The 138008-nt window shown below is 42.6% G+C and overlaps 13 protein-coding genes across 23 annotated transcripts in view; 8 read left to right on the top strand and 5 right to left on the bottom strand.

The window, feature by feature from the left end:
- Window positions 1-19784, top strand: part of LOC102306778 (MLLT6, PHD finger containing) — a 30396-nt gene extending 10612 nt beyond the window's left edge. Inside the window, exons 6-20 of one of the 4 annotated variants that reach the window (XM_014332634.2) lie at window positions 99-192; window positions 487-597; window positions 3061-3150; window positions 3239-3386; window positions 4191-4997; window positions 5421-5617; window positions 6520-6637; window positions 6835-6901; window positions 7257-7405; window positions 11468-11668; window positions 11906-11982; window positions 12145-12515; window positions 13117-13204; window positions 15389-15601; window positions 16853-19784. In XM_014332634.2, the coding sequence (XP_014188120.1) occupies window positions 99-192; window positions 487-597; window positions 3061-3150; window positions 3239-3386; window positions 4191-4997; window positions 5421-5617; window positions 6520-6637; window positions 6835-6901; window positions 7257-7405; window positions 11468-11668; window positions 11906-11982; window positions 12145-12515; window positions 13117-13204; window positions 15389-15601; window positions 16853-16888 (2767 nt within the window). In that variant the 3' untranslated portion in view covers window positions 16889-19784. Of the gene's footprint in view, window positions 1-98; window positions 193-486; window positions 598-3060; window positions 3151-3238; window positions 3387-4190; window positions 4998-5420; window positions 5618-6519; window positions 6638-6834; window positions 6902-7256; window positions 7406-11467; window positions 11669-11905; window positions 11983-12144; window positions 12516-13116; window positions 13205-15388 lie in introns of all 4 variants that reach the window. The other 3 variants (XM_042219580.1, XM_042219582.1, XM_042219581.1) reach the window with 3 other exon arrangements.
- A 1693-nt stretch (window positions 19785-21477) lies between these two features.
- Window positions 21478-25563, top strand: LOC102289260 (CDGSH iron-sulfur domain-containing protein 3, mitochondrial). Its single transcript, XM_005919249.3, has 3 exons — window positions 21478-21698; window positions 24013-24129; window positions 24890-25563. The coding sequence occupies exons 1-3, from the start codon at window positions 21606-21608 to the stop codon at window positions 25076-25078; spliced, it is 399 nt and encodes a 132-aa protein (XP_005919311.1). The 5' UTR covers window positions 21478-21605; the 3' UTR covers window positions 25079-25563.
- A 2149-nt stretch (window positions 25564-27712) lies between these two features.
- On the top strand, window positions 27713-29849 carry LOC102289573 (CDGSH iron-sulfur domain-containing protein 3, mitochondrial). Its single transcript, XM_005919250.3, has 3 exons — window positions 27713-28000; window positions 28584-28700; window positions 29275-29849. The coding sequence occupies exons 1-3, from the start codon at window positions 27914-27916 to the stop codon at window positions 29458-29460; spliced, it is 390 nt and encodes a 129-aa protein (XP_005919312.1). The 5' UTR covers window positions 27713-27913; the 3' UTR covers window positions 29461-29849.
- A 1522-nt stretch (window positions 29850-31371) lies between these two features.
- LOC102288947 (polycomb group RING finger protein 2) lies at window positions 31372-43055 on the bottom strand. Its single transcript, XM_005919248.3, has 9 exons — window positions 42933-43055; window positions 42224-42351; window positions 39028-39124; window positions 38873-38928; window positions 38654-38783; window positions 37156-37195; window positions 36946-37044; window positions 35932-36012; window positions 31372-32593 (listed from the first exon to the last, which is right to left on the bottom strand). Exons 2-9 carry the CDS (start codon window positions 42339-42341, stop codon window positions 32219-32221), a joined length of 996 nt encoding a protein of 331 aa, XP_005919310.1. The 5' UTR covers window positions 42342-42351; window positions 42933-43055; the 3' UTR covers window positions 31372-32218.
- A 3816-nt stretch (window positions 43056-46871) lies between these two features.
- On the top strand, window positions 46872-62011 carry LOC102314421 (phosphatidylinositol 5-phosphate 4-kinase type-2 beta). Of its 3 annotated transcripts, none has more exons than XR_006054270.1 (11): window positions 46872-47495; window positions 52636-52733; window positions 55188-55284; window positions 55372-55524; window positions 56557-56703; window positions 58457-58495; window positions 58852-58965; window positions 59972-60233; window positions 60348-60451; window positions 60846-60992; window positions 61035-62011. XR_006054270.1 is itself a non-coding variant. In XM_005919245.3 (10 exons), exons 1-10 carry the CDS (start codon window positions 47352-47354, stop codon window positions 60924-60926), a joined length of 1239 nt encoding a protein of 412 aa, XP_005919307.1. In that variant the 5' UTR covers window positions 46872-47351; the 3' UTR covers window positions 60927-62011. The 3 variants fall into 3 exon arrangements, 1 of the variants encoding a protein (XP_005919307.1); XR_006054269.1 differs by having other exon boundaries at window positions 61031-62011; XM_005919245.3 differs by having other exon boundaries at window positions 60846-62011.
- Window positions 62012-63221: 1210 nt separating this feature from the next.
- Window positions 63222-67110, bottom strand: psmb3 (proteasome 20S subunit beta 3). The gene is made up of 6 exons (XM_005919244.3): window positions 66957-67110; window positions 65547-65731; window positions 64813-64920; window positions 64410-64587; window positions 64069-64163; window positions 63222-63393 (listed from the first exon to the last, which is right to left on the bottom strand). Exons 1-6 carry the CDS (start codon window positions 66957-66959, stop codon window positions 63345-63347), a joined length of 618 nt encoding a protein of 205 aa, XP_005919306.1. The 5' UTR covers window positions 66960-67110; the 3' UTR covers window positions 63222-63344.
- A 2149-nt stretch (window positions 67111-69259) lies between these two features.
- cwc25 (CWC25 spliceosome associated protein homolog) lies at window positions 69260-72940 on the bottom strand. 2 transcript variants are annotated; one of them, XM_005919242.3, is made up of 9 exons: window positions 72766-72940; window positions 72107-72279; window positions 71774-72010; window positions 71613-71682; window positions 71318-71481; window positions 71146-71212; window positions 70257-70465; window positions 69825-69992; window positions 69260-69716 (listed from the first exon to the last, which is right to left on the bottom strand). In XM_005919242.3, the coding sequence occupies exons 1-9, from the start codon at window positions 72781-72783 to the stop codon at window positions 69605-69607; spliced, it is 1218 nt and encodes a 405-aa protein (XP_005919304.1). In that variant the 5' UTR covers window positions 72784-72940; the 3' UTR covers window positions 69260-69604. The 2 variants fall into 2 exon arrangements, with proteins under 2 accessions (XP_005919304.1, XP_005919305.1); XM_005919243.3 differs by having other exon boundaries at window positions 71330-71481; window positions 72766-72939.
- Window positions 72941-75755: 2815 nt separating this feature from the next.
- LOC102313115 (transcription factor Sp6) lies at window positions 75756-87775 on the bottom strand. Its single transcript, XM_005919240.3, has 2 exons — window positions 87576-87775; window positions 75756-80476 (listed from the first exon to the last, which is right to left on the bottom strand). The coding sequence occupies exon 2, from the start codon at window positions 80354-80356 to the stop codon at window positions 79436-79438; it is 921 nt and encodes a 306-aa protein (XP_005919302.1). The 5' UTR covers window positions 80357-80476; window positions 87576-87775; the 3' UTR covers window positions 75756-79435.
- Window positions 87776-100289: 12514 nt separating this feature from the next.
- scrn2 (secernin 2) lies at window positions 100290-111835 on the top strand. 2 transcript variants are annotated; one of them, XM_005919239.3, is made up of 9 exons: window positions 100290-100559; window positions 101678-101840; window positions 103005-103186; window positions 103585-103784; window positions 105864-106079; window positions 106172-106337; window positions 107407-107587; window positions 109744-109900; window positions 111444-111835. In XM_005919239.3, exons 2-8 carry the CDS (start codon window positions 101679-101681, stop codon window positions 109894-109896), a joined length of 1260 nt encoding a protein of 419 aa, XP_005919301.1. In that variant the 5' UTR covers window positions 100290-100559; window position 101678; the 3' UTR covers window positions 109897-109900; window positions 111444-111835. The 2 variants fall into 2 exon arrangements, with proteins under 2 accessions (XP_005919301.1, XP_042075513.1); XM_042219579.1 differs by lacking the exon at window positions 101678-101840 and having other exon boundaries at window positions 100291-100559.
- Window positions 111836-114525: 2690 nt separating this feature from the next.
- LOC102311853 (cyclin-dependent kinase 12) lies at window positions 114526-120012 on the top strand. 3 transcript variants are annotated; one of them, XM_005919235.3, is made up of 4 exons: window positions 114526-114690; window positions 115704-116335; window positions 116465-116572; window positions 116861-120012. In XM_005919235.3, exons 1-4 carry the CDS (start codon window positions 114663-114665, stop codon window positions 118064-118066), a joined length of 1974 nt encoding a protein of 657 aa, XP_005919297.1. In that variant the 5' UTR covers window positions 114526-114662; the 3' UTR covers window positions 118067-120012. The 3 variants fall into 3 exon arrangements, with proteins under 3 accessions (XP_005919297.1, XP_005919298.1, XP_005919299.1); XM_005919236.2 differs by lacking the exon at window positions 114526-114690 and adding an exon at window positions 114697-114849 and having other exon boundaries at window positions 116861-120007; XM_005919237.3 differs by lacking the exon at window positions 114526-114690 and adding an exon at window positions 114861-115043 and having other exon boundaries at window positions 116861-120011.
- A 117-nt stretch (window positions 120013-120129) lies between these two features.
- LOC102311550 (histone-lysine N-methyltransferase, H3 lysine-79 specific) lies at window positions 120130-128623 on the top strand. Its single transcript, XM_042219578.1, has 7 exons — window positions 120130-120425; window positions 120771-121258; window positions 121617-121754; window positions 122847-122999; window positions 123180-125738; window positions 126802-126902; window positions 127533-128623. Exons 2-6 carry the CDS (start codon window positions 120791-120793, stop codon window positions 126895-126897), a joined length of 3414 nt encoding a protein of 1137 aa, XP_042075512.1. The 5' UTR covers window positions 120130-120425; window positions 120771-120790; the 3' UTR covers window positions 126898-126902; window positions 127533-128623.
- Window positions 128624-128845: 222 nt separating this feature from the next.
- LOC102311225 (group XIIB secretory phospholipase A2-like protein) lies at window positions 128846-133134 on the bottom strand. Its single transcript, XM_005919233.3, has 4 exons — window positions 132776-133134; window positions 131017-131105; window positions 129674-129839; window positions 128846-129539 (listed from the first exon to the last, which is right to left on the bottom strand). The coding sequence occupies exons 1-4, from the start codon at window positions 133041-133043 to the stop codon at window positions 129421-129423; spliced, it is 642 nt and encodes a 213-aa protein (XP_005919295.1). The 5' UTR covers window positions 133044-133134; the 3' UTR covers window positions 128846-129420.
- Window positions 133135-134332: 1198 nt separating this feature from the next.
- Window positions 134333-138008, top strand: part of LOC102310719 — a 6687-nt gene continuing 3011 nt past the window's right edge. Inside the window, exons 1-8 of one of the 2 annotated variants that reach the window (XM_005919232.3) lie at window positions 134333-134662; window positions 134740-134806; window positions 135431-135721; window positions 135929-136039; window positions 136137-136251; window positions 136354-136463; window positions 136566-136702; window positions 137002-138008. The exon at window positions 137002-138008 is cut by the window's right edge and continues 232 nt beyond it. In XM_005919232.3, coding sequence (XP_005919294.1) covers window positions 134580-134662; window positions 134740-134806; window positions 135431-135721; window positions 135929-136039; window positions 136137-136251; window positions 136354-136463; window positions 136566-136702; window positions 137002-138008 — 1921 coding nt within the window. In that variant the 5' untranslated portion in view covers window positions 134333-134579. The remainder of the gene's footprint in view (window positions 134663-134739; window positions 134807-135430; window positions 135722-135928; window positions 136040-136136; window positions 136252-136353; window positions 136464-136565; window positions 136703-137001) is intronic. The other variant, XM_005919231.3, reaches the window with a different exon arrangement.

Genomic DNA, 138008 nt, shown 5'->3' with positions numbered 1-138008 from the left:
TGACTCGGCCAGGTGTTGCCGTCTCAGTCCGTGCACGTGTGCTAACTTGGCTCTCGTGTTTCATCTCCTTTCCGACCCTCCGACACCCTGCGCTGTAGTGCTCAGATGGCTGGTCTGCTGTGTGAGGAGGAAGGACCAGAAGCTGATAACGTGAAGTATTGTGGCTACTGCAAGCATCACTACAACAAAATGGTAAAGAACACAATGACATTGTACCCCAGAAAAGCCTTTCTTACTGCACTGCACAGTTAACAGCTAACATGATTGATAAGGGCTTCTGTGCCCGGCTGTTTTTTTCCTCTAACTCAGCTCAAGGCAGCTAAATGATTCTTGGAATACGCCCAACCAAAATAAATAATTCAGGAGATAAACCTCCTGTTAAGTCATTGGAAGTGCTTGTAGAGAACCTTTTAAATGTCAAACTGTTGCTTTGAAATTAGCAGCTGTTAACTTTTTGTTTGCTGTTCCTTCTTTTGGACTTTACAGCAGAAGAAGTTGCGTTCTAGTGAAAATACAAGTAGCTCCTTCAGTCATTCCAGGGGGCGCTCCAGCTCTCCGTCACAGGAAAAACAGCACCACCACCACAGACAGAGGAAGGTAAGCACAGCTGTGGTCAGATCAGAAGGCAGTCTCCAGAGCTGAAAACTACCAAAAGCTGCAGTTCCTCTAATGTCCACTTGAGGCTGTTAAAAAAGGGACTCAGTCAGATGTAGGCGCTGGCTGTGGGCTGGGCCTCACCTCAGCTAACTAGAGCCGCTAACTAGACACCTGCTGACTATTTTTGTTCTGTTGGCATCTTTTGGTCGATGGCTGCCCTTCCCCGAGCTTACGTCACCCAGATGTTCCTTCCTGTTGAAAGGGCGTTTTTCCTCCCCACTATTGCCAAGTGCTTGCTCATAGGGGGTCATCTATTGCTGTGGTATTCCCTGTATTACTATAGGGTCTTTTTACAATATGAAGTGACTTTAGGTGACATGTTGTTGTGATTGTGATTAGACAGAAATCTTTTTGGAGCATTTTATTGAATTATCAGACAAATAATAAGGTTTTACTGTTTGGAACTGGGAAATGCTAGGATTTAATAATTTTGTAGCACTAATTAACAGGATTAACAGGATGTATTTGCGCAGTTTGTGTCTGCAGCTTGCTAATATAACTGTACACTACAAAACCAAAAGTAAGAGTTAAAAATAGACTTTGTCTATTCATCGTCAGATTAATAAGACCAGCCAGTCTGATCCAGACCAGCTTGGCACACAGACTCTTTTATTTTGAAACGATTGAATAACAGCTGAATTGGCAAAGAAGAAAAGGATGAATTTTAATGCATTTTCTTCCTGATAAAATCATCAAATAAGCAGAGAGCTAATTTAGATTTTATTGCATGGGCGTGAGCAAGCTGAGCTACACTGTGTAAGCACGCCTCACTGTCCTGCAGACATACACCAGACACACCCAGCTGTCCTACGCTTTCAACCTCACAGCTTCCATCTGTTGGCTCCTGGGGAACGTTCAGTCATCACTCCCGATTTCCGGGTGTCATCATTTCAGGCAGTGATAAGCTCGACCCCTTGACGTCAAACTCTAATCTGAATACAAACTGTGAGCTCAGAGAGATACCTGGAGGTACAGCCTGGCTAAACAAAAGCTAACGCATTTAGGCGTACCCTGCCTCTGGTCATAAAGACATAAAAGACATAAAAAGACATATTATAAAATACATCTCATGAAATAACATCATGATCTCTGTGTGCCATTACATCCTCTCAGCCTCAAACACTTGAAATCAAATAGGCCGGCATTCATGTAACACTTCTCTCGTCGTTTTGACCACTTAAAGCTCTCCACACTGCACGCCACATTTACCTCCTCCACACACATTCATACAGCGCTTTATTCTGTGCACTCGAATAAACAATTAACCTAACGTGCACTTCTCAGATGGGCCGAGTTAACTCTGTGAAGGTGCGGTGCTCACGTGCACGTGACCCCATCACACGCATGCAAAACTAAGCAGACAGGTGCACCTTCAAAGCCCCTGCAAGCTAACAGACTAGCTAGCAGAGAATTCAGCAGACAGGAAAGATAGTGCTGACGGCACACGGTTCCAGCTGAGCAGCTCTTTGTCAAGTGTAAAAAGAGACCCGCATATTTTTTCGCCACCAGACAATTCCGGTCTTCAAAGAATGTCATCGTTGTTATCGTTTTGATGTTCCGGCAGAGATATGGCTCCACAGTCAGGGAGCGGACGCTTCACGCAGTTGTTGAACTGAAAAAGAGATGAAGAAGAAAAGCGTGTTCCTTCCAGTCAAATCTCAGCTGAGCTGTAAAAGCAGGTTTTGTTGCAGAAAGCTCGGTTTTATGGCAACCTTGGACCGGTTAAATATGTGATCTAGTGTCGCGTAGATGCTGGCGGCAGCTGGCGGATTCAGGCTGTTAAAAGTTGGCTGTGCGGTTGTCTTGTTGTTGTGAACAGAATTTTGCAGGATTACATGTTAAATACACTTGTTTGCACTTTTTCGGTTGTAGGTTTTAGACTGACACAGTAGCGTGTGTGAGACGGCTGTGTGAAGCATATATTTTCAGTCAACGTCTGGCGCTACATGATGCCATTTTCAGCATAACCCACTGTGAAACTGAATCTAACACCCTGCTTTTAAGCCAGTAGCAGATAGAAGAGACCAGTATTTCTTATCATTTAGCTAGTGGCACTGAGTCATACTGATCGCAGGCTCGCTTGTAATCATTGATTTTAGTCTGATATGATAAAAATGGCTGTTTGGGATATTCTGATATAAAAAAATAAATCAGTAGTTTTTGCTGTGACAGAAAGCCAGACGCTTTTATTCAGAATAATCTTCATCAAATGCAGTTACAGTGATGCACAAACAGATTTGACTGTGCTGTTAGCGTATCCCTGCAGACATTGTTGTTGAAGCTGGTTGACTGTAGCATATATTCCACTCGCTGCGTTTGTGTAATGTGCCAGTGTTGACTCTGCAGCCTTGATTCTAGGCTCAAGCTTGTGTATTTGTATGTGTGTGTTGTTGCTTTTTTCAGAGTCATAAAGACAAGATTCGGCAAAAGGAGCGCCACAAAAAGTCGAGCGACAACCTGAGCTCCGCTGTGACATCCAGCGGCATAGAAAAGGTATCCGAGGACACCACACAGTGATTGAGAGACGCCGCGATGTCTCAGTCAGTGCTTTAATGGTTTTGACCCGTCTGTGTTGGGACAGATTTCCTCAAGTCACCACAGCAGCAAGGACGGCGAGGGGAAGTCCAAGAAGCTGAGCTCGCACGGTCACAGTCATCGGAGCAAGAAGACCGGAAGCACCGGCAAGAGCTGCTCCTCATCGTCCTGCTCCTCCAGTCCATTCAACACAGGTACCACATGAAGGGTCAGCGCTCGATTTCTTCTCGAGTTCAGATGTGATCGATGCCCATGCAGCCCGGTACATCGACAGCACAGTTTGAATTATTTGTATACACTAGCCGAATGATATTTTATAATTACAGTATAATTTGTAGTAAAAGTTTGAGTGTGCCCCACGTCGTCTTCCTGCCTGCTCTACATCGTCCCCGGCAAATACAGACCAACAAACGTAAAGCAAATCGAGTTTTAGTTTGATCTTCATCCAGCCGTGCTGTGGTTCTGTAGGACGAACAGAGCGGCGGGGAACTTGTGGATGAGGTGGAGTTATGCAGGACTGCTGCTGGCTGCCTCTGTGGGAGGAGAGGCTGCTGCTCCACTTTAAGATGTAACAGGGGTGATTGCATCATCTTGGCTGCTGTTGTGTTGTTGAGAAAAACAGAAGCTCGCTGGGATTTTTATCCACACACGTGCCCCTAAATTCAATTTCCGTTCAGCACGGATCCATTTCTGTCTCGAATATGAGAGAAACGCTCGCTCTGTAGAGTCCTGCACCAGTTGGTTTTCTTTCAGTGGCCTCGTACTTTTTAAATTTAAAATATGTAAGCAAGAAAAAACACTGTCATTAGTGAAGCTTTCACTTAAGCCAGTTTGTTTCACAGGTAAACTTCTAACTGGGATTGGTGGAAGCACCGTCATTGCCCTGTGCATGACCAGTTAGCTTCTCCTCTCTTACTGGGTTCTGTTGAACCCTGGAGACGGAGGGAGGTCGTGTGGCCGTTTGTGTCTGACTTTAACTCTTTGTTTTTCTCCTTCAGGTGGTTCCCTGTCGTCTGCTCAGGAGTTTCATCAGTTCTTATCTTCTTCCCGCCTGGAGCGTGAACATGACCGAGGAGGTGACGACCACAGCGGAGAGGAGCGCAAGGAGCGTCACAGGAGACCGGCAGTCCAGGCGGAGGAGGAGGAGGAGGAGGAGGAGGATGTAAAGGAAGAGGAAAAAGACGAGGAGGAGGAAGAGGAGGAGGACTGTAAATACCACAAGCCACCAGCACTGACCCCCGCTGAGGGCCCGCTAGCAGGGTCGCAAGGTCACGACAGGCCAGAAGGCAACTCCAGCCCTTTCGAGAACAAAGTCACCATCTCCACCTTCGGGTCCATCATGCGCATCACGTCGTCGTCGGGGCTCGGCAGCAGCAGCAAGATCCGAAAGATCTCCTCGTCGAGCGACTACAAACCCTCCAAATCTCTCTGCAAGCCATCCCAGCTGAGCACGCCGCCCATCCTGGAGGAGGCCGACCCTGAGGACAAAGCCACGCTTCCACCGCCGCTGCCTCGAGAGAGGAGGCACCGTGGCAACAAGAAGAGCCGCCACGGCCCGGGGCGCCCGCGGGGGAGCAAGAACCGAGAGAGGAGGGGGGAGGAGGAGCACCACCACCACCATCACCACACAGCGCCGCCTCCCCTAGCCTTAACCTCGTCGCTCTATCCGAGCCCGTCCTCCATCCCCCACCCCACCTTCTCCTCAACGCTGCCTCCCACCGCCACCTCTTCCACTTCCTCTTCTTTCTCCTCGTCCTCCACTGGTAGTTTTTCTACAGGCCGCGGCAACTCGCTGCTCGGCTCTGGTGAGTCTGAGCGAGTGGGCGTGTGCGGTAGCCCTCTAGCTTCCTGTGTGTGGTGAAGGAAAAAAACTGAAGCGCTATCTCTTTGCACTTTGGTGCGTTTCCATTACACGCAGCAGCTTATCTCTGTATCAGAAGCGCAGCGAAAAAAAACTCCTGGAATTAAGAATGAACGGAATAAGTCGACTGTTTCTTGGCACCACTTTTAAAATATTTGTTAAATCTCTTTCAGAACGTTTGTGTAATCTGTGCGAGGCAGTGATATTGTCCTACATGGTGTTTTTGTGTGCGCCGCACGTGTCTGTAGTGCATTTCCTGCCCTACTTTCCATTTGATTGGCTCACGTGTTCCTCTTTCTGCAGTCATACGACTTCTAAGATGAAAACGACAAACACCTTATTCCTTTCTTTCTTTTATGTCTCTCAGGCATCTACTCCAGTCTCAAGGACCCTCTCACACTGGGCGGGGGTGTCTGCAGTACCCCCCTTTCCCTGGGTGGAGGGGTGTGTAGCACCTCCTTGTCCCTGGGAGGGGGCATGTGTAGCACCCCTCTCTCCTCAGGACTCCTTCCATCCCACTCCTCGCTGTCTCTTCCACCAGTCAACGCTGTGTCAAACACACAGGTACGTCACAAAGAGAGGACGTGTGCTGTGTCAGCAAACAACATTTCAACAAAATTAAATGACACATGAAGTTTCAGGCCTGAGGATTATAGGAAAATTCATAATCACGATTTACAGTAAGCAGCAACGGAGGAGTTAGCCTCTGACTAGCAGGTGTTTTTACTTGTAGAGCTGGTGCCAGCCTGCCTCCACTGCAGCATCGCTGTGGGTGCAGGTCAATGACTCATTACAGTCACTGGGTGCAACTGGGGTAAAGAGAGGTGGTGCTGCAGAGTCAAAGCTGACACCAGCCACCAAAAGCCGACCGCAAGAGCCCCCGAATGATCCTGAGACAAAAGCAGCTGCAGACAGACACCAAAGTCCTTCCACACGTCTTCACTTGTACTCCCTTAGTTGTCATCAAAGTCTCTCTTTTAGTTGTCTTGGCTCGAACTGAAACACACAGTTCAGGGTGGAACAGGGTGTGTCTGCTTCATAAGAAAAGAAGTGGAGTGTTGTACCAAAACTGAGTGCAGCAGCGTAATCATGCACAGCGGTGCGGATACTTTCACCTCGCGTCCAGAGACGTGCATGTTGGGTTCTAATGTGCACGTATGTGTGAATGTGAGTGTGTCTGGTTGACCTGTGCAGGTACCCTGTAGCCTATGACGGCTGGGACAAGCTGAAGGAAAGTGAGTGTGTTCATAAACAATGATGAGCGGACAGATGTGGAAGTCATGAAGAACCTGGAAGCACAATTCATTCTCGAGTTATTTTTGATAGATGTGTGTTACGTTTCCAGTAGATGGATGTTTTCTTCACAAAAAGATCCGTTTTGAGTTGTTTTTTTTTAACTAAAATCCTTTCGTGATTATCTCCATGCTTTCTTTGTCAGCCAGATGTTGACGTTCGCTGTCTTATAGGTGAATCCAGGTTCCAGCGCCTCCTACAGCCTGACCTCCACTCAGCCTTTCACCAGCTGTCTCTCCACAGCCCTGACACTGCCGCCACTACTGAGCCAAGCCCAGACCTCACTGCCAGGTGACAGGAAGCACTTCTTGAGAAACGAATGTTGGCTTTAGATAAGCTTCACAAAAAAACCTTGCTCTGGCTCAAATCCTCTTTCAGAAATCCAACATTAAACGTGCTGTTGTTGCGCAGTAAACACGGCGCTTTGATGACGCTGCCTTTCAGTAAATGTGAGCGCACATGAAATTAATGTCTGTTCCTTTTCTCAGAGTCGGACCTCGATGATTGTCGCTTCCCATGTCAGGGGAACTCACCGAGAGAGAGTCTTTCCTCGCAGTGAGTCTTTGCTTTTTTGTCTTTATTATTATCTTTTAGTGTCAAATCCTGAAAACAATACATCATTCTTACACTTCAGATTTACTGACTGAAATGAGTCAGCAAGTAGAGAGATGCACAAACCACTGGTGACGCATCATTCATTTGTTCAAATCATCACTTGGTTGATTTTTCCCTTTGTCATTTTTATTACCAGCAACAGGAAAATACCAGCTGGTTAACAATCAAAGCGTCTATGTGGATAAAAACACAAACCACAGCCACAGAGGATGATTGGTAGTTTCCCAGCTTGGCTGCAGAAGCTGTGACGTGTCGCTTCTGACTTCCTGTTGACTTTATCCTCTTCCACGCCCAGGTCTCCGATGAGCTGTCTTCCTCTTCTGTTCGACCAGAGGGACGGGCTGGGCGCCGGAGTCAGAGCCCGTCCTGAGAACGTCCCTCCAGCCAGCTCTCACATTGATCTGCTGCTGGAGAAACACAGCAACGGAGAGATGGGAGTCAACAGTAAGTAAGGCCAGTGGGACTAGATATTGAAAAGTGTTTATAAGATGAATGAAATGGCAAATATACTTGATGGACCTGCAGTTACTGTGCTGGTACTGGGTCGGACCCCTTTTTGCCTTCAGAACTTGTTTCGTAGCAAAGATTCAACGAGGTGCCATGCAAACAGAGATTTTGGTCCATATTCACAGGATAACTTCATGCAGTTGCTGCACATCCATGATGAGAATCAGCCTTTCCACCACATCCCAAAGGTTTAATGTCCAACAATATTTTCACGGACCGGCCTTTAAGGTGTCGCGGAGAAATACAACAAAATAAAAAATACTAAAAAAATAATAATAAACGCGAATTCACTGTGTAACTTTATGAGCAGCGTCCTCCTGAAATGCGCCAACAACACTGAGAGTAACATCCTCCTCTCTGCCCCTTAATGCTCTCTGGTCGCTATGGTAACACGTAAATATTTCTTTCAAAATAAGACGCACAACTACAACACGGGAAAAGACCCGGGGAAACCGAGTTAACGATAAAAACCCCGAAAACCGTAAATTTCACACCCGAGCCTCAACTCTCGCGGCCCGGTACCAAACAACTCACGGACCGGTACCGGGATCGCTGTGCTCATAAAAGGATGGACACGGTCAAGAACAGTTCTCAGTTACTGATCCATGGATAGATCCCTATTTTCATGTTGTTCACGCCAAAGTCTGAGACTACCGTCTGAATTCACAGCAAATATCGAGACTCATCAGAGCAGGAATCGTTTTTCTAATTTTCTGAGGTGCAGAAGAGCAACCGAGGTGCTCTTCTGCATGCTTTGGTTGTAACCAGGAGTTATTTGAGTTACTGTTGCCTTCCTGTCAACTCAAAGCAGTCTGGTCGTTCTCCTTTGACCTCTGGTGTAAACAAAGCATTTTCTCCCAGGGAGCTGCTGGACAGATATTTTCCTTTTCTTTATCAGTCTTTGTGAACCCTGGAGATGCTTATGAGGGAAGATCAGCAGTCTGAAATACTCAGGCCAGCCTGCCTGGTATCAACAAAGTCACCTTAATCCCATTTCTTCCCCATGCTGATGCTCAGGTTGAACCTCAGCTGCTCGCTTTGACCTTAATGCATCGAGTTGCTGAACTGGTGTACCTAATGAAGTGGCCAGCGAGTGTATTCTGTGCATAAAGGACGGACATAAACAGAGTGATATGTACAAGTTGCCTCATAAACTGCAGGAGTGCGTAAAATATTCGAACTTTACTCAGCAGGCTGGAGCACAGACTCGTGAGGCGTGTGCTTCTTTGAGTGGTCTGTTAACATGGCGTGTGGCGTGCTGTACAGTTAGCTGCACGGCCAGTCGTATTATTTGTAAGAATCGGTTGTTGGCCAGTCAGAGTAGCCACGCCACCAACTTTATCAATTAAAAAAAATCAAACCAGGTGACTTAAGAAAATGTTTCTTCCAGCATGAAGCTGTTATGGACCATGTCTACAGACCATTTCCTGCAGTGAGATGTAAACTGGGCATTTTAACACAGGAGCCTCAAGTGGCCATCAGAGGAACTGCAGGGTTGTTTTAGTACTACTTTGCTCAGTGCTAAGATCTTTGAGCCTCTCAGAATCCTTCAAAAACAGATCTGAGAAAGAGAAAGGACTCTTTGCTTGACCCTTTCACTTCATTTTAAGCCAGAAATGTTGGGAACCTTACACGTAGACGCTGCCGGCCTCTGTGTGTGCCTCGTGCTGTCGTCAGATGATGAATGTACCTGTGTGAGGACAAAAAAAAGCTCAGCAAGAGATCAGATGTGCTCTCGGTTCTGAAAGCTGCTCCAGCAGCTGCTTTGTTTCTGCCGTTGTATTTCTGCTCGTCTCTCCGCTGAACCAGATTGCTCACCGCCTTTTGCTCTGACTCACTTTTTCTCCAGGGACATCATCAGCTGACACTTGCTTTCAAATCTATTATTTGCTCATTTTTTTCTTCCTACACCCAGCACTGTCAGTGCTTTTGGCTCACGCTTGCATGCACACGGCTTTTTATTTCCATGGTTGCTGCTCTTCTCTTTTTGGTCTCATCGCGCTCAGCTAGGTGTATTTCTCTAAAAGGAAATACCCCCACAGTCCTCACCTTAATTATATTTATCTGCATGAGAAAGCGTAACATTTATTTTGCAGATTTTTCTGTGTGCGTTTCTTTTTTTTTGAGCCTAACTAGTAACTTGTGACATACTCTCAAAATAAACACACTCATTTCTACTTAAACAGCAAAGTGTTGTATAAAAATAAGTGACTTAACTTGAGTGCACAAGGCTCAAAATGTGGCATGTTTCAGGACCCAGCCTTTGTTTTGTGACCTCTAATATTTTCCAGCATAACTCTGCCCGACTTCAACCCAAGCGGGGGCCCGAACTGCCAGAATAATTGGAAACACCTGTGAGACAGTGCATGACTTTAAAAAAAAGCACAGTGCAGGTTGCTGGGTCCACTCTTGTCAAACATATCTCCGATCGTTTAGCCGTGACTAGTTTATCCCAGTACGTCCAGTAAATCGGCGTGTTGATGTTTAACTACACAAAAACAGAAGGTTTGCTTTGGGTCGATGTGCAAGTTTAACTGTTCGCAATACATGAAAACTGTACGCCCATCGACTGCTCTGTGCCCTTGATTGTATTGAGCAGCTCTTCCAGCAAAGCGAGTTTAATCTGATCAAGCGCTTGCTGACAGAAACGGTCTCTGGGTGGGCGGCCATCTGCCCCGACCGGCTGGGGCGAGAGGAGAGCAGAGAGGCAGGAAACATCCAATGCTAGTACTTACTTTTTGTTTGAGCACCACCAGCTGGTTGTTACAGTAAATACAATAATTATGATAATAATACCGAGAGCAGAACTCCTCCAGTGTTCATCTGTGTTTGTGATGTGAAAGGTCCAATTTTAACTGATATTCCTGGATCCCTTTTGTGCCGATCCACCCATCACCCGCTAAAAATGATAAAACAACCAACCCGAGCCAATCCTAAAACTTCTCAGGCAGTAATCATAACAATGCTTACAGTAATGATGACAGCTGGAGTTCCTAACCCAGAAATACTTACAAAATGGGGTCAGGAAGCGAGAGAACACAAAACCCACTGACATGCAATAGCGAGCGAAAGAGAGAAGTGGGAGTCCCAGTGCATCATGGGATGTCTTCCAGCAGTCTGAGCCTAAAATAGCACGACTGAGGGATGGTTCAGGTTCACTGGATGCAGCTCTAACTATCAAAACTAAAAGTTTGAAGTTGAGAGGGAGTCTGTCTCTCCAGAGCCCAAACTGGGAGCTGGTTCCTCAGGAGAGGGGCCTGGAAGCTGAAGGCTCAGCCTCAGGCTGGACTGTTGAAAACGAGCGATGCCTGATTTAGACTCGCGCGGGGAACCTTTGTAGCGCCCACAATGTGACCTACGTAAGTGTGTGCTGCATTATGCCTGAGTTACCATGTTGTAAATAAAAAAATAAAATAAAATGCTGGGACTTTTTTTGCGTCCTTGGTCCCTGCTCAATTTTTTTTCACATCCGGACCGATAATTTCAACCATCTCTCCGGGAATCTGACGACATTTGTGAGTCATATATTGATGCTATATTGAGGCGATACTGAACTCTGATAGTGAAATGCGCTGCTGGGGTGTTGTGGTATTGTGGTGCCGTTTCCCACGTGGTGCATTATAGCTGAATAGAAAAAAGAGCGCGAACACCTGCTGGAGCCCCAGATGGCAGAGAGAGAAATCTTCCACAGAGTGAGAGAATCAGTGGAGGTGATCACAGAGGCCAGGGAGGGTCTGATATGTTTCAGCTGCCTCTCCAGAAATTCTCAGTTTAAAATGTGCCTGTTGAGGGCAGTCGTCCCTCTTTTACTGTGCAGATCTTTGAGCAGGAAGACCGCTGTAACCAAATTCTACACTGAGCTCACAGAGGCTGCAGCGCAGAATGCAGACTAGCATCACCAGCTCCATTATTTAATAATTAATTTAAAATAGTGTGTGCCTCTTTGAAGATGGTAGGAAACACTGGACTGAAGTGTGGCGTGTCCTCTTGTCCCCTCAGTTATGGAGATGCTCCAGTCGCTGCACTCCCTGCAGCAGGAGAACCAGCGGCTCCAGGACCAGATCCTCAGCCTGACGGCCAAGAAGGAGCGACTGCAGCTGCTCAACACGGAGCTGGCCGTGCCTTTCCCTCCACAGCTTCACTCCACCCAGGGCTCCATGCACACGTCCGCCCAGATCAACTTCCTGTCATCCACCCAAGGTCAGATTAAGCTCCTCTGTCCACTTTCATAAGCGAACTTCAGGGCACATAAATCCCATCGCCTTCTTTTATTTTTTTTAAGCTGCATTCCTTCATCCTCCCTTTGCAGCCCCACCCGCTCACACGGATGATTTATTGATGTTAATTAACCGTAGGAACAGTTTTGATAGTACAGAAAATGGTGTTCAGTGCAAACCTGGTAGTTTTCACCCTGTGATTGTGGCTCTCATTCCTTAGACCCCCTGAGCACCAATAAGAGTCCCCTGCCCAAAAGCTGCTTCCTGAATGACACCTCCTTTGTTACCTCGTCTGAGGTGAGAAACTTTAGTTCCTTTCGTGTCTCAAAATCACCGTGCAATCCCGTCAGGCACCATTAGCAAGTATATTTGTCTTTTTTAAGCCTCTTTGTAGATTTTCTCAATTTTACGGTAAACTCAGTAAAAAGCTGCTCGCTTGCTCTCTTGTGTTTGTTCCAGGAGCTGCACTCCGGTAGTCCGTCCCGAAGCAGCTCGTCTCTTTCCTTCCAGAGCACCCCCCCTCCTCAGCAGAGCCCCGCCTCCTTCGGGCAGCCGCTGCTGAACGGCTTGAATCGAGGGTTGAACGACGGTTTGGGGGCGATCGCTCAGGCCGGCGGCTCCGCACTGCCCGTGGTGGGCGGACTCATGGCGTCTATCGTGGGAAGTCCTCAGCTGGCCGTGAACGGCGTGCTCGGCAGTCTGAACGGAGTGATCCAGTCGCCTGTGCAGAACGCTCCTCAGCCCGCGCTCCCGGCCCTGCGACCCCAACCTCCACCCCTCAACCCCCTGGCGCTGGCTCAAGGCTTTCAGCTTCCCAAGAGTGCGAGTCCGTACGTAAAAAATCTGTCTGTAAAAACCACAGAAGAAGAAAACAAGAGCCTCTAAATGAATTAACTAACTTTGGTTGTTTCAGATTTTTTTAGGATTCAGTGATTTCTTTTTCTTTTCTTTTTCTATCCTTTTGAAGCGCAGAATCCCCTCACTCCTATTTTTAAATTTTAGTGTTTCTGCCACCAGCTGGCCACGTTCCTGTCTTCCCCATAGTAGGACGTAGCGGACTGTCATGGACTGCAGCTGTCGGTGGTTCTTCTCCTGCTCTGAGGAGCTGTGGTGAGATGGACGACCACTCCACCCCGAGGTTTGCAGCAGGTGGAGAGGAGCAGGTTCATGTGCCGCCACAGCGAGCGTGACGAGGCTGCAGCAGAACCACCGCCAGCTGAAGTTGATTGGCAGGAAGAAAGACCCACTATATTTGTTTCGTCAGTTATTTATGATCACGTCTTTGCTCCGTCGGAGATTATAAACACTGTTTATTAATAAATTAGCAAGAACATGTGTGCCTGCCCACTGACCCTCTAAATCTGTGAGAAACATTTAAACTCGGTGGCGCTCTCTGACAGGTGTGCTTCCACATGTCAACATCTGTTTCAGGTCGCCGTTCCTGTCAGAGCAGCAGAAGCAGCTTCTTCTCGAGCAGCAGCAGCTGCAGCAGTTCCTCACCTCGCAGAACTTCACACCTGTAAGGACACTCGCCTCGTCGCTCTGTCGTTCTCTCTGAGTTTTACATTTTCTCACAGCTTCTCTGACATTTTTCTCTAGCCACATGTTTCTGACTCGTGGTGTGATGATGTCATGAAACAGATAAACAAGCATATCAGCTAACGCTTGTTTAGCGAGGCGCGTGGCACAGACCCGTGTACCTGATAATTAAATGGCACGTATAAAGAAATGTCAAAGTAAAGCTAGAATTCGTCTGGTGAAAACTGAACCACAGATTTCTTGGATGGTCTGTTTGTACGTATAAGCACATAGTAAGATATGTTATTTGCCTGATTATTGCAGCTTCATCCAATTGCATCAATTTGTCAGTCAAAGCAGCCATTCCCCTAAAGATGCAAACTTTATGCTTAAATAAAAACTTGCATGCTGTAAAGTCGGTCATACTTACTTGGGAGTGTAAGCTGAAATCAAGTGGCCATTAGAGGAACTGCAGTTTTTCCGGTGTTTGCTGCTGGGTTCGACTCATTAATAAACACTTTCATTAGCTCACTGAACCACCACAGCGATAAAATCTGGGCCTAAATTGATTTAGGATAAGAAAAGGATGTTTATGGAACAGAATATTTTCTCGCTCACGCCTCAGAAACGGAGCAGCTCTCTGATGTTTGGTCGTGACGGGAACACCGAGCAAATCAGGGCTATTTGAATAAGCGCTAACAGCAGGGGCAATCTCACGCGTTATTTTTAGACTCATTCAGAAATTAGACTCGCCTCCTGTTCAGTAAAAACTAACTTTTTACAAAGAATTTATTACTGTCTGTAACTCAGGAACTTGCTGTAACACACTTTGAAGTTGGGAGATTAATACTGTGATATTAACCATTAGCAAGACCTCATATAGAGATACTAACCGATTCAATTATGTTAGTTAAGAAAGAGATTGTACCAACAATAATGTTTTGTGTCGAAGTCAACCAGCCGCCCTTATTTGACATGCAAAGTGAGGAAAGCTTGGTGGGGTGCAAACCAGTCAGGCACTGTAAATATAGGAACCAGTGGGTTTCCTGTTTGACTGTAAACTATAAGTACTTTGATATAGTAGACTAAAGACAGCGGGGAACTGGATACTTTCACTTTTCTGTTAGACGAGGCGACAGTGAAACAGACTGAACATTTGTTTACAGTTTTTACGTCCAATTTTTAAAAAATAAAATAAAACACGTGCAGCTTGAAAATAAACGTACTTGTGAGAGTTCCCACTCACACACAAGAAGTACGGTCAATGTGAACTGCTCCAGGTTTCCCTGAGATAAGGTGTGTTATCAGTTATCAGTCTGTTACTAACGCCAATCCAGTAACAGCAGAGCGAGGCAGTGCACTCGCCTCTGTAGCTGTTTGTCCTTCTGGCAGGAACCCTGTAAAAATCACTCGCTGCCACTCCTGTCCCCGGGTGCTCTCCACTGCTCTTAAGTTAGCTTAGACTACTTGACCCTGAATTCGACAAGCGCAGGTGCATCCTTACCCAGACACCTGAGCTGGACTCTTCCAGACATGCCTCAGCATTTCACTTCTTCTAAGTGTCGGGGTGCTCTGTTCTGCTATTTTTGATGGAAGCTGCTTTAAAGAACCCAGAGCAGATGAGGGTGCCGGGAAACCTGACAGAGGAGTGCTGCTCAGTTATGGCAGCGTGATTGTTCAAAGTACGATTGTTTTATACAAATATCCCCAAACTTAAACAGAAACTGGCATTTCCTGGAAATCCTTGAATGCAGTTCAAAGGAAAAACACTTGTGAGGCTCTCCTCTACAAGGCCTAAAAGCATGTAACTCAAGGGTGATGAAGGCCAGATGGCTCAAACAGGAAAGGGAGTAACAGCGGAGGTCATTGAGGAGAAGATGCAAAACCCCATCAAAGATCACAGACACGCAGTGGCTCCAGGGACAGTTTTCATTGTTTTTAACAGTCAGTTTGAACATAGAGACGCTCTTTGTCCACGCTGTCATTCCCAGCAGGAGCTACATGACCGGCAAATACACACAGGTGAACAAGAGTAGCATTATGTCCAACACTGCCCCCTGGTGACGGTCTGCCGCTTCTGCTCGGCGTTTACAGACTCCCAGCACTGTCAGCCCCCACACAAACCCCCATCAGCGCCTTTTCTCTGCTCGTCCCTTAAAGCCGCTCTCCTCTCATCCTCCTCCAGGAGCAGCAGGCCTTGGTGTGCCAGATGTTGCAGCAGCAGCGTCAGCGGGAGCTGCAGCGCCTCACGCTGACAGGAGCTCTCACCTCCACCCCCAACTCACCCATGATTGCCCAGTCACCCAACCTGCTGTCCTCAGCTACAGCCTCCCCCCTGCAGGGAGGCCAAGGAGGCGGGCTCTTCGGGCTGCAGGAGAACACGCTTCACAAACCCAGAGTGAGTAATACTCGTGATTGTCCTCCTGAAAAACTCCAGGAACCAAGAAACTCAGCAGCTCACTTCCAAGAGTTTTTATCAATCATTGACAAGAGAGTAGATAAAAGTTAATGACATGAAGTAGTGCCATATAAACACATGGGCAGAAGAGGAGAAACACTCAGTGCATCGTGGGAAAGTCCTCCAGCAGCCTTAGCGTATTGTAGCATATCTAAGGGAAGGTTCAGGGTCACCTGATGCAGCTCTAACGATCTGCTTTATCAAAAAGGTTCAAGCCTGGTCTTAAAAGTAGACAGGGTGCCTGTCTCCTAAATCCAAACTGGGAGCTGTGTCTGTGTAGGTTCTCAGTCATCCGGGTAATTTACGGAGCAGAACTTGAAGAAGTCCAGTCGCTTTCCTTTTCAAGCTTCATAGGAAACTGGTAGCTGGTTCCTCAGAAGAGTGCCTGAAAGCTGAAGGCTCTACCTCAGATCCTCCTTTTAGAAAGAGCTACACGTAAGCTGCAGTCTGAGGGCAAAGTGCTCTGTTGGGGTGATACGATACCACGAGGTCTTTAAGATAAGATGGAGCCGTTTAGATCCAGCTCTGGAGCTAATGAAGAGAAGCTGAAATCTAAAATGTTCCACCCACCTCGGTAACACGTCCCACAAGTCCTTAAAATCCGCTTAAAATCCATGCGAATATTTTATGTCTTTACAAATATTTGTCCTATTCCTACCCTACATTCACACTCACAAATTTTCTGCATTTATATCAAAGCTCGATTTTTCATATGTGAATAAAAAGATCTGACCAATCAAAGCACTCCATTTAGCAGTGCAGCTCAAAACGTGCACTGGTGCTGTATATACTTTACTACGTGTGGTTAAATAGTACAGTTTCACACACAGCTCCATGCTGCTCCGGTCAGTCGGCTCTCTGAAATCATTTCTCTGCCTCCTCAGACGTGATCCCAACTCTGCCAACGAGAGCTCGAACTGACCCGCTGACATCATGAAATGCATATGAAAGCGGCCGTGATACAGATTCAGCTCCTGGATCAAACCACGAAACCTCATACAGACTTTTGTCAGTGTGCGAAGGCGCTTCCGCAACAAGCTCGCATCTGAAAAACTCTGAATTTCATGTAGCTACGCGCTCGGGGTGTAGTGGCCTCAAGTCCACATTTATTTCGCCCATATCTGGACATCCTGTTATACTTCAGATGAAGGTGAAGATGTGCTGGAAACCCTCTGCTCTCTGTGTTTTCAGGCTACTGGAGAGAAAGGTGGAGACAAGAATGGCTGATGTTTCTCCACAACACGCGAGCAGCTCCGATGAAAACATCAGGCATGACGTGCCGCCTTGAAGAGGTCAAATTTCCAGGACTTTCTCCTTCTCTGTCGTCTTTATCTTAAGCCCTCTTTTATGAATGTACAACAGGATGGACTTTAATGTCAAGGTGAAGTTTTTCGTGTTTTGAAATTCTTGATATCAGAGGTTCTTCTCATAGGGTTTTTTTGTGTGTAGGCAGCTTTCAGAGAGCATGAATACAGTGGTCTCTTCTTAAATTGCACTAATTTGTTAGCTAGACCAATGGGGCTGCTGATGAAGGCAGAGTTCATGAACCGAAGGTCTGAGTCTCTCTTCTCTGACCTCCCAAGCACTGACTGTTCATGAATTCCCTCCAGAGTTTCCATTCAGTGCGTCAGCGAGGAAAAAAAGCAAGAAAAAAAAAAAAAAGCGGACTTCTGCCACTTCCTGCAACCTCAACTGTCTTCCTCGATATTGTGTCTTCCCTTTGTGTTCACCCCACTCAATTTCATCCAGATCTTCTATATGTGAAGCCTCTCACGGGCACTTATTATGTAAAGGATCAACATACAATCATTTTTGATGTGTGGTTAGTGGCATTTCGACATTAAGCTAGTTATTACCTCAGACTTTGTATTTTTCATTGTTGACTTTTGTGCAGACTCATTACCACAATAGCCTTCACTGGATATAAAATGCCCACCAAAAAGATATCTTGGTGTTTGCTCTAAGGTATTAACTCATGTAAATGTAAAAATGACACAGCACCTGCGTGTCCAGAAAGCCGCCATCGTCTGCGGGCGAGCCCCGGGTTTTGTTCCAGACCACCACCAGAGTTTCTCAAGACTTTTATATCCTTCTAGTTGCTGTCGAGATTAAGCGGACGAAACCAAACATTTGGAAATTGTAAGTAAGAAATTAATAGTTTTTTCCTAAACAAGTGTGCACTTTGCATGTTAGTAGCTAACAGAGCAAATTAGCCATCAACACAGTACCTTCTAAAGGATGCTCGGTACTTCATAGGTCGCTAGGGACTAACAGGTTTTTGATTTTTCTGAGTATTTTGCACTCCTGTCCTGAAGTGTCAGTCTTTTACTGTCATACATAGATATTCCTTTCGTGTCCACCAACTAGCTGTTCTTTTAGCAATACTGGATAGATAATGCCTTAATGATGTTAGATTTACAGAGGAAACCACGAGCCCAAAGGCTCACTCTCTTCTCGTCTTTCTTTGATAACGTGTTTTTTTTATTGCGGGTACACGGAGGGTCACGTTGTCCGACGAAAGCACTCTTCCTAAGCCCATTTATATACTTTTGATAGCTGACTGATAATTTCAACAGTGGAAAAACGTGTGAAGCGTATAGTGGTGACTAAAGTGTCAAAGCATTTTCTATTGTGCGTTTTGTGTTGGAATGTTTTTGAGTTGTTTGTGCTTCAGAGACCTGAGAAAAAGGACTTGTAGAGAATCTGCACAGCAGTTTGAACCGCTCGTAATGAAAGTGCTGCAGAAACAGAATCGATGTAGGAAACAGGGAGGCTGCAGGGCGACCGGGGGCAGCTGTGGCATTTTGGGTTTTTTACATTTTCTTTCACAACTCACAAAATAGTTGCATCAAAAACATGACATATGTTGCAGTTTCAATTAAAACTGCACCAGTTTATCGTCTGTGGTGTAGACGAGCAGAAACTAGACGTTTGATGTGTTTTTTGAGAAGACTTTTAAAACTTCATCTTCTAGCTTTCCTTCCTTCTGTGTCAAAATGATGCTCTAATGTAGCATGACTGAACGATCTGCGTTTCCTCTTTCTGCGCAGCATTAAAATAGACAAAAGGCAACAATTTGGACACGAGCTCGTTAATCCTGCCGGCGTGTCGACGCCCTAGCTTTCTGATTGGATACATTAGCGTTGGGTGTTACAGGTGTCCCTGGTCTCCCCTAATAAGCTTTTCCTTCCACTTTATGAAGCAACACCTCCGCTTAGCTCAGTTTTACTAACAAAGGCTCGTCACCATTTCACCTTTTTCGCCCTCAAATGAAGGGATTATTTAATTTCCTCCTTCCTTCATTTGTCACTCTGTTTGGAGTCTTGAACATGAACTCCCATACATGTGATATCTATTTTTATTTTATTTTATTATGTTGTTAGCAGCTCATGTAGACATCAGAAGCTTCACGCAGCTCAATGGTTGGTGATAAATACTGTAGCAATGACAGAAGGAGAATGTTGACAAAGACATGAGCCAACGTGACTCCTGCTGGGAGGTCTGCAATTTACCAAGTATGACCAGCGCGACCACACGATCGCCTGCAGAGCGGCGCGAGGGATTTCTGAAACAGTTTCTTTCTCATGTTGCACTGGGGCGCTTTGGCCCAATTGTAAAATGTTTTTTTTGTTTGTTTGTTTGTTTTTTTGAGATCCGAGTTGTATACTTTAATATGTTTGTGTAAAAACACATTCATTCTTTTAAGCTTTGAAGTTTGGGTAAAGATAATTCATGTTATGAATGTCGTACTGTGTATCTTTTATGTATTGCAACATTTAAGCACCTGGCTCCGAGTGACGTCTGATGGACGGCAAAGTTAACTATCGGGATATGAATTGCATGAAATGCAGTGATGTCTCTCAAATGTATCGCTAAATACCAAGTAATAGCTATGCATAATTTTAAATGCATTGTTCCCTGAAGAGAAAAAAAAAGGAAATGAAATGAGCACTGAATTTAAAAAGGACAAGCACGTTGTCATTGTACAGTGTATTTGTTTGAGAGAATCGATTGAAGCAAATTTGACGATATTCAGATTAAAATCCCTGTAAAGTATTTTGATATTTTTGTGTGTAAAATTAAAAGGACAGATTAAGACAACTTTTTTTTGTCAATAAATGTATTTTACTGAGTTCTTTGACATTTTCTCTTGGATGTCGAGTGATTTAACTGTGGGTGTATTTTACTCACCGTAAAGGAATCGACTTCAGGTAAAGTGAACACATTGACTTTACACCACTATGAGAAATACAGAAAGTAAAGAAAAATGCTTTCTAACGTGCTGTAAAGTTTATGAAAAGTTCACCTTTTTTGGAGGTTTATTAGAAATGAACTGATTTATTCATGTTAAAATGGGAAGACAATTAAAATGACTTTCAAGACGTGCTTTAAAGGATTTTAGGGTTTCTGCGAGCCTCATGTCCTCAGTTCGATGAGTCCTGATGGCAAAATTAGACTAAGCTTGCAGTCAGAAGGGCCCTGCATGAGGATCTAAGGATGTGGGTTTGACTCTTAAGGGGTCAGCAGTCCTGGTATGAAGTTTGGGGTTACACCCAGTTGGCCATTTGATTAATACCAGTGGTAAAATGAGGGCCCACGTTTATGTGGTGTCATCTGTTGAACCAGTAAGACTCCAAGCTGTTGCTTTCTGAACCAGTCGTGATGTCCAGCATCACTGAGACTCTACCGGACCTCACGGGAAGGTTTGTTCATCGTCGGCGTTGTGAAAGGACACCGAGTCTGTAAAGTTTTACCAGAAAAGCAAACAAGAAATAAAAAGGGATCGGAAATCGAACCTTGCGTGGTTTCATCAGCACCACGTGATTTTAGGCTCCAATTTAATGACGTTTACGTTGTTCAAAAATATTGAATTTTTTTTCACCTCACGCAACGTTTGGAAAGTAAGTCTGGTGACCTCTGCGTGGCTTTTAAAACTTTTTTATTTTACTTATTTATTTATTTATTTATTACTCTTAGTCTGAAAATGTTTCCCCTTTCATTGGGTCTATGTGAGGATTCATCCTTTATTAATCTCATAATACGTATCATATTTATAGGGAGAACATGCACATACACACCAACATAAGCACTGCATCATCATGATGCTATTATCAGACCGTGAAAACAATTATATAAAGTTATTATGTCATTTTGACATACTGAATAACCTTTTTTATATCTGTTTAATAAGGCAAGCTTTAGACTTCATAAGAGTCATGTAACATAATGGTTTGTGAACGTTAATAAAATATTTACTAATACTGACTTTCTTTGCCCATCAGGATGTGGGGGGTCACTAAACATGACCGATCCAAGTCTGTGTTAGCTTACTACTTACGTGCTTACTATTTCTATTTTTTCTGCCCATAGATAAACGAAAATATAAATTATGGTTATATGATTGATGTCCCCACATTAAAAACACGTTTTTAATGAAAATTATTTAAGTGCAGAAAAAATCCCTGAAATGTATATATTTTAAAAGACCAAAAAACAAATTTACTCTCATTAATGTGGAATCTCGTTTTCACTTGGAAATAAAAAGCTTTTGATGTCATCTTCACATATGTGATTTCTTCACTAGTTTAAGTCATTCATGTGTGTTCTTTTAAAAAAATGCGCTAGTGGACTTCCACGCATTCAGGGTTGATATCTGAGTAATGAAGCAGTCAGTCATTCATTAACGACTGGTGTGTACATTATTATTTATTGCAGCTATGAGCGATATAACGATGGATGCAGCGCGTGGGAGGAAGTTGAGGAGGAGGAGCGGTGAGACAGGGGGCGTGTCCTCATCGCGGGGAGGCTTTTACAGCCCAATCAGCTTGCATTGTCAGCCATATTGTAACTTTTACTGAAGTCGGTTCAAGTTTTGTGGACCAGCTGTGCGCGGATTTCCTCTAAAGGAGCATCAGGAGCTGGAGTACAAGCGGCCCGCAGCAGCATGAACACAGCCCGGTTTGTAGTCGCCATGCGCAGAGGAGGTGCGCAGACCTTCCGACGACCTCAGCTCCTCCTGGCTGCTTATTCTCCCACAGTGAGTCTGCCTGCCGAGTGTTCGTGTTAATTATTGTGTTATCAGCTGTTCGTGTTGCTCTCGTTGCTGCTGCGGCCGTATTTAAAGAATGCTGAGTCACGGTGGGACATCCACGGAGCAGACTGCCGACATTTCCCGATTTCTTTCTCTTTTTTTCTGTGCAAACAAACAACCTGACGCGCCCTCCTTCAGTCACCTTTAGCCCCGATGCTCTGTGAGAGTCAACCTGCAGGTACAGCACGTGAGGGCTTGGTCCCCCTCACGTGCACGCACTGGAGTTATAAAACATCAGGATGGATGCGGAGCAGTCGTTCCCTTCTCGACGTCTTAGTGTTTCGCATTTTTGTCACACTTAAAGTTTCAGATCAAACACATTTTAATATTAGTCAAAGATAACGAGAGTAAAAACAAAATGCACTTATTAAATGAGGATTTCTTCCAAACTCACCTGCCCTGTGTAAAGGAGTAACCGCCCCCTAAATTGGCCCACCAATCTTTGCTGAATTGATTTAATTCAGACACTTTTGGGGGTTTCCAGCATGAGATGATTTAGGATAACCTTAATCAGATATATGGCCAGACTTTGACTAGACCACCCAGAGGTGGACCTGCTGGTGTGGTTTTTGGATGGTTGTCCTGCTTCATTCATTCTCCTTCAGGATTTCCTGGTAGAAAGCAGAATTCATGCTTCCAGCAGTCACAGCGAGTAGTCCTGGAACAGCAGAGCATCCCCAGACCATCACACTTCCACCACCGTGTTTGACTGTTGGTTTGATGTTCTTCTAATGGGGCAATTGTGGCTCGAGTTCGCCTTGTAATCGGAAGGTTGCCGGTTCGAGCCCCGGCTTGGACAGTCTCGGTCGTTGTGTCCTTGGGCAAGACACTTCACCTGTTGCCTACTGGTGGTGGCACCAGTGTCCGTCAGGTTTCTGTCAGTGCGTCCCAGGGTGGCTGTGGCTACAATGTAGCTGCCATCACCAGTGTGTGAATGTGTGGATGACTGGTTCTGTAAAGCGCTTTGGGGTCCTTAGGACTAGTCCTTAGGGACTAGTAAAGCGCTATACAAATACAGGCCATTTACCATTTCTAATGAAATGCTATTTATCCCAGATGTCACAGGACCCAAACCTTCCAAAAAGTTCTGCTTTTATCTCGTCAGTCCGCACAATTATTTTCCCAAGACTCTTGTGGGTGGTCGAGATGTTTTTTTTTCGGTCAGCAGTGGTTTTCTCCGTGGAGCCCTCCTTTTCACCCAGTCTCTTTCTTGTTGTTGAATACCAAACTTCACTGAGGCAAGTCGGTTCCACAGATGTTGTTCTGGTTTCTCCTGTGACCTCCTGGATGAGTCTGTGATTCACTGGACTCTGTCAGAAATGGCTTTGTAACCCTTTCCACACTGATACATGTCAATGGCTTTGTTTCTTCTGTTTCTGTAGATCGTGGCATGATGTATTGCTCTATGAGAGCTTTTCTCCTGCTTCACTTCTGGTTCTGTTTAAGTGATTTCTGGATTCAGCTGGTCTGGCTGTAATCAGGCCTGCGTGTGACACTAAAGATGAACTCAGCTTTCCAAAAAGCCAGGGGGAGACCCTGGTTATCTGAGAGCGACTCTTTGCTCTATGACCTTAATAAGCTCTCTCATATTGAGTTTATGGGCTCAGAGGTTAGTTTCAGGTCATGCTGATGACATCACATTTAGTCATTTCTGGTCACCTTTACCGTCTGAAAGCAACCGCTCCGCTTGAGACTTCAAAACAGGCGATGCCATGGTGACTGTCCATCTTTTAGAGGACTTCAGAGGAACTGCAGTTTGTGACAGTCTGGGTTGGCTTCATTTTTCAGCTCCAGAGGTTAAAAAACTTAAACTATAATCAGAAAGCACTAATCTGACTTCCCAGTCCCACTTCCTCTTTTTCTTTGTGGGGTGGGGGTGGGGTTAAGCTTGAGTGTAAAAATGTAGACCCACTTATTCAAAGTTTTTACATTATTATTCATTTGTTTGAGTTTTTTATCCAGTGGAACCAAAACAGTGACATCACAGCGATTACAGTGTAATGTTGTGATGTAAGCAAAACAAGTTTAACATACGTTTTTAATTTGTGTTCTCAAAGTAAACCTGAAGGAGTTTGTGTGATTGCGAATGCCTCGGGTCATGTGAGGCAGCACTCCATCACTCTGATTGTTATTCAAACAGCCCTCTGAGAGCCTGGAGTTGTGTTTTGGCCTAGACCACACGGGATGTGTCACTGCAGGATGTTGTGGTATCCATTAGTGTGGACGATAAGTTAAGTTTGTGTCTCACTTTGTGCCCCAGGTTCAGTGCTGTCTGGAGTCGACCCAGGCAGTTCCTGCCGCCCGGCTTCCCTACAGGGTGAAGCTGTCTGCTGGAAAACACTACGCCTGGTGCGCTTGTGGCCACAGCAAGAAGCAGGTGAGGCTCAGGTTTCAGAGACACTTGGGGCTGGAGGGTCATCTGGGGTAAAAGCTAATGCAGCTCATCAATCACGTAGAGTTTCGCCTCATTTACTCCTGTTTACGTTCCCACCCGTCTGAAAGCCACGCTTTAAGAAGCACCGTGCTGGTTGAGACCAACTGGTGCTTGATGAGGTCCCAGTAACATAAAGGAAACTGGATTAACTCTAATCCATCGTCGGTGTCTGGGCTTTGTGCTTTCATTTCAGTGTGTCCAGGAAAATAAAGAAAAGACCCTCTGGTTTACACGTGATCCTTTCCTTTATGATAAACACCTGACTGATGTTTAAACGGCATGAAAAACCTAACCATGCACAGATGTGATCACTTCGATTTATCTGGGTTGAATTTGGCCCGTCTCTCGGGCACCTCTGGACCCCTCAGTGGAGGACCATGTGACCTCTAACCTCACAGAGAGCAAAAATGTCAACTTTTACTTAAAACTGACCTCAGTTCTGTATCAGGGATCATCACTGGTGATGAAGACTGCTCACCAGCAACAACCAATTTCAGTCCACAGTTTCAAAGTCCTAATGTGTCAGCTGAGGAGCGACAGCAGGAGACCTTTCAGTCTGTCTTATTAGCAGCTTATAGCCGGGTTCATCCACAGTGATTGCTTACTGCCATACGTCTGCGGCACATGCATCCTGTCATTTTTAGGCTAATAAAAGTAAGTTTCAAGTTTGTGTCTTCAACCCGCTTTTTTTCCTCTTCTTCAGCCTTTCTGCGACGGCACTCACACGAAAAAAGCTCCGAGTATCTCTCCTTTTCGCTTCACCCCCGAGAAAGACAGGACAGTCCTGCTGTGTGCCTGCAAGCAAACCAAAAACGCTCCGTACTGCGATGGCTCGCACCTCAAAGTCATCTACCAGGATGTAGTGAAGTATCTGAAAGGCATCTTTAAATGATGTCTTCTTACAGGAAATGATGCATCATAATCATGTTATCCAATAGTTTTATCAGGTTAAAAAAAATCATATTTTTTTATATTAAAATCATGTAATGCTGCTTTGTTTGTTTTGGGTAAATCAGATGGAGTTTTTGTTGTTATAAACTGCTTTTGTATGTTAACCTTTCAGACAAGTATATATTCCATTAAAATGCTTTGTGGGAAAACTTTGTGTTAATGTCACAATGACATCACCTGAGGCAGCATTTCCAACACCTCCTGCGTGACTCCAGACCTCCTGAGTCGGCCCCTTAGAGGAGTTTCTACTAAAGTTTTGGTAACCTTTGAAAGTCTAGTGTGTTGGCTTTAAAATGTATTCTTGTATGCACATGATAAAACGTAACGGGTAGGCAGGAGAAGGTTAAACCATGTGCATTATGTGTTTTTGTAAATCTGCTTTTGGTGCTGTCCAAATAAAAATTACAAATGTTTTTCTTCTTTTTATGGAGGCTTTTGGAGACTTTTTTTTCTTGTGTGAAGATCTTTAACTCCACTGAATTACTCATTGAACGGACCAATCACAATAGCTAATTTCATCAGTGCTGTATTCAGTTTATCCAGTGTGGTACTGAGTCACAGTCAGATTACTGCTTTTGTCCAGGGGTGGATCAAGAAGGGTGGCATGGGGTGGCTTGTGCCACCCTAAAATGATCTCTTGCCACCCATAGTGCCACCCTAGTTTTGCATATGACAGTGTTGTTTATTAACAGATAAGATAGCATTAACACTTTGAGCCTGGCTATTCTAAAACTGAATACATTGCATAGTGTCCCCCCCACCACCACCACCATTAGCACCATAGCGCAAACAATTTTAAAAATTTAACCATGTAACAATTTGATTTTTGTCTAACAAAAAACAGTGAAACTTAAGTTAGACTTGTGTGTGTAAATGTGGTGCAGCAATATATTTATAAATATATTTATTATAAAGGTTATACAGTACATAAAATCACATTTTAAGTAACTGAAATGTTTAATCATGTGGGCTACAGAAAATAATTAAGACTATATTTATATGAAACGTGTATACTTACTGCATTTGAATCTGCATATGTGTTGTTTATTTTGGGTTTTTTTTTTTAAAAAGGTTTTGATTTTGCCACCCCATTAGATTTCCATGCCACCCTAAGAATATTTTTCTTGGTCCGCCCCTGCTTTTGTCAGATAGAAACAGCATTGTATGTTAAATACAATTTCTGTGTTGTTATTTGAGGTCAAATGCAATAAACTTGGTAAATATGATATTTTGCTTGTTTAGTTTCACATGAAATCTGACACTATGAAATAATTTTGAAAAAGGCAGCTATATTCTATTTATCTGCTTTGGCTTTGAGCTAATCCTCAAAATAAGAAAATAATAATCAGTCAGCCTTGTTTATTCTATCTAAAGCTTTGTTAAATTTTTTTTAGTATATCCACTTTGACCTGCACTCTGAAGTGTTTTGTGTGGAAAGTATAATCGTTAATATTTTGCCCTTTGACCCATTTTATTTGAAATATTATTTTTGAAGAGTACCATTATTATGATTTACTCAATAATCTTCAGTTAATCAGTGTATTAGACCAGTTCAGCCAAAGGAAAGTTATCTCATAGTAAACATTAAACATGGGAATATCACACATATCGTACTAAAACATTATTTTTGGTCACATTGACGCTTCATATACTTTAGAAATTTACACATTTGTCTCACAACACAGGTTGTTTCGAGAGCAAATGATCAGTGTTTGTCTAAGATGTGTGTGTGTGCTGATATTGTCCCAAGAGTTTCTACATAAAGCTCTGAGTATAGTTGGAGACGGAGAGCACCTGCGCCCCCTGAAGGCCTTTCTGTGTATGGCACCTTTGTTCAAGTCGTTTGTTAAGGGTTAACCTGTGGAGAGGCTTTTGAAACTGTATTTCAATAAACTATCTTCTGGAATCTGAAGCTGCATCTCTGTAGGAATAGTTTTTAAAAGTTTCGTTTAGAAACAGATTAGTTGCTCTTCCGCTCCAGGTTTTGACACAATTGTGTATTTCGTGTAAAGTTTCTCTACATGATCTGCTGAACTATATTTTGCAAACTATTTATCTGACATTTTCAAATAAAATTTGGGATTATTTTATAATTATTGGTATTATTATTAGTTTAATTTTACATTGTCTAGTTTGCTTTTGACGTGTACTTAAAAAATAAAATAAAAATAATAGTAAAAAAAAGGGGACGCAATTTATTAATAGTAGCATGTATTTTTTTAGTCTTTATTTTGTATATAGGTTAAATTGATATTATTAATTGTGTTAGCTTCTTTCTTCTGTCCCTAAATAAATTTAGTTGTTTGTACGTGTTATTGTATTTCATCTTTTTCTGTGTTTCATTGAATCACAGAAGGATTTCATTCAAGAGAGTAAAAAATACATCCTATTCTCTGCTGTTTTTAAAATTTTGTTACATACTTACAGCATAGCTCATATTTTCAAAGCTTGTGACTTATAAATATTGGTAAAATAATGTATAAATCTATACATTATACTTCAATTTTGGTCCTCCATATGTCCAAATCAGTTCCATTCAGTCTGCCTTTCTCCGACATGTGCCCGGTGATTGGTTGAGCTATTAACACGTGACTGTTGAGGACGCTAGCAGCTTCAGTTAGCTGTCTTGCGTCTCCGAGTTTATGTTTTGCTTTTCTGTCTCCGTTTGACTCTCCTTGCTTGCGGTACTTGTCTCCAACGTTTGTCGCGTGATTCTTAAATTGTTGCTGGTCAGCTGGTGTCAGAAGCTGATCTTCCTTCAGCTGTCAGAGGAAACATGAACACGGTGGTGACCAAATTAGAGCCCAAATGGATCAGTTTCACCTTCAGGCACCCTTGGTTAGCCGCTACGGCAGCCTCCAAGGTAACCGCTGCACATGTTAGCCTCTCTAAATGTGATGCAGACTGCTGCTGCACTGTTAACGGGCCATTTGTTTTCACACACATTAAAAAGTAATGCACTGGAGAAACTGTACCACATTTAAGCTAACCAACTCACGCAGAGCCAAGTTTGTATTTTTATTTTCCCCAAACTGGAAATGGAAAACAGATGTTTGACATCGCAGCTCCTCCAGCTGCTTTAATGGAGGTTAGAGGCCTCATTGGTTAGATTTTAATTAGTCTACAGGCATTCTTACACTAACATAGAAATCACGTGGGGAACTGTAGGTTTAATATGAATTTTGAGCAGCATTGTATGTACCCTCAAGGCCTGTAGCCTTCTATGAACTTCAGTAATATCAGTATGAGAGCTTGCTTGTTTATGTAAGTGGAGATTTTATATGTGTGAATGCATAAGTGTACCCAGGAAGGATAGCTGAAGCCAAGGCTGATGAGGAGGAAACAAACTAACACAGAGACAGTGAAAATCAAGCCCCCACCACATTGGATGGTATTCCTAATAAACTGGCTTAATGTATTTTAAAAGAAGTTTGCCTCTTCCTCAGGTCAAGCTGTCCACACTTCCTCCTGAACCAGTCATCCCAGCTAAGAAGCCTTTCAAGGTGGAGCTGGTTGGTGGGAAGCGTTACTCGTGGTGCACCTGTGGGCACAGCAGGAAGCAGGTGAATCCCTACACCAGGGGTGTCCAACTCCAGGTCCTGCAGCTTTTAGATGCATCCTTGTTGCGACACACCTGAATCAAATGAATGGCTTGTTACCAGGCTGTTGCCAAACTTGATGGCATGCTGAAGAGGTAATCCAATAATTTGATCCAGCTTTGTTGGAGTAGGGATGCATCTAAAAGCTACAAGACAGAAGCTCTCACGGACTGGAGTTGGACACCCCTGCCCTACACAATCATTCGCTTTCTTTTGTTGGTCAAATTCAGGGTTCACGCTGGAGCCTATGGCAGCTTCACGGGTGTTTTATTCAGTCATTATCTCAGCATCGTAAACATAAATGTTGCTTTGTTTTTTGTTTAATAAATTAAGAAAAAATAAATTTTAACATTTTAAAGAGTAAAGTTTCAGATTATTTTCAGATTTATTGGTTTCATAATTCCAAAACTATCCGATCCATTTATAACGCTGAAAGCTTTTTTCTGTAAATAAATTTAAAACAGTAGTTTTACACATTGTTTCTTGTCTAAATGAGCGTTCCAGCATTATTTGGGGTTTGATTTCTGATTTCTTTCAGCCTTTCTGTGATGGAAGCCACAAAACCCGAGCCCAGGGCCTCTCCCCGCTACGCTTCGTCCCAGAGAAAGACGCCTCGGTTTGGTTGTGTGGATGCAAACACACAAGCAACCCGCCCTACTGCGACGGCACGCACAAGCAGGACTTCATTGCGTCTGCTCCGCTACATGAACCAGCAGAGTCCTGAGGGTGGAGGGGGGTGCGTTTCCTGTCAGTGTTTTCATCAGTTCGACTTTCATGACAAAGACACTGTTGCAGTCACATTAGGATGACTTTACGGTAAAACAGCGAGCAGTTTATACTGGGGGTATTTAGCTAATCGAAGGCCAAATATTAAGATTCCTGCGGAAACAACCCGGCAGGCGGTCCATGAAGAAGTTGGGATGCAGTGCTACGCTGGCCTTGATTTTGAAGCTCCAGTTTTGTGTCCATGAGATGAAATTGGAGTTGGTGGCAGGCTGTGACAGTCATTAGCCCACACTGCTCACTCCACAGAGACAAGTCACTCTCTTCTTTCCACTGAACTTTTGAATGGTGTATGTAAAGTAAAAATAAACAGGGCAGTCTGTACTCTGAGCTGATGTCTTTGTTAAGGTTTTAAATAATAATACAAATGTCATTCTCATGGCTCTAGCTGGGAAATCTGTTTAACAGGACTTTTGCTAAAGCAGCTCTGGCCCCATATCCTGCCCCTTCAGGATATCAGTTTCTCCAGTTAGAGAACACATTCCAAAAAGGCGCACTGAAGAGGCAAGAACAAGATGAGCCACTTAAGGCTCACAGATCACTGCTGTCTGGTTATCCCTCCTAATTTTTCTCTGGTTTTGCATTTTGCTGGGGTCCTTCTCACTACTCATAGCATGAGACAGTACCTGCACTCAATTCAGGTTGCACAGGTTTTCCAGCTGCTCCATGATGGCACATCTATACGAGCCATCACGGGGTTTCTGTCTCCAGCACAGTTTCAAGACAATGAAGGAGATACCAGTAAACAGATGCGAGGAGCGATGTAGAAGAGCTTCAACCCAGCAGCAGGACTGGTATCTGCTCACGAGGAGCACTACCAGAGCTTTACAAAGTGACCTACAGCAAGCTGCTCATACACGTTTCTGACTAGACTATCAGACTCCAGGAGAATGGGATCAGGTCCCCAGTCCTGAATCTAACTGAGTACTTCTCAGATGTTATGCATCTGATGCTACCAAATAGCACTGTCCATCCAGGAGCATGCTCAGACATTGTCTCCTGCTACCAATAGTGACAAAGACTCACAAAAGTTGATCGTTCCTACTGGACAGACTGTCGTTCCTAAAGTGTAACTGACCTTGTGTTATACTGAGATGATCGAGTGTTGCTTTCATTTCCACAGCTGTCATCCATCCATCCATCTTCTCCTGTTAACCTCAGGGTTAACACAATGAAACTTCACACTCACATTCACACCCACGGGCAATTTATAATCACCAGTGAGCCTAACCCAGGGGTGGGCAATTCCAGGCCTCGAGGGCCGGTGTCCTGCAGGTTTTAGATCTCACCTTGGGTCAACACATCTGAATCACATGATTAGTTCATTACCAGGCCTCTGGAGAACTTCAGGACATGTTGAGGAGGTAATTTAGCCATTTAAATCAGCTGTGTTGGTTCAAGGACACATCTAAAACATGCAGGAACACCGGCCCTCGAGGCCTGGAGTTGCCCACCCCTGGCCTAACCCCACGAACTGCTCGTCTCTGGACTGTGGGAGGAAGCTAGAGTACCCACTCAGAAAGGACCTGCATTCAAAGCAATGATTAAATACAGCAAACAAAACAAAAAAAAACTGTCCTGCCACTTTGCACCATGTTGTGAATTTAATTAGAAGTCGCCCTAAATATTTTGAAAAAAAAAAAAAAAAATGTAATGAGCACTGTTACATCTCAGATGATAAAATACAGCTGTAGTTGTTTATAATGCAGCTGTGCCAAACATTTAATTCACACCACGTTAAAATGAAGGAAGGCGGTCTGATTCTTCTCAGGAGGACAATGAGAACGAGTCGGCGGGATGGATGTCAAGCAAACATTTGTTTGGAGCATAAACAGGACACTCGGGTCAGAAAAACCTAGTAAGTAAACATTTTATTGACCTAAAACATGCACATATGGCTGCTTTTTTGTAATTGGAAAAAAACAAAAACAAAGCATCATTGTTGAACGGAAAGAAGAAAAAAAAAAATCAAAGGAATGCTTGGAATGCATGGAACTACAACATACATGGCCAAATATTCAAAAATCCCTTTTGAGTTCTTCGACTGCCATGAAGGAAAGAACGCTGACAAACAGCTTGGTAGTGCTTCTGTAAATATTAATGCTTCTCCTGTCGGGAAAATACTTGTCGGTTTGTGTGAAGTGACCGTAACAAAGTGCATCAACAGTTTAATGAGCATGTGTTACCTGATGAGCTGTTGCTTATACTGGACACTTATACAGCAGTTATTGACACGTCTGACTGTTTAAAGCAAGAGTTTCTCTTCCTCGTCTTTACATCCAGCTTCAGCAGTGAGCCGCACTGCAATGCCTTTCAGCATTTTGTCTCAAGTTTCACGGAGGCCAAATCGATGCTTATGGAAATGAAACAGACCCACTGCGTGTACAATACAAAACGATTACAATATCTTGTATAAAAGATAAGTTTATACATATGTACGCACACATGCTCACATTTGATACATACTGTACAGTTTGTATGTGTGCACTGTTCTAGTCTAACACACATAAACACGCACGCACACGCACATACATACAAGTGTCTATTTGGCTGCACGTTTCAGTCTGTCCTGCTGGAAGATAACACAAATCTGCCTCCCGCATTTCCAGAAGGACGAAGGCCCGAGCTGTCTTTGCTCTGCACAAAGAAACAAGGAAGCAATTCAAACAGTGTCCTCCTCGCCGCCGTGTGCGCACGCGTTAGGTCGTGGGAGGCAGGCCGCTTTTGTCGCCCCCCCTCGCCTCCTCTTTGCTGGCCCCGGAGCTCGTGCCGTTGACAGTCACCTTCCGAGCGGCCTGTTTGGAGGAGAGGGCGTGTCGCTGAGCGTTGTTGGACACAGTGGTACCGTTGGAGCTTTGGATGGCGGGAGAGAGGTTGTGGGACGCCGGGCTGGATTGAGAGGAGGCTCGGGCCGGCTGAGCGGCAGCGGGACTGTGGACTTTGTCGCTCTGAGAGTCGCTCTCCGACGTTGGGCTGGTGTTGACGCCGTCGGAGTGGCCCTGAGCAGCAGACTGGGACGGCCTCCGGCGTTTCCGGGTGGGTTTGACCAGATACTGCAGAGGGATGGGTCCAGTCTGCACGGACGCAGAGATACAGAGGGAAAATGTGTTTACAGGAGTTTACAGGACCTTAAGAAATCCCTTAAAAACACAGAGTCCATTTTTAAACTAGTCCCACACGTACAATAAACACTAAACCAACAAAAGGGTATTTGTCCTCTGATAGCTAGGAACCCAACAGCTACTCTGCTAATCTGGGCACCACGTTTGTTTAGGACAGGATCAATGACGCAGCAGCTGAAATAAAAGCTGAAATCCTCAAAATACTAACCCAAAAAAACAAGTGCATCTTTTACTACCTCCATCAGCAGAGGGCTGACTGATCTGATCATTTCAAAGATAAATTCAAAGCAATGCTTCACCCAGCTGCTCACAAAGACAGTCAACACAGATAAATGACTGTTGTATATTCCAGCCTACAATTACAGACTGTATATAAAAGATGTACACAGCTTCTGGATTCAAAGAAAGTGACGTCAATATATAAAAACGCCTCAGATTGTCATTCTTTCTAACGACCAGCAGGGGGTGATATCTGTAGTTGCAAAAAGATGTTTGCTCCCTCTGGAAACACTTTGCTGAAGACTTTACTGTCTTAAAAATCATCATAAAGTTCACTTTGTAAACGATGGTCCTAGTTGCAGTGAAAAGCAGGATAAACCATGCTAACTGAGATGCAGGTTTCACAGTTAGTAAAGACATAATAGAACAAATCTCTAATTGAAGTCCCTCTTTTGCGTTGTTGCAATTTTTAATCTGGATGCCGTTGCTGTGCTCGATGAGGTCATCAAGTGATCATTTCTTTGGTAGAAGACCAAAACGTTTAATGTGCGGGAAAATAAACCCTGAAAGAGAGATTTGGACATCAGATCTTCCTCTCTACTGGGAACGAGGGGTTGAGGGTGTCTGCTCGCTTTGTGACCCCACCTGGGAAACTGGTGGCTTAAGCATTTGATGTGAGCGAGTCTGACACAGTCGCTTGAAGCGTGGGGGGCTGCGATATGCGTTTGAAAACAGCTCAGTCAGATTTCACTGCATCTGATGAAAGTAGTAAACTGTTGCTGTCGCTGGGAAAAGCTTTGCCTCGGGCGTCGCTACAGCAGATCATCTCCCTCCATCTCACCTGATCCCTGGCCTCCCCTCTGCATGCCCTCCATCCATGAATCTTTGTGCTCTTACTCTTTCCCTACTCAAGGAAGCTCCATCTTCAGCATCCTTTGTCCAGCCCTCCTCTGGACGTGTCCAAACCACCTCAGCCTTGCCTCTCTAACTTTCTCTCCAAACCACTCAACCCAAGCAGTTTTAACAACGTCGGCCTGATGAAGCACAGTCATCGTGGCCACACAGTCGTCCTGTTTGAGCTTGTTCTTTTAGGAGCGTCTCTGTTTCCTTCCCAGCAGTTCCTGGTTTTACTTTACAGTTTATACCAGTTCAGCCTGTAAGGACTTGAAGTTTATTCAGGACAGTAATCCATCACATCAGACTTTAGTCTGCCTCGTTTTTTTTAATTTCTCAAAGGATTTACTTGGATTTTTTTGAAATGGGATTATGCGAGGTACTCTTTGGTAGAGTCGGTTATTACAGACAGCAGACGGCCGTCGGCACAGCCCTTTGTTGGGAGAGGCAGACTTGTTTAAATTGTAAGATTAATGCATACAATTTAAACTACATTTAAAACATTTCTACAATTTTTCCCTTACAGTCGGGGAAATGAAGCTGGTATAGTCCTCTCCTCAAATCACCAGACACCTTTGGATTCAAGAACTTTAACTTACGGGACAGGGGAGTAAAAGTAGTTAGCAAAAGTAGTGAGTGAGGATTTGTTCAAACCAAAAAGTCCCAGATTAACAAATCAAGTCTGGTGACTTTGAAGTGAGGACAGTGGATACAACGGCTTCGGTTACCTCTGGGAAATCTTTTTTTTCCCTAGTTCTGCTTATTCTCCTCTGGGCAAAAACACCCTGTTAAAGCCACAGGTCAGACGACTGCTGGCAGTTTCTGTTTTTCAGACCATTCTTTGTAAACCCTGGAGATTGCTGGGAGGGGAAATTCTAGAAGATCAGCCGTTTCTACTCAGACCAACCCGCCCGGCACCAACAACCACAACACATCCAAAGTCACTTAAATCACCTTTCCTCCTTATCCTGATTAGGGCTGCCACAAACGATTATTTTGATAGTCGACTAGTCACCGATTATTTTTGCGATTAGTCGACTAATCAGATCATGCATCCATTGGACGTAAAACATACAGCTTATTGCACCAGCAGCATCTGCTCTTATATAACTATCATTAGCTTACAGCTTTAAGTGTTTAAGGTATGTGCTAACTAAAAATAAAGACAAGATGATAGTTTATTAAATTTTAATGACATTTTCAGATTGTTTAGATGGAGTTTAATCTGCTTGACGTTTATTCAGCTGTGTAAAAACTCTAACTTTAATCTCAGCCAAACCGATTTAATCAGGAACCAATAAAATACTAAAAAAAAGCCAAACAATAACATTTTTAAGTTATCTAAGTGACTTATATATCATGTTTAACCTGAGTAGCGAAAGACGGCGGTGGGTTTGAAAACGATTTGCCGGGAGTCCGGTGTTCTCACGGCTCTAGTGAGCCTTGCCCCCGGCTAGCTATCGAGCTAGTGGGTAACAGACGTCTCCGAAAACGTCGGAGCGCTTTTGAAAATATGTCGGTGTCTTGATAAACTGAGCAGATATTTGAGGTTTACACAGCTACATTCTCGCCTGAAAATATGTTAAACGTTTATTTTGTGACCCAGAAAGAATAATAAGAGTAATATTAAAGCTAACTAGCTGCCGCCATTGTTGACAACTGAGCTGGGCCGCGCTATGAATTCTGGGACACAGCTTCTTCTTCTTCGGGATTTAACAGCAGCTGGCATCCTTGTACATGCAGTGCTGCCATCTTCTGTTTCAGTCCGTTATTACACTCTTAAATCCTGCTATTATTCCTGCGTCTTTTGTGATCTTACAAAGCTTCAAACGACGCGTCGACTATTAAATTAGTCGTCGACGATTTTGATAGTCGACGTAATCGTGACTAGTCGACTAATCGTGGCAGCCCTAATCCTGATACTCGAGTTGTATTTCAGCAGACTGTCTCGACCATGTCTACAAGCCTAAATGCATTTTTTTTTACATAATAATATATATATATATATATATATATATTCACACACACACACACACACACACACACACACACACACACACACACACACACATTCCAAACAGACCCTTAAAAAAAAATAAATAAATACATTTTTCCTCATTTCAAATCAAGCTGCTGATGTTTGTTTCAAAGTCAAAGACATGAAAGGTTTCACTCACTCGTCTCCACTCGTAGAAGTAAGCGATATCCATTAGTGTGTAGTAGTCCTTTAAGGGTTCGTCCCCATACAGCACCTCCACCTGTAACACACCGTGAAACCCATTTAACACGTTAGCGGGGGAAAACGTCCTCTGCCAGGCGAGCTGTTTGAAGTTTGTACCGACATAAACGACCACGGCAAAAGGTTTGTTTCCCTGCGTACAAATAAGATAATTCTGGATTTAAACAGACTCCAAGATTTACGTGAATCTGTGTCTAGGCCAGTTTATGCTCCTGACGGTTTACCTCACCCGTGTTTCTGAAAACAAAGAGGTTGAGGCGCAGCTTTGTTTTTTCCACGTCGCTCTACAGTTTTAATCACGTACCATTTCATACAAATAGGATTAAGTTGCACATATTTGACTTGTGTGAAATCCTTCAGCCTGGCTCATCTTCCTCTTCAAGCAGAAATCAAAGCAGCTTTTTGTGGAGAAAATGTGTTTTTAAAAATGTCTTTCAAGCCGCCTGACTTTATTATCAAGTGGCACATACCTGGAATACTAAACCCACACGAGTGAGGAACAACTCCTCCACACCTATAAAGCAGGGCTCTGAATAGCCAGATATACTGTGCTAATCTGAGCTAAGGGATCTACATACATGTAGACCACCCCGAAAACAAGGTGAATCGTGTGAAGCTGGGTTGTAATTCGCTTGTGGGTTTCCTTTGACTTCATTTGATCTACTGCTTCCATAAAAAAATGAAAGCAGCATTAATAATTTTGCAGTTTTCGGAGCAGTGTCACTTCAGGTAAGCGTCTGCTTGTTATCACGTTGCACCGAAAGCTCACATATCAGCGCGATGATTGCCAGAACTCTTTTATAGCCCACAAATGCAACCCAATATGACCTCGCCGTTGTAGCAGCTACTGTGGAACAACAAAGCGTTTATATTTTTGCACCTCAGCCTTGAAGTTGTCTGCAGAATCGATACTGCAAACGTTACTGTGCGGGGCTGCGGTGTGTCCAATTACCCGATAGTTGTTGGGTATATCCATCTTGCTGCGGAGGAACTTCGCTAAGTGCATGACGGACATGGCTGCCGGGCACTGCAGGAAGCGTTTACCGTTGGACTGAGAACAAAGAGAAGAGCAGAGAGGGATGCATTAATCCAGGATGAGGACCAGAAAACCATAATTACACCGGCTAACTTCAGCTGCCGCTTTTAAACATCTTTGCTTTACCTTGTCTCCTTCCATCTCTGAATGCTGCCTCTCATTATTTCTGCAGGGGGAAATTAAAAAGCAGTTAAACAATAATTAAATTTCTTTACATTTTAATGATATTTACGAGTTTTTCGCAGGAATCAGACTGCAGCTGGTGGAACAAAAACAAAACTCCACGTAGAGCTGCAGATAAATTGTGCCTGGACAAATCTGGGACCCGGCTGGAAGCTGCTTCTGTTCGCTTCATGATCAAAAGCTTCCAGTTACAAACACATTGAAGCGAGAAGAAAAAAACTGTTCTGATAATATTGTTATTTTAATATTAACTAACAGCTGTGGGATTCATATAAATACTGTATTAGTATTTATAGTATTTTAAAGTATTTTATGGACTTTTACGTAACCGTTTGCATTGTGCTGTTCACTCAACTCATTTTATTTCTGATTTTAACAACGTTATTCACAGATAAAGTCATATTTTGTGGTAGATTGTGTTTTATGTAGAGGTGAAATGACTACTTGTTGTTTTAAAAGTCTTGTCAAATCAGGTTCTGCATGCCTACGTGTGGTTTTCCTTCTTTTTACGCTCTCAGCAATGGAGAGTCTTCAGCTGACTGTGCTGATGGGAGCGAGGCCTGCAACCCTGGAGGAGCTGCAGAGCAGGGCACAGGATTTCAGAGCTAAAGCTAAATGGAAATCTTAGATGAGGAAATATAAACCATTTCATCCAGCTGTCATCGTGGAGAACACGAGGTGTTTGGACAAAAAGAACCGCTCGGTTGCAGTGAAACGTAGCTGAGCCTGCACTGATCTGACCGTACCTGGTTTTGGGACTTCTGGGCAAACAGATATTAATTTGAGCAGTAAGCAGGAATGTGGAGGGAATGTCCAGTTTGTGAAGGAAGAGCGGTGGAAGTCTGGTCTGGCTGCTTGTGTGGCCTGAATATTGAACTCGCAGCTGTCTGACTGAGTCCATATGAGCTGCTGGGGGAATTTTCCTCCTTCATTGGTGAATGATTTCAGTTTGAATCAGCACACTGTTTGGATTCAGCTGAACAGAGCTCATCCAAATGTCTGTGCATACCCATAGATGACAAATGACCTGAGACGCCCTCTGCACCACTCACAGGCTTTTCTCATTTATCTCATTAAAGGAAGATTTTACTTACTAAGCTGCCCATTATACATGAATTATAATATTTAATAAGTGATATATATCTGTATCTAGATATCTATAGAAAGATTTTTTTTTTAATCTATGTTTTTATTGAGCCAAGTTGTTTTTCCACTTTTGGCTGCTGTAACAAAAATAATTGACAAAATTTGAGGATGAACTAAATCTTCTCCATCTATACATGCACATAAACAGCTAAATAAGAGCAAATATAAAAGAGGACACACGCAGGCGGACTCGCTGTTCTCTCAGCAGTAGCTTTTAGTGCGACAGACCACAGATTAACGGTTCTCGCTCTTATTCTCGAGTAAAATAAAAATAAGGAGGAAATGACTGACTCACTTGTTCCTCTCGTAGAACTGTATGGACAGACTGATAATTTCATCCTCTGCTATGTTGAACGTCTCCACCACTTCCCCCGGTTCCAGCACACGATTCTCTGCGTAGAAGTCCCGCCTCCGTTTCATCTCATCTGCGGGAAAGCCACGCGCATCGTGAAACTGAAATCTATGACAAAGATATGAGTAAGCCTTCGCTGCCTCCCAAAACTGTGGTCATTACCTTTGAATAACCCCGGAACGAGCTTATAAACAATGTCTTGCAGAGTTTTGTCTGCTCTGGAATGAAAAACAGAAAAGAAAAACATTCGTGTCAGATATGAAACATGAATTTGGAGAGGTTAGGAAAAAAAACTGACATGAAGCAGACTGGATTACCTGATGCTGAGCTGTGGACACGTCTTGTGGACCTGGACGTCACATCGAGGACAGAACTTATTTGTCTCGAGGAAGGCAACGATGCATGTTTTACAAACTACATGTGGAGAGAGAACAAGCTGTTAGAAGACGAGCAGCAGAAAGACCAGAACACTCTCCTCCTTTACCCTCAGGATGAAGACTCGGTGCAAAGCATACAGTTAGGTTTTAGTAATGTCGCTTCTTTCATGCGTTTGTCTATTTTAAAGGGTTTTTTGTGTCATTAGAGGCCTCTTTAACAGCTAAGGCTCAGGAGATTGAACAGGCCCCATGGGTCTGTGGTTCAATCCCCGACTCCTTCAGTCTGCACACAGAAGTGTCCTTTGGGAAGATCCTGAACCAAATTCAGTGAGTGCTCAAGTGAAAAAGCACTTACATAGAGCTGTGTGTTTGTGTGTGTTTGGTGTCCACAGCACCCAAAATTAACCCAACATCTCCACAGGTGTATGTGCGCGATAAAGTAAATAAAAGATCTCGCCACTCGACAGCCATCTTGAAGCATAATATGAATTCAATTTACTTTAAAATGTAATGTGCACGTTCAACAGGACATCTGATTTTGAAAATATGCTTAAATGTTTGCAGACTTTGCCCTAAAATTCATTAACAAAGGAAAATTCCCTGCGGTGATGCAGTCCAGCCTCTGTTTCCGTGACCTCAGTGTGACGAGGTCAAGCAGAAGTGCGAAGGACTCAGGCACAGAAGCTGGATGCTCAGAGAATCCATCTGCGCTCACACCGGACTGCTAACCAGCCTGATGGAGGATGTCTGCTGCTACAAAACACACTTCCCCCTGTTTTCTCACCACGCTGCCTCATGCAGGTCATCTAAACCAGAGCCACCAGTGAAAAATATCTCTTCATTATAAAAAAAACAGAACATAAAACCTATAAAATAAAACACATTTCAGAGTAATCTTTCTTTTCCTCATCTTTGTCTAAATCACTCCATCCATCACTTCCTCCAGTGAGCCAAAAAACAAAAAGAAAAGATTTCATGATAATTAGAAAGGCTGCGATACGACAACAGGCATTCAAGCTTAATTATCCAGAACCTTAAACACACTTTGACATCTTTAATAAAACTTCCAAACTAGTTTGACAGAGCTCATATAAAGACATGTACTTCATGTGATTAGCACCAGTTGATGAAGCCAGGAACTGGGAAACAAACGTATAAACTTATATAGATGCTCTGCAGCACCTGTCAGTCACGCCGACTGTTTGTTGGATGGTGCCTCATCTATGAACTGTGAACACCTCCCCTTTCATAAAGGATGGTCCGGTGTGTCCTCTGCTAAAGGAGGTAACAAAGGACGCATTGAAGCACCTTTCCTTACTATCTGGAGAATTCAAGAGAGGTCTTATTAAAGCTGCTAAGCTGACATTCCTGGGTCACTTCCAGGATTTGGGACACTTCCTGATGAGACTAAGGGACTGGGTAAATGTGCCAATTCACTCCTTACTTTATAATTCATGATGATTATTTTGTTTTTATGCTTGTGCTGTTTTCTGCATAGCAACAGGCTGACACTCTATAGCAGGACACGCTTCCCTGGTGCCGATAGCGTTCTCTTTATTCATTTACTCAGTGATAATGTGTCAACACAGGTTCTTGACTGCTTTTGATGCCATACAATGAAACGAGACATTTCTGCTTCATAGTTTAACTCTTTGACTCTACTACAGCAGCTTTGCATGAACCACAATTCATAATAATCCCTATCTACCTATTCTGAGCCTTCATGCATCCCCTCAGTTCTTCCTCTGTCTGAAACAAGCCGGTTTGCCTTCCAGCCATCTTTCTTTTGATTGGCTACTCTTACACAGGTGGGTGGGAACCGTGCGCTTGCGCTTGCAGTCGGCTTTTCTTTGGTTTTTGTTTTAACGCTGGTTCTCGTGTCTGTGACAATAGAAATAAGGACAATGATCAAGAGTTTCTTTTATGGGTTTTGATTGCAGTAAAATACCTTTCTGTAAATTTTAGTGACATCACAGCACCATGAGCAGCTTTATGGCATCTGCCATTTTGATTTCAGGCACGAAGCGAGCAGCAGCCTCCTGATAGCGTCTCCATCAACCACCACAAGCAGCTCCTTCTTATCCACACACGGAAACCTCTTAATTACTTTTTTTAATGTCTGTTTTAATTATTGCTTATAAACAAACAGCATCCAGGGAACATGAGCCTGGACTGAATATCTAGTATGACGAGAGTGTTTTTAAAGGCAAAATTAAATGAAAAGGAGCAGTCATTGAAATTAATTTACACAACTGACACCACATTTACAAAAACAAAGAAAATGATGGCTTTACAAAAGCAAAATAAGTCCCAGAGGAGGCCAGCCCTCTGTCTCAAACCGGCCTCAAACACTCGGAAAGAAAACCTAAACCAGGCCTAGTCTATTACTCAGATGGTGAATATAAATAAAAAGGAAACACTGATTCAGCTTTTCAGTGGATTATTTTATGTCGTGGTACTCGAGACGGTCACAGAGCGACCAACCTGTCAGAAAGTTGTGGGACTCATTCTTATCCTTATGTCTACCAAAGTGGTGGAGTTTAGCAAATGTGGCGCACTGTGCTTCAGCTCTGCGTAGTCCTTTGTATCATTTAAGTAAGTACGGCTCTCTGAATGAAACTGGCTTCCCACCAGTGTTCTCGAAGCAGGTGTCAGAACCTATTTTAGCCATTTAGCTCCATTTGCTCTTATTCATTGAGGCTACCTGCAGCAATTTTCAGAACAGCAGCATTAATAAGGAGTTGATGGCTCTCCGTAGATTAGCTCTGATGGGTTCCTGAAACCCATATTAGGGATATCCCCTCTCTGTGACATCACACAGATCCAAGATTAGAAAGGTCTGTCAGTGTGAAGCCTGGCGTTTTGGCTCACAGGGATTTCTTGACCGTCAGTTGAAACTTTGCCCACGTTTAACATGAACATCCAGCACAAGCAGTTTCAACACAACCCAGAAGATGCAGTCATGTGCTGCTGTGCAAGTGTGGTCCCTGAAGTGGACCTCCTACAGGCCTAATTGAGGTGGAGTGTGTGACTCAACATCACGCCTGTTCACCTCCCTTCAACATCATCATGAGCAGAGGTCTGATGGAAACGGTGTGCATGCATGTAAGGTGGTGCATTCATGTGAGGAACTTACAGGAGTGCAGGCACTCTACGATGGTCGTAGCATCAATCAGGTAGCCGGCGCACAGAGGGCATGTGAGGTGTGGGTTCAGATCTGTGATTTTGATCCGGTTAGGCTGCATTTTATCCATCTGGGCTGATCTGCAGAAGAAGCAGAGAACGTGAGGGGGTTTTATGAGCGCTTACTGCTGGAGACTGCAGATCATCCCCCACATTGTGCCCGGATCCCCTCACACATTGTCTGCACCGCGTCAGCGGCTCGCGAAACCACAACAAACTGAGCCCGACGAAAGCCCCCCAAATCCCGGTGCTGGGTTCAGGGACGAGCCGGGAGCAGGAGCCGAGCAGCTCAGCGCAGACTGTGAGGGGCACACGGCAGGCAGCGGGCTATTCGATCGCCCCTGTGTGGCCTCATCTCGTGCACCAGCTCATCTCCTCCAGCCCAACAAAGAGCGTTTCCCCTCCCCGCGGAGCTCCGCCGTCCGAGCCCGCACCTCAACCCAGCACCGCGGGCGAAAGCGGCGGCTCGGAGGGGGGCACCGAGCCGCAGAAAAGCACACTGGTACACAAAGCAGCCATCTTAAATCCACTGACAGGGCTGCTGTACCAGGAGGCGAACAAGGGAGACTCGAATGTGACACCGTGCGCCTCGCGTTGCGCCTCCGCAAACTGAGCCGCGATGAGCGCGATAAACAAAAGCGATCCGCGACGCGCGGTCCTACCTGGTCTCTCCTCCGAGGGTCCGCGTCCTCGCGGCGCAGGGCGGCTCAGTTATTTGGGACTTGGACAGAATTTGCAGCAGCGCCAGAAAATGGCTTTTTTCAGCACCGTCAGAGGACTGCCCATTTTGGATCACGTGACTTTATTTTGTCGCCTCGTTCACGGGGCGAAGAGGGTGTCCAGACTCAGAGTCCGCAGGCCCCGCGCACTTTGTCCACGGTGTTTGTCCCGCACACGCCGAGCCCCGCACTTCTTGTTCTGATTTCCTACCTTGTGATTAATTTGTGTCAGTCAGCGGCTGCTCGGCCCGCCCGGCCCCGCCCTCCGCTGCTCTGACTGAGTTTCTGTGGATGACCGAGGGAGAGAGGCCCTACAGGCCTCGTGTCCCCGGGCCCGAGACCCACGGATGGCCCACCAGCTCCGGGAGATGTTATTAGAACTGAGAGGGTTTTTTTCCGTTTTCATTTTAATTATTTTATAAGAAACAAGTAAATATACTGAACAAATGCCATTTTTAGACACAATTAATAATTGTTTTACAAAGAGAACACAGATTTCCACCTGAAAAACAAATACTCAAAAGATTTCAACAAATTTAACAACATAAAATAACAAATTTCCCACGTGTGGGACTAGTAAAGGTTTATCTTAACTTAACAGATTTCAGGGCAGATTAGTTGACATGCAGTAATTTCTAATTTCTAACTAATTTCTGAAATTAGAAATATCCCCCAGGTAGAGCTGAGATAACAGCACATGTTTAAAGACATGAAATAAACTCGGGGGGGTTATGAGAAAAGTTACTTCTGACTTTAAGAAAGTACGGTCTCATTCACAACATCACAAAGGAGGAGGAAAATTCACTGGTTCCACATTTACCTTGAAGCACAAAGTGTAAGAATCGAAAGGAAAAAAAATCAGAGTTCTTTGATGCTGGGTTTGGACCTCCTGAATGTTTCTGAGTGAATCAAAGGAGAGCATCGTTTTTATTTTGTGTTGAATAAAGTGACTCCACAGCAGCTCCGCAGGATCTGTTCATCCTGCTTCACCCTTTTTGCTTTTTATAGTGAAATGCACCTTTGCACCCATAGGTGTAGATCCATCTCCCAGGAAACTGTGATTGCCAGACACTTGATTTTATTAATTATTGCATATTTTCCGCATTGACATGAAAGCGTCTTTATCCACGCATGAAAAAAGTCTTTGTCTCTTCGGTAATTCCTCTGCGTCGTTCACAGGGGAGAGGAGCTGTAGATTCATGTGCTTCATGCGTCTAAATGCTGAGACAACACCCCCACCGCCCAAAATCTACACCTGCGAATCAACCAAAGCTGAAAAAACAGGATAAAGAAATAATACGCTGTGATTTCGACCAAGTTTCAAAAACTACAACCCCCATAATGCACCTCAGTGGCTACCATCTGTTCTTTAGACGCTTTTAAAAGCCATCGTGTCCTCTGGGAAGCAGGTTGTCAGGGCTTGAACCCCCCACCCTCCCCCAGCTCCCGCCCCCGTCTCCGCTGAGAATAATTAAATAGCCATGTGTGGACGCCCTCAGTGCGGACAGCGGTCACGTAAGGTAGAAATGTAACAGCAGGATAAACTGAGTCTGAGTACTACAAATAAAACGGAAATTTTGAGCACCAATTAATTTCCCCTAATACGTCATCAATGTAAGATGGACACGTCATTTGTGTAAAGAAAACAAAACAAAACCAACTATGGCAGCAGAGAGAGAATTCAACATTTACCAGCACTTCCCATCAGCAGTCTCCTGCTTCAGTCGTGTTTTTACTGAAGCTGCCATCTGTTCTCCAGTGTCCTCCCGCCTGGTGCAGACACGCTCAGGGCAGAGCATCTAAACCTCTGACAAGGCCGGTTTATGGAGAGTTCTGTAAGCATTTCAAACAAATCACTGATATCAAAGATATTTTAGGGAATTACATTTCTTTGATGGAAAGTACGAACATATTGAGTCTTGATACGTTCGTGGACATGTATCAATCATTTTAAATGTAAAACTGCACCAGCCTGACTTAATATTCTAATTTTAAGGATCTCGGAGATCTTTGCAACCCACTGTCTCAGTTTAATAAACGTTGGGATTTTTTGTGTTGCCCGGTTACAAAATGTTTCAAGTTAGGTCAGTTTGATAATTTCTAACACTCACAGTCTCTAGGGTGAATTTTCAATAGCGTTGCATGGGATATGTCGTAGTTTTCTCTATTTTCTGTCCTGTATTTACTCTTAATGTAGAAAGAAACATAAAGCAAGTTTCAAATCATGTGGTCAAATTTCCAAATTTCCCCCTTTGGGACAATTAAAGGATTATTCTATTCTATCCTAGTCAGTGTGGCTCTGTTTGATGTCACTGAGACCAGATCTCTCTAAGTACAGGATTATACAGCTGCAGAAATGGAGAGCTTCCTGTTTTACTTTTTGAATTTCTCTTTAGAGTCAGTCTGAAGGCTACATGCGTAGTGGCTGTATTTTAGAGTAATGGCTTGTAGAGTCCACACAATCACAGGAAAATTAGCAGTGAAAATTAACATCAACCAGATACATGTGAACACTAGACACAGCTAAGTCCCATCCACCTGCTGTTCAAACCTTTTGCTTATGAGGGGAAGCCAATCAAAAGAAAGTTGGCCAAAATGGGGAGGAGCTAAAAAAAACATTTTTTTTCAAACAGAGGATGAACTGAGGGTTGCTCCAAGAGTCAATGATCTGGAAATTGTGTAAAGTTAGGCCTACTCTAGGACCAAAAATAAAAAATATGAAGCTGGAAATGAGCAGAATGACTCCACTGTTTATATCTAAGGGCCGCCTCCCCTCCCTTAGAAACATGTTTCTGGTGGAACAGCGTTTATGTTTCCTGCCATAAAAGTTTCCTGGGTGAGCCTTTCATGTGGGGGGTCACACCACACTGACGCATGATCGATTGTGTGCCGGTAATACGATGACCCTGAGGTGTAAACAATTTCAGAAAGCATTGCAACAGAAATGAAAACAAAGCAGCTGAAACACAATAGGACACAAAGTTGTCCCTGCCTTGTTCATAACGCAGCCTACATCGTTGTTGTGTTTCCATTTTTAAAAAACCTTTTCTGTCCATTTCATTTAAACAAACCCTAATATGCACACTAAATGATATTTCTTGGGCTAAAGTACCAGAATATACAATATACAAAAGCACATGTCATTACATCTTATACTAACTTAACAAGCAAACAAAACAGGATAAAGTGTGAGGGCTGGCGACACACTTGGCCTGTACAATAAGTACAAATGAAAATCAAATAAGATTTCAAAATCCATAATAATCTGTTTTAAGCAGGAATAAATAACAAGTTAATGTTTCAGTTCATTGTAGGGTGTCTCCCTCTCTCTTGTGCTCACGTTTATTAGAATTACTACCAACATCGGACATTCTTGTCCCCCCCCAAAAAAAGGTGGAGCTCCCAGGCGAGAAGAAGACCTCGGAGAAGGTGCATGGATGTAGCAAAGGAGGACAGGCAGAGGGGATGCTTGGGATAACATGCCCTCTATGACAGGGTGAGGTGGAGGGAGATGATCTGCTGTGGTGACCATGAAAGGAAGCAGCCAAAAGAAGACGAAAAAGAAATAGAAACTATAAATTAAATGGGTATTGTGAAAGCTGGGTGTAAATTTAAATGCACAAGTCCGTGCTGCATGCAGGTCTGCGTTTTGGAGTCTCCTTTCATTACTCCGGCCAAGCAGGTGGCTACAGAACACCTCAGTGTTGTTTGACAGCCATCAAAGAAAACGAAGAAAATTCTGGAGTCTACATGAACTTTTTTTTTTTTTTAAATGGGGCAAGTCAGAAGAAAAAAAAAGGGAGAACCACTGCTCGAGCAGCAAACCCTGAGCGGTACACTGTGGGAATCCCTGCAATTCCCCCGCTGGCCTGCTGGGGCCGCTGTTGACTGTGAAGTGCAGCACGGACGCCATCTTGAGGAGACCCCGATCTCAGCGCTGGGCTGGTGACAACACGCTCATCATGACGGGATTACTCACTTCCAAGTAAAACGGCATCAGTGTTGGGTTGCAGGCGTTGAGCGGAGAGAAGAGGATCTGCCTCGGCGACGGTTCTCCGCTGCAGGCTGTTTTTAGAGCGAGGCCGCGCTGTAACCCGATGGCCGGCTAGCTGCTGTGTGGATACGCCGCGGCCTGCTCGGGAGGAGGAAGGGTGGTGACGGCGCAAAATGCTTCACCGCTGACTCCCAAACAGACAGTCATCCTGCCCAGAGACTCGCTGCGAGTTGGTCAACGAGCACGATGCACTTATAGATTTCTTCGAAAAGGAAAAACGCTCTGTACTTTCAGATTTAGTTTTTATTTATCGCTGTGTGAACGACCCGGACCGCCGTCTTGCGTACCCTGAATCCCCAGCCGGAGACATGTCATCCAACTGCACCAGCGCAGCGCCCATCAGCGCCAGCAAAACCAAGACGAAAAAGAAGCATTTTATAGGACAGAAAGTGAAATTATTCCGCGCCAGTGAGCCCATACTCAGCGTTTTAATGTGGGGTGTCAACCATACGGTAAATACCTGTGCAGTCTGCCCGTGTGCTGTTTGTTTACGCCGCTGTTTTGATTTAGCTAGCATGCTAGCTTGTTAGCCAGCTACCTTCATCTGTCAAGCCAGTTTTGATGCCCTGTAATTGATCTTTTTCATGCGTGGACTCAGTCAAGTATATGACACTGTACTTGGGCTGTAATCCAGCCGTTTTCGTGCAGTTAATAGCGGACTGCTGCCGCCGCTGCCTCCGCGGGTGGCTGTGGCTGAAGCGCGAGTTTTGCGGGGATTTTATTTGGTTAACTTTTGAGAAAATGTGCATATTTGTGATACGTTTTGCGTTTGTATGTGTGTGTAAGAGAGAGAGAGATCATTCAGTGAGCTGCCATCGTAAAATGTGTTCGGTATCTTGTTGCTGTATCGTGAGCTGTTGCTGTAAGTGCGTGCAGGCGTGGGGTGGGAGGGGTGTGACAGGCAGCCGGAGCAGCAGGTTACACAGATTTTCAGCTCCACACAGCTGCACACAGCTGCTCACAGCAGCCTGCCTATTGTTCAAATAAACCTGCTCTTGAGACTTGCGTTTGCAGCTACCGCACTCCGCGCCTGCGTCCAGTTCGCTGCAGTTTACTCCATCACATCATTTCACTATAAATAGAGCAGAAAATCTATCGCATTCGCTTTTGGACGAGGCTGCCTATGCCTATGAAAAGCTCAGTGAAGGGGCAGATTGGACACCAGTGATGGATGGATGGAGTGGGCTATGCACCAGCAGTTTAGTCCTGCCTGCTGTGAAGGGGCGGTTGCACTCTTGCTTGATTGATGCGCGGAAAAACAACCCCCTGAGGTGTGACACAGAAGTTTTTTGAAAAATATTGTGCCGACTTGGGGAACTCCCGGTGCTGAAATGTTGCTTGTTTGACACACAAAGCTATCATTTCTTCCCGGGGTCCTGTTAATTTGTGCTCCAGTCATACTTGATTGAATTCTTCATTATTAGACTAACAAAACACAAAGTCTAACAGGTAGTAACAGAAGGGTTAGGATCCCTGGGACATGTTGGCGATCCGGACAGGGAGACTGAATATCCCACTTCATGCTATTTACATGAAGTGCCTGTGCCTGCCTGGAATAGCAAATAAATGCACACTGCTATGGAATTAAGTGAGCTGCTAATGATATGGCTATCACTGCAGCATCTCCATTATTCAGCTGGTGAACTTTGTGTGTGTGTGTGTGTGTGTGTGTGTGTGTGTGTGTGTGTGTGTGTGTGTGTGGGAGCAGCACACAAGTCCTGACGATTTGAGGTGTGGGCGGGAAGCCGATTCAAGACATCAAACAGACTTCTCATCAAAGCCTTCGTCTTCCACTCAGAAGTCGTATGCATTTTTAATGCAGCCTGAGCTGTGATGCTGCAGGATTTACTGTTGCTCTGTGTATGAGGTGATGTGAGACATCACCTGTGTGATGTTATTAATCCCCCAACAAAACTCCTTCACTGACATGGACGCGCGACACTGATTTTTAAAAGACAGCGTGAGCTGATCTCGATTTTCTTGCATCACATCGGCGCACACGTAAGGCCTCCGGTATGAGGAAGCTGTCAAACTGGATTCTCTGCATGTTGAAAATCTGGTTTGGAAACTTTGATCGTCATGGGCAAACACCTCTGTCAAATTGAAAATATTGGACTTATCTTTGGTGGCTTGAGGTAAGACTGTAGAGTGCTTTTTTTAAAATTAGAAATCAGCAAGTAAAAGCTAATCTCTGCGTGTGATCAGATAGCAGAAAGTGGTATGACCTACAGCTGATACCAATATTTTATACTAACATTATATTCTCTTAAATATAGATTCAGTTTATGGTGGGGAGGCATACATGTACAGCTCTTTGAGCAATTTTGTAAGTTTTTCCTCTGCAAATACATTACTGATCGGTATGAGTGCTAGCTTCTTCAGTGAGTCTCTCCCCTGCGGATGAAGTCCAGCTCCCCCATCTTGGACTGCAGTGGTCTGAGTTGTGCTCTGCAGCCGTGGTGAGATTGTTGTAGTGGTGCATGGTTGTGTTTACTGTGCCCTCCAGAGCAGGAGGAGCACTATTGATGTGAGCTGGAGTCTAAGAAGTTTGAGCATGTCCAACCATTTGGCAAAACATCCACTGGAGGGGAGGGGATCATGTGGGCGGGAAGGGCTGGGGTGAGCTGAACTTAATTTTTTTTCTTTTTTTTTTTATGACTCAAACTTTATTAGATTTTAATATTAAAACAACAACAAAAAAAAAACACCCAGAAGATAACAGAGTGGACATTCCCAGTCACAACAACAAAACAAATTGAGAATCGATGCATGTTTCCATCCAAAAAAAAAAAGATCCAAAATAACATAAATACACAATGATGCCAATATTTCACAAAGACCCAATTACAACTATCCTATTTAGTCCGACCTTAACTACTTTAGCCGAATACGTCACTGACCTGTGTATGAAAAGTAGTTAGCACATGTGTCGTTATAGTCGTCCAGTCTATTTAATAATAATGGATTGGATTTATACAGCGCTTTTCAAGGCACCCAAAGCGCTTTACAATGCATTCACACACTGGTGGAAGCAAGCTACGGTTGTAGCCACAGCTGCCCTGGGCGAGGCTGCCATATTGCGCCATCGGCCCCTCTGGCCAACACCAGTAGGTGGTAGGGTAAAGTGTCTTGCCCAAGGACACAACGACCAGGACAGAGAGCCCGGGGATCGAACCGGTGACCTTCCGGTTACAGATACGCTTCCCAACCCCCTTAGCCACGGTCGCCCACAGTCTATATGATAATCTTTCATAAGCTGCCACTTGTCCCAAAGAGGTATACCACTGAGAGAAGGTAGGAGTCGATGAGGCCTTCCACTCACCAACGGCTTCCTCTCCAGCATAATAGCCGTTTGTACCCAATGAACAAGAGAAGTGGGTAAATGACTCAAAGCTGAAGGGTCTCCTAATAAGTAAAGACTGTTCATAAATGGGACCCCTTGACCTACAACTTTCTCTACTACGGTGTGAATATGAATCCAATAATCTTGGACTTTGGCGCACCCCCAAAGCAAATGTAAAAGTGTGCCGCTTCCCTGCTGGTAGGGCTGCCACAAACGATTATTTTGATAGTCGACTAGTCACCGATTATTTTTGCGATTAGTCGACTAATCAGATCATGCTTCCTTGAACGTAAAACATACAGCTTATTGCACCAGCAGCATCTGCTCTTATATAACTATCATTAGCTTACAGCTTTAATCTGTTAAGGTGCTAACTAAAAATAAAGACAAGATGAGAGTTTATTAAATTTTAATGACATTTGCAGATTGTTTCGATGGAGTTTAATCTGCTTGACGTTTATTCAGCTGTGTAAAAACTCTTAACTTTAATCTCAGCCAAACCGATTTAATCAGGAACCAATAAAATACTTTAAAAAAGGCAAACAACAACATTTTTAAGTTATCTAAGTGACTTATATATCATGTTTAACCTGAGTAGCGAAAGATGGCGGTGGGTTTGAAAACGATTTGCCGGGAGTCCGGTGTTCTCACGGCTCTAGTGAGCCTTGCCCCCGGCTAGCTATCGAGCTAGCGGTGGGTAACAGACGTCTCTGAAAACGTCGGAGCGCTTTTGAAAATATGCGGTGTCCTGATAAACTGAGCAGATATTTGAGGTTTACACAGCTACATTCTCGCCTGAAATATGTTAAACGTTTATTTTGTGACTCAGAAAGAATAATAAGAGTAATATTAAAACTAACTAGCTGCCGCCATTGTTGACAACTTAGCTGGGCCGCGCTATGAATTCTGGGACACAGCTTCTTCTTCTTCGGGGTTTAACAGCAGCTGGCATCCTTGTACATGCAGTGCTGCCATCTTCTGTTTCAGTCCGTTATTACACTCTTAAATCCTGCTACTTATTCCTGCATCTTTTGTGATCTTACAAAGCTTCAAACGACGCCTCGACTATTAAATTAGTCTTCAACGATTTTAATAGTCGACATAATCGTGACTAGTCGACTAATCGTGGCAGCCCTACCTGCTGGCACTTCCAGCATGCATCGTCAGCAACCGTGAGGGTGTCCAGTAAACTATTTAAAATCTTAAATTGGACCAATTTTGAACGCAATTCACGTGACATTTTTTCAGATTCCTGAGAATGCCATTCCTCCACTGTAAAGCTGAGATTTAAGTCCATTTCCCACGTTCTTTTGAGGGACAGTGTGTTAGGATCAGAAGCATTTTGTAATAAGCTGATGCCTCTTGTCCATGCCCAAAGGTTTTTTTGATTTCCTCCAGAAAGTCGCAGCTTAAAGGGAACTTTAAACCAAATGTGAGCTGAACTTTCAAAATAAGAGGAAGAGGATCGTCTTCCACTAAACTGAACACAGGAGACGTTGGCACTTCATGGGTTCAAAAAAAAAAGTTACAAAGTAACCAAACATATTCATTTTTCTGCGTGATGAAAAGCTAAAATTAGACGACCTTTAAAACGTTGATCGCAGCATTTGAACTTTAAGGAAGCACAAAATTGGTAACAAATTTCAGCGTCTAACATCCCATAATCAGTCAGGAGAGCCAGTATCAGCTGATTATTTGTGCATACCCGACTGTGTTGTTTACTTCCAGTATGAGAAGAACTTATTTCCTCTAAATGGCAGCACCGTGACTGTGTGCTGTCCCTTTTCATCACTCTATAAAGTGATTTATGCGATTTGCAAGGTTTTTTCCGGAGCTCATCACTGCGCTTTTGCTCTGGATGAGTTTCAGTAAATGAGCCGAGTGTCTGGAGGCGCAGCAGCAGCAAGAAAACCTGCCTGCGTGTTCTTTGGTCCCCGAGTTAATCACTGTCAGAGATTTGAAACGGCTTTGAAATACTGAGCTGTGTTACAGGTAGTCGTGGCTTTGTTCTATAAATTAACCTGCACTACTCACTGAGTACTTTGTGTAGGAGTCTGTTTTGTTTTTTTTTTATTGGTTTTGTGCTCAGATCAAAATTGCAAAAGCCAATATTGCTCCCTTGGTTTGTGTTATTCCTCAGTAATTGTGCAGTCTGTTTGTTCAGCTGTTTGCACTCTTCTTCAGGCTCTTTCCTCATTTCTCTCTCTCTCTCTCTCTCTCTCTCTCTCGTTCTCACTTCCCTCTTTCAGATTAACGAGTTAAGTAATGTGCCTGTACCAGTGATGCTGATGCCAGATGACTTTAAAGCCTACAGCAAGATCAAAGTGGACAACCACCTATTTAACAAGTAGGTACATCACAGCTTAGGCACAGTCCGTAATCCACAAGTAAACAAAAGTGTCAAGGCTCCAGCAGGGTTCAGAACACCTTCTGATTCTGATAGACTGACTCCTCATAAAAGGACTCTGCAAGTCTGCTCGCTGGTCAGAGATTGCAGGTTGTTGCTTTAACTTTCTGCATTCATGAAATCCTTTCAGAGGTACAAAGCAGCCCTCCGAACGCCCTGGTATCTGAATCCACGGTGAGGATGTTATTGCAGGACGAGGTTGCATTTAGACACATTATTGTTGAAGCTAATCTGAACGCTTTAAATCATCCTCACTGCAAAGTACCAAGCTGGGAACACTGAAACTCTGCACTGTTTTCTTAACCCCTGCACGGCTGAGGTAGAGAAATGTGTCCCACGGTCCTGCATGCAGGAGTGGACAAAACAATGTGGAATTAAAAAAACATCACTGAAATATAGCCAATGCTGCCCCAAAGATGAGTCACTTTGTTGCTCACATTTAGCAGTGTTTTGCACCCCCACTAATGAATTCTGTGTAGGTTTTTGTTTGTTTGTTTTTGAGCGTTTGACTCATTATTAAGGTGCAGATGGTTTGGTCTCTTTGCTCAGGTATGCTCGTCCTTTAAGGGCTGCCTGAGCGCTTTTACAGCTGTTATAAAATGTATTTGTACAGTCGATCTAAAACAGCAGCAACTTTTAATGCCTAAAATCCTTGTAGTATCACATATTACATTATATGCAAGTTACACTACAGGACTGGTTGATTTTAGGGAATAAACATTGGCCAGTATCCTTCACAGTGTTGACACACCTCACCTGGACTGGATCCATTGTTGTAGATCGATCAGCTGAAGGTGGAGCCTTTAGCCCCTTTTCCATTAGTGCCTACTGGGGTCGGCTCGCCTCGGTTTTCAGGGTTTTCTTTAAGTGATCGTACTTGGTACCAGATACTTTTTTAGCACCTACTCTGCTGGGGTTCCACGCAATCCGAGGTGATCCAAAAGTGTGACATCGACAGACTGCATGCCACCGATTGGTTAGTCAGTGTCGTGCCTCGATGAGTCATGAATGTCGTTTGCGAAAATCAAACCCAACAACGAGGGAAATCGCAAAAAAAAAACCCAAAGCCCGAGTCTGACGTAAAGCCGACCGAGCAGCAGGTGTATCGTTGCCTCGATGTTCAGCCTTCGTGTCGTTTGCTAATTGTGGGACTCTTGGCTGCGTTGCTATAACAACCCCATGCACATTCGGTGGTACTAGATTGTAATGGAAAACGAGTCGATCCGAGTCGTGCCGTGTTGAGTCGATCCGAGTAGGTACTAATGGAAAAAGGGCTTTTATCGCGAAAGCCACAGATTGTATAAAAGATGGACTCGGACGCCGTGATCTCACTCATTGGATAGTCTGTACCTCACAGCAAGCCTTAATTTTATCCTGATAGTTGATTAAGACATGCTTCAGAAAGCACCAGCAGCACACGCACACAGAAAAGGTCCAGTTTGACTCGGAGTAGCAGAGTTTTGCTCCAGCAGACAGAGACCGGCTCTAACTGCTTCTATCAATCACAGTGGTGACACCCCTAAACCACAGCATCCAGGTGGATACGTTACAAAACCTCACAATATTCAGAGTTGTTAGAAAACTATCCATAGAAGCTGAAACTGGTTTTCATACCAACATGCTTAAATTTGCTGTAAACTTTTAAATTTGGAGTCAAAGTTCAACTTGTGTGGAAATTTGGCTGGGAAACATGTAAGTGTTTCCCAGCAGGAAACTGTTCTTGTGTGGCGCAAACAGTAGAAAAGAATAGATGTAAGAGTGCAGCGGTGCATTGTATGTGGAAGGCTCTTAGAGGAACTGTAACTTTTGGCACTTCCACATTGGCTCCATTTCTTTGCTCTGGGTTGAGCCTTCAGTGAAACTAAAATGAATCAGTGTGCTGTTTTGTTTCTTTTTTCAACATCAGCGAAAAAGTTCAGAAGATCTGAACTAGTTAAGTTTCATTTCAGTTTCCAAAGTGCTTTATTTACTCAGGAGAGCTCGTTTCTCACTTATAAGCTGTAAACTGTGATGGTCCATATCCCAGTGCATCAGGCTCTGCAGTGGTTTCAGTGTGAGGACAAGCAGTGCAACATAAAGAAATATCTGATTTGTGGCTGCATTAGTAGCCGCATCACATTATACATGAGCTTTTTAAAATCTATTTTTTTGTTTGTTTTTCATAAGTGATCAGGGCAATAATGCTGTTGAGATCTTTACATTTAAATCAGTTTGAGTGAGTTCTCTGTTTTCTGCCCTTTGCTGTACTGCAAATGACAACTTCACACTATCTCTTTGTTCAGTCTGATTCCAGAGAAGCAGAAATAAATCCAACAGCGAGCAAAAAAAGTTGAAGTCAGTGATTTTTAATTCCTCGTTTTAGATTGTGTTGACTCTGTTCGTCTCTCCTGCCAGAGAAAACCTGCCTAGTCGCTTTAAGTTTAAAGAGTATTGCCCCATGGTGTTCAGAAACCTGAGGGAGAGGTTCTGCATTGATGACCAGGACTACCAGGTGAGACCTCAGACAGTGACGCACAAGCAGAAATGTTCATTCGCTCTCACAGGAGCTTAATCCACCTCGTTGCGTTTGGTTTGGCAGAACTCTCTGACCAGGAGCGCCCCGCTCAACAGCGACACCCAGGGCCGCTTCGGCAACCGCATCCTGTCCAGCTACGACCACCGCTTCGTCATCAAAACCGTGTCCAGTGAGGACATCGCTGAGATGCACAACATCCTAAAGAAATATCACCAGGTAGAGGCACCGCTGCGAGGAACTGCAGAGCCAGACTTTTATTGTGATTCATTATCCTAGTATTGAAATGTGCTCACGTGTCGGGTGTGAGGAGAAAAATTCAGCATCAGTTTGTTAAATAATTTCTAATCTAGATTTGAATCTAAAGATAAAGAGAACCTGTTATTAATTTATTTTCTGTCCATGTATTGTTACAGAAATGGTCGAGGTTTTAAATAACGAGGTCGCGTTTGTACAAGTAATCCCTGTGATTATTTAGGTGGCTCTCGCTAAGCCACAGATAATGCGCACAGTAAAATACAGTCATATACGCACGGACAGAAGATTAAAAACCAATAAGTCAAACATGTTGTAAAACAATTGGCTTGTCAGTTTAAAGCCATGCAGGGCTGAAGCCTGTTGTCAAGCAAAATCTGGTGTGAGTCAGTGGTGAAGAATAAAAGAAGAATAACACAACAAATTAGGTGAAACACCCAGCTTCACTTTTTACCCCTCGGCCGTAAAAGGCTGATGGATTATTGCTGTCGCCCTGCAGGGCGGGCGGAGTGGACACAGGTGTGTGAACGGAAGAACTCGAGAACGAAGCGACGTAGGAGTTTCAAATTGATAGCACAGGTGTTTATACACTCCGGCACCAGTATTTATTTTTTATGATGTCATAGAGAATATAAAAGTTTAGGGACATATCAGCCCCAACAGATCAGGAGGAAATTAAGCCTGAAGTAGGAGGAGCTAAAACAGATTGCTTGGATCTGCAGCATGGCCATAAGATAAAGAAGGATTATTCTGAGCTGTGAATTGTGCAAAGCTAGCTTAGCAGAGTCCAGGAATAAACGCGTGGCGCTGAAAATGAGCAGAATAATTCCCGTCCCAACAGGAGTGTTGGAGGAGAGCGTGATCTCTGCCTTTTAAAGTTAAACACAGAAACGAAGCTGCGCTCACTTTTAATCAGCTTGTATTCTGCGTGCATTTGATTCCTCACCCCCACACTTCCTGTTTCTCTCTGTGCTCGCCTCCCCTGGCCGTCTCCAGTTTATAGTGGAGTGTCATGGCAACACGCTGCTCCCTCAGTTCCTGGGCATGTACAGGCTAACGGTGGACGGGGTGGAGACGTACATGGTGGTGACCCGGAATGTATTCAGCCATCGGCTCACCGTACACCGCAAATACGACCTGAAGGTAGGTACGCTGGCTACGCCGCACATGCACACGAGTCTCATCATCCTTTTAGAGAGCTTTACGCCACATTTACGGTCTCGCATACGTTCATACAATCATGAAACTCAGTTTCATGATTTAGCTTTCATTTTTTTTTAACTTGAGGGTTATTTAACAATATGTGTTAATTTAACCACTTGTGGTAAATGGACCGGTTCTTGTAAAGTGCGTTTCTACACTCAAAGTGCTTTTTACAACAGGCCTCATTCACCCATTCATACAAGCTTTTTTCTATGCTCAAGTATTTTCTGACATTTCCATCCATCAGAGAGCAGCTGGGTGTTAGTATGTTGCCCAAGGATATTTGGCATACAGACGGGAGCACCGGAGATCAAAACGCCAGGCTTCTAATTAGTAGATGACCTGCTCTACCTCCTGAACTTTTTTTTTTCTTTGGCAGTAAAATATTTTTAGACGATAAATCAATTTCATATAGCCAGGAGTCTCCTGGGAACGAAAGCACTGTTTGGGGATCCATGCTCGTGATTATACTGGTATAAAATGCCTTTCCCTCCCCACACACAGCAGACTCTTTGACCAACACATGCAGGGTTAAAGAGATAAACGAGTGTCTCTGCAAATACACAGGCCCATGAGACCCATCTCATTTCAAATCAGACCAACAGCGAGGAACGTCTTCCCCCGAATCATGACAAATTCTCAACTCACTATAAAAGCAGCATAAAAATATAAAACTATTGTGTCCAAAGTGTTGTTGAGATGCTGAGATGAAGCTACAGTGAGGGAGATTAAATGTAATGTTTAACTGATAATGCTGTTTTGATTAGCAATCCTGCTGTCATCAGTTCCGCCGATCGTTGTTCATTAGCGCAGCCCTAAACGATGAAGGCCATGACAAAGAGCTGAAACACTTCAACGCAGTTCGGTTGTCTTTATAACTTCTGCTGTTGCCATCTTGGTGTTTTGAAACCGGATGTGAGAGCGAAAGGTCCATCTGAGAAACTGCACAATCATCGATTAATGGCTTGTGACTAACAGCGAAGCCATTAAGAATACCCCAGATAATCTTTTTTGGCTCTTAAAATGACAATAGCTTAGTAAAATGGAATTAATGATCTGCTGAATAAGACTTAATCCCATAAACTCAGGAAGGATTTTTACTGAAGTCACAGAGAAAGGAGGCTGTGGGACTTTATACCATCCACTTCCACACAAGCTGGAGTCTATTTGGAACCAAGTATCGCCCCCTGGTGGCCAGTAAAAATGGCACGGTGTCTTCATCTTCTACTCACTTGTCTTTTATACTGTCTGTGGCTACAATACAATATATAAAAAACAATAAAGGATTAATCACAATCTGTGCGAAGGTGAAGAAATGATTGATAATTTTTCTTTTAAGGAAGTATTTTTTAATTGAAGGCCATAATTTATAAACTTTAGAAATAAATGTAATCTTAAAACATCCAGTTTCTGTTGCTTTTGGCTTTTCTGTAACTATTAACCAGACAGATTCCTCGATATTTGCATCCCTGATTGCTACCCAAGGATTGAACTAGGTCTGTATGAAGATGACTGTGGATGTAGCTCACTTCTTTAATCGGTGCTTATCGGCACTCACCTCCTTTCATGCCGGTATCCTCAGGAGAAAGCATCTTTGTGTTTCTAATACTGACAGCTGTGTGCAAATATGCTAATGCTTCCTCTGATGTGTCTCGCTCATTCTATTTTTATTCTTATTTTGCATCTTTTCTAGGGTTCGACAGTCTCAAGGGAAGCCAGCGACAAGGAGAAGGTGGGCTTTATTTCTGTGCATTGATGTCTGCTGACACGATGGGATAAAAATAGATGGCCTTAGCTCACCCCACAAGCAAACCTGTCATACTGCTGCTAAAATTAAGTGCTTGTATGTAAGCGGATGCTGTCAGCATGATTTGACTTAAATTTGTGTATTTTCTCTGTCACATGGTTGTAATCATGACTGCATGAATATGAATGTTAACATCAGTGCACGCTGAAAGTCAGCAGCCGATGATGTAGGTGGGCCCCGGCACCTCTGAGTTTTTCATTAGCATTTAAAAACAGGTTTGGTTTGAATATAAAACACGGCTCCTGCTGCAGCTTCATAACACCACCCCCTCTTCTCTTCAGGCGAAAGAGCTCCCCACTTTCAAAGACAACGACTTCTTGAATGAAGGCCACAAGCTGCAGATAGGAGACGACAACAAAAAGTACTTTTTGGAAAAGCTAAAACGGGATGTAGAGGTAAAACACACATTCAGGCTTTCATTGTTCCTGCTCTGGAATGAAACCGTTTCACCCAGCATAAATGCTGATTGTTTTTGTTAACAGGCTCCCTGCGCTAAAACGTTATGCATGAGTAAGCCTAAATATAATTTATTTTTTTGATTAGTTTATGTAAAGTCTGAACTCCAGTTTGGATCTTTTCTGTTAATGCGCTCTCATTTTAGCTTGTAATCTTAAAACAACCCAAGCGCTCCAATTCAAGCTCTACAGTTAGCATGTTAAATGCACAAGTTCATGACAGTATCATCAGGAAGAGACAGAACAAGTGTGGCTTGTTTCGAAGGGTTGCCAAGAGGAAGGTTCTGATGCTCTGCACCGTGTTTGGAGAAATGCACCTGTCAGCGTGGTGGTGCAGGGGTGATCATGCAGTCATTGAGTGGGCCGTGAACTCTGTATACCAAAGTATTCTAGAGTCATAGTGACAGGACAGTGATGCTAAGCAGAGCAGCAAATCTACATCAGAATGATGACGGGGCCACTAGAACTTTTTTTATCGAGCAGACCTCAGTCTGGTTGAAATGCTGCACTGGGGCCTGAAGAGAGCTGTAGCTAAAGAAACGATGTCAGAGACGGATACAGCCATACAGAAAACTCTTACTTCAGCTTATTGTTGCTAAAAGTGGTTCATGAGGTGTACTTAATTTTCCACATGACTGCATAAAGCCTGACGAAGACTTTTATTTTCCCCCTTGGCTACAACATGTATTTCTAAAGATAAAAAACTAAAAGTTCAAATCAGCCTCCTCCTGGTATAATCAGTAAATGTTTCTGAAACCTTACTGTCTGTAAACACGGCATGCCTCACTTATTTAACCATCACACCGGTGAGATGAATATTTTAACAGCTGTTACTTGAAATTTAATTTGTAAAATGATTCCAAACGTTAGTCTGAAAGACCGGAACGGCGACTGCTCTGTGCAGAGATGCAGAGGTTTTGAACCAAGTGTTTCCTGTGTGTTTTAGTTCCTGGCCACTCTGAAGATCATGGACTACAGTCTCCTGGTGGGCATCCATGATGTGGAGCGGGCGGAGCAAGAGGAGATGGACGTGGAGGGCACGGGGGAGGAGGAGGAGTACGAGAACGACGGGATGGGAGGAGGCGTGTTAACGGGCTCTTTCGGCACGCCTCCCGACAGTCCCGGAAACCCTCTGAACTGCGGCGGGTTTTTCGGCCCCGGGGAGTTCGACCCCTCTGTGGATGTTTACGCGATCAAGAGCCATGACAGTGAGCGCCGCCTTTAACATGAGTGTTACTGAAATTCGCAGCCAGCAGATTAACGCCGTCTTTATCGGCTGTTTTGTTTGTTTTAATAAAATCTCCTCGTGGCGTTCTCCACAGGTGCTGTGAAGAAGGAGGTATACTTCATGGCTATCATCGACATTCTCACACACTATGACGCTAAGAAAAAAGCTGCACATGCTGCCAAAACTGTGAAACATGGGGTGAGTGTTAAGATTAGCGCTCTGCTCGCCACCGACGGTTTGTCTTGCTGCTCGGCTGTGTGCCGCTGTAAACACGGCGAGACAAAAGCTGCCCAGGCGTGGCCCCGTGAACTGAAAGCCTTTCTTTCTAACCACCACCTCCTTCCTGATGACGTTAATCACATGGCGCGATTGATCGCCGCAGCCTGTAGTCTAATGTCTCTGTCATTTAAAGACTGCTTTTATAATTATTATCGCTTTGTCTGACACAGTCACCGTGGTAACAGATTTTGTGTGTGGTTTTCCCTGAAAGGTTTGTTTGGTTTTTTTTCCTCTTGAAATGTGTGTTGCTGTGTACTTTATCACATGTGTCACTTCATCTAAATCGTGTTTATGTTTATTTTTTTGTTCCCAGGCGGGGGCCGAGATCTCGACAGTGAACCCGGAGCAGTACTCCAAACGATTCTACGAGTTCATGTCCAACATCTTATCGTAAACATCATCTTCCAGTCCAGCCAGCTGGTCTCTCCCTGTCAGATCTGTCAGATGCCACGCCCACGCGCGCACACACACACACACACACACACACACACACACACACACACACACACACACACACACGTTTCTCTCCTCCCTCACCTCAGTGTAGGTCAGTCTCCCATCGTTAAAACTAAACCACCTCTCCTCAGCATCAAGCCTGTTACACTATCCCGACTCCACCTGTGAACCCCTCTCACTGAATTTGGTTCCTGGTATTCTCCCTGTGGTGTTTTTCTTAAAAAACAAACAAACAAATAAACAAACAACAAAAAAAGAACCTGCTCTCCTTCAGCCACCTTGTTGCTCCTCACGCCAGCACGGAAACTGTCTCACTAATGCCTTGAATGAGTGTGTCAGCTTCAGCAGTTACCAGTTCGTTAGTAGAGTCTCTTTAGTTTCTGTTCATGTTGTTGTTGTTCCTATAATTTCTATTAGACATACACGCACACATGCAGCACACACGCAGATGAAGAAAGGTCTGATTGCATGGCAAACTCTTCGACAGTCGCCATCAGGCTTCTCTCTCGGTAACAATTTTTCTTTTGTTTTTTTTACAAGTTCTTCTGATGGATTTGGAACGACAGGGTGATGAACACATGAATATATAATGGTGTATTAAGTAAAAGAATGCAATATCAAAAAAATGCATGGCTGACTTGTACATGAGACTCCACCAGTTGAAACATCAAACCACTGAACTTGGCATCTGAGTGTTACGACTAAAACTTTTTAAAAAAAGGAAAAAAAAATCCGTGTTTGAATGTTCTGTTGCCATATTGTTTCTGAATATTTTTCCAATTTAACCGTGAACTTGGTGGAGGTCGGTCAAAGAGGACAAAAAAACAACAAAAACATTCACTTTAAAAAGGGGAATTCTGCAGCAAATACTTGTTTTATTACCATAAGGATCATTTTTATATCTTGTTTACATTAATGTAGCAACTTTGTGTTTGTATACAGTATTGTTTTGTTACCAGCAGACATTAGGAAAAAAGGTTACTTGAAAATGATTCATTGCATATTAAAGGGAGTTTTATCTTGTTTTTGTGGTTTGGCTGTGCTTCTTTCTGCTTCTTGGGTCTCATATTTGTAACACTTGGCTTTGGTGGGTAATGGATTACATGCAATCTGATTACTATACCAATAAGAACTATTAGTCCAGACTGCATTTATACTAGTGAATCTATTATGCTTTTTTTCTTATTGCTATACTGTTACAAACTCTTTACATTAAGAAGCTGTTTTGTGAGCATGTCCAGAGGCCAGATGGGCACCATTAATCCAACGTGCTGTTGGATGGCAGGTGAAAACTTCCTGCCTGATTTTGACTCTGGAACCAGGAAAAATTCCAGTTTGCTTTAAACCCAGGCTGTCATCCCAACGGTCTGGGGGTCATTTGGATGATTTTGGAAAATGTGAAAATTAGGAGGGCAAAGTATTTTTGTTTTGTCAACTCTACATCCTTCTTACATGCCCTGTGGCTCAGCTGAAGAAAAACTGTTCATGTTTGAGTATTTACTACATGCATATAAAAATACAGTAGGTTCACAGTAAGAACGGGATATTTTTGTGAATTGGCATGAAACGGTTTTGATTACTGGGCAGTCTCTGCATTTTTTGTATGCATTTCCTGTGATTTACTACAGCAGTATTTCTTTTATAATGTGGAAAAAAATTGTTGAAACTGCACTTTTTGTAACTTGGGGATTAAATGTGTACTACTTTAACAAATAAAAGTTTTTTTTCCTTTTTTATAGGTAATGGCTTTACTGGTCCAGCCCTCTTGAGCTCATATTGACATTATGTGAGTTTAATATTCTGTAAATGGCATTTTAAGGGGCATGTTTTCTTTCTGTGCTTTTTCAACATCTTTCCCACTGGTGCCTTAAACTACATCATCATATTCTGTGGGAGACTTGTGTGCTCTTGGTGAGCTTTCCTGGAAGGTGTGCCTGATTGGACTTGAACCCTCAACTGCTCTCCCACTACTCCACACAGGTGTGTTATCAAGGGTGAAGGTCTGAAGGAACAAGTGGCACAAATGTCAAAGGTGAAGTCTAAACTTTGTGGTTCACCCTCAATCCTTAAAAATGTAATTTGTTAGAGCATTTTAACAACTCATCAAGGATTTCCATGAGCTCATTCAATCAGTTTGCGATTTCACTTTGAGGCATTGATTTCGACAGTGAACTCGATTTCTAAGATTAGAAGCAACTTTAAACAAGATCCTCCAACAATGACATCGGTCGTGTTTATTGTTTAAACCTAAGTTCATTTATTGAACAGTGCGAATGAGGAAAGAGACACAATACAAGGATTTCTTATTATTTTTGTACAAAATATCTGAGTTAATGACGTATGAAGAGAAGGAGCTCTAGTCCATCCTGGCCTTCAGGGTTCGTGTGGTGATCTTGTCTTTCTCACTGCCAGACAAAAGAAAACAGCTGTCAATCACTGCAGACTCCACCCAGCAGCTCTGCGCTGTGCTCAGCCCCAAAATACATACTTTGTTATGTTCGTCATGTGGACTGACTTGTATGCACGTAACTGCTGATTGGGTAACACTTCTACAGATTCATCTAACCTTTTCCTACTTCTGGACCTCATTGACCAACAACCCTCTGTCAGTCATCTTGTCTTGAGCTGAACTAAACAGACTGAGCTTTCAGGGAGGGGTGAAAACACTGCTGTAAACCAACGGTGTGATTTAGAGCAAAAAATAAATTAATCTTTGTAGCAAAAATTAGTGCAAACATGTCATTTTTTCATAATTGCTGGAAGTCTAAATCATATTGAGATTTAAACTTCTGGTCATTTAGACAATTACCAAAACACAAAGAGGAGAGGGAAAAAAGTTAAAGCCATGCAGGAAAGGTGAAGAAATAAATGAGGAGTATTAAGAGGGGAGACTGAGGTCTGTCTCTTGGTTGCTTAGTTACAGACAAAGAACAAGCAGCATAGAAATGATGGATCTTGTGGATGTGTACCACCACTATAAGATTAATTCTTCTCAGACCCCTCATTCAGGGAAAGCCCCACCTGTTACACCAGCCATGGCTGAAAGACAGCGTGGATGCAAACCTGCACGCCATACTTACATGACATGTACGACGACTCCCATGCCAGAAACTGCATCTCGATCAACTGCATTCAGCATTGCCTGGGAGATGGTCTCAAACAGATCATCCGGCTCCTGCACGACCAGAACAAAATTCAAATCAACACTCATTAGAGTTTCAACACCTCAGAAGAATTACTGCGTCTTTAACCACCATGTTGCGTTTAAATTCCTTGGATGTTGAACAGTGTAAGTTAAAACTACAGATATTTAAATTTAAAAAAAAGAAAAGAAAAGGTAAGCTCACTAACAATCCTGCAGACTTATCTGAACACAAATAAACTAAACCCAAGTACAGGTGGTTTTAGGTTTAATACTGACCATATCCGGCTCCCACAAAGATTCACACATGCCGTACATCTGCTCCGAGCAGGTGCCGCTCACAACAAAGTCCTCTGTCACCATGGGGCAGCCAATCAAATCCAAGGAGCAGATGAAGGGTTCAAAGGTTTTAGGATCTAATCCGGCGATCACAGGCTCGATGTAGTAAGGCCCAAACCTAATGAGAGAATCAGACATGAAGAAGTGTCCAGCATTCCCACATTCGCATTAAAGTACTGACTGGACCGAGCTCAGACTCCAGGAGTACGTGGTCCAATAGATTGTTGTGCAAGTATAAACACAGAACACCACTGAGGTGACCTTTTGAGTTCATTGTTCAAACAAACTGGCAGAAACAAAAGACAAATTCGTATTCATGCTTTCGGCAGTTCAGTGTACTCACCTCCTTTCATACAGCAGGTTGGACACCATGCTCATGAAGGTTTTGGGTTTGATCTGGCGACCCTCCTTCAGCTCATACAGGTTGAGTCTGAATTTCAGCCTCTGGGCTCTGCAAAAAGGGATGGATGACAAGAAATCATTCGACCACTGATCTGTCCTGATTCAGCATCAGAAATTAGTTCAGTAAAGTCTGTTACTACCATCTTCTGCTATCAAACACGAAGACTGTGGTAATTAAATTTGGGTGGTTTCACACTCAATGTTTAGTCTGGTTAAACTGGACCCTGGTTAATTTTTCTCCCGTTGACATGACTTTGTAGTTATTCCCAGGTACAGGCTGAGACAGCAGGAACAAACCCTTTAGGAAGAGCTGCTGCCAAACTGTTAAGATGTGATCATAAAATACACCAGCAGCAGGCTGAGAGATGATCCAGCTGTGCCAAATATCACATATATTTAACATCATTCCAAAAAAAAAAAAATTGGTCTCCAAAGTGAGGGTTTCTCATTTAGTTAAGACTCCTTGTGTGCAGGTGGATGAGAATAAAACATGAGGAAAGGACACAGAAAAATCACTTTTTACCCTTGTATTTAATTTCTTTCAACATATTTTGCTTCACTTCAAACTTTAAGAAACTGAGCTGAAAGTTCGCAAACCAATGAGCTGATTCCGAGCAGAGCAAATAAAATAAAGGCATAAAAAAGACATTTTGAGAGGACGAGATTCCCACTCACACTGTCTGAACATCTGTCGCCAAACCAGCCAGCCCGATGTACAGCCTGTCTCCCATGGGGAAGATCTTCTGGAAGTCTGTCGTGACCATCTGGGCCTGAATGCCAAACCTCCGGTCTGCTGCGATCGCCACGCAGTTCTTCCCCCGCATGGCCATGACAGCCCCGCCATTATATGACATAATAGACTGGGAGAGGAGAAGAGGATGGAGGACAAAAATGGATCAATCACCTGATCAACCAAATCTATAAAAGGGTCACATCACCTCAAATGACTGGGGTCATCAGATTTGCCTGAAGATTTTTTGGTCCAAAGTTTGGATGAACATGAATATCTGAAAAACTACTAAAGATAAAAGTCTCATACTTTCACTGTCTCCTCTTACCATAAAACTGAATCAGGGGAATGTACATGCTTAAAAACTGGGTATCAAAAATGACAAACATGTATACAGCATGTATAACAAATCAATTTCTGTGTTTTAGTTAGAATACCACCAAAAAAAAAGTCCTGGATTTTGTTCTATTAGGATTAGACCATCTACTGACATCTACTGATATTGTTTTTGTGGTATAATTTGTCATATTCGTATTTTCTCCCTTTCTGTGTCTAAAAAGTATCTAAATGTATTCTGTTGTTTCTGTAGAAATAATAGTCTTGACTTGGCTACAGTGGAAAAATAGCGTTTATTTAATACATTATAAAATCAAAAGCAAAACGTATACTGACTAAGCAGAAATTTTTAACACCAAAAAGTGTAACTCTCACAAGAGCTACCATCTTACCACATAAACAGTAAGAAAGTGTGTGAAATATTGCATGTATGTACCTGGGACATTTGTCAATTCATGAGGTTTTCTAGTGGAGAACAGCGCTCCTGAGATGCAGGTTGCTGATGTTTGCTTCTGACAGTAGCTTTAGAAAATCCAGTTTTAACTGTTTTCATCGCTTTAAATTTTAATCTGTCAGTGTCTGTTTAATCTTACAGTGTCTAGTGAGCTTTGGCTGAGACTAAACACGCTCACTAGCGTTGAAAAACGAAATACACTAAAACCAAAGCCAAAAAAGTGAGTTAAAAAAACCCAATCCTGCACAAAAATCAACGCTAGCTCAAGAGTAGCAGAAGCTAAGCATTTAGCTTTCAGGTTTTCTCTAGTTTTATTCTCCAGAATCGAGAGCTAAATTATTCATTAGGACATTATCAGTAATTAAATAATGATTTACTGTAAAACTAACTTCGCATTTTCCTCAGAATTAATTCAGATGTTACCGGTAGGTAACTTTAGTGACCATGCTAAAGATGTCTGATGCTACCGTTGTTAGCTCAAGTCTCTGTTAGCCTACAAACTCAGTTTAATATAATTTTTATCCAACCAGCCGCGCGGATGTTAACTTATTTTTAATGTTCTTACCATTGTGAAGGCGCTGGTTTAGGTTCCTAACTGCTAAAACGGACAAACTCTGCTGCTTCCCAGCTTTGTGAATGATTGCCGTTAGCTTCCGACAGTGACTACACGATTTAGAAACACGAGATCACACTAACTATCTACATACGTAACGGAAGCCTTCAGATATGATTGGCTGACATCCTCAGCGATGTGCGACTGTGATTGGGTGAGAAGTGCAGCGTGACCAAAGCGTGCATAGTTTGGTAGAGGCGCGTTAAAGCGAAATTGAAACACAGCGGAGCGGTAAGGTAGTTTAAAACTGTGCTGTCACTCCCCTGTAAACACAACAGGTTAAAATAAGGCTTAGTCAGTTAGACATACAGTTTAACCCAGAGCTAAAAATGTCGTGAACTAAAGATTACATTTTATTTGATCATGAACGAGAAAAAAAAAAATAATCCACTGTAATTACACGTGTACAATCACTTCATGTGACACAGCCACCATATAACAGAGAGAGGTCAGCTAATCTTTTTTTTATTATTATTTTGCCATACAATAACACTTTTGCTGCTCCTCATACGCCACATAACCTGCAGAACAATTTATTCCAGCTGAGGATAGTTGCCATAAGGTGAAAGCAAACACATGGCCTTACTGGAGATTTATGCTTCAGTCTATGCTGCAAACTACAGCATAACCTGACTTTCCAGGAAATCTAACTACACCTTTGGCGGTCGCAGCCCACAATGAATAAGAATGGCACCAATAATGATTTAATATAAGGACTCACAAATGTCAGCAAATTCCTGGAGGGAAATTCTGAAATACCAGAATGGAGAGGAGGTAAAAAGAAGTGGAAAAACTTGAGGGACAAATATGTTTGCTCCTGAGAAAACGCTGATCACACAGGGATCCAAGATGGGAAAAAGTCCCAGGATTTTATTCGTATCTGCCGTGGCTGGCACTGTATATAAGACACAAGGATATGACCACACAGTAATTAAAACATAATGCAGCAGCAAAAGCATGAATGCTGGCAACATCAATGGCCTCTACAAAGATTCCTCACAGAAGTCAAAAGTTGGGTTTTTGATTTGGCTCCTGGGACTTGAATTAGTGGAGGGGAGAACAGGTAAAGCTGTATGTGTTAAACTCTTAGGAGCTTGGAAAGAAAAGCATCTGGACTTCTTTTATTGAAGATGTTTCACCTCTCATCCAAGAAGCTTCTCCAGTTCTAAGAGCGATTGGTAGAGAGCCTCAGATTTTAAGCCCTATGCGAGTGTCCCCAAGAGGGTCATGGACTTCCTATTGATCCTCTACCTAATCATACAAGCCAAGACCCACTGGTGTGGGTCAAAATCAGCCAAGTTTTCAGGTGAACCCATTGTGAAACCTAGCCCGCCCTATCGTGTGATTTCCTGAGGTCAAATGGCCCAGGATGTTTGTGGGCATTACGGCTTCCAGGAAGGGATCTCAAAACTGGATTATAGGTGGCAGGCAGTTGGTGCCGTAAGCCACTGCCTCTGTTCAAAGATGGCCATTCACAGTGGACATAGATGCTTCTTTCACTCCTCTTTCAAACCATCTGTCCTTTCCTCCAAAATGTGAACATTGGCTTCCTCGAAAGAGTGACCTTTGTCCTTTAGATGCAGATGGACAGCAGAGTCTTGTCCCATTGAGGTGGCTCTTCTATGTTGTGCCATGCATTTATGAAGTGGCTGTTTGGTCTCTCCAACATAGAGGTCTGAGCATTCCTCGCTGCTGTACAGCAAACACTATGTTGTTAAGTTTGTCTTTGGGATGAACCCATTTTTGTCTGAGTGTGTGGCTGGGTCTGTGTTAAACAGCAACTTTCAGAAAAGAAAAATGATGCAAGTACTGCTGCTGTGTCTGCTGAGCTTCACAGAGTGCTCTTGATGCTGTTGGTCCACTAATGCAATTGTGACAACCTTTATGGTTTGCAGTGAGATACAGAACTTTGGTTTTGGGCAACTGTTAACATTTTCTTGGTTAGTTTGCATGAATTAGCTGGTCTGTGTGTGTCTGTGAGATGTGCTTATACAGCTCATTGACTAAGCTAGTTAACTATTATATAGTTACATAACTGCTTTACTTTGATTTCAAATGAGCTTTACCATGCTAATATATTTATTTTGTCACATTTTATTCTCTTTCCACTCTCTTTATTTGATCTGTTTGATGTTAACTTTCAGGTGCTAAGTAAAGGAATTTCCCCACTTCAGGGTATACAAAGTATATTTTCTCTTAAATAACAGTCTATGATCAGTGACAAGTGGCATTTAAAAAAGAATGAATAATACAAATCCAGAAATGTAGTTTTTATACCATTTGTTACTCACAGTACCAAACGAATATTACAAAAGCATTTGAGATAAGAGGTCCTATCAATATGTAAAAACAAAAACAGCAAATTGCACAAACTTACTTTAACCTTATAAACAGTTATTTGATTTGAAGAAAGTAGCTAAAACACATGAAGTAACAACAGGCCTTTTGTACTGTACATATGAATACTGTGACATCTGCTTTTCAAATTAAAAGCCTGTGTTTGAATTCCTGACAGGCTCGCAGCTCACCTGCCCCAGTCAAAAAATGGTGTGTGGCAGTCTTTTTAGTCAGTTCATTGACTGTAATGTGATTTTTTGTCTTTATCGTTTCATGAAGTTTTCCAGGGAGGCTGGCGTCCTCTGAATGGAGTGGATATTTCTCTTCACTCTGTCCTCTAAGGAGGAGCTCGCGGCACTCTCCAGCTTCATGTTGCTGCAAGATGACAAAGGTCAGTTACTGAAACTTAAAATGCACAAACACACACAAATAACTGATCTGATTATCAGACTTGTGTCCACAAACATCACACTCTGAACTTACTGGATGAAGCCAGCGTGGCGGTCATGCTTGGCGTTTTGTTCCCTCTGCTTCTCCTGCTCGTCCTGCCTCTTATAGCGCTTCACATTATTCTCCCTGTCCTCCTCCCGCTGCTTGGCTTGGTCCATCATCTCACGCCTCTTTCGCTCCATCTCCTCTGCAGAGAGCTTCCTACATCAGACAGAACAACATGGAAAATTAACCAGTTAAGCGTGGGTGGTGATAAAGATGAGATTTTATGTAACATGTTACAATTTAAGCAGCTCATCTGCTCATCTTAACACACGTATCACAGTTACAACATTGATAATATTTACAAGTGCTTGCAAAAAAAGAAAAAGAAAAGAGCAGATCAAAGCAGTTATTGCAATATTTAATCAGTTATCATACAAATACGTTCACAAACATACTTTTTGGACATGTGTACACTCTTACTTGGGCACGTGGTTCCTCTGTCTCTGGTAGCGGTCCTTCTGTGGGCTGGGAGCTCTAGGTTCCTGCTTCTTTTCACTCCGATGTGAGGAGGATGAAGAGTAGGAGCGGCTGTCCTTGTAATTCCTGTGAGGTGATCGGGATCGGCTCCTCTCACGCCGCCCTGAGTGACCGGAGGAGGTCGAGGTCTGTTGATATCTGTCTGTTGGGAGCTGAGGGAAAAGACCAATAATCAGCAACACATTTCAGGAGGGTCTCCCCTCACAGTGGGCCAGAAACCCCCAAGAAAAAGAAAAGCTGCATGCTGCTCTCAAAAAAACAAAACAAAAAAAACAACAACACTTGCAAAGAAACTTTAGCTCCCTGGTCACCGGGAGTCCCTTATTTCTACTTGTTGAAGGCTTTCAACTTCTACTCTCGTGCTGTGTGTGCAGCTTACACAGAGAACTGTGGGTCAGAATGGCAGAATGTGAACACACTCATGCATGCATATTAAAGTTTTCCAGGCATGCTGAAGAAGGTTAATATTTTGTGGATATTTATAAGCATATTTACTAAAAACACTTTAAAGATGAAGCGATTGGTTTTGCCAGTGCACATCTGATTAATCACTTCCACACCAGTTACAACCCACTCATGATGCAGAGAGTTTCCCTTAATTTGGAACTAATGAAGCAAAGCATGACTCTACCCTTTAAACTGGTGAGCTTTGCTGTTTAGTTATGGCACCTTTACTTTTCACAAATACAAGCTTGAACTTAAGACACTCCGCAGACTTTCCCTTTAGAGGCTCTAGGACTTTTTCCACACAGTGGATGTCTCAGAGATCAGATGCTGAAAATGCAGGATAAGTCATGTGCATGTGTGTGATCACAGTAGCTGTGGTACAGACCTGTAGACCATAGCCTGGATGATGATGATGAGAATGAGATTTGGTGTCTGAGGAGTTGTCTCGTGACCTGAAAAACGAATAAAAAATGATATATAAAAAAAGTGGTACTTATGAGCAATTTGCTGGTTTACACAGAAGTCTCATAACATACTGCAATCATTTCTGAAACAACCTCTTTACTAGCCTGTGTTTCTTCTCATCGTCTTCCTCCGAGCTCGAACTTGAACTCCTCCTCTTATGCTTCTTTTCCTTCCTTCTGTCTTTGTCTCCTTTCTTCTCCTTCTTCTCCTTCTTCCTCTTCTTTTTCTTGTCTTTCTTGTCAAGGTTTTGGCGAAGCTATTTAAAAACAACCAAACAAATACAAATATTTACATGATAGAAATCATCAGCGTGTAATAATAATGCTTTTTAGGATGTTATATCTCATTAACCTACACCGATACCAGCTTTTTGGACCTTAACGTTACCATTTCTTTAATTTTCTTCATCTTTACTGGATTAGTCAGGACTTCTCTCTTCTTTGCTTCCTCACGTTTCCTTTACAACACCAACAAAACACAAACATGATCATCTGCAAATTTAACAATATCTTCAGAACAAATCAAAAGAGAATGGCACGTTCACTCACCTGATTTCAAACAGGGGGTCTTCCCTGACCTTGGCAGCCAAATCGAGGCTGGAGGCAGGGGTGGCGGGGTTAAATATGGACCCAGGCAGGAGGCCTGTCTCAGCTGAGGGACCGCTCTCTGGCTCCTCATACTGGTCAGTGATCTGCTTGTCAATGGGGCGCCCAAGCAGGTACTCATCCCTGGACACCTGACCGGCAGGGCCCTGGTACATCCAGTCCAACCGATCATCTTTTTTTCTGTCACCATCCAATAAAAGTACAGCATATCTCAGACACAACGTTCCTCTTTGAACCATTAACTTATTGTTCCTCATAACACAGGAGATAACTCACTTTAAGACGCCGGTTTCCTCCGCATATTTTGTCATTTCCTCTCGGGCTCGTTCCTCCTTCAGCTGCTTCTGGAGCTCCTCGATCTTTTTACGTTCAGCCTCATGTTTCTGCTCAGCTTTCCAAACACGCTCAATGTTTTTCATAGTCTGGGGGTGCCAGCTCTTTTTCAAGTTCTGGTAGAAAACACGTCAAAACCATCAATGGCTACATCATTGGAAACCACCAGGAGCTCCCTTTTAGTAGACAATAACTAGCCGAAGCCTTTAATATCTATAGTTCTTAATTTTAATTATTTTATTCTACCGCAATGATCCAAATGTTATTTGACAACAAAATCTATAATATTTCATATCTATAAGTACATTCTACACAGAAAAATAAGTAAAATATTTATTAAAGGTTTCTGATCTAAAAATGTACTCATATTTATAATCCTCAACTAGTTCAGAATAAGAAGACCGAAATTAAAGGAATTATAGCCGAACTTAACTATGCTTCCTACAGAATTCCAAAAGCTTTTAATTCAAGCCCTAAATGTCTGTGTATGACATGTAAGCAAACATCTATAAATTAACCATTAATTTCAATGGAGTTTGGTATTAGCGTTGTTTCTTCCCCGGCGCATGCGCCCGTAGTAAAAGATTAAGACTCAGACTTACCAGATCGCCGCCTCCCATCTTGAAAAACGTTTCTTTTCAGTCCCAAAGAGAAATGGAAATGGCCAAAACTGACCGTTAGCGACTGAAGGTGAAACCACCAAAGTTTTTCACCAGCTGGAAAATGGAGCTGCCGACGCTTGAGTGTGACGCGCTTTGTGTATATCCTGTTTTTAATATTTCGTCTTCCGGTTTTAGCTCATGGTGCTTTCACTGGTCCTTTAAAAAACTCAGTTAAATAAGGTGCTTTCGGTGGCAAGCATAGACTACATGTGTAAAATCTTTATTAAAATTATATATGTGTGTATTATTATATTACACATATAGGTTTCTATATTAAAGGCACTATTATACATAGTTATTTTTAAAAGAAAATGAAACCGATATACAGTCTACTGCTGAAACTGACTTAAAATTACAACAATATATTTTGTCCAGCTAAGAAGCCTTTAATGAAGCCATTAAAATCCTGCCATGAGTTCTGCCTGTTTAAATATTTATCTAAGAGCCGTATGTTGTCCCTGAACGCAACACCCTCAGGGGGTTAATTTGGGTCATTTAGACTTTCATCCTTAGATGCGTCTTACCAAGATTTACGGTGTAAAATATGACTAAAACTTCAAAGTAATAAAATCTCCCATCAAAGGTGAGTCATAAGTAATTTTTTTTATATTTTCCAGAAAAACTATTTTTTACCAGTCAAACTGACAGTTCTGAAAGTAACCATTTCCACACAATTAATTATTAAAATATTTTGTTTTTAATCCTTTAGTAGGAAAATTGTATTTTTAAATCAATGTTTGCCTTACAGTTTATTATTTTAGTTTGATTTAAAGAATGTCTGTATTTTATTACAGACCTTCTGTCAGGTTGTGTGGCCAAACAACTGTTTGTTTTTTTCAAAGCTTAATATTATTTGCATATTGGCCATTTTATTAGTTACACCTTTCTAATATCACTGGACTCCCTTTTTTGCTGTCTCAAATCTTTGTGGTGTAGAATCAACAAGGTGCTTAAAACATTCCTTGGGGATTTTGGTCCATGTTGACATGATAGCATCCCAAGCTGCAGATTTGTCAGCTGCACATGATGAGAATCTCCTGTTCTACTACATCCCAAAGGTGCTCTATAGGACTGAGATCTGATGACTGTGGAGGTCATTTGATTACAGTAAACTCAATGTCATGTTCAAACATTTTGTGTCAAGGTGTGATATACCCCACGAAGCAGTCGCCAGAAAATGGGTACACTGTGGATGGACAAACCATCTAGGTCAGGGTGGAACAGAATGAATGATCAAATATATTTTCAGATACAATCCCCTTCATGAGTAAAGTCATCTGGAGAAGAAATCAAATAAATAATTGTTGTGAAAAACCTATCTTTAAAAATGGTCCATTGTGAAAAAGAAATTAAGACTCGTAAGCAAGATGATTGCACATCGTTCTCACTTTCCTTCCTCCAAATTTAGAAGGTGGCAAGAAAGGGACTTCTAATGTTGGGTCAGCTATTTGAGGCAGACGAGCTGATGTCTTCTGAACAGCTTCAGCTCAAACATGCAGCACATGATTTTTCAGAGGTATTTATAGCTGAGATCCTACATGTACAGAAACACAAAGAAAGGGACAAGCTATGTGCCACACCACCAGGTATGGAGCAATTCTTTATGTTAACAATCAAATGAGCTATTAAAAAGAAGATCAATATGTTGGGCACCAGATGGATTAAAAAGCAACAATTGGATAATCCTACTGAAAGTTGTTTTATTCATTGCTAAGAAGATGATCACAGTAACCTGGCTGAGGCCACACTCCTCAATGGTGGGTCAATAGAAGGAGAGGGTGAAGGAGGTTTACAAATTTACTTTCATTACAATGAACCTCGGTACTTCCTCTTTAATTCCTCTGATTTTTACTCCCACCACCACCTTTCTTATCCCTAATTGATAGATATATGATCCATACTGTTAGATCTCAGAGTGTTTTTATGACCCCTGGCGGATGTTATTATTTATGTTTGGTTAGTCCTTATTTCTCTCATTTCATGTAGTTATGGAGCAAATATGGAGCATAAGAATGCCAGAAATTGTGGGCTGATTTTCAGAAAGAAAGAAAGATGTAATTGCACCGACACTAGAAGTTAAAAAACTAAAAGGATAAACATGGTGAGGAACAATATTCAGGTAGGCCGTGGCATTTAAACAATGCTCAGTCGGTACTAGGGGTCGAAGATGTGCCAATAAAATATCCCCCACAACACCCCCAGAAGCCCAAACCATTGACACAAAGCAGGTGGATTCATGCTTCATGATGTTTACACCAAATAATGACTCTACTACCTGAGACTCATAACACCAGGTAAACTTTTTCCAATCTGTTATGGTCCAACTTTGCAGAGGCTGTGAGTTGTGGTCTCAGTTTCCTTATCTTAGTTGACAAAAGTGGCACTCAGTGTGGTCTTCTGCTACTGGGTTCAACATGTATGCTCAGGGATACTTCCCGACATACCTTGGTTGCAAAGCTTGAATTAATACTGCCTTCCTATTGGCTCGAAGCTGTCTGGCCATTCCTCTCTGACCTCTGGAATAAACAAGGAATTTTCACCCGGACAACTGGATATTTTCTCTATTCTTTATGAACCCAGAGATAGTTGTGTGTGAAATCCCAGCGGATCAGCAGTTTGTGAAATACTCAGATAAGTCCGTCTGACACCAACAACCATACCACAATCAAAGTCATTTAAATCCCCTTTCTTCCCCATTCTGATGCTCGGTTTGAACCTCAGTAGGTTGTCGTCACAATGTCTACATGTCTAAATGCACTGAGTTGTTATTGTGTGAATGGCTGATTAGATATTTGCATTAACAAGCAGTGGAACAAGTGAGAGCATTATTATTATTATTATTTGTCTCTTAATAATTGAGTGCAAATTAAAACGAAAAGAAATTCAGAAATTCTGCCTCCTATAAATAAAAGTTAAACATGAACACAGAATATATACATATATCTTTATTTAATAAAGGGCAATAATAGATTAAATACGTTATTACACCAAGATATTTAACTTATTAAAAGTTTTTGAACTTATTTTATTACAGTCTCCACAACTACTACATTTACTACAGTAACCAATTCAAAATGTTGTCCATAAAAGGAAAGAACTCAGAAATTATTACTATTATTATTATTAATAATAATAATAGTCAATACACAATAATTGACTAATGTTTAAGCATTGTCTTTCATTTGTTATTTTCTATACATTAATACAGCAACTGTGAGCCTCCAGTAATTCAAGCTCTCTAATATATAAAAATCTGCCTAACGTCTATGACGGTTTACATACATCCTAAAAGTGTTTTACACTGTAAAGCTGCTCGCACTGCTTGCTACACAACTACCAATCATACAATATCGATTATGAAAACTACCCAAAACAAGTAACCAAAGCTCTTCCTGCTGCTGGTCTGCCAGCGCAGCCTTTCTCTCCATGTCAACGCTGCAGAAAAAAGGAGTCGAACGGTGCTCGTGTTTCAACAACGTGTTCTGGTAAATGATGTGTCTCTGAAAATGAAAACAAAACTGCAGCAGCTCTTATTGAAATGGAAATGGGGGCAGGAAACATTTGGAAGAACTATATGAAGCCACTCAATGAGGAAATCCAGCAGTGTACCCCTCTGTCAGATGATATATGTGATGACAGCGTGAACATTTTGAGCCATTTTGACATTTTCTTTTACATATTTATGACATCTATGACCGTCATGTTCCACCTCTTTTATGTACTGCCTGTTCACAGCAGGGAGATTCAAGTATGAGGACACCTTCTGTGTTAAAGGTGCAAAAGTGAACCGGAGGGCTTTCACGTTCAAGCCGGCAGACAGTAATCATGAATCAGTGTGAACCTGGGTCCACACGATCCACTATTTCCACCCTTCCTGTGCAACATATTCTAGTGTAGGCCGCTTGTGTTTTGAGAGATGTTGCACTGCATTGGTTGCTCCTCATTTGCAATAAGCTGAGGTCTAGAACACTTTTTTCTTTAATATGAAACAAAGGCACACAAGTTCTCAAATAAGCAACCTTGTCGGTCCAGTTTGGAACAGAAAGCCCATGAGAGGTGTGTCATTGTGTGTTTGTAGCACCTTTATTGAGAAGGTGAGCAGTTATCAACCATCTACCGTAACACTGCCTAACAGCACACTCATCAAGTGTCAAATGCTGGAATGTGGCGCCAGCCCTTCCGAAAACTCGCTGGGACACATAAGACGTCATGCCCCTCTGATTAAGCCGGTCTGTGTTTAACCACACTGACCCGCTGTGGTTCAGTGTGAACAAGCAAAGGCGTCATAACGACGGGGGTGTCACCTGACAGCCTCAAGGTGGAATATCTGTGTGAAAAACAATAGGGGGAGCCTCCAGAGCTGAAACACAAAGCCAACATGGAAAAGGCAAAAATGCAGTACCTCTAATGTCCACCTGAGGGACTCCTAAAGTGTTTTTTTTCTCTCTTTTCATAAAAAAAATTTGTTTATAGAACTCATCTACTTGTTTAATGGTGCAGCTGTGTTGACTGACACGTGAGCTTTACAGTTTGCTGATAACTTAGCACTCCGCCCTTTTATCCATACACGGTTACTTCTAGCTAAAAAACAAACAAACAAAAAAACGAAAACAAAACAAAAAACAACATGGTGCTAATTTCACCTTAAAAATGAGTGCAAAAACCATTACTTTATCACGGTGGCAATGTCCATCTTTATGCTTTTAAAAAATGATTTTTTTTTTGTTTTTTTTAAAGATTTTCTTTTGTGTTATTTTAATTTTGGCCACTTGGGGGCAGCAGGAAAACCAGTAAATGCTGGTGTATTTTAAAGCTGTATTTGATTTTTAGAATTATACCCTATATTTGTAAAAGTATTGAGCTGCACGTCTTAACCTTTTTCAGTTGCATTGGCACAGCTGTGTAACATCAAGCACCACGACAGGCAGGCTGCTTTTACAGACACTGAAAAAAACTCTGAACGCTCCAGTGAGTCCGTAACTCCAAACATCCTTTGGCATTAACGTCAGCACAAAAACTGTACATCGGGAGCTTCGTGGCACGAGTTTACTCCTGCAGATGCAATGTGTAGGTGGCCCAGTACTTTTATCCATATAGTGTATTTTTTGTCCCTTGAATATTGTGAGTTTAATATTGACTCCCTTTTATAAAAAAAATAAATAAAATAAAGTTTTGTAGTTTTATGTTTTGCAGCGAGTTGCTCACTCTCTCTGTTTAGAGGCAGCAGTGAGCTGGAAGCATGATTCATGGGTGAAGCTGAAACAACAGTAAAGGTGAGAGCAGATAAATCAAAACAATGACCTAAAAGATGCTAAAACATAGAGTACAGATGAGATGAATGAGTGGTGACTCATCAAGTGAGCTCTTTCACATTACACATTTGAGCCATTGTTACAAAAGCTGCAGTTAAATGCAGCTTTAAACGGCGGGACTGCATCGGGCTCCGGATTAACCTCTTAGCAGTCGTCGTCAGTGACCCATTTAATGTTGGGGCCACGGTTTGGTTGTGTTTTAGCCACAACTCATAAAAAAGTAAGAACATCAGCTCTATCCGTAACCTTAAATGACAGATGTAGCAGAAGGAGTATTTCACTGTGCAAGCCTGTCGTGTTGACAGGGCTGATCTGTGGAGTTGTGTTTGTCTTGCTGCCAGATGTGACTTCTCTCATCGGCGTGTCTCGACAGAAACCGGGCTTCATTTCACCAGCCGGCATTTCCCGTCCGCCTGCCATTCAGCCTCCGTCCTTGTGAGTTTTTCACATCACTGTAGTAGTTTTTTTCTTTGTTGCGCTCCCAGTGGAACACCTCTTCACATTCTCCTACTGTGTGTTAATAAGTGCCACTATGGCAGTGACATAAACACAGTATTTTCGGTAAACACTAGCCATTGTAGTGCATATTTTCTATATTATATTATATTATATTATATTATATTATATTATATTATATTATATTATATTATCACCAGCCTTATTTTGGCCATAGTACAACATTAAAGTTGTACTTCCTTTGAATTACAGACCATTTTAATTATTGTCACACTCTTTGGTCTTCTGCACTTTCACCCATTCAAATGGCTGCTAACCTACATCTTCTTCCAGTACAGTAGGCTACACACACATGTGGTAACAGTCTGAACATAAGGAAAATATCAATATTACTGTCTGCTTTCCTTGAAACTGTTAAACTTAATGCTCTTTTCTTCCAGTTACACATTTGATCTGATTGTAAACAAGTTACCCAACCACCTTCTCATGAACTCAGGTCAGTCTCTTGGGCTACTGGTGGCTGTAGCGCTAGCAGCAATCGAAGTCCAGCAACAAGCTGCAGCTTCAGCTCCGTCGCCTCCTTCGCCACCTTTCACCTTTAGTAGTCACAGACGAAAGGTTTACACACAAGATCAATAGGATTCCTGCTTTTCAGCGTGCCGTGGCATCACGGTTTATCACATTTGTGTGATAAATTCACAGGATCACACATACATATTTTTTGTTCCATCCAGTGTTCATCAGTGAAAGAGTGTTCATACCTTCCTTCTACTCTCTAATCTATCGTGAAACTATGACACCTCTGTGAGGTGATGGCAACCCTTTAACTGAACGCGGCGCAGCTAGCCCGACTGCCCCGTCACGCTGGAGACGGAGGCGTCTGTCTCACACTTCAGCTTCAGTGGAGGATCTGTGCTGTCAGACACGTTTGAGGACGACTGGGGAGGTGTCGATGCATCAAAGCTCTTGTCCCCCCTCCCATCTCCGTTTAGCCTGTCCTCCCCTTGTCCTGGCGGGGACTCATGGGTGCGCATGTGCTTGGCCAGGTGGTCGTTGCGCATGAACACTCTGGGACATAATGCGCAGCTGAACTTCTTGGCTCCAGTGTGCGTCTGTAGGTGTCGCTGCAGTTCATCAGAGCGCGTGAACCTCTTGCCACAGAACAGCCAGTTGCAGACGAACGGCCGGTCTCCGCTGTGCCAGCGCAGGTGAGCCTTCAGATGGGAGGTCTTGGCGTAGGCTTTGCCACAGCCGGGGATGTGGCAATTGTGCATGTGCTTCCTCCTGCTGTCGTCAGTGCTCTGGCCCATCTGCTCAGCGTGGACGCAATTAGGGCAGCGGCACACAGCCTGGCTGCCGCCTCTGGAAGAAGAGCGGCGCTGGGGCTTGGGGCGAGCTGACACAGACGTCTCCTGAGGTTCCTCCATTGAGAAGGTTTCTTGCTGCAGCATTTCAGGGGCCAGTGGCTCCATCTTGAAGCCGTCCTGGGGGAAGAGATGGGATGGTTGCGAGGGTGGAGCGTGCTGAGCCGGGGGCAGGGTGCACAGCTGTGGGTCAGAGCCATAGGGCCCCAGAGAAGGCTGCAAACCCATGGAGCCGCCTGGATTCACTGAAGGCAGGCCCACACCTTGACCCGTCTGTAGGTCTATCCAACTGCCTGCTTGGACGTCTCTGTGAAGGTCCCACCAGGAAGCGATGTTCATGTCGTCTGAGCTGCCACTAGGTGGTGCTGTCCGTAACCAGGGCTCGTACGGGTGGGCCATGTGAGCAGCTCGTGCAGGTGCAAATCTGTGGATGAGGTCACCTGCTCAAAGTGTTGTTCAGTGTCTTTTGGGTTACGCTGAGATGATTACCACATGACAGGATGGTGACGCATTAAAAACCTGCAGAAAGAAAGAGAAGACTGTTATGGAAGTACTAACGAGACCAAGTTTATTTTTCAGGAGAGACAAACGAGAAGTCTAAAATATGGAGACATTTATTATTGAAATGCTTGACAGGAATGAGCATTTCTCATTCCTATCAAGCATTTCTATAGTAAATATCTTTATGAGTTTTCTTTTAGCCTTCTAAAGAAAATTGAAAGCACTATTAAAAGCAGCCTGGCTGCTTTTGACGCCCTTCAGAGAGGAAAAAAACAACCTGTGTCAAACAGATAGAAAACACGTCATTGTGATGCAGCAGGCTCCACCAAGTCTGACCTTTTCAGGCCGTTCCCAAAAGAGTGAGACCTGACTAAACATAGGGTTTGACTCCAAAAAAGCTGGGAGAGGATTCAACTTCTGCTGTTTTAATGTTCTAACGATAACAAAAAGGTCAAACGTAAAACTTGTTGAGCAACGAGGATACAATTGTTCTTCCTTCACACAATTCTAATCAATCTGTCCAAAAATTCCTGGATCTGGATTTGAAAAAAGACTCCATATGTTAATCACTTTCAAATCAGGTCAAAAGCCCCACCTCTGTTAAAAAAACAAACCAATCCAAAAACCTTTTCTGCTCGGACAGGAAGCACAAAATTAAGATTTATTTTAAGTCTATTTCTAAAAAAGTTTGAGACATGAAGTCTGTAAAAGTGTGTCTTAAGGATGACGTTAGGATAACGTAAAAGCAGACAGGTCCAGAGCTAAATTACCAGGACACGCTCAGACCTTTACCTGGATGCCCAACCAGGAAAAATGTAATGAAACGTAATGGTTAACTGGTTGACCAGATGGTGGTGGGAACCCAGCAGAACAAAGAGGGTAATGAGGAATTAAAACTTCATCAATAAACTCAGGCGCTTGAAAAAGTAAAGCCTTGTAAGTCATGAGCAGAATTTTAAAATGGACTGAAAATTAAATTAGCAACCAGTGCAAGGAGGCCAAAACCAGGTAATGTAAGAAGAGCGTGTGGTTTTTATCAGAAGTCAGGCTGCAGAGTTTCGCAGTCTAAAGCTGAGCTAAACTTAACAGCTCAACAGCTCGCTAAGGAGGAAATAAAAGCAAGAGTAACTTCTTCTGTAACATTTCTTTGACCTTCAGAATATTCCCGAGTTGTTGGAAACCATTTTTCTGTTTGTCATATTGTGTGTATGTGTGTTTCTGAACCTCTGAAGAGCTGACGTTCAGGCCTAAATCCGCCTGTCTACAACATTTAAATAACCAACCCTAAGCACACCCCCTTCGTCGCCATGGATACTGCAGTTCTCACGCTGCATGGCCGTGGAGACGGAGGAGAGGGGGGAGCCGGACGTGTCCAGGCAGAGGCCTGCTACGTGCATCCGCTGCCAGGTACTTCCCATGGAGGACGGTCAAAGACAAGTACAAAGAAAACAACATCATCGGCCTGCACTGAGGCAGCGCTGGGGGGAGGATAATGATGGTTAGATGGGGGGAGGGACGAGAGCGGAGGGGGGTGTTGACAGGAGAGCAGTTTGGTAAAGGAAGAAGTTCCAGGGAGGTATGGCTGCAGGCCAAGGTCTATTTGTACGTCTCTGAGGTTTTGGAGATGAAACCTGGCAGACAGGAGAACCAGTTTTTTTTATGAATCACACATGATTTACAACAACAGCTCTCCAGGCGAGACCCGTGAAGCGCCCTGCCCCTTACACACCGGAGGCAGAAAGCATCAACAGTTACAGACTGACGACATTCATGAGCCTGAGAATGGGAGTCGACGACAAAATGAGAACAATTACTTTACGTCCATAATCACAGGCACACGCGCTGAAATAGCATCCTGCGCCCAACACGCTCCAGGAATGCAAACCGCAGCAGCGTCAGTGGGATGGGCTCAGATTTCCAGGTGACACAAAGCTTGTTAAAGGTGGACAAGTCTGTGGAAGCTTTGACAAGAAGCTACCAGCCTGTGAGGTTTGTCCTTGGCCCAAGATGATCTTGTTGACTTCCACTAACCCCCACCCACCTCAACTCAACCATGAACATCTGTAATTATCTTTACAGCAGGAAACAATAAAGTAGTCTGAAGCTGTAGAGGCTGGTATGGCAGTCTGGAGATCATTTGGTGATATCTGACAGGTTGTGTGAAAACACGAGCTTCATGGACATCCAGTCTGATGCGCAGATCAATTAGCAGCAGGTCGAACTGGCATCAGATGTAGCAAGTAGGTGAAGCTGGGCTTGCCGACAGTGAAGTATCCCTGAGTTACTCCTCCACATACATTATTCTGTGACTGTGATTTTCTTATTTTGTGATTTTTTTAGCCTTTAAAACAGAGGTGGGGGAACTCCAGGCCTCACGGGCCAGTGTCCCACAGGTTCTAGACGTGTCCTCGATCCAACACAGCTGATATGATTTAAATGGCTAAATTACCTCCTCAGCATGTCTTGGATTTCTCCAGAGGTTTGGTAATGAACTAATCACTAATCATTCAGGTGAGTTGACCCAGGGTGATATCTAAAACCTGCAGGACACCGGCACTTGAGGCCTGGAGTTCCCTACCCCTGCTTTAAAAAGACGTCACTTTACATCTAAATTTGGTTTAAAAGTCATCTTTTCTGGCTCTTATGAAGATCTGAATTTGACCTAATTTCAACCACCGAGGATGCTTCAGTGGTTAGAAGTTGAGTCGTACATCATAGTAGATATTTCAGTCACACTTACATGGTATTTTTTAGATGTTACCAAATATCTGTATTCATTGTATTTTATGTGAAATCTTTTATATTATTTACTTTTATTTTATTTACTCAGCATTATAGTGGATTTTTTCTGTAGGTACGTCATAACTGCAAACTCTACTGAAACACTAAGCTATAACTTATTTCATAGCCGTAGCTGTAACCTGATGTAGATGTAACTACACTTGCACTGACACAGCTGTGAATGCTGGTAACAGGCTGCATCGTACGCTTCAAATAGTCCAGAGTAAAGTCTAAATTATTAAACTTTTAGACACCTGCAAATGAATTTTTTTGACAGGTGGGTTAGGTAGCTGTTCCAGAGTGCAGGTAAAGGTAAAGTGTGATTGAGTCCTTACTTTTCTTTTCTCTTTTCTTTATTTTTATGTATGATTTCTTATTTCTGCACTTTTTAACTCTACTAAAGACTCCGTGCGATTGGTTCAGATTGTGTGTTAGCAGGATTACAAGTTAGTATGACAATTTTCAGCCTGAGTTCAGAGGAATTTGTTTTTGGAGTTGATCTGGATACAAAACCCTATCCAGAACATTATTTGAAAGATTCTTTATCATTGCTAAAATTCATTTTATAAATAAATATCCACAAATATATATCAAAAGTGATGAAGAGACACTTTTTCAATGAGCAAAAAAGACTGTTTTAGACCTTTTCCTTTGCTTGTCTTTTCTGCACGTTTTTTGCGTGTGGGGTGCATCCTGAACGTTGGAGCACTACAGTCGAACCATGCATACTACATTTCCTTCTCAAAAGCTCACCCAAAGCCACTCAGAGATGTTTTCTTGTCTCAATGAAATCGTAAAGCAATTAGTTTGGAATTCCCACATGAAACGTCTGTCTTAAAAGGTCCAGCTGATTTAGTTCCTGTCAGCCTGGAGCCAGAGCTACATACTGCTCTGTAATTTTTTGAGAATGTGACATGGCGGCACAGCGGCACAGTCCCTCCACAAAACTGCTCTTACTGACATAAACAAATCAAGCTCATTGCTAAAGTGCTGGAAGCACTGCAGGCTCCTAAGAGGAACAGCTGGCATGGGGAGGGAGTGAGAGGAGGCCCCCGGGGGAGGATGGTTCAGAGCAATGACAGAGTTCTGGTCATAAAACCTGTCTGACCAAGACTCAGCAGAGCCGCAATTTACGAGCCTGCCACTGAGAAACAAGAGGCAGATTGAAGCAGTGACGAGAAAGACAGAACTCGCTACTGTTAGTCCATCAGCTGGTGATTTTCAAAATTAAATGAGTAAAGCGTGAAAGCGCTTCTCTAATTGTTTCTACTCAGAAAATGTAACTGAGAATCAACAAATCTTGGACGTTTTCATCAGGACTGGTTTAATTATAAGTCTGTTGTCACATTTAAGAATAAAGTTGTAAAAACAGTAATGTTAGTACTCCAAAAAGACTAGTTTGGGAATGGAGGTCTGAGTGGAGGTCATGTCATGTGTTTCAAACAGTTATAGCGGATATGTGAGAAAAGGATTGCCATGCTTACAAAAGGCATTAAAGCAAACATTAAAAAGTCCTGTAATGATCACAGTCTGACTCCAGACATGTAAAAGATGTGGTGGGCCTTGCAAACTGTCTTCTTCCATAGATTACAGGTCCCCTAGACTGACGGACTATCTTGTTGTTTACACTGTTAGACCAAAAATCTGGAAATTTAAAGTCCATCATCTCGTCTCCCACACGGGGATAAAACAGGTAAAATAGCCATTCTGTTTCCACTGTGGGTCAAATAGCATTTAGCCCACAGAAGATGTTAAAACGAACAATTAAAAGTCCAAAGTCTGACTCCAGACCTGTGGAAGATCTGCTGTCCCTTTTAATCTGTCGTCCCATATTATCCGAGATATAGAACAAACAGTTACATCGTCTATACTCCAAAAAGACCAGTTTCAGTGCGAGGGCTTTTAGAGCAGTCTGTTTGAACCTGCATGAGGTGCATTATAAATGGAGAGGAGCTCAGATTTGTGGCAGGAGTCACATCTGTTTTCAGAAGACGGAATAAAATATATGATTCAAACACGTGTCTATCAAAATTAAACGTTTCTGAACTTTGTGCTGTTCAGCTGCAGAACAAAAGTTAAAAACTCTTTTAGGGACAAAAGTTTGACTTCTCCAGTACCCGATATCATTTACTCATCCAGTTTAACAACCATCCGTCTGCTTTCCCATCTCATCAGAGACGTAGAACCACGCAGTTAAAACGGTAACGCTGACACTCACAAGGAGTTTGGTTTAACCTGCAAGAAGTGCATGACATGCAGAGTGGAGTCCATGTTTATGGCAGAGAATATATAAATGGCAAACTTCAAAATAAAACATTCTGAACTCTGTAGAGTGACCAGATGTGAGAAAAACATTTGCCATTACTAGAAAACAATGTTGAAACAAACATTAAAATCTCGTGTAGTGGCCTGAGCAGTGGTCCAGTTTAACTGCAGTCCAGATGTACAACAACATCCTGGCACTCCAGAAAGACAAGCTCAGTGTCAAATGACATTTAGAAGAAGTTTGTTTTAACCTGTTTAAATACATCGTGGGTGGAGAGGAGACCACCTTTGTGCAGGAGTCACGGCTGTTGTCAGAAGGGTGAATAAAAAATGAGCTTCAAACACATTTCTCTCAACACCAGATGTTTTGAACTTTGCAGAGTGGCCGTACGTGAGCGAATGTTCCCCATCAGTACAAATAGATGTGAAAACAATGATGCAGCGACCGTAGTCCGAGACGATTTGCACACCTGGGCGAAGGATCAAGTTGTGCGGTGAGCAAAGCTTGAGATGTGGGGGCTGCTAATCTCTCCCTCTGCACTTTAACTGTGTTATTAATCACAGAGATGCTTTAGATATGAGTGACAGCTTTACATGTGAGACACTGATTCATACTCAGTTGCGTAAAATTAATTTCCTGCAACACTTTTTTTTTGTTGGTACTTTCAATCAAAAATCTGTTTCACAGTGACTCCACCGAGGCTTTAGAGTTGGTCGCTCTACTAGAAGTGACAAGGTACTTTATTTTTGGTGATTTTGACAAACTTTATAAAGTGTTTTGTTTCTCAGATCTTCTCAGTCACAAGTTGTCCTTCAGCACAAACTTCTCTTTATACACTTTAAATAATTAGACAAAGAAATTTTAAATCATTTAAAAAGATCAGACCTGTTCTGCTTCTTAGTTAGTGTCCAGCAAAATGTAGTCATATACTGTGCAATTACTAATATATTATTCAAGATCACCCCCACCACTCCCTTTTTTAGGACTTTTAAAAAAATGTATATGATATAATAGTTTTTACTTTTAACAAAGTAAAAAAGTAAAAAGTAAAGTAAAAGTAAAGTAAAATATGATGCTTTGTTTTACATTAAAATAGTCATAAGTCTATCAAACACTTTAAATTAGCAGCACTTTCATCATTTGCAACAATAAACTGCCAATTACATTCTTCATGACATCAATATCTATGTCAAATAAATCAAATCAACACTTCTGAGTAACACTGTACCTACAGTGTGGTTCAGCTGCTTTAATCAAACAAAGATCTTAATCTGAAGCTCTGATTTCTCAGCACTGTTGGCATTTTCAGAGTAAAAATAATTTAATTTAAAAAAAAAAACTCTAATCAAGCTTCAAGTGGAAAGATATCTTTCATTTTTTTAAAACTTTTTTTATAACTTAATTTCCACTCTTCTATACTTTTTTAAAATATATATATTTTTAAAAAATCCCCCAGTTTGGATTGCAGGAAATTAGGGATTTACAGTATCATCATTTATTTAGTTAGGCAATAATTTTCTAATAGGAAAAACAGACTGACACAGACTGGCACAGAGATTAGACTAAAGTCTGATTTGATTTCCCTCTAATTTATTAAGTGAAATCTTGGTCTTAAATTTAAGGTCAAATACTTTATGCTTTTATTTCATCATCACATTAGTTATTTAATATACAAGACTGGGTCAACTTGTTGTTTTTTTCTTCCTGCAGAAATATTCTGATCTAATTACGGCTGTAAAACAACAATTTAACAATCTCGAATTTCTATTTTCTAACACTGGTGTTTATTGTCCAAAATCTAAATACATAACCTAAAATTAAGTGCCAGTCGCTGGTTAGCCTCTATAACGTGAATTTATCCAGTAAGTAACCTGCGTACGTTACCTAACATGTTGTATTTTGAGACTTTCAATTTATAAATAAAACCCTCCAGTTAACTTGAAGCCTGGAAGACTTTCCATCAGCCTGATGAAGACTTAAAACACTTCATTGTGATTTTTGTATATAACAGACATACGGTACCACACAGGAGGTCGCAGCAGATGTCAGAAAGTTAAAATACAGCCTTACCTGTCTGCCCTACAGAGGTGCTGCCGCTGTGCTTTTCTTCTGGAAGTAAACTCTGTCTCGGCTCTGCTCCGCTGCTCTTGTCCTTGTTGGAAAAATGCGCGCAGAAAAGTAAAATCCTCATCATATTTCATCTGCTTTTCTCCATCGCAGACGGTCCAGGTGAGGCGAAAGGCTGTCAGAGTTTTGGCGCACAGGTAAGCAGCATTCTCAGTTGTGACACAGTCTATGATAGGCTGCGCGTCTTGAGCCCCTCCAGGCTCCGCCCCCTCTTGCCGGTGCTCCGTCTCTGCCCCCCCACCCCTCCCTTTGAAGATGTGCTCTCGGCGGCTGGAGGTGAGGAAACGACTCGCTTTAGGAAAACAGGGGATCAGTGGAACAGCCTGTCAGAGCTGCAGTGGTGGGATACAAGTCAATTTACTCATCAGCGTATTAATACATCCTCCAAAACAGTTGAGAGGAAATACTGCAGTTTTTATTCTCTGATTACTTCAGTGGGATTATGCAGCTACAGATCAGTCAGACCACCAAGAGACAGACACATAGAAACATAAACTGGCCCCTGATGAATCAGCTATACACGATCATGTATTACCAATGATGCTCTGATGATATATACTACTATATATATAATATATACTGCTTTTGTGCTCTTTTTTGCATTGACCTTAATGGAGTTTGCAGAAATGTTATGCTTGTGATCAGCTGTTTTCACTTTGTGTTGCTACCCCAGTGTTTAATGTTAAAAGACAAAACTATATTCTTACATTTCGACTTCTTGCTCACCTACAGATTTGTTTCTCTAACAGCTGCATTTCCATAATATGAACAATGCAAAAGTATCTGCCACCAAAAATAATATCTTTAAAAAACCAGTAAAGACTGTGAAACAATCTCCACACTGAAAACATTTACTCTTTAAGAACAGTTTTTAATTTGTTTAGGTTTGTTTCATTAGTATGCACGTATAGAAAAACAGAACTAACTAAATAAATCGATTCTTAGTTAATGCTACATATACTCAGTTGTTAAGCCTTGAAAAAAATAATTGTATTAATCTAGTTTATTTAGATACAAAAAACAATGCTTGTAAATAAAGTAGATTTATGTATGTCTGCATCTGTACTAAAATGTTATGTGCATTTCCTTCTTAACATTGATGTGTTGTAAGAAATTACACAGAGAAACATATAGAAATGTATATATGGACTAATAAGCTTAGCTCCAGGTCCACTTTATATCTTCTACCAGGTCTTTCATTGCCCTCCTGCAGAAGCTTTGTTCTTCTTTGATAATAATCTGCAAAAGCATTCAAAATCTGCTGACAGTTTGTTACTTGACACAAATATCAAACACATGTACCACAGTTTACCTTAATTGCTTTGATGTCTGAAGTCACAATCTGTTTAAAACAGAACCCGGTTTACTGTCGGACTGCAGCCTTTCAGTCAGATGAGCTCATGAATCCTGTGACTGCAGATACTCATGACACGTAGGGCGATCACACACAAACTTTTTCTCCTGCATCCAAAATATTTTGAGTCTTTGTTTTTGATTTTCTCTCCAAGGACAATCACATGCATTTTAATAAATTATTTCTAAAAATTAACGCATAGATTTTTTTTGTGTGGTTGAAATAAGAAATAAACTAAACACATTTCTGTAAAGTCAGCTTAGACAGACTCTAAGGGAATGGTTTATGTAACCATCCCCTTCCCCAAATGCCCTGTTAGTGCCAGAAAAACACCTTTATTTTAAAATCTTCCTTATAGACTGACTTGTCGTAGTTTTCAAAAAACATTAAAACATGAAATCTGTCTTTGTTGTCTTTATTTTTTACAGAAATTAATTCAAATAAATAGATCTGTCCTCCTGAGGTCCAAACCTAAAAACCTCCATTGTTTTTATTTATGTGTTTATATCAAAATATCAAAAAATTATAAATATATTATGATAACAACAGTTAATAAATGATACAGTTAATTAAGAATAATAAATGTGGTTATAATTATTACATGTAACAAATCAGTATTTTAGTTTTTCTCTGTCAGTTCAACTGGATAAAAAAATTACAACTGGAAGCATGTGTGATGAGTTTTCAAATTAAAAAAAACATTGATAACAGCAATAAACTGATAGCAGTTTCTAAACACTGTTAAAATGTTCTTTTACAAAAAAAGAAGATATATTACAACATCAAAATAAAAAAAAACTAAATTATAGAAAAGCAGAAATGATAAAGTGAATAAACAAATAATGAGGAATAAAGAAGTCAAATATAAACAAAAACCTGCTACAAGTAAAAATTAAGGCAATAAAAGAATAAAAAGAGATTTTAAAGACAATAAATTTCATCTAATGTTATGATTCACAGTTGGGGAAGCAAAAGCAAAGACTGGTCATCATAGACCCAAACATGCATGGGGTTAAATCCTCCACTGACTGAGGCCAAGTAACGCTTTAAAAGTGGTTTGTAAGAGTTTATAATCTGTACAGGATTTAACAGACATTCAGTGTAAATGTGAACATACTGGAGTTGTATGGTCATATTTTTCTATACATTTTAAATTCTGGGCAGCAGACTCACCCGGAGTAGGTGAAGTGAGCTCTGACTGATAAAGAGACGCACGACGGTCAAGGCAGGAAAAATGAGTAAGATTTGCTTAATAATTCCCAGGGCGTCAAATACTGACACCTACGTCACGGTGACACACACAATCATCAAGAAAAGCGAGGCCGCTGTCACTCCTGACGCATCATACTTTAAGAATAATTAAAGCTAAACCTAACCACGCAGTTCTGATGTATACAAATGAAACCAAATGTTAAAGAAAAACGCTGAATCTAAACCGCGAGCGATACACATGATACACACTTACACACTTTATAGTCATGCAGAACATGAAATGGAGTTTGCATGTTGTCTGCAGGTACTCAGGTTTAACTGCTTAACTGTGTGTGGATGTGAAGCAGAAATACATAAAAACAGACTCTGTATGAATGTATGAGAAAATGTGCCTTTTAATACTAAAAATCACTTCATTTCCCGTTTGTTAGTGGAGGTTTTTCTTTATAAGGACTCTCTGTCTTTATTGCGTCGCACATTGTTTCAGACCCACTTGCTCGTTGCTTCATGTTTGGCCAGGCGGGATCAGGTCACCCTGCTAAAGCTGGTTTGGCTCAGACTAAAACATGGGAACTGCACAGATCTACTTGAAAGCTCTTTTCTGTCTCTCTTTAACATGCTGATTAAACTCAAACAAAAGCTTTAAAGAACACGCTAAATGTTGCATTTCTTGTAACATGTCAAAGTTCAGTCTGTGGCTTTGAACATGCATCACACATTTAATAGTTTTTAACATCTTCTGCCTTTGAGGTGTTATTTTAAATTTTGTCTCCTCTCTGAGTTAATTCCTTTCCTGTCACAGCATGTTGGTGGAGCAGCTTCAAATCAACTGACAAACACAGACCACAGACAGGCCGGCGGGAAGTGACTTCCTACCCTCTCTGCTCCCTTTTTCTCTAGAACGGCGCTCTACAAACGCTGAGCTCGAAAGCACGGCGTGGATTTGAAGCACAGAGTGGTTGACTAATACTGAGAACATCTTGATTCAGGACACAGCTTGTTAGATTTAAGCACATTTCGAAGCTTTAAAGATCAGGGGCTTTTCCCCCTCAGTGTTCTTATTTTAACACAAGTTTTTTTTATCTGAACGTGTTTTATTTTGATGTAACTTCAGGGACAAGTGCAACATCTCAAACCTGCTTTGATAAATCTTTATTAAAATGTGGATAATATTGCAGATTTCTTTCAGTATCCTTTACGCTCACAGAAGAAATCAGGCCACTAAACTGAAGACCACACACCACGCCTAAATGGTGTTTACCGACATCTTTAAATAGTCAAGCATATTTCCTCATGAATACAATGCAGCACAATTAGAAAGAGACTGCTTAATAACATTTAATTACAGAGAGATTTCGAGCGGGGGCTTACAAATTCTCCTAATGATTTAAACGTGTTTGGATAGCTTGTTTGACAGTTTTTATTTCTGTCACTGCTTACATATTTTTTATCTTTTTATTTTTATGTATATGTGTGTGACTTTATGCTGTGTGTACATGAATATATTTTTGGTTACTTAAACATTCTTGAAAGGAAGCTTCGCCTCCAGTGTTGATGTTTTACTTTATTACTGAGTTTCTGAGCCACTGCTGCACCTTTGACGCGTCAGATAAAGACCAACCACATCACACTTTCTACATCTTCTTCTTCTTCTTTCGAATGCCCCCCGTAGGGACCACCATAGCAAATGATCGTCCTGCAGCTCTGTCCCCAGCATCACTCTACGTCACATCAACCCTCCTTCACATCCATGAATATATCCACTATTCCTCTTCCTCAAATCATCTCAGCCTTATCTCTCTAACTTTGTCTTCCTGAGCCCGAGCTGTCCTGCTAATGTACTCATTTCTAATTCTGTCCGTCCTGCTCACTCCCAGTTAAAACCTGAACATTTTCAGCTCGACCGCTTGTCTTTTCATCAGTGCCACCCTCTTCAATCCATACTTGTAAACCTTCCCTTTCACTCTCGCTCCCATCCTTCTATCACAAATTACCCCCCACACTCATCTCCATCTGCCTGCATGCTCTTCTTCACCTCCTTTGTGCATGGGTATTTACACTCCACTGCCTTCACTACCTCTGTTTCCTGCTCCTTCACTGTTACACCTGTCTCCCTCTCATTCACGAACATGTATTCCGTCTTGCTTCTACCGAGGTTCATTCCTCTTCTCTGCAGGCTCTTTTCCACCTGCTACATGTCCTGCACCACCCGCGCATACTTCTCTGCCAGTCCTGACTTCTTCATGCTGTACCACAGCTCCTCTCTTGGCATCCTATATGCTTTCTGTAGATCCTCAAAGACACAGTGAAGCGCCTTCTGACCTTCTCCATCAACACTCTCAAAGAAAGCGGCACATCTGTTGTGCTCTTTCTCAGCATGAAGCTGTAATGCTGGTCGCTCATGGTCACCTCTTCTCATAACCTAGCTTCAACAACTCTGTCACATGTCTTCATGTTATGGCTCATCAGCTTTATCCTTCTGTAGTTCCTGCAGTTTTGCACATGACCCTTGTTCATTCCTCAGGTGCCCCTCTCACTCTCTGAGATTGTATCAAATCATCTGGTCATCTCCATAACTCCACAGGTATGTCGCCCGGACCACATGCCTTTCCACTCTTCATCCTCTTCACAGCTACCCTCACTTCCTCCACGTATTGATTCACTAACTCTCCTCCGTCTATTCTCCTCACTCTCATTCTCTTCATTCATGAACTCTTCGATGTACTCCTTCCATCTCCTCTGCAGACTCTCTTAAGTCATTAGTACCTTTCCATCTCTGTCCTTAATCACCCTAACCTGCTGCACAATGACTAGGCAGCTCAATCTTGCTGCCTAGTCATTTTCTTTCTCTCCCTGATTATCCCACATTTTCTTTGCTAATCTTGTCCTTTGAATACTTTTCTAAACTTCCTGATTTCACCAAGTCTACTGACTCTTCACTTGTTTCCTCTTCTTGATTTTAAAAGTCATCCTACAGACTGCCAACCGATGCTGCCTAGCTATGCGTTCCCCATTTCCTCATATTTGGCTTTTCACCAACAGTAGCGCAGTTTCCACTGCACTCTGTTGCCGACACAATCAGTGGAGGTCATTGTTAACCCAGACCCCGACTGACATAGCATGAAAATCTCCTTCTTGACGATTGGCGTGTGTGATTTGGCTAAAATCCTGATGCAATCCTCCTCATTTGTCTGTGCCTGGGACTGGGACGACGAGTACACTGGCTTTAACCCTAGCATGCCAAGTGGATCATATTTAATGCAGCTGTTGTGAGTTTTTGAGACTTCGACATCATCGATGTCATTATTCTTTTTCTGAAAAACCCGAATGCATAAAAATGCCAGATGTTGCAAAATTGATTCAAATTATAACTCTTACTAATAACTCTAACTATTTTATGGTTCAGGTTTCATGGTGCGGTAGTTAGCACCATCGCTTCACAGTAAGAAAGGCCTGGTTTTAATCCACTGGCTGGTTCTTTTCTATGTGGTGTTTTGTGTTTTAGACATAGGTTCTGTCCAGGAACTGAGGTTCCTCTCATAGTCCAAAGGTGTGGTTCTAAATGAACTCTGGGTATGACTGTGAATGGTCGTCTGTCTCTGTCTTAGCCCTGTGATAGCTTGGCGACCTGTCCTGGATGTACCCTGCCTCTCGCTCTGTGGCGGCTGTGATAGGCTCCAGCCAAAACTCAACTAAGTGGAAGAAAACGGATGTAAAAGTCTCTGAGCTTGTGTCCAACAGAGATGCAGTTTTATACGCAGTTAATCTAATCATGCTGTGGTTTGCTTGAATGGGCTTGTTTAGTTTTTTTTCTTTATAGTTTATGTAAATAAAAATCTAGTTAATTTAGCTTAAAGTGTTACAGTTTTATTTTAACTATAAAATGTGAGACTTTTGATTTAAATCAGGGTGCTTTTTGACTATTGCATCAAATCTGGCAGAGATACGCTCAAGAGCCCCTGTTTGTGAGTTTTGACTGGTGGAGGTAGATTATGTTACAAAAATATACATTTTTAATACAGTCATTTAGTCTTTTTATGTCTCTCTGAACTCTCTGTCATCCTTAAAGCCAGAGATTTCAAATTTGGCCTCACAGTTGTGGAGCCTCAATTTGGGAATGTTTTTTTTTTCCTTTTTTCATGTGGGAACTCTAAAAAATAGCCTCGGGCTTAGAGGAGGTTTAAATAAAGAAGGTAATCCCCACAGACTGTCATTTTTGCATGTTGGAGTTTGTAGTATCTAACACATACGTTGTACTAAAAAAACAGTTTCTTTATGTCTGTAAGTGGTTCTTACTATATGTGTTATAACTATTTTACCGTATCAACATTCTGTTTCTTGCTTGTTAGCATCTATTGTATTTTTAATTACAGTAATTAGGCAGGAACTAGTTTTGTGAGCTTTCTGAAGGTCAAAGCAGTTTACATGAGACAGCAGTCTTGGAATTTTGGGGCTCGCAGTTAGTGTGTGAGTTTATTTCAGTGTGGGACTTTCCTTAAAGAACACGTGTTTTGTATACAGAATTTCCACAATATTAAGCTGGTTCTGATTCCGATTTACTGGCCTGTGGCTTGATTGACTTGCCTCTAGTCCCACGGGAACCACACTCGTGTCTCAGACAAATCCTCCTGCGAACACGCCAGCCTCCAGAGAGCTAGGCCAGCTAAAGCCTCACTTCCCCTCCACATGCAACAAAAAATCCAAGCAAAGTAAACAGTAAGCACCTAGTAGTCAACTTCCTTATCCTTGTTAATTATTCAAAATCCCAGAGGAGAGACCAGCCCACAGTTGTCTTCTGACTCACTTTTTTTTCTCATGCATGGACTCACTCACCACCACGGCCCCCCCCTCCCCTCCTGCCTCCCCTTTCAACTTCAAACCCAGTCATTTCTGCAAGCTGAGCTTTGATTGTACCAAACACCTGTATTTTTCAAGGACAGACTTCCTCGCTAGCCCCCGCCTCCCATCTTTGATTGTTAAACAGCAGTGGCGCCGTCATTACTGTCTGTGCGACTGATGCCGCCCAGCTTCCCCTCCCATCTTGCACCTCTGCCTTTTAACCGGAACTTTAATTGCTCAGAGAAAATTTGGATTGCTTTATTTTATCTAATTTTCAAAACCCCCTTTTTTGTGTGTGTGCTGTGTGCGAAGGGTTGTAAAAATGTTGTTAAAAATTCCCTTGCTGGATTTATCGGCTGAGATAATCACAGATTTCCTAACAGCTTTAAACTGAGCGCACGGCCCCCAAAAATGCTCTCAGATTGAATGCAGGATGCAGAAAGTTTTTAAATGTGTAGTAGCCGCATGGACACAGACACCCAACTTTTTTTTGCAATAACTCACCAGTAATCCTCCAGGAAGACACACAGACACATACACACACACACCTTTAATACCATGTTTTATTAGACGTCCTCTTTTGCTGCCATCCTGTCTCCCCCGTCAGATTAATATGCTCTGGGCTTCTCACCAGCTGTTTCCGTCCCTTAACACCCCTCATTTTTCTCCGGCCGGCCCTCCGCTTCACATGGCACGGCTTACAAACTTGGCCTGCGTGGCTTTAGATGAGGCCCGCCGCCTGGCGCTGTGTGTGTCTGTGTTCACATAGGTGAGGTAAAGGTTGGGTCTGGTGTCCACGCAACTTGAAATCCATCACAGTGCCCAGACACCATGTTGATAAGTTAATGAAATCTTCGAACGTGCGTGGTTTACACCATCTTATTTGCACCCACTTAGAGAACGACAGACCCAGACAGATGTAATTTTATCAGAGTTACTTTTTTTGTTGGTTAAAGAGCGATGTTAAATAACATGCAACAGGAAGTTTTTACAAGCAAAGCAAAGGCATAAAAAAGAAAAGTCCAGAGCCAATCTTGTATTCAGCTCTGCTTGATTGAATCTGTGTCCTAAATCACTCTTCATCAGTCATCATCAGTCAACACAAATGTTGTTGTCAGAGGGGTGTAATGTGTGGGTGTATTTACAAGCTCTCTTTTTCACTCATCTGTTTAGTTTCACTCTGTCTCTGCTTGTTTCTGCACCCATGTGCTTGTGTGTGTGTGTGCATGTGTGTGTTACTGTACACATATGCTAGCTCTTGCTTGGGTGTGTCCGCTTTTGGCTCAGGTAGGTGTTTGCTTGGTGTTTTGTGTAAGGGCAGACAGGATGTGCGATGCTTGTCAGCACGCTCCAGGAGATAAAAGGCCGGAGAGGGAGTGGAAGTAGTCGGTTGCCGTTCAGGTAACAGGTTGTCTTCTCAGGAAACTTCTCAAGAATTCAGCTCGCGTTGCCTTCAGCGCTCCTCGTGAGCCACGGGGGAACACCACTCACCACCGTCCTGCTTCAAAAAGTAACTCAACACCTCCTCCAAGTCTGACATAAGTCAGCAACAGCAGGACCCAGGTGTGCGCGCTCAAAACGCGACGTTTTGTGGAACGTTCGGAGCGGATTAGCGGCCACTCCTTGTTTCCTATGCGCTCACCTATGTATTTAAGAACTTCAATAACTTGCGTCACCAAACATTTACAGATGCCAGCATGAGTCAGTTTTAAGAATGGGATCTGCTGGTATGCATATTGATGAGTGACAATGACACAATTACACGCTGGTTTTGATGCTGGAAATGACTTATGATGGAAGATGTCAGTCACTGTAATGCAGCAGAGCCAGTTCTCTTTATTATTTTAGCACATCCTGTGCGTTTGTGTTCACTTGGCTGGGCGACTGGGGCCTGTGTTACCAGTTTGATATCTTGTTTTACAGTTTTCTGTACAAATAGAGAAAAAGTGAAAGGAGTTCTGTTGGCTGTGTTCAAACATATACGTACTTGACAGCCACTTTGAAGCCATCAGCTCACTTCTGAACTCAACCTTTTTCAAGCTTCAACTTCAGCATTTTGAGTGTTTCTGTGTTGTTGTTGTTGTTGTTTTCAGCTAGATCTTACCATTTTTAGGCAACGTGTTCACTACAGCTCAGAGAGAAGCTGGATGGATTATCTGTTTGTAGTCCATCACATTTATTCAAACTACGCTTGCATAAAATTCATTTTCTGTCACTGTAGGTATGATAGCTTACTTAAGGTAACTATAAGTACCTGTGAGAGTCACAAAGTAGATGTTGCGAAGTAAAAGAGTGCACTGATTTGTCATTTCTTCTAGATTAGACAGATAGACATATGACATAGTGAGGGCCTTATATTGTGAGAAAAACCAAAGAAAAATAATTAATAAAAATGAGGTTAACTTAAAAAAGACTAAAAAATAATACTGATCTGCATTAATCTCTTGCTCAAACTAAGAAAGTAATACAAATTGCATTCTTATCTTATGTCAGACAGGTGTGTTCACCTGTCACAGAAATATGAGTTATTGTACACTCTCACAGGCAACGGCAGGAATGATTTCCTGAAGCGTTGTTTAGTCTGAGAACTAAAGGAATAAAACAGGTGATATATATATAAGTTCAATGAATGAGGCTTGAAAATGGATTTCACTATTCAGTGATGACATCACGGTGGCTCCTGTATCTTTATATGGTTGGAAGGTTAATTTAATTTATTTTGTACCTATTTTCTGTGCCTAACTTTCTATCTCTGGTACTTGAAGGCAACATTATGAGTTTTCCAGCCTGACATGTGGGCCCAGAAGCAAAAAGCACAATAATGGATGTATTTTAACAGCTTCAAAACAAATATAAGGGAGGTTTAGGACTCACTGGGAAGCTTTGATACAGAACTTGTCTCCTGCCGTCAGTGCAGAGGGTTTTTTTCTGCTGATGAAACAAGAAAACCGACAGAGAGAAATGGGTCATCAATCAATGCTTTGCAAACAGCAGGTGGAAGCTGGTGGGGAGTGAGTTTGTCTCCGACGACTGAGACAGGGAGTGTCAGAGACATAATTCAATGAAACACCAGTGATGGGAGACACCCACTCTATAAACCACTGACACACATGAATTCGCCCAACTTTAATTACACTGATTAGCCAACATGTGAGCCAGAGTGCTGCTAAAAAGCAGTGGCGTACACAGCGTTGGTGTCACAGCGCCAAAGAAGGTGACTTGTTAAACTGCGAAATAAACACAAATGTCTTTACACATCTTATTTTTTCACCCACTGCTCAAATGTAGTAAACAGCAATTCTGATTCCATTTCACTGTTGACCTTATGTTTCCACTGCATTTAGTAGAGAAACACTGTAAAAAGTCCTGTGTTGGACTGTCCATGATGCACCCGGTCCTTCTGTACAGAGATATTAAACAAGAGGATTTTCAGGATTATTATTTAAAGTTGTGGTGGCAACTGGAAGCCAATAACCAGTGAGGTGGGGAAATAAATATAAGATTAACACAGGCTGTTGTGCAGCTTGATGTCCTAATATAACTCTAACTATAGACTTATACTCATATAAACTCCAAAGTCTTTGTCAGTTAAATTATCTTATTAGCTTTGTGGCTTGCTGGCTCGTCCATTTTTCTACTTACCTGTGTTTAAGATGAGCCTCAGCTTTTTAGCTATGACTTTGCAGGTTATAAAAAAGTCACCATTTATATTACTTGGAAGTTAATATTAACCTACCTTTCCATGTTAGAAACATGCTAATCTAAAGGACTAATTCTAGTTACTATGATGTCGCCCTTTTGTTTCTAACCTCTACATTCTAAAGCCTCACTATTAGCATTTTGACTGCTAACAGTAATAAGCTTTGTTAGGAAGCTGCATATATGACGTTTACAAGTGCATCACAATGGCACAAACAGATGCTAATTAGTGCTAAGTGCTAACAGGCTAATAAATACTAGAAATCAGCCACCAAAAACTGCAGCATGAAGTTCTTGGATGCACTTTTACGTCACAGCAAGTCAAATTATTTGTCGGATATTTCCATTAAAAGTCTGACAGACAGGTCCAGTTCAGTGACTCCAGTTAGTGGAGGTAAAGGTAGTGCTGTGTGATACTTCAAATATTTGTCTGATACAATCTGGTTGGGATTCAGCCTCAAGTGCTCATTACAGAAACCCAAATTTTTAGTCTTAATTCATTTCGGTCTCATAGGTTGGGGTTACAAACTGTATATAAAAGATGGTGCTCTAAGAAACCGTCCTACTTTGGCAAATCGTCCTACCCGAATTATAATTTGACCGTGACTTCTGGCTAATCCAAACCATAAGAAATATTTACAATGGGTTCAAAAATGAAGTTAATTTGGGTTTTGTGTTGTGCATATGCGCAGCGTATGTGCAGAAATGATTTGTGAGGTAGGATGGATTCCCAGAACAGATGGACGTAACGTAACATCACCCATTGGTTAGCCGAATGTTTTCAGCCATCACCATCTTGGAGTTTTGAAAAGCAAGGGGTGAGTTTGACTGGGAAAACAAAGTTGCCACACTGATTGGCTGACAACCTGTGACCAACAAATCCATGGTTTATAAAGTATCCATCACTGAGACTTTAAAACTAGGAACTGAGATCTCACTGAGGTCACACAGAGAGGGAGCTGTGGGCTGTTTTCCCCATTTATTAACCAGAAGTTGTTTTGCAACCAGAGCAGTCGCCCCCTGCTGGTCAGTCTGTAATTACCACTTTTATGTAGTCTGTAGTTAGCACTTGATGTGTGCTTGGATATGCTGTATATATGACATATTTCGTAAAACAGCCCTCAAAATCAAAACACCACAGGCTGCGATATCCTGGGTTTAAAACAGTAGATCCTACATTTCCCACGATGCCACTGATGTCATCATAGGGCTCATATGTTTTTTGTTTTGTTTTGTTTTTTTCAGGCTTGTGAAAGTTTCGTGTAAAGCAAACAGTTTTTACTGACCTGTGATTCTTATGAAAACGTTAACTTGTTTACTTTAGTGAGTGCAAGCTAAGAGGTTTGTCCGGCTCATCCTTTAAGTCACACAGACATGAGGTCATAAGTGTAGCTCAGAAGCATTTTGCATTTAATTATACTTGTTTACAGTCTTTGTTTGTATCTGAGCGAATAAATAAAAAACAAACAAACAGACTTGATTTGTTGCTTCCACGGTGGAAACAGCGGATTGTAAAAACTTGCAGTGTTTGCAGGGATTTCCTCGAAGGTGGATGTAATTATGATCGTGTTGACTGCGGGTTTGCAGATAAACAGGCGAAGGGGAGGCAGACTCATGATGAAGAGCTACCTCATCGCTCAGGCCTGCTGTGCAGCTTTGCACAGGTGTGGACTGGACTCTGTGAGACGGTGAGCTGTGCTTGTGGCCAGACGAGACGAGACCTTTAAGTACAGACCTTTGGATTTCTTCGTCACGTGACTGCTCTGTATCTACAACCTGCCTTCTCCCAGCCGGCCGTGCGCGCTCACCATTGAAAAACAAAGGTAAACATTTTCTCCAGCACCACCCGCCGCTGCCTAGCTCTACTTTACGCACTATTATCCCCGAAATTGAGCCCCATTCTCACCCCCCAGATTAAAAGCGAAAGGACACGAAGAGACAGGCGCGTCGCTACTCCGGAGAGAGGGACGGGGAGTTGATAGTGTGGGCCTTATCTCTGAAATAAACACTGATCGCAAAGCGAGCTCCGTCACAGGCTACAGCTGCGATTAGCCGGGGCACTTTGGGCGACATTGTTTCCGGAATGTGAGCGATTCGTGGTCGCAAACGAGAGAAAAGGAGCGACAATAGAGCAACGTGGCGGCCGGATTTGTGAAGATTACAGTCAATAAAGTGCTCTGCACAAGACTGCCTCCTAATCCCTGTGTGAAAGGGATGGGCAGTGCACCGGCTGGATCTGACTTTCTGCAGAAAGCTGGGTGGGGAATGGAGAGAGCTGTTCCTCTCTGATCCACACATGCACATTATGGTTACAGCAGGGTGTAGTGCTGCAGATCCAACACAACGTCAGACTCTTATGATTAGTTTCAAATCAGCTTGTTTACATGAGGCCGTGAAATCAGTGCTGCTCGTGGTGCTTCTTTAGTTCACTCCCCACCAGGGGCGTTTACGGGTTTTTTAGGGGTGTCACGAAGGAACGACAGGAAATCACAATACTTGGATCAGATAAAAGTAGAGCGTATTGAAAATATGGTGGATCCTCGTGCTCTTAATCAGATGGTATTTGGTGAAAAGTGGCTGCACGAGACTTTATACACGATTTTGTGTTCAATAACTGTTCAGAAAAGTGGTGAAACAGTACAGAAATATGCTTAAAATACCAAAAAGGTTAATCACTGGGTTATAATGAATGATTCATTAATGTGTGAATCACTTTAACGCTAAAGTTGGAGGTGATTTTAATAACTGCTTGAGCAGCTTTATCGCTGATTCTGTCATGTCACTTGGCATTGTGAGATTAACAGTACCAAGTCGGGTTTCTGGATACCACTACTCTTAAGTGCGTGTTTGGGTAGGGCGGGGGGGTGGAGGTCAATCACGCTGCTGTTCCCCACAGCCAGCCACACTTCCTTTTTTTTTTGTTTCTGTGTCTTTGTTGCAGGATGGCAGAGCCCCCCATGTCATGTGACTGTTTTGTTTCCTTGCCCCCTGGCTCTCGTGATGACCATGTGATTTTTGGAAAGAACTCAGACCGTCCTCGAGATGAGGTGCAAGAGGTGGTCCACTGCCCTGCAGCCTCTCACCCTCCAGGCTCCATGCTGGAGGTAAAGCAGCGCAGGAAAAGCTGCAGCTGCTGCTGTGTTTTAAATACACCGTCTGACTAATACATTTCATATCTGTTGGGTTCAAAACAACCTTTTTCAAGGCTGAAGTCTGAAGCAGGGATGTTGAATATTTACACACGGACTTCATGTGGAAACCTTTCCTGTTAATAATTAAAGAGAAGCAACTGTGATGAAATACTTTATCCTGTTAGCTCAGCTAGGTCAGCGCAGCCAAGCTTCACATTAATGCAGTTTGTTTTTAATAGGAACCAGGGTCGATACTTGTGGTTGCAAAAACATTTACAGTCCTACAGAAGTCAGTAACAACTTTCCTGCTGGGTTTCTGAGCTCAGCCACTAATTTCAGGTCATACAGAGTAAAACAAATAGATTTTAGTTAAGTAGATGTTGTATATTTTGTTAATTTAAGGGGATATCTTGGGTTTATTCGTTGGTCAACAGGTTGTGATCGATAACAGCCGATTAGTGTTTGGTTTCACAGGCATTATCGTCCCTCAGTTTTCACATCCCCTTTGAAACCACAGCGAAAAAACGCTCATCACTGGGTTTCAAAACTGGTCTTCAGATACCAGTGGGTAATGGCGCACTGGCTTTATCCGTCTTGTATAGTGTCTGTGCTCTGAATACATTGTTTATAGCTGTTTTCAGCTCATGAAGCAAAGTATGCATCACAGTGATCTGATGGTGCTGTGGGGTCTAATGATGTCCTTATGATAAGTTGTTGAATGCATTACTGGAAAGTAAAACATTAAAAAAAGTCCAGGTTTCTGAGAGTGTATTGCAATCCTGGTGACCCTAATGTTAAATTAGCCTTAGGATAATTTAACATGCAGGTAGAAATACAAATCTTTTACCTTTTCATTATATCCTGACAATTTCTGGATATTTAAGAGCCTGACTAAATGAGTGATGATGTAAGTGAACTGTATCTAATACTGGATCGTGTGCTTGTACTGCTTTTTGTCATCGTTGATCTGAATGACCCGAAACATCTGTTTGGGATTTTGGTACTAAGATATCTTTTTCCTTTTCTTCCACTGTTATACATCAATATGTGCACATTTGTAAGAAAATGTTGTTCATGCTCCACTGTTCATACCTGAAGCCACAATCCTTTTTTTTTCTTCTTCTTTGCAATCTGCAGTGCACGTACATCCAGATTCCTCAGGTGGAGCAGACCAACGCGGTGGTCCTCAGCAAACCTGCATGGATGTGGGGAGCTGAAATGGGCGCCAGTGACAAAGGGGTCTGTATTGGGAATGAGGCAGTCTGGACCCGAGAGCCCGTCGCACCGGGAGAGGCTCTGCTGGGCATGGACCTTGTCCGGTGAGCTGCTGAAAACTTTTGATATTTCTCAGAAATTTGTATGGATTAAGAACAGGATATCAATAAAGGGAAAATAATCCAGCTGCTGACTGCACCTTATTAAAGTTGGATTGCATGTATTCAGTAGAAGTACTAAGTTAATCCTCTGAGGCTTTGATCAGAAGGGTGTGTAGATTGTCACTAGCATGTTATGGCAGGTGTAGAGATGACTGTTGAAGTTATTCTGTGTAAAAATACTCAAGCAGCAAAGAGAGACTCTTTAACTGAGCAGCTGTTCTCCAATGCACACTTCAGAGCAGTTAAAGTGAATTCATGGTGTGTGAAACTGATCAAACACTAGATAAACAAATAGACGAAACCTGGCACACACATAACCTAGCATGGGTTCTGATCATCAGACTGGGGCTGGAGCGTGGTGACAGTGCCCGGGCAGCACTGACGGTGATCACCAGTCTCCTGGAAGAGCATGGCCAGGGCGGGCAGTGCAGGGAGGCTCCCGAACCCTTCAGCTACCACAACACCTTCCTCCTTGTGGACCGCAGTGAGGCTTGGGTGCTGGAGACAGCCGGGAGGCTTTGGGTGGCACAGAAAGTCTCAGGTAAGGACCAAGGGTTGAAAAGACTAAAGAAGTAACAACTGTGAGCCAAAAGTTCAGGCCTCACGTTGCTCTGGCTTAAAGGGGGAGGTGCTAAAAGAGTTTGTTTCTGTGCACTCACTGCAGTATAGTTTGGCAGCCAAAAGTTACCTTATATGGATCAAAGGGATCATCCCGATCATTTATCAGCTAATGCTAGTCAGTGTGATTAGTAAGCTACATTCACAGACTGTATGGGTCCAATGTAAGGAGACACCTATCGGGTAATTAGTGCAGTAACATGCTAATAAGAACAAGAATGCTGTTCACCAGAACTGAAGTACAAATGTCTTGGAGGTCTGTACCACACAGTTGTTGCCATACTGTTGGTCAGATAATCCATCCAGGTCTCTATCAGGGCACCTGTTCATCAATCCAACCATGTCCCCAATATAGGTCCAAGTAGATGAGTTTAAAAAAAATTTCCACCCCACTCAGTGTTGATATGAAGGGGGGATCATCCATAGAGCTCAAAATTACTGAATGTGCTTCATTTATAACCACATCCAGCTTTTTTCTCCGGTTGTTATAATTGAAGCAAAGATTTTGTGTTTGAAAGCAGGTGCGATTCCTTAGTAACAGTCGTAACAAGGACGAGGATGTCTTTAAAAGTTCATGGTGTGCATGCACGAACATCTCCTTAGTGAATTTTTTATAAAGCCTCTTATTGCATGCTTGCTTAAAGGATTTTATTTTAGAGGGGGGAGGGGAACAATCCTGAAACCTGTTCTCGAACAGAGATATTGAACAACAGTTTCATCCTCTGAGGATGATGAATATCTATGCGTACGTCTGTCTCGACTGATTATCAGTCTGTCCTTGCCGTGCTGCTAACATGGCAGAAGCGTCTACAGGAGAGGTTCAACTCTGTGTGGTCTGTAGATTGCTTACAGACCACACAGAGGAGCAGAGCTTAAACACTTAAACACTTGGAGGGAAAAGGGTCTCATGCTAGACTTCCTGTTTTTTTCCTCTGCTTTTAACTTTTTAACCTTATATTTTAACAGTTTGCTTTTAAAACTTGTGGGCACAGAAATTTAGTTTAAATGGAGTTCTCAGGTTTGCTCCTCTGCTGGTTTCCACAGGGATGTGTGTGCTCTGTTATTTATCCTCTGCACAGATGTGTTACAGAGTATGATGATAACAGGACCATGTTAAAGTACGCAGATGGGATTGTTCTTGTCAGTCAGCTCCAGGACAATGAGACCAGCGTTGGTCTACTACTCTACTTCACTGTGCTCACAAACATCCAGTTTGAGTCAGGAAGAAGAAGATGTATTGACTCAAAGCTAAAACCTTTAGGAATGCCACTGCCTAATTGCTTTCGATTGGCTATTTATTAGTTCACATGAATTTATCTGCATTTGTAAACCGTAACCGGTGGGCAGAAAAGTAAATCCTGATTTTTGATATCCTCTCAATGCACCAGAAAGCAGACTGAGCAGAAATCGGTGTGAAAAACGGGACGTCAGCTTTAGTGTTTTTGGGCAAACTGCTTTTAGAAAGACGAAATCATGAGCTTTTAATAAGTCTGTCTTTGTGGGGTTTTTGTCTCTGATGTTTTTTCTCTGGTTTCAGTGTCTATCTTTAATGAATAGAAAGAAAGTGTTTAGCTGATAGATGTGTAGCACATCTGCAGTGACTCCAGGTGATCCCACCCCAGAGCTTTAGATCCACTTTGTTAATCTAGCTTTCTTCTGATTGGCTGCCCCTCAGCTCTGTATCACATCACACAGAGCCAAGTGTAAAAAAAACTGTTTGTGACTGTGTGTTTGCAGCGGTCTGTGTGTTTAACAAACTCAAATAAAAAAAGTAAACTAGGTCCATTCTTGTGATAAGACTGGCCTCCTGGCTGAAATCAGGTTCTAGCAGCTGAGAATTCATGTATGGGAATGCATGTATGGGAATCCTCATGGAGTGATTTTTATCAGCTGCAATCAATCTGCTTTGTGTGAAACATACACACAAACAGAGCTTTTCTGGCTAAATAGGATTTCAGTTGATCTGGTATCTCAAATACTGACATCTACCTGCTTCTTCCAGAGGGTGTTAAGAACATCTCCAACCAGCTCACCATTGGCAGCGAGATCTCCACAGAGCACCCGGACCTGCGGAGCGTGGCCAAGGCTCAGGGCTGGTGGGACGGTGAGGGAGAATTTAACTTCTCGCATGTGTTTAGTCCCGAGAACCCGCCGGCCAGGATGGAGCTGGCCAAGCAGCGCTACAGGGGAGGCACGGAGCTGCTCCAGCAACACGATGGTAGGTACAGAGCTCGGCGGAGCGTAGAGCTGCCGAACATGACGATAACTTCTCTACAGAGACACTCAGCTCTCTGTCTGTCCTGCTTTCAGGATCAGTGACGGCAGAGGTGATGATGTCCATTCTGAGGGACAAACCCAGCGGCATCTGCATGGACTCTGGAGGTTTCTGCACCACAGGCAGCATGGTTTCCATCCTGCCCAGAGACACTGCTCTGCCCTGCATCCACTTCTTCACTGCCACCCCAGACCCATCCAGGTTTGCCACTCACTAAACTAAGAATTCCTCCACTTAATGCTACTTGAATAACCTGTTTTATCCACTATATGTTCATGGAACGATTATAATATTGTGAGATTAAAGGTCTGGAATTCCTCATAATTGTTTATACAACTTTAGTATTAAGTAAGTTTTAGAAAATTAAATGTAACAACCAGTTAATGTTTAAAAAGCATAAAATATGAATATGTGCTGACCATTAAAAAAGACATCTAAATTCCCCAAATGTCCCTCAAGGTGGTCACTTTGTGCACCTGTGGATTAATTCCAGAAGCCTCTGTGGAAGTCTAATTCTGACCATCTGTGATCTCAAACTTCCAGAGAGCAAACATCAAGTTTACTTAAACGGAGGAGTTTTTACGTAGATTTTATGCCGATTTTCGCTCAACTTTTGGTTGGTCTGCTCCACGAAGCCCGCCGTAATAATATTAATTAAATGAAGACGGTCCCTGAGAGTTGCCACAGTGGACGAATCTTCATGTTTGATTTGGTGCAGGTTTTATACAAGATGCCCTTCCTCACGCTTACCCAGACTTACAACCCTCGGAGGCTGGGTTTATGTTTTCTCCTGGTCTTAAAGTAGGCCACTAATAATTTTAAGTTCATTAAAGCGCACTTTTTGGATGCTGTATATTTGGACATTTTTACATGGGAGTCTGTTGAGATTGGGGACAGAATCAAGTGGCCATTAGAGGACTGCAGTTTTTGCCGTTTGCATGTTCACTTTTCATTTCTCAGAGCCTGACGTTGCCCCTCACGTGTATCACAGATAGGCAAGTGGTGTGAGTGGGACTTGTAGTGGGCAATAAAATAGCAGAAGAGCTGGAAACAGTTTAGAGGATGATCTTGAATGGGAGACTGAACAAATTTAAATCTTAAGCGACAGAACTTTATGAGCTCCTCTGATATGAAAGTGTGAAAAGTGTTTTCTTTCCTTTCTAATCTTTAATTTTCTATCCTCTGTATCTTCTTTGGGTTGATGGGAAGTTCTGAGTCTCGTCTTTCTCTTTCCTCTTTCTCTCCCTGTCTAATCCTACCACCCTGCTAGGTCTGTATTCAAGCCTTTTATCTTCTCGGACTGTCCCACCCCAGTGCCGAGGGTGGTCTCCCCACAGTTTGGCCCGGACGACCCTGCGAGGAAGCAGCCTCGCTTTCAGAGCCAGGTGGACCGCAGACACGACCTCTACAAGGCCCATCAGGTGGCGCTCAACACCATGGAGACCAACCCGGTGGGCACTGATGGATGACCTAGGTCAATGATAGTCCTGCACAGATAATGGCAGTGCATGAAGTTCCGGTTCATTGAGTAAACATTCACAGCAGGATCACTTTTTATTTATTTTCGTTAAAGAGTCGATCCGGATGAGTTGCTGCTGATAAATTACAGGCGAGTTGCACAACCCGGAGAAGACACTCCCAGTGCAGAGCCAAACACAACAGCACCTCACAGATGGTGCAGACAAGACACATGGCATCAGTGCAGACTAAACATAAACACACTACAAGTGCACATTCAAAGCCAAAGAGCAGGGTTTCAAACTGACACCAGAGAACTTCCAAACAGTTTTTCCATTTAGACATTTTAGCTGATTTCCTGTCTGGCATTATGTGTGTGATTACAAGCTGAACCTGAAGTCAGAGGAAGGTCAGCGCCCTGTTTGGGCTGGAATTTTGGCTCTGGACAAAATGAGCATACAAAATGTTTTTGTAGCTTTGCTAATGTTAGCTATCGAAAGCTGCTCATTACACCAAATAAGTGTTGTTTCCTTTTTTTACTCATGACTTCAACTTTTCTTTTGTAGTTTGAGGAAACAGTTTTTTCTCTTTAAAAAGTGACAAAGCCCGCCTTTAAAATTGGTCTGTTCCAATGCAGAAACGTTAGGACAAAGATCCAGAAGATGAAGAATTAAATGGAAATTATTCAGCGCGGATCTATTTAGTATTCGCATATATTCTGTTATATTTAATATTAAAAATGGCCAAAGTTTCAAATTATTATCTCAGCATGTGCACAAGTAATCCTATTCTATCTCTCTCTCTTTTTTAAACTCTTGACTCTGTATGATGTCATAGAGAGTGGATATCCCTTATATCAGCGCTCCCCAACCCCCGGGCCACAGACCGGTACCAGTCTGTGAGCTGTTTGGTACTTAGCCGCAAAAGTTGAGGCTCGGGTGTGAAATTTATGATTTTCAGGGTTTTTATCTTTTTTTCTTTTTTTTTTAATAGTTTTTATTATTAACTCGGTGTCTCTGGGTCTTTTCCTGTGTGAATGAATACGTTTTCTTTTCTTTTTTTGGTTTTATTTTGTTGTATTTATCCGCGGCACCATAAAGGCTGGTCCGTAAAAATATTGTCGGACATAAACTGGTCCGTGGTGCAAAAAAGGTTGAGCACTTATATGGTCATCGGCTCTGGCTGTGCATTTTAGTTTAGTTTTTATTGGTATCTTGCTAAAAATTTTCCTAACTTCTGTTATTCTGCAAACTCTGTTGCTACCATAGTTTGGTACTTTCTACATTTTCGTCAAGTGCAGTTTTTATGAAAACTAAACAGTCGTGTCGACGTCTCAGGAAACATGTTTTTTCATACTTGTGTTAGTTTTTTCTTTCCTGTTAGTTAACTAAAGTATATTCAAACTTTTGTTTGGAAGGTAAAGCCAATCAGGAAAGTTTGGTTTAAAGGGAGGTCACCTTAACGGGGTGGAGCTAAAATATCTTTGTTTAGCTTGTCTAAAGCCTGTTCCAGTATACGGCCCAGTATACTCTACTCTACTAGAGTCCAACAATGAAACGGAGCACAGTTGTAAGGCTCCTTTTAACCAAACAGACTCTCCTTGGAGTTTACTCGCTGACCTCTCACTGGACTTCACACAGTATTCATCAGCAGTGCACCTTCCTCCACTGACTCAGAGACTCAGTTCTCTTATAATTCATTGAATATAACTTTTCTGTCACTCTTTCAATCATTGTTTGATGGTTGATTGGATGTTGGTGTAAATATTTTATCATTTCACATTTGTACAGAGCGCTGATTTATTATTTTGTTATTTTAAAATATAAATACGCCACGAGAGTGAATACAAAGTGCATTTTGTACACCACAGTGGGATTTGGGTAAAGAAAAGCAGGTCTGTAGTTGCGGTTATTCAGACTGCATCTCCCACCATAGATGTGGGGTTGTACTGGATTCAGGACTGTTTTCAGCAGGATCTGACTCCTTTTTAAAATCTGACTGAAGCTTATGATGATGAAAAACGCATCAATTTAGGAGGAGAAAGTAGGGTATCACATCAAATCAGGTTTCACAGCTTTGTATGATCTAACCTGGGTGTTACTGTTATTCTCATGGCATCTCTGTGGGTTTTCTCTCTGTTCTGTCTCAGGATGAAGGTCTAGCTGTCTACAACATTTTAAGGGACCTGGAGTCTCAGTGTCTGAGCGAGATCGCAGCCATGCTCAGCGGAGAGATACCCGGAGAGGAACTGGGGGACTTATTTTTTGATTGTGTGGACACTGAGATTAAGTTCTACCAGTGAGGAGGTGGGAGGCTGCAGGGATGTATTTAGTGTTGTATGATGTGCACGAATGAGCTTTAGGCTGGGATTATTGTCTCTTATGAATGCATACTGTCTTAATATATTCTTTTTAAACCAAATTTAACATGTATATGCAGGATGTTTTTTAAACATGCAAGACCTGCTACAAAAGGTGATTTCTTTCATGTCTGCAGACAGTTAGGTCCATAAGTACTCTGATAATGCCACAACCTTTGGGCATTTATCATGAAATAAGAAGAAAACAGGCTTCACTTACCATCAAATTTGCCTGTTATTCAATTGCCAGTTACTTTTGTACCCCTGAAAATGGCGGGCTAAAAATAGCAATAGTTTTGTTAAACATGTTGAATTAAAGATAAAATTCCACACCTCGTTTATTTGATTTGAATGAGCATTTTTGTCTTCACATATCATATATTATATTGTAATGCTCTCCTTTCTGGGCTACCAAAGAAAAGTTTTAGAGGTTTACAGATGGTGCAAAATGCAGCTGTTCGCGTTTTAACTAAAACTGGAAAATCTGAGCACATTACCCCTGTACTGAAATCCCTTCATTGGCTACCTTGTCAGGTTTAAGCAGATTTTAAGGTCCTGCTGCTCACCTACAAGGCTTTAAATGGTTTGGCACCTTCATACCTCTGTGATCTTTTGCACCTTTATGTTCGATCCCATGCTCTCCGGTCTCAGGACTCTGGCCTTTTAAAAGTTCCTAGAGCCAGAACAAAGACTGTTGGAGAGCGTGCTTTTTCTCTTCATGCCCAATTTTTGTGGAACAACCTCCCTCAAGATATCAGGCAGGCATGCTCTGTGGAGGTTTTTAAAGACCCGCTTGTTCACCCTGTCCTACATGTCTTAATTCTATGCCTTTTAGTTTTTTTTTTTGTTTTTTTACATTTTTATCGTTTTTAACTTTTGTTATGTTTTTAACTCGTTATTGCGTTTTTAACTTGTATTGCTATGCATCACTTTTATTTATGTATCTCTTTATAGCTGTACAGCACTTTGTCTGAAAGTGCTTTATAAATAAAGTTATTATTATTATTATTATTATTATGTCCAAAGAAAAACTTGGAATGACCTTCAGATTACAAATAATTATCACTGAAGACTATTTACAATAAATTCTGGCTCCTTGAAAGTAAAACATAAAGACATGGAGAGTGGCTCAGGACTTTTGCACAGTACCACATATTCAAGTTAAGAATTTTGCAATAGTTTTAATGGTAAAGTGGACACATCTTACCGTAATCATATAGTCTGCAGTGGTTAAAATGTAATTTAAGGTATTGAGATGATCATTTTTAAATCCCTTTTTTGATGAAAGATAAATTCTTTGACAGCGTCGTGAAGGTCAAACACGAACACAAAGCCTTTCATTTAGGAGGAGATATAAACGGTCAGAGAACTCAGAGGTTGTGATTCCTACTTATTGAAATATCCTCCTGTTAAAGTGGGATTTGCTGCTTTGCTCACAGCAAAGCTAATTAAGCTCCTAACATGCTGTGTTTCATGGTTCTCTGTTACAGCGCCCTCAGGTGGATACTCTTTGTGCTCACAGAGTGGCAGGAGAAGGCCCTGGGACTGTTGCAGACTCCAGCGTTTCTCGTGTTGGCTTCCGCCTCACTTCTGCACCGCACATTTCTGTCCCCATTCCATCCTTAACACAGAATGTCTTAACAGCACATGTGATTGGAGCATATTTATCATCCGTGTCGCCCAGGGAGCAATGACTGCACCTCATTAGTGAGAAATATGATGTAGACTACACAGGCGCCTATGTAGAGCTGTGTGACGTTGCACAAATACTGTGAGTACGGCATTCGTTTAACTTCTTGTTTCATGTTGCAAATGAACGGGTTGTCATTCGTTTGATGGCTCCCTGTAGGGAAGGATATAATAAAGTTAATAAAGTCCTGAGTGTGTTGTGAGCTTTTTGTTCACATTTGCACTAATGGTAGGTCTGCCTGGACGGTCAGCAGGGGCTGAGCTGAAGGAGGGTTTGGTTGCACAATAAAAACTGTGTCAGCAAAGCTGCATTGACTCATAGTGAAGTGAAAACAAAGATTAAAATATAAATTTGTGTAAAAACAAAAAAACAAAAAAAAAACCAAACAAATCTGCAATTATAGTATGGTGATCTATCTATAATGTACTTCTCATTAAAACAAAAATGTATCGCTTTGTTCTAGCAAAAATATTATTGGGATGTTGGATGCTGCATGAAATATTTTAGATATTGCAATTTAATTCAATGTTCTATTGTGAATATGTAAATTCAGTGTGTGTGTGTGTGTGTGTGTGTGTGCGCGCAACAGTGTTTGCCACCATCTAGTGGTTGATTGGATTTACTGCAATTAAGTTCACTCCACCTTTGACAAAATAAGAGGTTGGTAACCTTGACCACCCAAAAAATATAGTGCCACAAATCATAATTAAGTGTTATAATGAGGGTGAGGTTATAAAGAGCATTAGTATAAATGAGACTATCAGCATTATGGGTGTAAATATTTAAAGCGTTTAACCACATCTGACTGCCTTCCAGTGGTCTATTTATGCATGACAGTAACCCCATGTTTTGGTACGTTTATGAATTAATAAAACTAAAACAACTACAATGAAATTGAATAATTAAATTAAAAGATATTTTGCTTCTTTTAAAAACTGCTTTTATTACTAACAAAACTGAAAAGCTGATACAGTTTATTTCTAGGAGGACCCTATCACTGTGGAGGGGTTTGTAGGCCTCTGTTCAGCGTTGCAGTTCTGGGAGAAGAGAAGAGAGAAGTTCCCTAATAACAGTGGTATATATGACTTTCTCTGGGATGGAGTTACCGAGGGTCCCACCCTGCAGCAAGGCCTGGATAAGGGACTCTAAAAATAACACCTTTTGGCTGAAGGGCTCAGTTGAGGTAAGTCTGAATGAGCACAGGGGCCAGAGTTCCTGGAGAATGTGTCCTGACTACCTGGCCTTCTTGGATGGGGTGGTGGAAGGTGCCCCATCTGGGAACTCCTAAAGGTGCAGTCTACTCAGTCTGTATCCTGCTTTGCTATCGGACTTCTTTGACAGGTTTCCTGTAACGAATACCATATGTTCAAGCATATGGGTATCCCTAAGTGCGCTTGACAACAGGACCCCCAGGTTGTGAGTTGACATATATATTTTGAGGGTGCGCCGTCTGTCAGAGACCTCAGTCAGGGAGATCTTCTCCAGAAGAACTCTGACAGCAGGATGGCTGTAGACAATAAGTGAAAATAGTAAAAAATACCAAATGTTCCACACGTCTGCTGAGGTGACTGGAGCAGCAGCTGTAGGGTGAAAAGTGAAACGGAAGAGTGACTGGCCTTTTGATCTCCTGTGGCAGGCTGAAAGCAAAAGCAGTTCTAAAAGGTAGCTAAAGCAAAAACTCAAGTATGGGAGGAGTTTTGCGAAGCAATGGAGCAGGACTCCTTGAAGATCTTTGATGCTGCTTCCCCAGCAGATCACAGGGAAATATAATACTCTCACCACAACTGAGTGGTAGAAAGTCTCGGTGTCATTTACCTGCACACACTGAAGGGTCTCGGCTTCCCTAGGAACAGAGTTTGCTTATTCACTTTTGTGTGCCAACTTCCAGTTCAGCCCACTTTTGATGTGGATGCTTTAGTTTTGTCCTTTGGGGCAACTATGGCTCAGGAGCTAGAGTGGGAAGTATACTAATTGGAAGGTCAAGGATTCAGTCTCCTCCAGGCTGCATGTCAAAGTACCCTTGGAATGTTGAGTTAACCCCAGTATTGTAAGTGTGCATGAATTTTAGATAAGACAATATTAGATAAATGCTAGATAGAATAAAGTGTGTGATTGGGTGAACGAGGCTTGAGGCTTTGAGTGCTCAGTTAAAGTAGAAAAGCACTTTATATGGCTTAATGTAGCTGTCCTCTTCCCTGCATATGAAGTTAATCACCATCTCTCCAATCTTATCCACATTCAGAACATTCCAGACAAAAATCATCCTCTGCTCTGTCTTCCTCCTCTTCCTGCGCATTACTAACACATCTAACCACTGTAGAACTTTCATCAGAGTATTTCTGAGGATGGCATGACGAGAAGTTGTTCTGAAGCTGTGTAAGGTAAAAAGAAATGGAGACAGCACAGTGCCCTGTGGAGTTCCTGTACTGCAGATCAGCGCCCAGTCTCACATGTTGGAAAAGCCTCCTGTCCTTGTGGCTGCAGAGCTGAATCAGGAAATCAGAGGATTGTTTTTGCCTGATGTGTTGGCTGACCAGTCACCTTGATCTTACAACAAAAAGGAATGACTTAAAGGTCCTCTCAGAAACCATACATCATCCTCTTCAACATACTGTGCTTTCACAGCACAGTATGCCAGTACCCCACAATTATGTACTTATGTATACAGTGCCTCTGTTGTCTTGTATTTTCTGTGTAACCCAATTAAGAAAATAAAGAAAAACATTTTTAAAAAGACAATTAAATGTGAATTTTCTTACTTTTTGACGATAATTTCTTGTGTTTAAATGTTATCAATAAAGTTGCGTTAAAAAGTAGCTGAACCCACTTCTTCATCCCCGGGGGGAGATTAGAAAAACAAACCTCCTGGAATTCAGTCAGTGCCTGTTTTTTAAAATGCTGTCCGACTGTATTTAACATTTTGTGAATGTTTTTAGGAAACGTACTTACTGCTAAACATATTTTGAGCAGTTTTCCCTGGTTTCATTTACCCAAGGGAGTGTGTGTTTCCTGATTTGTAATGAAAGTGGAGTCATCCAGCGGAAATGGTAATTTTACGTTAGCCCACCGCGAATGCTGCTAAGTAGGTTAATCAAAAGCAGGGGCAAAGCTTTAATTCCTGCTGATTTAACTGCACTTTAGGACGAGAAAGTTTTCACAGACGCAGCGATTTTAGCTGGAAATACTATCCCGTCGATGATACAGTTGTAAGTTTGATATTTCTCCTTTTGCTAAAGCCAACTGAAGCTATTCCGTGGCCTGCTAACAGGCAGCTGCTGCAGCGAACGCTAACGTTCAACGCTGTTAACGTTAGCTCGGCCACGGCATACCGAAAGCTCCATTAAGCCAACTATCTAAGCTCTGGGATGCCTGAGCGTCCTTTCAGAGAATTCTGCAGCAGGTGCTTTTACACGTAGTTTCTATTTAAAGACACACCCGTGCCTATACTGTTGGTTTGTGACTCCTGCTGTATGTTCATTTCTTTAAAAAATGTTTATTTTATGTTTTGCTGGATATTTTTGTAGACGCATTGTGACCTACATTTGCTTGTTTCTTTCAATCCTGTTGTGATTATCAAGCATTTATGATCTAGGGGGGAATGTTTGTCAGTGTGATCTCTGAATGTAAACCGTAGTAGCATTGAACAGTGAGCTGGCCTGTTTTACCACCTCATAGGCCAGATCTGCAGGCAGCATATGCGGCTATCTTCAGTTTAACCCCGACTTAGAAGAATTGCGAGGGTAGTTATTACCAGAACGCTATTAATGGTTTAGCATGAATGTGGCTTTCTTCTAACCTGACTCGATCACCATGGTAACTGATGCTAAACATTTAACCTGAGTATACATGCGTCTGTCACATAACTGGCACAGAGACACACAGTTTAGAATCACAAATTTTTGGAGCCAATTTCTTTGGAGCACAGGCACAGGACAACTGTAGAAATCCTGACATATTCCAAGTGGAGAGCACTTTGTTTGCCTTGTTAATACAAGATAAGTGGTTGTGTTTATTTGAAGTCTGACATTATTCAAGTTTATTCTCTTTTTGTATCACTCAGGTCTGAAGATGTACTCAAACAGATCTGAGCACAGTTCCAGGCGGCAGTACAGCGAGAGAAGTTCACGGCAACGGGATGAATATGACAACAGATGGGAGAAAAGGCGTGACCCTCCCAGAGACATGCCACGGGAGTCGTATCATAAATATGGTGGGGATGGACGCAGCAGCACAGAGAGGAAAAGAAGTAGGGAGTACAGTGAGTCTCCGAAGAGGCTGTACAGCAAAGATACACTGAACAGGGACCGGAGCAGGAAGAGCCCGGTGAGGAGACGCATGTCTTCACCAGTGCGGGACCCCTCTAACAACAAAAAGCAGAGGTTTGCAGATGACGATGAGCGGGATTACAGGTACAGGCGTGAGGCTCAGGAGAAAACGTACAGGCCTTCACCGGACAGTTTTTCACGGTCGCATCTAACCAGGAATGTTGAAGATGCGTCACCACAAAATGAGGATTTCAAGTACAGGAAAACACCTCAGGACTCCAGGCACAGGCCTCTGCATGAGGAGTTCCCATACAGGCAGCTAAATGATGAGTTAACATACAGACGACTGTTGGGGTCTTACAAAGATGGAGATGAATATGAGAGGGGCCGGGATCCATCACAAGAGAGGGCACGATCACAGGAGAGGGTAAGTTTACATGATTGCTTAATGAGGGTTGGACAGGTTTCAATTGTGTGTTGTATCAGTTTGAATAGTGTTTTAATTCCAAGTAATCATTTTGTGGTTTGATTAAAAATATTTATCCATGTCAAACAGAGTTATGTCAATCCCAGAGAGAGGACGGACAGTCCTCTCACTTCTGTATATGATGAGGATTATCGCCAAGCTGGAACAAGATATCCATTGAATGGTTCGAGCCGACAGGTGGGTTTGACGTTACACATGTTGATAAATCTTTATCACTTCAGGCGTTATGGCTTGTAATTCCACTTGTGTCTCTGTAATAGACACAAGGTGTAATAGACTGTAATTGTATTTCACTTGCTGATTATTCTGCAGTAGCTTTACAAATCCGCTCTCAGATGTCACGTACACTGCTGTTTCGTGTTTGATTTGCTTTCAGAAGTGTCCCAGAAAATTGTGTGAAAATGTTTAACCTTCCAAAGATTTGTTTGACTCTTATACCTGTGACGTTTGTGTGCTTCCCATCAGTCTTTTGAGAGTGATGCACCCAGTCGAAGTGCAGCTGTTTCTGAGCAGAAGTCAACCAAAGGCTTCCAGCGTTTCCTCGACGTGCTAAACAAGGGCGTGAATGTCGACGTTCTCACTAAGATTGTGACTCAGACCTCAGATGACGACGATCAACCCGTTTCTCAAACCTTATTACCGAGCCCTGCTGATCATCTGTGGTCTCCAACTCACAATGCTGGGAGGAATCAAGGAAGCCACCAGGATAACAGCTACTGGAGTGAAAGCGAAAGGTCCCGCAGACCAGTTTCCCCGCAGACTCATCGAAGGTCCATCAGCCCAAAACGGTGCCCACTCTCTGATGAAAAGCCCCTTCAGGGGAATGATGGCAGGGAAGCCTACTTCCGCAGCAGATCCAGGTCCCCCTTGGTGGTGGAAAGGGTGCCGCTGCCACCTGAGGATGAACACAAGCGTAGGCAAATGCAGGATGTGCTCCAGGCCATTGGCATGGATTTAGGATTTGAAGAGCTTGGCCAAATGTCTCATAGAATCCAGGAGCGGCTGTATGGGAAGAAGGATTGTGATTTGGCTCGGAAAGTTGTGAGGGAGAAGGGCACGAGGCGACCGATTTCCCCGAGACGTCAAAGTAGAGCATCATCATCATCAAGCAGATCTAGTTTTAGCCCCTTAAATCAGAATTATTACAGTAAAAAAGACTCGTACAGTGCAGAGAGGGATGTAACAGATGTGCATCAAGTATACAAATCTGCTGAGTATGACCAGAAGATGAGCAGCAGCACAGTACAGGACAGTAAGAACTGCGAAGGGAAATCTCAGGAGAGCGCTGCTGCATTACAACCATTTTCTCCTAATTCCTCATACCCTTCATCCAAACCTCCATCTGCTCCGGTGGTGCCGACGTACCCTCCGGTCAACTGCTCACCGATGCCATACCCACCTGCTGTGCCTCCACCAATGCCCCATGTTGGGCCGGGGGTTATTATGCCACCCTTCGTCCCGTACCCCGGCATCCCGCCTATGAACATGTATCCAACCATGCTCCCGCAAGCGAGCCACATGTTCCCGCATCACGTTAATCATCCACAGCCGCCGTATTTCAGCCAATCAAATGTAAGTGCAGTTCAGCCAGTGAACACAACGCAAAAATCCAAACCACTGACAAGGCCCCGCTGTTTGCAGGTTATTCAAACCAAAAAAAAGCCTAGATAAACGAGGCTGCGCAGGGTGGAAGTGAGACTTTGAAACTGACTGATGGAAACAGCTGGGCCTTCAGGGAGTCTCTTTTTAACCGCAAAACACGCATTTGAAGCATCAGAGAACATCACAGTGAACATTTGCAAGCAATCAGTCCAGCAGCAACTAAGAGAACAACACAATGACATTATCAGCTACTGTATCGTGAGTTTGATGACAAACTGTAGGTGGTGCTGCAGCTCTTCTTGATTCTCGGTCTACTCTCATACCCATCACACATTCACTAGTCTGCCACAACATTAAAACTGCCGACAGTGGAAGTAGAAACAGCTCGGGTCCTTGAATTCACACGGATGCTATTTTGACATTGTTACAGCTTTGATGCAGACCAGGCATTGGGCTGATGGCAGCAGCCTCCTCTTGTATGGCAGTGCAGCCCGTTATACTACAACAAGTTATTAAGCCAGCCTACGAAGCTGGACCACCGTAATTCTCAGAGGTTCACAGGACCCAAAGGATCCACTGCAGCGTCCGCTCGGAGGTCCTGCATGCATGCCTGGACTCCTCAGGCAGTATGAAGCAGGTGGTTTTAATGTTGTTTGGTTGGTGTAGCTTATAATAGCCCGGTCACTCTAGGAAAAAAATAAATAAAACAAATACTGAAAGTACAAAAATGTGTTATTTTGTTAAAGTTTTACTAAAATTTGATGCATTTTATTTTTGTGGACATCATATTTGTCTTTATATAGGAGCCTTTATGTTCATTAATTAGCTCAAAGGCCAACCTACAACTACAAGACATGCTCTACACTTCTGTCTCTTTACATATTTTTCTTATTCTGTAAACATGCAGAAATTTGCTGTATAAATATTGAACTGGATAATATTAAACAAAAAAGCAAATACTTTGACTGTGTGCTGAGTTATTGAACGTGTACAGATTTACTGTGGCGCTGTTCTCGCCACAACTAGAAAGGCTCTGTAATAGAAAATATGAATTTCCAATTTTGTTTTTAAACAATGATTTAATCAATGAATTTGACTGACGTTTTAAACCCAGAGCACATTTCCTTTACAGGAGAAAAAAGCCTTCGGCCAACGAGAGAGGCAAAACTGGTTTCAGCTGTTAACCTTCAGTTTCAGTCCAACCACAAGCAGCAGATAGGAATACAAATGTTTTTTTAAAAGCTTTATAAAATCATGTTAAAATGTCAAAGGTAGGGAAATTTATTTGAAATAATAATTTAGAATTATTTTGGTTAAAAGGTTTAAATTATAGAGACTCTATAAGATGCTCTATAGATGCTTTATAAGCAATACTACTCAAAAATGAAATTACCGTTATAGCAGCCAAAACATGAAAAAGTACTTTGGTCAATAAAAGAAATGAATATAACAAATTAGCTCACAAAGTAACAAATTAGAATAAATAATGACATTTTCAATATAAAATTAGAGCAGTAATATTGAATAAAGTATGTGGATATATTTCTAAAAATGTGATTTTTAAAATGGAGCCAAGACTCAACATGTAACTTTAAATAATAGTGAGGTGAAGTTAATCATAATAATAATAATGATGATAGCCTTATTTATGGAAAAAACAGTGTATACAAAATGCTTTGAAGCAAAATACTAACTTCAAACAGAAAAGATCAAATCAGAGCTTTTAGGCTCCAGACCCTCACGACCCTGAAGGAGGACAGTAGAGGATAAATGACTGAATGAATGAATGAATGTGTGTATATAATGAAGGGAAATATACTGAGTGAAGAAAAAGGCATGTTGCAACTGCAATTTTTTCTCTAAGGTTTAATCTCAGGAATAATGGTTCAATACATCGTCATAGTTAAAGAATTAAAAAAAAAACTGATGTAGAAAGCATTTACAAACAGCTAAAAGGTGCGGAGTAGTTGTTAGTTTAAAACCATCTGAGGCTGGAGTCTGAAGGGCAATCTTTAAACAGCGATAGTGAAATGTTTTTGCTTCTAAATGCATTTATTTTTATAAATAGTTTTATTTGGTAAGTAAATTTATAAAATGATAATTCTTTGCAGCCCAGGAATCTTTTTTTTTTTTGAGGGGGGCGCTTACGACCACCTGACCTGTTTTTCTCCTGCAGTGTCAGTACTCTGTCCTGCAGGGGGCGCTGCTGTCACATTTCACTCACCTACACCACCGAAGCAATGTGATCGGTAATGGCCTCTTTCTGTTAACACCAAAAGCTCGTTTAGCTTTAACGGTTCCCATTTTTTTCTACCGAAACGTCATTAATGTTGGAGTTTCACTGTTCTTGGTCCGAGTGGCTCTTAGCTTAAAAATGAAAAATCTTTCCACGATGTAAAAGAAGAAGCTCTCGTTTTCCACGGCAATAGTAGGTGACCAGTCTTTTTAGCAACGATGCTAAGTTGTGTAAACACCTTACAGTATGTTAGACCGACTGTCCACACGTTAACGAGTGTGATGTGACGGCTGCCGGGTTTGGTTGTTACTTGGTTACTTTGGTTGGCTCTGTGTTTGCTCATTAGGAGCGTTCATGTAAGCTAACGCTGAGGGTTTTGCTGTGAAACAAGCATAAAGACAACATGAAAGCTCGAAGCTGGTCCAAAATAGTCTTTGTGTTTACATTATGGGAGGATGTAATGGCTTCACAATATACATACACATCTATCTTTACCCATACTTGCTGCATATTTCTTACTTACTGTTTCTGCTTTAGACACTTGGAGAGACTGCAGAATGAATCAACGTGAGTGGAAAGATGCTGTCCACAGACTCCAGAGACTTCTGGAGCCAAGCCGCCACAGCATGGGGAATGCCTCCAGAGGTTACAGAGAGTGGGACACTTACCACGAACACTCGAGATATACTGTTCCTGAACCACATAGGAGTGATGTGAGGTGGAAAGAGCTCAGTTCTTCATCTCATCATGTTCATAGTAAAGTCCCAGAGGTGGAGGACCCGGACAGAGAGCCGCTGCCATACAGTGAAGAGGATGTAGAGCTAGCAAGAAACAAGCAGCTCCTCAGAGAGATGGAGGAGAGAATTATGCACAAGAAAGCTACACTCGCCACGAAAACGCGGTTTGTGGAGACACCACCAGGTGTTTCCGGTGACGAGCCTCCGGCTATGTGTGTAGGTCAAACTCTAAGAGACAGAGTGAAGGAGATTCTGATGCAGCGACAATACCTCAGCTATTTCTCAAAGGTGAGGAGCACTGAATAGACTCTCAGAGTAAAGTGTGTTTCTTTTTTTTGCACGACCCACCTGATCCCCTTAGAATCAGATGTTTTTGTTCTTTTTTTGTTTTTGTTTATTTGGATAACAAAAAATATGACCTTCATATTATAAATACTTGAGATTTAGATGAAGTAGGGTACATAGGATTTTTGCCTTATTTTTTTTATACAGGGAATATCTACATGAGATTTTCAGTGCTGAAAAACACAGGGCCTAATATAAAGTAAAAGAAATGAAACCTCATCACTTGTAGACTCGTAGTGACTCACTGTTACAATTTCAAAAATCTCGTTCATGTGTAAAGCTTTCTTTTTCTATTATTCAGGTGCAGTCGGCCAGAGAGAGAAGGAGCTCCTCCTGCCCGAGCAAAGGCGGTGTGCTGCAGGAACAGCATCCTCTGAAGCTCAGAGTGAAGGTTCTAATGAAGAAGAGACACACTGTTGTACCACCTTACAGTGAACAGGTATGTGTCATGAAATCAATATCCTTAGTATCCTTATTTTCCTATTATATTGTTTTATGTACTTTAATAATGAAGTCTTGTAGAGCAAGGCCACTTTTGACTCACAAAGTGCTCAGCCAGACTGAAAAACAGGAAGTTTTAGTGCACAGATATATTAATAGATAAGACACAGAAAAGAGGAACTTTCCATATACGCAATGTTTGAAACTGTGTGACGTGTAAAGTACCAAAATAAAACCTTTATGAGGCACAGTTTATGATTCTAATGTTAGAGATCCTGCAGCTGGCGTTTGAGCTGTGCAGGGGTCTCTCTCTTCCGGAAGATTATTGAATAAAAAGAAATATAGATGTTTTAACACACTGAGTCGGTTTTCTCTGTTCTATCACGGGGACAAAAGAATCGGGGGTTAATATCGTGCCACACAAAGCCGTTACAGCTGAAGTGATTGGAACAAACATTTCGGGTGGATGTAAATGTCCTGCATTTGTATAGCGCTTTACTTAGTCCCTAAGGACCCCAAAGCGCTTTACGCTACATTTAGTCATTCATCCATTCACACACACATTCACACACTGGGGTTGCAAGCTACATTGTAGCCACAGCTGCCCTGGGGCGCACTGACAGAGGCGAGGCTGCCGGACACTGGCGCCACCAGGCCCTCTGACCGCCACCAGGATGTGTGTGAATAACAGTGTTTTCCCCCAAATTACAATGTTTGTGGTGTTAGTGTTTGTTTGTGACGAAGGCGTTCAAGGTGCCTCTGTAACAGAGGAATAACCAGCTGCTGTTACTGTACAGTCCTTATGTTGTTGATCCAGCAGTTGACAGTCTTTCTGTTGTGTCATGGCAATGAAGTAGTAAATGTTAATGTTATCTTTTGTCTTAGCATTATTAATGTGCTATAAAACGCTGAAATATGGCCATTATCTTTTGAGTGGCTGATGATTTGGAAGTGCTGAGAACAATTTCAGACGTGTTTACCTGAGACCTGGATCATGGCAGCATGTAATTATCCTTTTTATGACAGCATCTGAGCTTCTCACCACGAATCTGCTGGTTCAACAGTAAAGTGAATTTCTGATCTTTCTCAGGGCCCTGACGTTGCGTGGCCTCCTTCCAGCCCAAGCGTTACATCACCGGCTAAGAGAGAGGACGTCATCAACAAGGGTTTCGAGTGCTTCCTCAGCGTGCTCAACAAAGGAGTCGACATCAACTTGCTCAAACCTGAGGATGACTGTGGCGAGGTTGTACAGTTGATGCTTTTCTGCTTTTTCTTTGTATTTCAACCACACCATACCTCCACTTACATGCAGTATTATATGAATGAATCATAAAATAAGAAGAAGCTTTGATCAACATGAGAATGCTTTACTTTTCTACTCTTCTCTGAGTAATGACACAGTAATCTCTTTTTTCCTTCTCAGGTCCCTGGTGTGTCACTGCCACCTCTCGGCCGAAGCATTTCTTCACCAGCAAAGGATGAAAATAATGTCAACAAGGGTTTTGAGCGCTTCCTCAGCATCCTCAACAAAGGCGTGGACATCGAAAAGTTTAACAAGATTATGAGCAATGATAGAGAGGATCTTCCTTTAGGTGAGGAGCCCCTGAGCATTCAGATCCCTGACGTGGAGAGCAAATCAGATCCACCCTTTAGGACTGAGAAGCAACAGCTGAATAGTGGAGCTTCGCTGCTGGGCCTCAGACAGCCCAGTGAAAGTATACTCAGCATGGACAATGACATTGAGCCAAGCCTCACCCAGAGAAAGGAAAGCCAACGGTTGTTTAGTGGTGCCTCACTGCAAGGTCTCAGCCCACCCAGTGAAAACCAGTGCTCAAACAGTAGAGCCATTCTGTTACTCAGCCAGGCCAGTGAGAGCCAGTGGTCGAAGACTGAAGCCTCGCTGAAAGGCTTCAGCCATCCCAGCAAGAGTATTGGCAGCGGTGCCTCACAGCCAGTACTCAGCAAAGCCAGTGACAGTGAGCGGGCAGGCAGTGGAGCCCTGCTGACAGACTTCAACCACGCCAGTGAAAGCCAACAGTTAAATACCGGAGCCTCGCTGTCAGGCTTCAGCCTACCTAGTGAGAACCAGCACTCAAAAACTAGACCCATTCTTCTAAGCCACGGGTGGGAAAGTGAGAGCCATCGATCGAAGAGTGGATCCTCACTGAAGGATCTCAGTCAGAAAAATGAGAGTCTACTCAGTACAGCCAACGAAGGTGAACCGGGCCTCAACCAGGCTAAGGAAAGCCAACGATTAAATACTGGAGCCTCGCTGAGGGGCCTCAGCCAGTCCAGTGAAGGTACTGGCAGTGGTGCTCCACAGCCTGGACTCAACAAAGCCAAAGACAGTGTGCGGTCAGACAGTGGAGTCCAGCTGACGGGCCTCCGCCAAGCCAATGAAAGCCAACAGTTAAATACTGGAGCCACATCACCCAGTGAGAACCAACTCTCAAACACTAAGCCCATTAGGCTGAACCTCACCTGGGCAAGCAAGAGCCAGTCGTTGAAAAGTGGACCCTTGCTGAAGGGTCTCAACCAGGACAGTAAGAGCCAGCATTTAAAGAGTGGTGCCCTAATTCCCGGGCTCGGTGATGACAGTGACAGCGAGTCAAATGGTAGAAACCTGCTGGCAGGCCTCAACAAGACCAACAGTAGAGAGAAAAAGACTAACTCATCTACTCGAGAGAGGCTCTTCTTACCTGGTGAGGAGGAGGAGAAGAAGAAGAAGAGCAAAAGAGACCACAGTTTGGGCTCTAGTAATCGATTAAAGTCTCCGGTGGCACTGAAGAAGAAGGAGGAGGAAGAAACGTTATCGGTGAGTGAGCAGCATGAACAGCTGCAGAGCATTCTTAAAACTCTGGGATGGAACCTGGACGTGGACGAGCTGAGCAAACTGGCAAACCGCACTCAGGAGAGGCTGTGCGGGAGAAAAAACGAACGTGTGAACAGCAAAGAGGAGCACGAGAGCCGCCAGAAGCACTCTCGTGATCGAGATCGCAGGAAGTCCTCATCAGGCTCTCCTCTGCGGAGCAGCAAAACAGACCAGAGTCAGGAGAGAATGCATGGGAGCAAGAGCGAAGGGAGGGTGAGGAAGAGTGAAGGGAGGAGGAGGACTGAGAGCAGAGGGGAGGACGAGACACAGCAGAGGCGCTCTCTTAGAGATCACAGAAATTCCTCGTCCTCATCTTCCTCCAGGTCAGCCTCTAGAAGCTCTAGCCCGAGCCCCTCATGCCGTCGACGCTCTCGCAGCAGAGATTTGAAACGGAGGCGGAAGGCCGAACGAAGCCGCTCGCGAGAAAGAAACAGAGAGAGACTGAAACACAGAGATCAATGGAACAGCAGAGAAACACTGAGGGACAGAGAGCGAAAAGACTCAAAACATTTTTCTGCTTATCCATATTCACAAAATCCCGTGTTTCCTCATCCTGCTGCTTCTCCATATCCAGACTACATTTTGTCTCAGTACTCACATTTTGCTCTTAGCCAGAGTGGCCACTACAGCGGTGCTACAAATCCTTACTGGTCGTACAATCAGTACAACACTCCTCCCTCTCTTTCTGCCAGCAGCCAACCTTACCCGCACTTTCCTGGCTCTGTAGTGGCACCTAACACGGCTTTCCCTGATCCCGGCATTCTTACAAACAGTGCCTCATTTCCAAACCCGGACCTGTCTGTGAGCGAAGGCCAAGATGGGTCAGCCTCTGTTTCTCGCTGCCTGAGAGTCATCAATACCGAGCAGGCATCCTCTCAGAGCCTCACAGGTGGACACAACTGGAGACGGGGTCGCAAAAAACCTATGGGAGATTTCAGGAATCCCAAAAGTATTTTAGAGAAACACAATAATGCATTGAAGACACCACTGGCACCACAGGACTCAAAGGTATGCACCAAGACTGTGGGTAATGACACCTGCACTGAGGAGTTAAAAGAGCAGAAGCCGCAGCTAACAGAGGAGGAAATAAAGGCGAACCTGAGGAAAAAGGTTGGTGTTCAGTCGGTTTGGCCAGCTCTTGAGGCCATGCCATGCTGAGAGGTTAGGTTGTGCCATTATTTGCCTTGCTCAGGTCTTCCAGGTATTTTGTTGTTGTTGATAATGAAATGTAGTGACTCAGAGGACACTGAGCACAATTCAGTATATTTAATGAAGCCATGCATGCTGTCACCTTCATCCAGTGAACATTTTCAGTTAGAAGGGGTACAAATTTGTTTTCTTTTCTTTTTTTAAATATATTTTTGACCCTCATAACTTCTTAAGTGCAGGAGATATCCGCATGAAATTCTTAATCCCAGTGTGAGCATCAGTATCTTGGATGTGTCAGATTCTCACTGATGTGATATTTGTGGCATAGAGGAACAGAGCATTGGTACCATGGATGCTTTGTCTGCTTTATCAGCCCTAAAAATTTCATGTGTTTTATCTCCTGTACTTATGAATGTATTTTACATAATAAAATGCTCCATATATACTTTAAGATTCTTCTAAATCAGAAACATTTAGTAGTACGATGGTAAAATTTAGCCCAACTTTATTCAATTTTGTTATGCAAAAAATGAAAAAAGATCTAATTCTGGGGATGGATTATTACTTTATTTTTTTCTTTACTAAAACTAAAACTGCAGGAAGCTCAAAGTATTTCTTTGATGTGTGTTTTTGGTCTGAGGATCAACTTCAGCAGAATTCCCAGTACTGCGTCTGAGACACTTAAGATGTGTCAATATGTATTTTAAGCATAAGCAGACGCTGTCACACGTCACTAAAATCATTTCCATTTTTAGAATTTTAAACATTTGAAGACATGACTGATGCCCTGCATCTGTAACAGTTGTCAACCATGTCATTTAAAACCTTAGATACACTTTTCTGAGTATCATTACTTCATCTGAATCTCAGTTTCATAATCCTGATCTCAGTCTGTCGTTATGTTTTACATTATCTCTGCTATAATCTGGAATTGTTTCCCTGCTTTATGCTCCGAGTTTCCTGTTGTGGCAGCCGTCATCATCGTGTCATCATAAATCGTTTTTCTCTTTGGTTATTTTTCTAGCTTGAAGCTTTTAACCAGAAGGTAAAGAACACGAGCCAGATGCCTCAGTCCAAAGTCATGCAGCCGGCAAACTCCCTGATCTCTGAGATAGACTGAACGAAGTAAGTATATTCAAAGGAAAATTAAAGGATAATTCCACTGCAGCCTGGCACGTTTCCTATGATTCATAGTTAAAAGGTTATTCTGGTTCTGCAGGTTACAGTTCTCCATCTTTGTTTTTGAGCACTGGCTGAACAATCACACACAGCTCGTGCAGCGTGACTGTAATATTAAAGCCTGAACCATGAAATCATTTCAGAAATGTAAATTTGTTGAAATTGGAATGTTTGTTGAAGCTTCTGTCTGTAAAAAAATCAACTTTTGTTACAGCCGGCATATTTTTGCAGGTTATTGCTCTCAGTAGCGTTGCATGTCCCAGTGTGGCTCCAGTTCTTCCTTTGGAGAGAACCAGCTCACTTTTCCAAAGGTTTACGTGCTGATGGTTACGTGCAGTTGTTTGCAGAACTGGGGTTCAATTTTTTTTTAATGAAATCTGTTGGCAGCAAGTGCTGATTTCATGCAGCAGAGCCACTATCAGCAGTGGTTTCAGCATTAGCACAGCTTCAGTGAAAAAGAGCTGCATGTCTTTAAGTCCTGAAAAATTCTTTTTGAATTTACATTTTTCTTTAACTGCTTGCTGATGTAAACGTGTTTGATCCTGTCTGCTAACTATTTTTTTCTCCTTTTTCCAGGCGTCTGTGTCCGGTGAAGATTTTTATTTTTTCAGCCTTGTTCACATGTTTAATTCTTCCTCCACATTTGTCCCTGACCTCCAACGCCTTTCTGTCATCTGAAATCGATTTTTGCAGTTCATTATTGGTCTGCTTTCATGTTTTAGCTCTGTGCTTCTGTGAATGTCACCAGTTTTGTTTAATGTTGATTACAAGAACTATTTTTTGTAGGCCGTACTGTAGTTTGTTAATGAGAAATGTATATTTTCATCGTTAAAAATGTTTCAGCCTGTACAGTTTCCAGTTTTACATTCACTCTGTCACACTAATAAAGAAATCTTACAAAAACAGGCGTGCATGTTGTTGACCCATAACTAACTGTACATTTACACAATATGGACAAAACCACTGGGCCACATAGTAAGTACATTTCATTTATATAGCACCCTTCAAGACAAGAATCACCTGCCAGCTTCACAAGAAAGCATAAAGAAAAGTGTTAACTAAATGCAAGTCTAAAAAAAAAAAGACGTTTTTATTTATTTCTTAAAAGAACAAATAAAAACGTCCACTGAGTCCACAGACCTACAGCAGCTGCACAAACACACTGAGACATACAGAGGAGGGTTGGACCTCTGCGGTTAGTTGGCAGGGTGTTGGTGACTCTGCCTCCTCTCTGTAGCTTCACATGGTCTGACAGCTTGTGGCTGAGTTCCTAAATAACATAAATTACAGCTGATGGTGGAAGGATCCTCAGGCTTTTTATATAGCGCCACCTTCAGGTCTGTTTTTCACATTATGTTGAACATGTCTTTCATAAAGGAAGTAACCTGAGTCGTGTTCATGTTCGGGGAAGGTTTGAAACTTGAGTTACTTGGGAACTGGTTAACAAGTGGCCTGAGATGAAGAAAACATCACAAAATTCCAAGTCACCCACATTTTAAATAAAACTTAGAATACCGTTATAATCACAGCATTGTCGTGTTTGACCTGAAGTGTTTCAGCACACAAGACTTTATCAGCAAATTAAACAGATAAGATGAAAACTGAGATAAATGTGCTCTTTGTGTTAAAAGGACAAAGGCACACTTGACGTCCATTATAGGTAATTAAAGACCCTCTGCACTGTGAGTGATAACGTAATTGCTTGATTACTAGTGTCTGTAATGTGATTGCATTGCTGTAATTTATCACTGCTCATGCAGAATCATATTACTGCCTGACCAAAAAATGTAATGTGATTACAGTAGCAAGTTACACCTAGCACTAATAGATGTGTGAAAACATCTGTCCAGTCCTTCAGTGTGCAAAGCAAATGATGGAACGACAAAAGGTTTAGTGTTTGTTTATCTTTGAAACTGTTTTTAATGCAAAAGAAATTCAGTTCACGTCAGTTCTATTTCTACAGTACCAATTCTCCACAACAGTCGCCTCAAGGCGCTTTATATTGTAGGTAAAGACCCGACAATGTTAGAAAGAAACTCCAACAATCGCAATAAAGCCTGTGAGCAAGCACTTGGTGACAGTGGGAAGGGAAAACTCCCTTTTAACAGGAAGAAACTTCACATACATACAGACAAAATTTCTCCTGTATTTTTATGGTTTTAACTAAGGGCTGACTTTGTCAGTAATGCGCCATCAAATAAAAGAAGGCAGCACACACTCAATGGCAGCTGTGTGCTGTGAACCAGTTAATGTCTCTGAAACTCCGTCATGTATCGTTAAAGACTTTTAAACCAACTCTACATGTACACAAATACAGTTTTCATGAGGAATTCAAAAAAGATAAAAGCAAGAACTTCCTAATAAATTACTCCACCTTTGCAACACCACAACTCAGAGCAAAATCACCTGGGAATGTGGTCGCTGCTGACGCTGTTTTATAAACACAGAAGATCCAGTTGTTCATCTAAAGTTCGTCCTTCTCCTCTCCCGGGCAGTAGCATGCTGCCCTCTGGCTGTTCATGTACGGTCTGCAGCCTAAAGTCCACACTGTGTTGAAGAAAGTGTCTGCTACAGTCTCACATGCTGAGAAATAAGAAACAGGACAGCACAGGATCAACAGAAGCTGACGTACTCGGATTACAGTCAGAGATCAGTGATTAAAATATCACGAAGAAGAACATGACGGTGCATGAAAGGAAGGTTAAAATATTACTGACTTTCCACTTTGGACACGAAGCCGAGGCTCTTCTTGAGGTCCGAGCAGATGCTGTGGAGGCACCAGCGGAACTTGGAGTCGCAGCGATACTTGTTGGAGCCGCAGGTGTCGTAACACATATCCAGCTGATTGCAGCACTTAGTCATGGCAGGGATGCCCATGTCCATCTGACACACAGCAGGAAAGATCAATGTGTTTGTGTACAAGTGCATTATTAGCATTATTAGCTCCATCAGAAATAGGTTTGTTGTTTGTTCTGAGATCAGGTTTTATTTGGTTTTCATCGGACAAATTTTTACAGCTCTGCTGTCGCCTCTCTGTGTGGACTTTTTGTGTTTTTTATTACATAAACAAAGTAATATTTCTTTAGTAAACACCTCAGATGCTTTTAGATTGAGTGCCTTTATTAAAGGTGGAGTTCACCCTCTTTTTCCTCCAGTCTACTTGCATACACTCCTGTTTTTCCCAAGTTCTCCTGGATTTTAAAAGCATCTCCCACAGCCTCCTGCTTTGCTGTTCCTTCATGGAAACTCCACTAATTAATAGTTGTAATATACAGTAGGTGTTGGCATGTATGTAGTGCATATACTACTTTGCAGACAGAGCCTTCCTCCTGTCTTTACTGCTGTCACTTCATCACTTCACTTCTTTACTTAGAAGACACAGTAAAGATGTAGACTTTAGCAGACACCAATAAACAAATAAATAATGCTGAACTGAGCGTCATGCGTCGCTCGAGTTGTTTTCTTGAGTAGAGCTGAGCAGACATTTAGCTCCCAGAATCAATAAGCTAACAGTGTAAAAATCACAAGTCTCCTGTTTCCAGCTGTGCTGAAGTAACATAACAAGCTGGAAGCAATTTTTCATCAAAACGAGATTTCCTCCGAGCTGCACAAATGAACACAGCGTTGTAAAAGAACAGGGATAAGACAAAGTATTAACTGTACGCAGCTCAGTTATGGAAAAAGTCACATATTTTTGTTTTATTACCAATAATACCCAGAAACCTGCTCCTGGAGTTTGAAACCTAAACGTGTGCTCTTTTTAATTTAAGGTTTGCTCTCTTGCTGTTTGTTCATCTGTTTTGGTGCCTGCCCCACCGCGCGGAGCTCAATCCTAAGATATGTACGAGCAACACACTAACAATGTTTCTAAAATCATGTCCTGGTTACTAAACAGAGCAGAGGCTTCTAACGTTCAAGATTCACAGAGAGACACATGAAGTCTAAAGAAGACGAAGCTCCAGCAGCTCTTGAAACTGGCTCACACTTTTTCTGATTAGAAGCAAATGCTCATTACTCTCTATGGGGCCTCGATTGCTCTAAACAGACAGAAGAGACCTACCCCTTCTGGAATAGGAAGACCGAAGAAGTAGGAGCTACATCCATTTGGTTCTGGCATCTGGTAGCCCGAACGAGGAACAGGCGCTTTACCTGAGGGAGAAATAGCAATTAATAAATAAATCGATTAAAATTAATTAAAATGTAGGTCATGTTTTGCAACAGGCCAGCAGGACTGTGCTGGGCTCTGGTTGATACCCCCGTGGATTTAAAATAGATCCATGTTTGCACATAGATGACATGTTGCACATCACTTGATGTTTGACCCAGTCAGCACATAAAACCTCTCCTATCAGAGTTCACAGTACATTTCCAGGCTCAGATAACAACCGCGACAAATATCAGCGTGTACAAGACCTTTCTGAATAAATCCTATTAGCTCCGAGAGAAGGAGGTGATCAAGAAGTTATCAGGTGAGATAACTAACAGAGTGAGAGAGGAGGATCTGCAAAAGCTGTGCGTACATACTTACTAACTGGGCACATTTGTAATCAGCTGATTTGTGTTTATTAGAAATATCATAAGATGATTACTGGGATTACTGGAATCATGATCGTATTCATAAAGGGTTCAGTTTTAGGGCATTCTTACAATTAAAAGAGCTGGCTGTTCAAAGGTGAAGAGCGGCTTTGTTCAAGCTTTAAATATTAAATGCTTCAAAAAAGGAGGCAGAGTTCGTTTAAGACCGTTGTCTACTTGCTCGAGACAGAGACTCTCCAACATGCAAGAACGTGTAAGAACGTGGGGCGCCAGTCTGAAACAATCTCAGAGTAATATACACAACATAAAATCTTGAAGACTCAGATTATCATTAAAACATTCAGAGAATAAGGAGGGAAGGGGCAAAGCTGAACATCATCCGCTGTCTTCTTTGGGACAGAGCACGTTTGAAATGGACTGAGGCCAAGATAAAAACTCTTCTGTGGTCAGATTCATCAAAATGTGACATTATTTTTAGAAAACATGGATGCCGTGTCCTCCACACTAGAGAGGACAGGACTGTCTGGTTTGTTCAGCCATCAGTGCTCAGTCCTAAAGCCTGCATCTCTGACGCTCGGGTGCATCAGTGGCTTTGGATCTGGCAGCTTGCACATCTGGAAATGCACCATGAATACTGAAAGGTATCGACAGGTTATAGAGAAACACATGCTCCTCCATCAGGATGACGCCCTTTTTCAGGGAAGGCCAAGCATATTTCAGCAAAACAACACTAAACCACAAGCTGTTCCAGCAGCATGGCTTCGGGTGCTGAACTGCTAACCTGTCTATGATTTGTTCCTGCCACCAAATTAAAATGAACGTAACATTTTTCTCAAAATGTTGCATTTTGTCAGTTTAAAAATGTGTAACGTTCAGCGTCAAATGTTTTATTCTGAATATAATAGGAGTTTATGAGATTTACAAATCCTTCCATTCTCTTGTTATGTACACTTTACACAGCTTTTCAAACTTTTTCAGGATCGGGGATTTAATTTGCTGCTCGTCACAGACCGCAGATGAGGGATGACATCATACAGAGCCAGCAGTAGAAAAAAAGCTGCCTGAAACTGAATGTTTAGAGCAGCCTGAAGCGTTTTATATTTACTGACCTCGTAATTTGAAACTCTGACCATTTCCAGTGCAGGTATCTAGCTTTGCTGTTTATCAATAATTTTATTTATGTATGCTTTTTATTATAAAGGCCCTACAATAATACAAACACAGATGCATACATGGCCTTATACCAGACTATGTAATACCACATGTTCACCTAGCAGACCTACCATATCTGCAGCGGTATTGGCACACTCCGTCACGTCCGCCCATGAACTCCAGCATGGAGTCAAAGTATCCGCCGACGGCCTCAAAGCTGTCGCGGAGGGTCCCTAGTCCCCAGTCCCCATCTTCATCCTCTCCCTGTGTGCTGTCAGCCGCTTGGCCCTGTGCAGGTGGTGCATTTGCTGGGTCTCCGGCCTCCTGACTGAGAGCGCTGTGGATGAACAGGCCCAGCAGGAGCAGCAGGACAGGAGCGAGAAGAGCCCAGCGGGTCATCCTGTGATACAGGCAGCTCAGTGTGAACAGAGAGTTCAGAGAGTGAGGGAGCGACACTCAGTGAGGTAATACTGAAACTGTCTGCGTGACCTGAACTTTAAACCTGACTCAGGGACGGCCTCATATGTGGAGGAACAAAGTCCGGCTTCTATCTCATCTTTTTAGCATATCTGAACTTGTGCTGTTCCTGTTGACGGATGACAAAGTGCGTTTGTTCAGTAGCTCACACAAGGTGATCCAATCACACACAAAGCAGACACATTGCATTGACAATCCAACACAATGGGCAGCACATTGAACACATTTTATAAGTGGTCAAAACTTGTAAATAACTCATGAAAGAATAAAGTTACGTTGAAACCAAGCACACCATTGTTTTTCTTGTGACATTACCAATAAGTTTGATGTGTCACATGGCCCTCTTCCTATTGAAAAAACAACAGTTGTATCCAAGATGGCCGACTTCTAAATGGCCCCCATGGTCACCACCCATCTTGAGGAGTTTGCCCCCTCACATATACTAATGTGCCACAAACATCACCAACCATTCCCATGTTATTATGGTGTATCCATATAAATGGCCCATCCTGTATATTGAGCTGGAGTTAATATTTTTGGCCAGGTGCTTTATGTGGCACAAGATCTGAGGTTAGGTGTGTGTACGTATTGGTTCAATGCTGTCTAAAGTACTGCTTTCTTTGATTCACCTGCATGATGATGTAAGCCCGCTTCTGTCTGGCACGCTCACATGCTGACAGTGTTAATTCAACTTTTAAACGTTACCAGTGCTGCCAGTGTGCCATAACAACCACTTTTAAGCTGTCACCTCTGTCTGGTCTTTGTGATGCTCAGCTCTTCTACATCTTTCCTGCTCTCTTGATTTCCCAACCTGCTGGACTCCTTGAACCTCTGAGACCAGGGTTGGACCAGTTAAACTGAATTGTCAACTATCTTACATACTTCATACCATCATGGTTTTAATAATGTATCTTACATTTTAAAAAAAGTAACAAAGGTGGATAACTCAGGTTGCACTGATTGTTTATTTCAGTATCACTCTGTGAGAGACAGTCTAACACACTTGGCTTGGTATTTTATATTACTGTCCGATCAAATATGGTAAATAACTTCAAAAATGCGCTGTTATCAAGTGAGAATCCAAAAGGTTTCAGGGCTGTGCCATTACTGCAAGGTTTAACACGAGACGATACAAATCTTCACCGCTAGGCGGCGACAAGCGTCCGTAGCGTTAACCCAATGACCCTGTCGTATGGAAGTGACGTGGAGTGACGTAAATATCGAACACGGAATTAAATGTTTTTGTTTTTTTTTTACACGGAATTAAATGTGAACGGCTGAATAACGTCCCGTCATGTACACAAGCGAAACCCCGATCGCTGGAGCGACCTCTGATAAAGTGATCCGCGTGACGGCGTAAAGTGAAAGACGTTTATTTCCTGTTTGTTTTTCGATATCGGACCTTTATAACTCCGGACCGAGCTCTGTACACACAGAGACGCACATTATAGGAGTAAGATGGCTTTTGCGAACCTGTTCTCGAGGCTCTCCGCTGTGGATGAAGGAGTGAAGAGTGCGGGTCAGCCTGCCGTCACGCAGCGGTACTTAATGAAAGTTTACCGGGGTTAGATCTGTTTTTATGGCCTCCTCTTCATCACTCACTCTCTCTGTTTGGCAGGAATGAGCCTGGGGGAGGTGGGAGAAAGAGGAAAACTCAGTGCGAGCTGTTTGGATCTCACAAAAAGGTGAGCTAACCTTGGCATTAAGGTTTGACATAACACATTAAAACAATATATTTTAGTTTGTTATAGTTTGTGTTCAACCCATCCTGTCTCTACGACAGCCAATCATAAGAGAGTTGCTTAAAAACAGGAGGGCCAGTGTCAGATAAGCGCTGTTTCTTTGAATGTATCATGATGTAGATGTGTTCGCTTCATCAATCGGTGACCTCCAGCTTCCACTGGTGGGTTTGGCATCAAAGTGTTGGGGGGTTAGTATCAAATGTGTGGTAGCTGGGATGAAAATGAGCTGCTCCTTCATGAGTAAGGGAAAGAGAAGACAGGAGATGAATTGGGGAAGCACTGGCAGTGATGCTGGGACGGCTGTGCTGTGGGTAGTGCCTGAAGGAGTGGTGGAAAGGAGCTTCTTGAAGAGTGTCTGGTTTGCATGATCTCTCGCTGTTCAACAACATGCAGGATAAGGGAAGAGCTTGAAGAGTGCTATAATGTGAACATTTGGTGTAAAACTCTACCAACCTACCTGCTGTGGTGAGCCTTTGTGGCCAAGGAGCAGCCGGTAGCTGCTAATAAAATAAAATGTAGAACTTTTTTTTTTTTATATCAAATTTTTATGTGTTTATTTTTCTGCAGAAGCCGTGTGTCCAAGCCCAGGGACCCAGAACTCGAAGTAACGCCAAAGCTGATAACACAAAGGACAAAGTGTGTTTAATGCAGAACAGCGATGGTGAGCAAAGACTGAGCAAAGGCTTCAGCAACAGAGGCCGTCAATCTCAAAGGCAGAAACATCTGAAGAAGAAGGATGGACAGAAAGATCCATATCAGCACAAGGAGGGACGGAGAGGGAGATTTTCCCGTGGACAAGGAAGACCGATGTCTGGAAGAGGTGGGAGAGGCGGAAGAGGACATGAAAATGACATGATGGTAAGCAAGACGCCATCCACCATCAGCTGGTTAGAGCTGCAGCAGCTTGAGTTTATGATGGATTGGCTGGCCATTTCATGTCACGCCATCAGTACAAACAGATACTCGGATCCTTCGGCGTTAGTTGGAATATTTATTGAAGCGGACACATTAATTCAAGTAATCCTTCAGTGGAATCAAATTTAACTTGTGTCTCCTTTCTTTTAGGACTTTCAAGTGAAGCCAAGGTTCATGACTCAGGAGTTCAAGAACCAGAATGCGCTGTTGGTGGACGGGCGGTTACTTTGTCGACATTTTCTTTACGGACGATGCCTAAAGGCAGGTTGCATCACAGCTGATTATTTAACTTTACCCGAATCTCTTTTTTCAGACTGCAAAAATGAAAAATGTGCTTTCTTTCCTTTCCTGGATACAGGCTGAGAGTTGCCAGCTGGAGCATATTCAGGGTTACAACGATCTCATCAAAGAAGTCTGTAAATTTTACATCCAAGGCTTCTGCACAAAAGGGGAGAGCTGTCCGTACATGCACAATATCCTTTGATATACTGTTGTAAGCTGCCACAAACACATCTCGTTAACCAAATGAAAGCGGAGGTTGTTGGCTGTCTTGTATTTCCTATACCAAGCTGCACAGTCGTTTCCTTGCAAGTTTTTCCATAGAAAAGGAAAATGCTATCAAGGAGAAGACTGCAAGTTTTCTCACGAGCCGCTTACTGACGTCACAGGAAAACTGTTGGATGAGGTGTGCATGGAGAAGTCAGGCATGAAAATGGTCTCAAAATGTTTTGCATGCATTGCTTTGTGCTGAAATCAAATGTAAATGCTTTGCTTCTTTTCACTGCAGTTATTAAAATGGCAACGTGACCTCTCTGAGCTTGCAAAAAAAGCTGAGCAGGAGCCTCTGGGACAGCCGGCGAGCAAAGAGGAGGCAGGAATGACAGAAACAAAGGGGACCCCCAGTGTTTTCATGGACCCGCTCAGGTATGCACCTCTGAATTTAAACATGTCCTCATCCTCACGTGCAGTAAGTGTAATTGAAGGATTAGTTCATGAATATGAGACCGACGACACAGAAGATGGGCTTTTATGTGCAGGCATAGACTGTACATAAAAGATGGATTACATTTTCTCTGGGCTACAGAGCAGCAGACATTAATCTGAACACGACTCGCTGCTGTATTCTAAGAGGAACTTAAGTTGTTACGATGCTTTTAGCCTTTAACAGGAATTTTTCTGATAATCCATGCACGTTACCTTCACTGGACATTTTTATTTTTCAGGCCTAACTTTTACCGCAGCGCAGATGCAGATGCAGCTACAGAGGGGGAACCCTCAGTACACCAGATACAAGAAATGGCCACAGTTACAGATGAAGCTGTTCTTCGGTGTGCAGCAGACACCGCCCGACCTCACAGCCCTTCATCAACCAGCAGTAACTGCCCGGAGCCAGTTTGTTATTCAGTGGAAGCCATGCTTGGACCTCAGCTGTACAGGTCTTTCCCTAGCTTCTATAATACTCCTGAAAGCAAAGAATCTACTACCTCTTCTGCCGCAGAGACCACCTCCGAGGCCACTTTAGGCTCCACGACACAAAAGGAAGTTCCCTATTCTGTTGATGCTGTCCTCAGGTCCTTAAAATCAGTGGAAAATTACACCCTTGGTCAAAGGCTCACTGCTTCAAGTGTAAAAACTGAGGAAATCCAGGATCCTCTCTTAAGTTCACAACATCAAGTACAAAAAGTCTCACTGAGTATCAAACATGAGCCAAACAAACCCTTCAAGAAAATGTACAAGAGCCTGTCTTCCCTACAAGTGCACGACAGCCTGATTTCTAGCTCTGATCTTATTCTTTCCTCTGGTACTCAGCAATGTGGAGCTATACCAGAGTCCCTGAAATCTGCTGAAATGGCTTTTCATGAAGTTAAACTGGAGCGTTTGCATCCTCCTGTTATAGATGAAGATAATCCTGCATCTTCCAAAAGCAAATCGGACATGAATGAAAGCTCACAGCTTCCTACAGATAACACCCGTCCTCCTAAACATCTCTCGGGTATTTCTACCTCTTCAGGCGTCTCAGAGTTTAAAAGCAGAACTTCTGCTCCTGTTGAACCTGCAGATGGCTCCATTAAGACGAGTGACTCTGCAAACATTGCCGTTCACCATTTTGCAGCAAAGCAGCTTGCTGAGATCCCTTGGTACCCAAGAAAGACCAAATCTGTCTTCCAACCCGGTGCACAGAAACGCTGTTCTGCTAAAATGTCACCGGAGTGCAGCGGGGAGACTCCAA

The sequence above is a fragment of the Haplochromis burtoni genome, unplaced genomic scaffold (genome assembly GCF_018398535.1).
Source record: "Haplochromis burtoni strain Fernald_Lab_line unplaced genomic scaffold, NCSU_Asbu1 Contig_35, whole genome shotgun sequence".
In the NCBI taxonomy this organism is placed as follows: domain Eukaryota; kingdom Metazoa; phylum Chordata; class Actinopteri; order Cichliformes; family Cichlidae; genus Haplochromis; species Haplochromis burtoni.
This window is presented reverse-complemented; position numbering and strand designations above follow the sequence as displayed.

Coding starts and splice junctions, on each gene's coding strand:
- LOC102311853 (XM_005919235.3), top strand. CDS start 114,663: ATGAAAGTGGAGTCATCCAGCGGAAATG. Junction 116,336..116,464: donor GGGCACGATCACAGGAGAGG/GTAAGTTTACAT, acceptor CATGTCAAACAG/AGTTATGTCAATCCCAGAGA. Junction 116,573..116,860: donor TGAATGGTTCGAGCCGACAG/GTGGGTTTGACG, acceptor GCTTCCCATCAG/TCTTTTGAGAGTGATGCACC.
- LOC102289260 (XM_005919249.3), top strand. CDS start 21,606: ATGAACACAGCCCGGTTTGTAGTCGCCATGCGCAGAGGAGGTGCGCAG. Junction 21,699..24,012: donor TGGCTGCTTATTCTCCCACA/GTGAGTCTGCCT, acceptor TTTGTGCCCCAG/GTTCAGTGCTGTCTGGAGTC. Junction 24,130..24,889: donor GTGGCCACAGCAAGAAGCAG/GTGAGGCTCAGG, acceptor CCTCTTCTTCAG/CCTTTCTGCGACGGCACTCA.
- LOC102289573 (XM_005919250.3), top strand. CDS start 27,914: ATGAACACGGTGGTGACCAAATTAGAGCCCAAATGGATCAGTTTCACC. Junction 28,001..28,583: donor CCGCTACGGCAGCCTCCAAG/GTAACCGCTGCA, acceptor CCTCTTCCTCAG/GTCAAGCTGTCCACACTTCC. Junction 28,701..29,274: donor GTGGGCACAGCAGGAAGCAG/GTGAATCCCTAC, acceptor GATTTCTTTCAG/CCTTTCTGTGATGGAAGCCA.
- psmb3 (XM_005919244.3), bottom strand. Junction 64,588..64,812: donor AACCTGCTGTATGAAAGGAG/GTGAGTACACTG, acceptor TTCTCTCATTAG/GTTTGGGCCTTACTACATCG. Junction 63,394..64,068: donor GGAGTCGTCGTACATGTCAT/GTAAGTATGGCG, acceptor TTTGTCTGGCAG/TGAGAAAGACAAGATCACCA.
- LOC102311550 (XM_042219578.1), top strand. CDS start 120,791: ATGAATCAACGTGAGTGGAAAGATGCTGTCCACAGACTCCAGAGACTT. Junction 123,000..123,179: donor CTGAGGATGACTGTGGCGAG/GTTGTACAGTTG, acceptor TTTCCTTCTCAG/GTCCCTGGTGTGTCACTGCC. Junction 125,739..126,801: donor AGGCGAACCTGAGGAAAAAG/GTTGGTGTTCAG, acceptor TTATTTTTCTAG/CTTGAAGCTTTTAACCAGAA.
- cwc25 (XM_005919242.3), bottom strand. Junction 71,482..71,612: donor TGAAGAAAATTAAAGAAATG/GTAACGTTAAGG, acceptor GTTTTTAAATAG/CTTCGCCAAAACCTTGACAA. Junction 71,213..71,317: donor AAACACAGGCTAGTAAAGAG/GTTGTTTCAGAA, acceptor TTCGTTTTTCAG/GTCACGAGACAACTCCTCAG.
- LOC102314421 (XM_005919245.3), top strand. CDS start 47,352: ATGTCATCCAACTGCACCAGCGCAGCGCCCATCAGCGCCAGCAAAACC. Junction 52,734..55,187: donor GACAACCACCTATTTAACAA/GTAGGTACATCA, acceptor CTCTCCTGCCAG/AGAAAACCTGCCTAGTCGCT. Junction 60,452..60,845: donor CCAAAACTGTGAAACATGGG/GTGAGTGTTAAG, acceptor TTTTGTTCCCAG/GCGGGGGCCGAGATCTCGAC.
- LOC102311225 (XM_005919233.3), bottom strand. CDS start 133,043: ATGACCCGCTGGGCTCTTCTCGCTCCTGTCCTGCTGCTCCTGCTGGGC. Junction 131,106..132,775: donor CCAATACCGCTGCAGATATG/GTAGGTCTGCTA, acceptor TTTCTCCCTCAG/GTAAAGCGCCTGTTCCTCGT. Junction 129,840..131,016: donor GTCTTCCTATTCCAGAAGGG/GTAGGTCTCTTC, acceptor GCTGTGTGTCAG/ATGGACATGGGCATCCCTGC.
- LOC102313115 (XM_005919240.3), bottom strand. CDS start 80,356: ATGGCCCACCCGTACGAGCCCTGGTTACGGACAGCACCACCTAGTGGC.
- LOC102288947 (XM_005919248.3), bottom strand. CDS start 42,341: ATGGATAAAATGCAGCCTAACCGGATCAAAATCACAGATCTGAACCCA. Junction 39,125..42,223: donor CGTAGAGTGCCTGCACTCCT/GTAAGTTCCTCA, acceptor CTCCACATGTAG/TTTGTAAAACATGCATCGTT. Junction 38,784..38,872: donor CGTTCCGGGGTTATTCAAAG/GTAATGACCACA, acceptor GCTTTCCCGCAG/ATGAGATGAAACGGAGGCGG.
- scrn2 (XM_005919239.3), top strand. CDS start 101,679: ATGGCAGAGCCCCCCATGTCATGTGACTGTTTTGTTTCCTTGCCCCCT. Junction 103,187..103,584: donor CTGGGCATGGACCTTGTCCG/GTGAGCTGCTGA, acceptor TCTGATCATCAG/ACTGGGGCTGGAGCGTGGTG. Junction 103,785..105,863: donor GGTGGCACAGAAAGTCTCAG/GTAAGGACCAAG, acceptor TGCTTCTTCCAG/AGGGTGTTAAGAACATCTCC.